Genomic DNA, 144,179 nt, shown 5'->3' on the forward strand with positions numbered 1-144,179 from the left:
GTGAGAAACTATATTCTGTGTCTGATGAAACCAAGATTGAACTTTTTGGCCTCAATTCTGAGCGTAATTTCTGGAGGAAACCAAGCACTGCTCATCCCCTGCCCAATACCATCCCTACAGTGAAGAATAGTGGTGGAAGCATCATGCTGTGGGGTGTTTTTCAGCAGCTGGGACAGGGAGACTGATCAGGGTTAAGGGAAAGATTAATGGAGCAAATGTACAGAAATATTCTTAAAGAAGCACCCCACTTCTCCCTCCATTTGTACATTGGTGTTTCAATGGGGTGCTGTGTGCAGAAATACTTACCGATCCCTGCATCATGCAGTTTTCGGGTCCGGCGCTGTCCACGTGAGCTTCACTCTGACCTGTCTGTAATCACGGTCAGGCTCAATGCACTCTTATGGGAGCCTTATTCTGGCTCACATAGGAATGCAATAAGAGCCTGAGTTTCGGTTTTCTAGCACTCCACGAATCTGAGCTTTATAGCATAGTGACCAGAAAGAAGCCTCTCCTCAGTAAGAGACACATGAAAGCCCACCTGGAAAAAAGTGGAGTGTTTCTTTAATGAAAACCTCAACATAATCTAAAAAGTGTGAAAGGGTCTGAAGACTCTCCGAATGAGATATATCTGAAACGTAAGATGATCTATAGTTTGTTGAATATTTGGACCAATATATTGCTATTGTCTCACTGTTATCAGTGATTATGTCTGCTTTGACTAGATGTCTTTTTTTCCTAGTACCTTTTTCATTTAATGCTTAGAGGCTCTGTCACCAGTTTATATGTGCCCTATCTCCTACCTCATCTGAAAGGCACTGTAATGTAGATAAGTTTTTTTTTTTACATTTATTTTTGACCGAGTTATGATGATTTTTCATTTTATGCTAATTGTTCTAAATGCCCAATTGGGCGTTTTTTTTACTTTTGACCAAGTGGGCGTTGTAAAGAGCAGTGTATGACGCTGACCAATCAGGGTCATACACTTCTCTTCATTCATGTTCAGCTGTACTCACAGCACAGCGTGATCTCGCAAGATCACGCTGTGCCGTCACTTACTCCCACAGTAACTTCACCGGAGTGTTGGGAGAATGACCAGTCTCCAGCCAGGAGACTGTCTTTTCATTGGGCATTTAGAACAAATTAGAATAAAACAAAATCATAACTTGGTCAAAAATAAACGTTTTAAAAACAAAACAAAAACTTATCTACATTACAACGCCTATCAGATTAGGTAGGAAACAGGGCACTTATAAACTGGGGACAGAGCCTCTTTAAAGTGAAAATCAGGATGTGGGTTTAAGCTCATGAGTGGAGTGTCAGTTTAAGTTTGCAGAAGTAAAGGTCCTAATACATGACCCGATATGGACCATGAAAACGAGCGCCGATCAACGAGGCAGCACGTTGAATGCCACTCGTTTGCTCCTTTGACAAGGAGCAATGCTTGGCTATATATGGGGACGAGCAATAGTTACTTCAATCATTCGTCTCCATGCATGTTGAAAACGATATTTACTGCTGCATAAATGAGCAGATCAGCCGACTAATGACCGTTTGCTCATTTATCGGCTGATCTTTGACCCATTTACACGGGACAATGATCGTGAACAAGCATTCATATGAAGGCTTGTTTGCCCGATCATTGGCCCGTGTAAAGGGGCCTTAACCCTCACGTGCTTGCTAAGGGAAAACTGTCACTATGTGTATAAATAAACTCACCCATACTGTAGCCATTTTAAATTCAGCTACAACCTGTATGGTGTGTAGATAAGATTTATTTCTTGCTGTTTTCCGGACCAGATGAAGGTCTCCTCAGGATGAGATTGGAATATCACAATCTTCGCTAAGTAAATCCTGTATGCTATGCTAAGTTTTGTTTTATCTATTGTCTATCCAGTATTGTCTATATTATGGAGTTAATATACTTATTTGTGCATCTTTTTGTTCCTTGCAACCCCAAAAGAATTTCACGGTATATAAGACAAATACAGTGTTTCTTGATGACAGAACTAGAGATGAGTCGTTGATCCAGGGATTTATTGAGTTTTTTTCAGTAAGATGAGGAAAATGGACTTCTGCCATATTTGCTTTTAATCCAGAGGAAGGCAGAAACTCCTATGAGTGAAAAGAGGATCAAATTTATAACATATCACTGAAAAAGGCAATACTTACTAATACAAGGGCAGGTTACAACACTAGTTCCCAGCAGAATGCAGACAAGCCACAATACTATATGAGGGAGGTTGCACAGGTGCAAAATGATGAACAGCCATTCGGACACCTATCATTCATAAAGGGGTGGCTTCTTAGGCTGATTTCACACTGCGTTTCTATTGCACTTTTTTGTCCCATTGAGATATATGGTAGGCTATCAGCCAAAACAAAAACTGCATGTTAAGACGCAGTGTGAACCCAGCCATAGGGTTAGTTCAGATGCGCCAGATTTGTTGCACATGCTACAGAAACTATACAATTGAGATGTATGGCTATGTCAAACTCAGAGTAGTTTGCTCAAGCGTTTAGGGAAACGCTAGGAGCGCTTAACCCCTTCCCGCAAATGGGCATTTCTGTACGTCCTTTTTAGCGGGTCGTTCCCGTAAATGGGCGTACAGTAACTCCATGAGGATGAAGTCGGCTGTAATACATAGCGGACATCCCACTGCAAGGGCAGCAATCACAGTTCTCTCCGATCGCCGCCGTTTAACCCCTCAAATGCTGCTGTCAATAGCGATAGCGGCATTTAAGTGACGGATACAGAGGGAGGGGGCTCCCTCTGTACCCCGTTGGCCACCCACGAAAAATCACAGGGTGCTGATGGTTGCAATGGCTACCAGGAAGCCTAGCAACTGCTTCCTGGTTACCAGGTACGGGAGCCTATTCGGTCCTGCCCAAGGTCCCTTAGTAAGTGTAAAAAAGTTTTCGATAAATAAATAAAAATTTTACGTAATAAAAACAATCGCCTTGTTTCCCTGATCAAGCGCTTTATAATTAGAATAAAATACAAAAACTAAACCTAATAGGTATCGCTGCGTTCGTATCGGCCTGACCTATAAAAAATATCATATTATTTATCCCGCTTGGTGAACACCGTAAAAAAAATACAATAAAAAACAATGGCAGAATTTCCTTTTTTGGTCACGTTGTTTAAAATAAAAAAAAATGGAATAAAAAGTGATCAAAAAGTCGCATGTACCCAAACATGGTACCAATAAAAACTAGTTTGTCACGCAAAAAAACAAGCCCTAACATAGCTTCGTAGACAAAAAAGTTATAGCTCTCAGGATATGGTGACACTAAGGGTATGTTCACACACACTAATTACGGACGTAATTCGGGCGTTTTTGCCCCGAATTACGTCCGAAAAATGCGCCTCAATAGCGTTGACAAACAACTGCCCATTGAAAGCAATGGGCTGACGTTTGTCTGTTCACACGAGGTGTATATTTACGCGCCGCTGTCAAATGACGGCGCGTAAATAGACGCCCGCGTCAAAGAAGTGGCCTGTCACTTCTTGGGGTGTAATTGGAGCCGTTATTCATTGACTCCAATGAAAAGCAGCGCCAATTACGTCCGTAATGGACGCGGCGTTCAAGCATATGCCGTTACGGCTGAAATTACGGGGATGTTTCCTCCTGAAAACATCCCCGTAATTTCAGCCGTTACGGACGCTGTCGTTTGAACATACCCTAAAACATTTTATTTAGAAAAAAGTGTTTTTATAGTGTAAAAGTAGTAAAATATAAAAATGATATAAATTTGGTATTGCCATAATCGTATCGGACCGCAGAATAAAGTAAACATGTTGTTTATATTGCACATAGAACGCCGTTAAAAATGTATAAAAAAAAAGCGAGAGAATTTCTTTCCTCACCTCCCAAAAAATGTAATAAAAACTGATCAAATTATCACGTACCCCAAAATGATACTAATAACTACAGATCGTCCCATGAAAATCAAGCTCTCACAGCTCATCGACGGAAAAATAAAAAGTTATGACTCTTGGAACGCAATAATGCAAAACGACGGCCCAGACTAATTCATATGTGCAGCAGTTCTTCACCTAAAACCCCACGTCATCATTTGCAGCCCCCACTGATCAGACCCTGTAAATGCAACGGAAACTATGACATTTTGGGGTCTGTGCTACATATGGGGCTAGTGAAGAAGTTAAAGATTAGAGAATGCTGTAGTGCGGATATTTTGTACAATACCACGGACACCCTTTGGAAGTGCGACTCCTGCACTCAAAAATCCGGCCTGTGCATAAAGGATTGGTTGAAAGCGTATGTCACTATCCATGGATAATAAATTTTATTATTCATTTACTCCATTATTACATCATCCTATTATGATCTGATGCACTCCGCCCAGCTTACATATACCCTGATACACTCCGCCCAGCTTACATATGCCCTGATGTACTATGCACAGCTTACATATACCTGGATGTACTCCTCACAGTTTACATATACCCTTATGTACTCTGGACAGATTACATATGCCCGCACATTATGAACTGAAACACCAGTAAAACACTAAACAAAACTACCAAGCAAAATCTGCGCTCCAAAAGCCAAATGGTGCTCCTTCTGGGCCTGGCAGTGTGCCGTAACAGCAGTTTATGACCACATATGGGGTATTACTGTACTCTGGAGAACCGCTTAACAATTTATGGGGTGTGTGTCTCCAGTGGTACAAGCTGGGCACAACATATTGGGCACTGAAATAGCATATGTGGAAAATGGCAATTTTCAATCTGCAACATCCACTATGCACTAATTTCTGCAAAACCTTTGGGGTCAAAATGCTCACTACACTTCTAGATGAATTCCTTGAGGGGTGTAATTTCCCAAATGGGGTCACTTCTCGGGGGTTTTCACTGTACTGGTACCTCAGCACAATGCAACATGGCTCCAAAAACAAATTTTATAAAAAGCTCCACTCCAAAAACGAAATTGGGCTTTTTCCCTTTAGACCCTTGCCGTGTGTCCAAATAGCAGTTTGCAACCACACATAGGGTATTTCCCTACTCAGGAGAAATTGTGTAACACATTTTGGGGTGCCTTTTCTCCTGTATTCCTTGTGGAAATGAAAAATTATGAGCTAAATCTACAGGTTATTGGGAAAAAATATTTTTTCCGTTTCACGGCCCAATTCGAATAAAATCTATAAAACACCTGAGGGATCAAAATGCTAACTACACCTCTAATTTAATTATTTGAGGGGTATAGTCTCCAAAATGGGATCACACCTGGGGAATTTCTACTGTACTGGTACTTCAGGGGCTCTGCAAATGCGACATGGCCCCCAGAAACCAATTCAGCAAAATCTGAGCTGCAAAATCCAAATGGTGCTCTGTCCCTTCAGAGACGTGCTGTGGGTCCAAACAGCAGTTTATTACCACATATGGGGTATTGCCGTAATCAGGAGAAATTGTTTTCTCTCCTTTATTCCTTGCAAAAATTCTAGATTTTGATTTTCACATACTAATTCGAATAAATTTAGCAAAAAACTGTGGGGTCAAAATGCTAACTATACCCCTAGATAAATTCCCTGAGGGGTGTAGTTTCAAAAATTGGGTCACTTTTGGGGGTTTCCACTGTCTTGGCACCACAAGACCTCTTCAAACCTGACATGGTGCCTAAAATATATTCTAAAAAAAGGAGGCCCCAAAATCCACTAGCTGCTCCTTTGTTTCTGAGGCCTGTACTTCAGTCCATTAACACACTAGGGCCACATGTGGGATATTTCTAAAAACTGCAGAATCTGGGCAATAAATATTGAGATGCATGTATTACAAATTAATGTTGTTAAAAAAATGAAATTTGAAAATTCTAATTCCTGTAAAATGCCTAAAGGGTTGAAACACTTTCTAAATGCTGTTTTGAATACTTTAAGGGGTGCAGTTTTCAAAATGGGGTGTTTTATGGGGGTTTCTAATATATAGGGCCCACAAAACCACTTCAGAACTGAACACGTCCCTGAAAAAATAGCCTTTTGAAATTCTCGAAAAAATGTGAGAAATTGCTGCTAAAGTTCTAAGCCTTGTAACGTCCTAGAAAAATAAAAGGACGTTCAAACAACGATGCAAACAAAGTAGACATATGGGAAATGTTAATTAGTAACTATTTTGTGTGGTATTACTGTTTTATAAGCGTATACATTTAAAATTAGAAAAATCATAATTTCTTCAAATATTCTCTAAATTTTGGGGGTTTTCACAAATAAGCAATGAATTTATCGACCACATTTTTTCACTACCATAAAGTACAATATATCACGAGAAAACAATCTCATAATCGATTGGATAGGTAAAAGCATTCCAAAGTTATTACCACATAAAGGGACACGTCAGATTTGAAAAAAATGGGTCTGGTCCTGAAGGCCAAAATGAGCTCGGTCCTGAAGGGCTTAAAGGAAACCTCATCATGTGAGGTAGAGGCCTCTGCATCGCTAATTTGCAGGTTATCCCTGAAGGCCAAAAGGCTATGCATCATGTCCCCCATTTTGGAGGGGTGGTCTAGGTGACTCAGAAACAGAATCTTTCAGAAATGTTTGTAAAGGCAGACTGCATGGCTAGGCGTTTGATATTTTACATCTGTGGCAATGGGACTGAATAAAATAGCGGAATTAAATTTTATTTATATAGTGTAGATACAATAAATACAAAATTACAGTAAAAAATATAAATTTATTTTACAGTTATGACATTCTACATGTTGGAAAAACTGCATATAATTTTGTATTTAGTGATGACATGATACATTACCATCTTTAGAGAATCGAACACCAAATACCATATTTATTTTTTATAAATAACAAAAAAAAGGATTGCAACACAATTCAATATTGTAGATGTCAACTGTTGCAGATTTTAAAGTTATACCCCAAACAAAAGAGGAAAATACAAAGTTGAGGTGCCCATCCCCACACATTTTTTTCTTTAGTTATTTCCTATACAGGTACCAGGGTGGATTCAGTGTGGCATACAAGACGACACCCCCTGCCCCAAGTGGGCACCTTCACTCTGGAGAAAAAGCTTAATTTTAAAGGGGTTTCCCAGTACCATAAAATTGATGGCCTATCCTGAGGACAGGCCATCAATAGCTAAATGGTCGAGGTCAGGCTGTGATTCTATGACCGCTGCTATAAGTATGTCTACGATTCATAGTACGAGCAGTGGAAATGAAGGGGGAAGCAGCACTCGTATTAGCACTGCAGCCCCTTTAAAACAGTGGGTCGATGGGGGTACTGGGAGTTGGTTGCCGACCAATCACATATTGATGGCTCATCTGGAGGATAGGCTATCAATGTTATGGGACTGGATAACCCCTTTAAGCTTTTGTCCGATGGGCCACTAAAAATTGTAGTTTATTGTTTTACCTATTCACATACAAAAATACACGACATACTGTAAAGGGAAAATATATTACAGAAAAATGTATAGAAAATAAATTATTATGGACTAATTATAGCATTTGATGGCAATTGTTTTCCATAAAGAGTTTGGCTGCAGCATTAACTTTTACAACTATTATTTTTAATGACAAACGGAAACATATGTTCTGCAACAGACAAGAGTCGTCCTCCTAGATTGTTGGTTAACATATGTAACAGCACTTGTGATATTGTTATTACAGCATCATCATGTTTTAAGCTAGAAGCACACATGGCACACTAAAGGTAGGAGCTGTCAGATTACAACAAATAATTACATGGGCTCTTATAGTGTCTGTGCATTTTTTTTTTATCAACTACATAGGATATGGATCACTAAGGGGAAGGTCAAAAGATAAAATTACTACATGCTATGCTGAAATACGAACAGCTTCACTTGCATATTGCTGCAGCACATGGCAAACTTCCCAGCAAGCATTCCAGAGCAACTACGGTTTTCTGGTTTCCAGCCCTGCTATGTGCCTGTAGGATTAAAGCTTATATAACTAAGCCGAGTTATAAAAGCAATAGGCAATGCCAAGTTTCAACACAGAAGACAGGCATGAAATATAGATTAAATAGATGTATTTTTTCGTCTTGCACACAAATGTCCAGACATTAGTAGTATGCCATGAGTGATATCTGTAGGAATTGAGCTATCCAAGCACACATAAAGTGTTAAGCCACAGTGGATCGTGGAGTCATCACTCGGTCTTGCTTCATTTTCTATGCCCATCGGCTTCTTCACTGTGAAATCTAAAGTATGACTAAGACGAAAATAAAAAAAAAGTCTTTATACTCCTGTGACACTCATGTTAATTATATCAATGATGGTATTTTCAACTTGATGACAAAGCTGGACATCTGGATCCAAACTCTCAAGGTCCTTTGTTGCAGAAACCGGAAGCGGAAAAAGGTTAAATGCACCTGAGAGTTCCTTTGGTTTCTCCTTAAGTTGCTGCAAACCTATTAAGAGAAAAGAAGACCATCCAACATGAAAACAATGGATCTATACGGTATTGCATCAAACATACGAAGAACTGAGTGGTCAATTTATGTTTACCTTTCAACACTAATATACTTTGTAAATGCATTGCTTTACCCATCTTGCATGAATACTGAGTTACAGCCTATATTATAATCAATAGCTTCGCTCATTGCTATTGTAAAAAAACAAAAACAAATTTGTATATAGACACACACCCAACAGATTAGCTGAGCTCCTATATTGCAATGGGACTGTTCATAATTCCTAAATGTAATAACTATACAGTGTTTGCTATCAATAGGACACTTCGCAGAATGCATATCACTAGAGCAAGCTCTGGACCTAAGTAAAATTCTAGGCACCAAGTACCAATACGCTTTTGAAGAATAGAATTTCAAGTGATGGTATAAGATAAGGGCACCTGTCACTTTATCTCATCAGTATGCCACTCTTTTTTTTTAGAATTCGTGCAGTTTAAAAATCATCATCATATGAATGCCAACATATTTCTTTACATGAATCAACAATTACTGTTGAACAGTGAACTTACGTGTAATAATTGGGTCAACATCTCTGGTCTGAGTGGCCACATTTGATGCACAGACCTGCCCAATTTGTATGAGTAGTGACATGATATCTTCATATAATGGAGGAAATGCTTGGCAGAATGGTACCAAACAAGGCAATGTTGGCATAAAAAACACAAAACGCTTGGCTTGAGTTAACACTGCAAGATGTTAAGGTAGAAACAAATATTACCGATTATAAATGATAGCGGAGGATATAATATTACATAAAGAAATAAATCTAAATTATGACATCCAGATATGCTTCTAAGCAAAAATCTCTAAGAGCACTACAAGCTACTGGTATATATTACATGGGATTGTGATGAAACTTTAGAAAAATTTCATTGTTAGCAAAAGAGACCTACTAGGGCCATTTACCACACCAGGACCATTAACTTTCACTCTGGTCTAAATACAAGTCACCAAAGCGCTCTGCACACAATAGGTCCATAAAGAAGTTGTCTGTCCCTTCATCATATAGGTAATACTAAAACCTCTCTGCTACATTTTAGCTGCTTCGTCCTGCATTTGGACCAGAAAGAATTACCTGAAATTGAGCACAAAGCTATCGGTATAAACAGATTTATGTCAGAAGTGAATGAATGAGGTTGGAAGAAAAGGATTACTCTTGGGTGCAGCTTCAGTCAGTATCTGCAGTGGGGGATGTGATGTCAAAGGGGCGTCATTTGGCACTCTACTGTATTTGGGGACATTTTACATTTGTTATAACATTTTTTTTAAAAATAAACAATTTTTACCTGTGAGGAGGGTTCCCATTACATTTATAGCCAGACGAGCCATACTGAGAGATTTGGGTAATGCATACTGAATACACAAGTGTGAAAGAAGTTGGATTGCAAATATCTGCAATAATAAAAGTAAATAAATGTATAATAGCCTAGATATAAATATTTCCAAATTCACTCAAGATAATATGAGTATATAGGAATCATTACCAGATGTGTCATTTTTTTAGTAAAAATTTTTCTACATATGGAATGAAGAGATACACAACAATGTAGACACTATAACCAATAGCCCATACCTTTATACAGACTTTTATATTAATAACAGATCTATGTACTTCATAATTACTAAGAGCTGTTGGTGTATACATGTATGTAATGACACAATAAGCCATAACTTTAAAACCACTGATAGGTGAAGTGAACAACATTGATTATCTCATTACAATGACAACTCAAGGGCTGGGATATATTAGGATTAAGTGAACAGGCAGTTCTTGAAGTCGATGTGTTGGAAGCAGGAAAATGGCCAAGTAAAAGCATCCGAGTGAAACGGACAAGGGCCAAATTGTGATGGCTAGACGACGGAGTCAGAGCATCTTCAAAGCTGCAGGTCTTGTAGGGGTTCCTGGTATAAAGTGGTTAAAGTAAGGTGAACCGGCGATAGGGACATGGGGGCCAAACACTCATTGCTGTGTGTCCAGAGGAAAGGCTGGACCACATGTCCGATCTCACAGAAGAGCTACTGTAGCACAAAATGTGATTTATTTTTTTTACTCACTGTAAAATCTTTTGTTTGTTGTACTTAATAGAAGATACAGCTCCATGGATATAGGCCCTTGCCACTATAAGGCTGACAATAGGTAGGAAAAAGTGTTGGCTCCGTCCAGGCAGAACATACTTATCTCACAGACACTGGTTAAATCAGTTTTGTACAGAAAGCAGTAGAAGACGACAAAACAAAAATATGTCCACGGTCCTGGGGAAAAAACCCGTCAAAATAATTGGAACATCCTAAAGCAGTGCCAGAGGGTGGGAATAAAAAATAAAAGTAATAAGTACAGCCATGCAACCTGCCTAATGGAGGAGGAGGAGGAGGAGGTGATGATGGAGGAGGAGGAGATGATGATGGAGGAGGAGGAGATGATGATGGAGGAGGAGGTGATGATGATGGAGGAGGAGGTGATGATGATGGAGGAGGAGGTGATGATGATGGAGGAGGAGGTGATGATGGAGGGGATGATGATGGAGGGGATGATGGAGTAGGAGGTGATTATGGAGGTGATGATGGAGGAGGAGGTGATTATGGAGTTGATGATGGAGGTGATTATGGAGTTGATGATGGAGGTGATTATGGAGTTGATGATGGAGGTGATGGAGGAGGACGTGATTATGGAGGTGATGGAGGAGGACGTGATGATGGAGGAGGTGATGATGGAGGTGATGGAGGAGGAGGTGATGATGGAGGAGGAGGAGGTGGAGGAGGTGATAATGGAGGAGGAGGTGATGATGGAGGAGGAGGTGATGATGGAGGAGGAGGAGGTGATGATGGAGGGGATGATGGAGGGGATGATGGAGGAGGGGATGATGGAGGGGATGATGGAGGAGGAATTGATTATGGAGGTGATGAAATGGAGCTGAAATACGCTGTGCTGCCTTAAACTCTGTGGACAGGTCAGGAACAGGATCCTGACCTGTCCACAGAGTTGAAGGCAGCACAGAGTATTTCAGGAGCCGCGTTCTGCTCCCGTAGGTAAACAGGGTAGCAGCACTGCGAAGACCGCACAGAGAATTCACCGGCGGTCAGGATAGAACGTAGCAGCTATATGAGGGGAACACACCCAGCTGCTAAGTGAGACACAGCAGGGCGCGCTTCCAACACAACCGTGCTGTTCGCTATACAGCTGACGGCTGTCAGCCGTGCAGTAGGATCTTGTGCGGGGTGGTGACTTGCCAATCATGTGAAGATGTTATTGAGGACAGGAGTGGAAGAGAGGTAACAGACTGAGAGCTACGTAATGGTAAGAGCAGAGTTCACAGCAGCACAGAATATTTCAGGAGAGGAGCGTGCAGATGTTGAGGAGTGTATGATGCTGACTGGTCACGGATTGGCCAGCGTCATACACATAAACACGCCCAGTTAAAAACACAATACAAGCCCAGTTGGACATAACGAAAAAAAAACGCCCAGTTGTCCATTTCAAAGTTCATTTGCATATATATAAAATAGCTCATAACTTGGCCAAAAATGAACGTTTTTTAAAAAAAAAACACGTTACTGTTATCTACATTGCAGCGCCGATCACATGCAATAGGAGATAGGGGTTTGAGAATCTGGTGACAGAGCCTCTTTAAGTGAAGACAATCCAAGCCCCAGATTGCAGGAATGACAGGAGTCTAGGAAAAGAAAAGACCATAGGATGGAAAATACGCTAGGACTTCCTGGTGTGGTGGGAACCCTTAGCTGACTGAGGCTTCCGGACCTTCAGGAGAGACCTCGGCCCTCAGAACCTCAGAATGCCTTTCCTCTTGAGCATTCTAGGCAGAAGCGGTGAGGGAGGGACCAGATATGAGGGAGAATTAGTTTCAAGGGGGTGACCAGGGTGTTGACTTATGTCACTGGGATCCCTTGCTCTGGCCACATAGTTTGGATCTTTGTAGTTGAGACGTGATGCAAAAGAGAACCACATCCAGTGTGACCCACTTCTCGCAAAGGTGACGCAAGATTTCTGGGTGAAGCGACCACCCTCCTGGGTCTTGACTAAGGCAATCTGCGGCCCAGTTGTCCACTCCTTGTATGTGGACCGCTGACAACACTGGAACAGGACTCTCTGCCAATGGAAGAATCCGAAAGGACTCCTGTAGACTGGTGCCACCCCGGTGCTTGAGAAAGACGACTGACATTGAGTTGTCGGTCTGGATCCTGACAAGATGGCCTTGGTGAAGGATAGGTTGATGGGCAATAGCCAGGAATATTACCCTTTTTTCCAAAAGATTGATCTGTGGGATGGACTGTGTGGAGGCCAAAGACTGCACACCAACTGGACAGACTGGCGTCCGTCGAGATGAGAAGCCACTGGAGGGGGAAGGAAGAACCGACCTACTGTGATGGCCAGTGAGGTCACCCACTGGCACAACTCCTTATAAATCCGAGGGGGCAGGATAATCAATTTATGCGACCTGGCTCACAACGACAGGATCACTCCCTGGAGGGGCCTGGAGTGGAACTGCCTTGAAAGTGGAGACCATCCTGCACAGCAGTCGCATGAAAAAGCAGATGGAAGATGTGTTCCTGCAAAGCAGTGTCAATTCTGCCCGGGAGGGTTCTGATCTTTTCCTCTGGGAGATGGACACTTGCTGATATTGTATTGAAGTGCATTCCCAGAAACTTCAAGTTCTGAGATGGGATCCGGGTGATGTGGAGAATGTAAAGATTGTTCTGTCTGGAGTGGCCTTCACCAGGAGGGTAAGGGGTGACAGCGACTCTCCTAGCCCATGCAGCCAAGGCGATGCAGAAAGGAACGGTGACAAATTAAAAAGGACAAGAACCAATCGTGAAATTAAGGAAATGCTGGTGGGACCTTGCGATGGGAATGTGGAGGTATGCATCGTGAATGTCGATGAACAAGAGGAACTCTTCTTGATCCAACAATGCTACCACCGACTCTAAGGATTCCATGCCGTCCAAAGACGGAAGAGATTTGAGTAGAACCCCAGTAAACGTTCTGCCTGAGGAACTCGGACAAGGACCTTCTGCAGGAGTAGCGAACAAACAGCCTTAAAAAACACAGAGGCGCAATATGATGCATGTGATGGAGTCAACAGAAAGAATCTTCCGGAGGTACGGGTGGAGAACTCTATATTGCAACATGACACCACTTCCCAGACCCAGGCATCCATCGTCCCCACACTTGAACATCTGTTACATCACCCCACTTGAACATCTGATGTGAAGACACCTTCATTACGAAGATGTCTTGGCAGAGGAGGACTTCTGGGGCTAAGAACTCGGTTGCCATGAAGATCTGGGCTTGAAGGGATAGCGTCTGGACTCGGTGGGGCGAGCAGTCCTCCTGTTCAGTCTCTGGGAAGAGAGCGACCTCTGGGCAGAAGAGTTAGAAAAGGACCGAGATCTTCAAGATTGGAGAGAAGGCTACGGACGGGCATGGGGCAAAAGAGAACCCATATTTCTTGTAGCCTCTACAATAACTTCATCCAGGCGCTTGCCAAAAAGTCGGTCACCAAAAATATAAGGCGGCCATTAAGGGCCTGTTTGGAAGCCTGGTCGGCTGCCTAAGATTTTAGTCAAATGAAACGCCACAGGGCAATGAGATTAGCCGATGTGCAGGCATTGAATCAAACGGACTCAAGAGAAGACTCAAAAAGAAACTTAGAAAATCGAATTATCTGAGATGTGAGGTCAGCCATGTCCCGTTGCGGAGCACCTACCAGGATAACACGATAACACGGTGCAGCTGTTTACTACAAACCAAGCAAGCCTTACTCGCCCAGGTAGGTGCAAAGGCTGGGTGCAGAGCAGAACATGTCTAAAAAAAAATTATTTGTCTGGGAATCCAGCTTCTTGTCAGGAGGCTCACTAGTGAGGTGGTGGTACTCTTAGACAGCCGTGAAATAGGAGGATCCACAGAGGGAGAAATAGACCATTTGGGGTTTAATTCTTCCTGAAAGTGAAATCGTGTTATAGCGCTTGGAAATAGACAGACACCTGTCAGGATGCTTCTACTCCTTGTTCTAAATCACTTCAAACTCGCTATGGTTTGGAAAGCATAGCCTTAGGCGTCATAAGGGTGCCTCCTCTTTTGTAATTTTTTACATGAAGTATATCGGACAGCACACATCAGCGACTGCATGGCGGCTGTTATTTGTGAGAATACATGGAACGAGGGCTCTGACAGAGGACAGATGACTGACAGTGGACCCTGAGAGTGAACCTGAAGAGGAGCGGGACCTGTCCCTGGTACTTCAGTGCCTCTTGTGAGTCAGGAATTGTCACATAAGTACTGAGCAAAGGACCTGGCCCATTCTGGGGACGCCTTATCCTGGATGACATGGTTTCAGGGCACAGTGGGCAGAATGTAGTAGACTGGCCAACTCTACATTTATTATTACTCCTGCTACTATTAAAGTAAGTAACCCAGGCCACTTTTCTCATCTTTTTGGTTTATTGAGGAAGAATTATTGGACTTCAAGAGATGTACATACCCTATCACAAATGCTTACAGTGGATGGATCTGTCCTGTCAGTGAGAGAGATTCGAGCGGCTTTTAATAGATCACTGGGGGATGAGATATACTGTTTACAGCTTCATCATGCTCTGACAGCACAATTTCCACTGGATTCCACCATTTTCTCTAGCTATGACTTGGTGGCGCGTCTGGGTACCCATTCTATGAGTGGCTTTGTATCTCCGATTTACTCCTTTTTACTGGATGCTAAATTGCGACTTGAACCCTTAGCGGTTGAGGATAAATGGCGGGAAATAATTCCACAACTCACAGATGAGGACTGGAGGGAGGCTCAGATGTGCCACTTGCTGGTTTCACCGGCTGCTAATAATAAACTGGTAAAACGGTTTATCATACACCAATGTTATTTAACGCCTATAAGATTACACCGTATGGGACGAATGGCATCCTCACAATGTCATAGGTGTGGGGAGGATAGGGCTGATTTTATACATTTGATGTGGGGATGTCGGTGGATTCTTAGCTTTTGGGAGGAGGTAGCCGTATTATTAACGGCAGTGATGGGGAGGATAGTACGATGTGTGATTGCTGGGACTGATACCCGAGGAGCAGTGGTCGGTACATGAGAGGAGCTTTCTTAGGGAGTCGCTCTTTATGGCAAGGAAGGCAGTGGCTATACGATGGATGGCGGATAGAGCACCGACTGTGGCCCAGTGGCGTAAATTGACTAATGACATTCTTCCTTTTGAAAAAGTGGTATATAAACACCGGGGAAGGCCGGCTAAATTTGACCTGATCTGGGGGGTTGGTGCTCATCGAATCTCACTCACTGTACGGTCCAAGGGTTGAATGCTGCTTTGACACAGGCCGGGGGTGGAAATGGGTGAGGGAAATGGGTGGAAAGCGCACATTCATGTGTTCTGTATATGAGATGTTTGGTTCTTATCTGAATGCTCTTGGATTGCAGGCATCTATTTCTTGTATTCAACTGTACATTTAATAAGATTGTTTTGATTTATTTGTATTGCAATTACGTGGTCTGCGTACCACTGACAGGCCAAGTGTGTTCCTGTTTGATCACTTGTTATCTCTTCTTATTGTATTTGGATTGATGACTGTATACTGGTATCCTGATGTATATGAAAGTTTGACTCTGCCAGTTTATTTTCAATAAAACGAGTCTAAAAAAAGTAACCCAGGCCACCTGTGCCGGCTGCCTGGCAGACTCCTCCCGAACTGAGGACATATCACAATGGAGGAGAAATAGAGAAAAAAGTTGAAACCAATAAACAATTTAACAGTGTCTGAGGGGAACGAACCCCTGAGTAAACTGCACCTATTGCTATTAAAACCACCTGGGTCAAAAAATTGAAGAGACCCCATGGATGCACACCAAATACTTGTGAGCCCCTGCAACAGGGAAAAAATTGGCTCACATGGCTTATCTACTGACCCCCAAGGTGCTGTGTACCGCCACTCAAGCTGCAGAGGTTCCTTGTAGAGTGTGGGGGAGCTGTAATGGTGCAGGAGAAGCAAGAGGAATCTGGAGGTGAAGCATGTACACCAGAGGAAAGAGAGGCTGTCCCTGTGGGAGAGGAATTGGCTGCCTGGTGGTAAAACAATGTGGCCAACAATTTTTCCTATCTAGTGTCAGCCTCCTAGTCGCAAGGGCCTATACCCATGGTGCTGTATCCCCCAATGATATAAATGAGAAATTGCTGAAAAAGTTAATGCTGGCTATGATAAGAAGGTTTCATAACACACCGTGCACTGCAGCTTGCTGCATTTGGGGCTGCGTAGACGCAGACCGATCAGAGTGCCCGTGGTGACCCCTGTACACCATCTAAAGTGCCTATAACGGTCATGTGAGCATCAGAACTGGATCATGGAGCAATGGGAGAAGGTGGGTTAGTCTGATGAATCCCGTTTTCTTTTACATCATGGGGACAGCCGGGTGCATGTGCATCGCTTACCTGCGGAAAAAAGGCAAGCCGACGGAGGCAATGCGATGCTATGGGCAATTTTCTGCTGGGAAAACTTCCTGACATTCATGTGGATGTTACTTTGACACGTAACATCTGTCTAAACATTGCTGATGACCAAGCACTCCCCATTATGAAAATAGTATTCCCTAATGGCAGTGGCCTCTTTCAGCAGGATAATGCACCCTGCCACACTGCAAAAATTGTTCAGGAATAGTTCGAGATACATGACCAAGAGTTCAAGGTGTTGACTTGGCCTCCAAATTCATCAAATCTCAATTCGATCGAGCATCTGTGGGATGTGCTGGAAAAATCAAGTCTCATCCACGGCTCCTCCACGCAACTTACAGAACTTAAAAGATCTGCTGCGAACGCCTTGTTGTAAGATACCACAGGACGCCTTAAGAGGTCTTGTAGGCCATGCCTCGACGTGTCAAAGTTGTTTCGGAAGCACACCTACAGAATATTAGTTGGGTGGTTTTAAAGTTTTGGCTGATCGGTGAATAGGTGTCAGTGTATGAATTTGTCTGCAAAATGTATTGAAATTGTTACAACGATTTTTTGTAATGCAATAGGATAATGGTTTTTTTGGGGGGGGGGGGGGGGGTGTCTATTATACATTAGATAACGAATGCCATTGAAAGACTGAAATAACTTATGTTACCTGCTTCTCCGGTTCTGGCTGAGCAATAAGTTCAGGGATAAAATCAAGACAGATGTGCATTGATGGGATTCCTGCAACCGCCAGAGGCAGAAGTTGGCATGGGTAACCCTGGTTGAGAGGGTGGAAAAAGGAAATAGTCTTTAAATGGGTGTTCCATCTTATAAAGTGATGGCATATCACTAAGGTATGATTGGGGCATTCCAGCCTCTAAAACCACCACCAATTTAAAGATTGAATGGGTTGTAGTGCCGACTTAGCGCTACATACCATTGCTGTACGGTGGTGCTCCCGGCCACCCAGCTGTGCAGGGAACTACAAACAGCTTCATTCACTTAAATGGGGCCATGCTGTATTTCCCTGAGCAGAAGGTGACCAGGGCACCGATGTGCAAGGAAGAACAGTAATGGGGACCCAGTGCTAAATTAGCACTGCAGCCCCTCCATTTTTAGATCCATGGTTGTCCAAGATGTTAGATCTCCACAGATAATAAAGTGATGGCATATCATAGCAGTATGCCGTCACTTTATAAAATGGGAATATCACTTTAATTTAAATTTTCCTTTGCAATTTACAATGATATGTTCAGGGACAATTAGCTTTCTATGAAACTTGACCAGAGAGAGAATGACCCACATTTATTAATAATAATTTTGCGCTAGTGTATTTAGAGAGGGAAAATGGCGAGAATTCATCTTATTTAAAAAAATATGTCTCTTAATAAATGTGGCGCATTTGAAAATGTCTGCTTATTTGAAAGTCTGTCTACCCCTGCTATAAGCAACTGTACAAAAAGCGTCGGAAAACGTCTCCCGTTGATTTCAATGGGAGGCAGAGGGGTTTTTCCCGCAAGCGGAAAAGACCGCTTGTGGGGAAAAAGAAGCGTTATGCTCTTTCTTCAGGCGCTTCCGTCTCTGACCTCCCATTGACATCAATGGGAGGCAGAGAAAGCGGTTTTCGCGACGTGTTATGGCCGCTGCCGAAAAACCCTGCGAAAAAAACGGCAAAAAACGCGGCAGAGAGTGAAGGCAGGTCAAAATTGCGGAAGGAATTTTGTGGCTGAATTTTCTGCCTGCAAAAAAAACTGCGTGAACATACCCTATATTTGCATCTAAAACAGTCCTTTTTTTTTTTTTTTTTTTAAAAAAGTAAATTTTTCTCTGAAAGTTGTTGGAGGGAATAAAAAAGGTTGAAAAACATTGCACATGTTTAATGAACTGGAATAAACTGAAGAATAAATGTGGGCCAATTGTACGAGACTGGAAAATTAAATTCTATATGAAAAGGACTGAAGACAGCACATTTGCTCTGCTTTGTAAAGAATCAGATTCCCTGGAAATATACAAATTTGTAATTTCATATATACACATTGTTAAAACCCTGCATAACTAGGACAGGGATAATATTCTTATGAAACATGACACATACCTGAAAATGAACAAGTTTTGCAATGTTTGGATCTGCTATGAACATTTGATGCAGGAGACAGCAAATGAGACACTGTACTTCACGTAGATTGCTCAACAGACTATCTTCTTCTTCCAGCTGCTCCTTATTCTTATCCTCTGATGGAAGGCAGACCTCCAGCAGGATCTGCACTGCAGCACTATCCTAATACAATTTATTTTTGCATGTTTATTAAAGTGATAGTACCACAGTATGTTAAACAGTAAAAACACTTATAGGTGTTTATGACGATACCTGCGCTGAAAGCAGAGCGTTTTTTAGTTCTTCTCTAGTAACCTCCATAGTTTCTGTCTGACCTGCTAGAGCGGCCATTGCATTACTGGGAGAAGGTTTAATATCTTGGTCTGCAGTTTCCTTAAGATACGAGTTCAGATAAGCTTTGGATGCTAAGAGGTAGCCATTCAGCATGTGTAATGTGATGTCCATCAGTGGTGGGCATCTGGCAACACAGAAAAAGCATTAGTGTCTGAATCCACAAAGGCAAAACAATTCAAGCCTCTAAAAAAAAAAAAACAAGTAGAAGCTAACCTCAGGACTCTGGCATCACAACGCAGGACAATTAAAGGGTCAATCATAAGATCGTTTTGAGTATACTTATGACTCCGAGCCAATTTTAGTGAAGGCTGCAATGCATTCACAGTCATCACCCACAGCCTGAAAATTAAAAGGATGGCAAAGTAGGTCATATTGTTTACTGCAACAGATACATGAAGACACATAAATCACATTTACGAAGCTGAATTCTGAAGTGGCATTCCTATTGTACAATCAAATCTGGTAATATAAACAAGGCATAATGTACCTAAAATACAGAAAGCATAGCCATTACCAGGAACGTTTATCCCCTTAATGACCACCCATACGCGTTTTCACGGAGGCCACTAAGGGTACTTATGACAAAGCACCTTTTCACGGCGGCGCTTTAGCATATGATAGCGCCCCCGGAATACACAACTCTCCGTGTACTCAGCTACCAGAAGCAATCAGGGACTAATCTCATTGGTCCCTGATAACATGATCACTGTGATAAACCTATCACAGTGATTTATGTCACAATATTTACAAAACCCAACACAGGACACGGATTGTGTCTCTCTTCCTTCACAGTAGTTGTATTGTGAGAGGAGATCGGTCCAAATCCTGTGCTATTAAAAGTAAAAAAAAAAAAATACCACAATCTTTTGTCTGTGCCCCCTGATCTCCCCATCACTCCTAGTGTTGAAAGTGATCTGTTTTTTTTTTTTATCGCTACTGTTGCCTAGAAGCATCCGGTTATTTTCTGGAGTTAGCCAGTTTTATGTACAATTTTTTTGTTCGTTTCATAAATAAAATAAAAAAAGAAATGTAGCATATTTTACGGTAACTGACTTTCATAAGGCGTCAGTTTATTACTTCATGTTAGGCAGGTTATCTTTTTTCCTTGTTTTAAAAAACAAAACAAAAACCCTGCCCAAAAAAACAAGTTTACAGTCTTACGGCCATTGATTATAGGGCATCACATTATTATCTACGTTTTTCTAATAAAATGGCCCAGAGAATGTTTACTGCGGAGCAAGCATACACCTTTCTATGCTCCGGCAGTTCAGGTAGTGAAATTACCCTTAACCCCTTCCCCCCGCAGCCAATTATCATTTTTTCCATTTACATTTGTTCCTCACTGCCTTCCAAAAGCCACAACTTTTTTTATTTTTTTCGTCGACATAGCAGTACGAGGACTTGTTTTTTGCGGGACAGTTGTTTTACACGGCACCATTTGAAATGCGGTTCTTTGTAGGGTGGAATGGGCAAAAAAAAAAAAAAGAGAGATTCTGCCATTGTTTTTTGGGCTAGTTTTTACGGCGTTCATTGTGTGTGTAAAAACTAAATGTTAACTTTATTTTACAGGTTGATACAATTACAGCAATATCAAATTTATATAGCTGTTTTATGTTCTACTGCTTTTAACAAAGAAAAAACTATTTGATAAAAATAAAAAATTTGTGTTTTGTCGCCACATTCTGAGAGCCATACCTTTTTTATTTTTCTGTTGGTGGAGCCGTGTGAGAGCCTATTTTTTGAAGGGGCGAGCTGTATTTTTTATTGGTATCATTTTGTAATACATGCGACTTTTTGATTTCTTTTCATCCAATTTTTTTGGGGAGATAAGGTGACCAGAAAATAGCAACTTTGGCGGTTTTCACATGTGTTGTTTTTTTTTTTTTTTAACAACGTTCACCGTGCGGTTTTTATTAATGTTACATTGTAATATTTCTGACTTTAACGGATACCGCAATACCAGTTATGTTAATTTTTTTTTTTTTTAAACCATACTTAGGGAAAAAATGGTAAAAGGTTTTTTTTTTTATATGAATGTAGTATTGCACTATATCGTGATTTTGACAGAATCCTATTAAGCCCCGACTCTGGCAGGGCTTAAAAGGAGTACAAAGATGGCAGATCTGGGGGCCTTAATTAGGCCTCTAGGCTGCCATGCCAACCATCGGCACCCCACAACAGTGTCGCAGAGGGGCCCATGGGCTGTTGGAGGGGGCTGCCCCCTCTTTCTAACCGCTTAGATGCCGCAGTCGCTATTGAGCCGCTTAGCTGACGAATTGAGCCAGGCAGCCAGCCCCTCCATCAACACACACACAGAGAGGAGGGGGAAGCTGCTTCACCCTCAGCCTGTGTTGGCGCATCATAGCAAAAACTTCCGAACTTCCGGATCCCCGCCATGAAGACTGAAAACCTGCAATCTGTGCAGGTTTGAAAAATAAAGTAAATTAGAAAGTTTATTTTACAAAAGAAAAAATACGTTGTTTTTTTGTCGGACAACCCCTTTAATGCCCAACAGGCTTGGTCATTAAAGTGTTAATGCAAAATTAGCCCCATTATAGCATCTGCTCAAGACAAATATTTCAGGAAAAAAAAGTATTCACACACAATCAAACCTATTTTTTTCATTCACATAGCCGTATGCGGGCTTGCATTTTGTGGGACGAGTTGTAGGTTTTAATAGCACCATTTAATGGACTGAAAACATTTTTACAAATTGTTACATTTTTACAATTTGTTAAATTGTGGGTTGGAACAGAAACAAAAAAACACAGCAATTTCACTAGTAACATTTTGGGGTGCATACAAATTTTTGATCACTTAATTATTATTATTATTTATTTATTTTTTGGGGGGAGGCAAGGTAACCAAAGCACAGCAATTCTGGCAGTTATTATTTTTCACCTTGAACGATAAATAAATTCATATCTTTTAGCTGACAAGACAATTAGCAAATCACAAATAATTTTAATGTAGAACTTCACAACCAGAAATACCTAATTGAATGATATAAACATTACCTTCTTGGCATTACAGTGTTCAAGTTCATCCAAAGCTTGTTGACTGTCTGTAGTATCCTGCGTGGAATGCCAACATTCAAGAGCTGGCACATATTGGCAGTGAGAACTTCTGCATATGGGATAAGGTCACTGGCACTAAGCAGAGTTAAGTGCTCCAGAATTTGCACCACCTGCATATGGTTGCTCTGAAGCTGTAAAAAGCCTAAAATAAAAACACAAACCTCAAATTGAAACATACCCATAAACATCACAAAACAAAAAACAATCATTATATGCATTAACCCCTTGGCGATATCTCAGGTGGAGTTATGTCGCTGCCACCAAGAAGTTAAACAAGAAAAACATATACAACAATTTGATGGTAAAATATAGAACTGGAAACTTTATGTATAATGATTTTCACAACGCACTACTTAAAATGTAACACTTTATAATTGGGAGTAAGAAGCATTGGCATTATAGAATATTAGATGGAAAAGACCCTCCTTGGCCTTAGAGGTTTATGATGAGAAAACCACACTAGGTGTAAACCACCAAATATAATTCAATATAATTTAATGCCATTAAAAACTAATTTTGGGGAAAGGGGAGAGGAGGGGACAAGATGTGTGGCTGTGAATTTGTAATGTAAATATGTGATTAAATACAAAATACCTTACTTTTTAACGTTAAAATACGTATATATGGCGATTTAAAAATCTCCTGTTGACATAGGTCATAGAAGGATAGTGTGAGTAACCCCCAACGTCACACTTCCTGGCTACTAATAAATATGACAAATAGCGATAACTATAGCGTGATAATAGATATGGATGGAATTTATATTTTCATACAGTCCATATATGGCTGGATACGACAAAAACTTTTTTAGATCCAGCGCTTTTGTTTAAAAGGAAAGAATCTTCCACTTTTATTGTAAATTTGCTTTTAAAATTGCAACGAGCACAGAGGGATGGATGCAATGAGCCTACGTGTTTCAAACAAATCACTAGTTCTTATTCATGGCATGTCATTTGATGGTCGTTGAAATTTTTAAAGAAAATTTACAATAAAAGTGGAAGATTCTTTCCTTTTAAACAAAAGCGCTGAATCGAAAGAAGTTTGTCTTATCCTGTGATTTACTCAGGGGCCGCAACGAGGATCCGTGCGCATCTTTGGATCCAACGCCAAGACCGTTGGGCTGGAGTATTTAATTGTTTTCTTCGTTCCATTCTCTGTAGACATAGCATATGTTTGTTCTTTTCCACACCTTTAATGGTATAGGAATGACAATCCTACTATAATATTCGTATAGGTATTGTCTCAGTTAAACTATTAACCCCTTCCCGACATTTGCCGTAAATGTACGTCATGGAAAGCATTGACTTCCCGCAAAATGCCGTACATTTACGGCAAATGTTTGGCACCGGCTCAGAAGCTGAGTCGGTGCCATCATCGTCGGATCTCAGCTGTATCTTACAGCTGACATCCGACTGTAACGGCGGGGACCGAAATTAGCTTCGATCCCCGCCATTAACCCCTTAAGTGCAGCGCTCAAACGCGATCGCTGCACTTAAGGTGTTTGCAGCTCATCGGAGCCCCAGCAATGAAATTGCCGGGGTTCCGGTGGCTGCAATGGCAACCGGAGGCCTAATAATGGCCTCCCGGTCTGCCTAGCACCGAAGCCGTTCAAGATCCGCCCGGCGGTGGAGCCTGATCGGCTTCCGTAGCTGCCGGCAAGATGGCGCCGGGTCAGGAGCTGATCCGGCGTCATCAGCGGTGGAAGTCAGCTGTACTGTACAGCTGACATCCACCTGTAACAGCAGGAACCGGAGCTAGCTCCGATCCCTGCCATTAACCCCTTCGATGAAGCAATCGAAAGCGATTGCTGCATCGTAGCGGTTACTAGCAGATCGCCAGCCCCGACAGGCATTCGGGACTGGCGACTGCTGTTATAGCAACAGGAGACACAATGGTCTCCTGCTCTGCCATTACGGAAGCCGATTAGGCCCCGCCGGGAGGCGAAGCCTAATCGGCTTGCTGTCAGTGAATGACTGACAGATCTAATACATTGCACTACATAGGTAGTGCAATGTATTACAAAAAAAAAAATATCTGACCGTTGGACCTTCAAGTCCCCTAGTGGGACTTGAAGAAAAGTGTAAAAAAAAGTATAAAAAAAAGTGTAAAAAAAGTGCAAAAAATCAAAGTTTGAAAACAATAAAAGTTTCAAGTAATCAAATAAAACACAATCCCCCTTTTACTCTTATCAAGTCCTTTATTATTGAAAAATAATAATAAACCATATGTATTTGGTATCGCCACGACCGTAACGACCTGAGGTATCAAAATATTATATTATTTATTGCACGCGGTGAACAGCGTAAAAAAAAACCGTAAAAAAACTTTACCAGAGTTTCTGTTTTTTGGTCACTTTGCACTACAAATATTAGAATAAAAAGTGATCAAAAAGTCGCACGTATCCAAAAATGGTACCTATAAAAACTATAGCTCGTCCCGCAAAAAACAAGCCCTCATACAACTCCGTCGACAAAAAAATTAAAAAGTTATGGTTCTCACAACTTCGCGACAGAAAAAATACATTCTTTTTACAAAAGTAATTTTATTGTGCAAAAAGTTGTAAAACATAAAAAAGTGCTATCAATTAGGTATCGCCGGAATCGTACTGACCCGCAGAATAAAGTTAAACATGTAGTTTATAACGCATGGTGAACGCTGTATAAAGAAAAATGAAAAAAGCTGTGCCAGAATTGCGTTTTTTTGTTTACCTGGCATCCCAAAAAATAGGGTAAAAGGTGATCAAAAAGTCACATGTACCCCAAAATGGTACCAATAATAACTACAGCTCGTCCCGCAACAAACCAGCCCTCATACCACTATGTCTATGAAAAATAAAATTAGTTATGGCTCCAATAAGTCAGAAAAAAAAAATATGCAGTTGTGCCCGAGGACCTAAAATTAGGAAACCAGGAAGGGGAGGGCCCAAACATATCCGCTGGAAGCGACGGTGCCCGTATTATACCAGGACAACACTTTCCCAGTAAAATTCCCCAAACTACAAAAGGTGCGGAGTGTGGACCAAAAGGGGGATAAGAAATGACACCATTTATCAGTGCGACACCGGCCTGTGCAGAAAGGATTGCTTCACAGCGTAACACACATCTATGGATTATTTTTTTTTTATATACCACCTGACTATGCCCCTTATATACTCCGCCCCGCAAAATGCTCACTACACCCCTAGATCATTTCCTTGAGGTGTCTAGTTTCCCAGATGGGGTCACTTTTGGGGGATTTTTACTGTTTTGTCACTGCAAGAGCCCTTCAAACCTGACATGGTGCCTAAAATATATTCTAACAAAAATAAGGCCCCAAAATCCACTAGGTGCTACTTTGCTTCTGAGGCCGGTGCTTCATTCCAGTAGCACGCTACGGTCACATGTGGGATATTTCCTAAAACTGCAGAAACTGGGCAACAAATATTGAGTTGCATTTCTCTGGTAAAACCTTCTGTGTTATAAAAAAAATTGTATTAAAAATTTATTTCTGCAGAAAAATATGAAATTTGTAAATTTCACCTCTACTTTGCTTTAATTCCTGTGAAATGTGTAAAGGGTTAAGACATTTTCTAAATGCTGTTTTGAATACTTTGAGGGGTGAAGTTTTTAAAATGGGGTGACTTTTTGGGGGTTTCTAATATATAAGGCCCTCAAAACCACTTCACAACTGAACTGGCCCCTGTAAAAATAGCCTTTTGAAATTTTCTTGAAAATGTGAGAAATTGCTGCTAAAGTTCTAAGCCTTGTGAGGTCATAGAAAAATAAAAGGATGTTCAAAAAACGATGCCAATCTAAAGTAGACATATGGGTGATGTTAATTAGCAACAATTTTGTGTGGTATAACTGCCTGTCTTACAAGTAGATACATTTAAATTGAGAAAAATGCAAATTTTTGCAATTTTTCGCTAATTTTTGGTGTTTTTCACAATTAAATACTGAACATATCGAGCAAATTTTGCCAGTAACATAAAGTCCAATGTGTCACGAGAAAACAATCTCAGAATCGCTTGGATAGGTGAAAGCATTCCGGAGTTATTACCAGATAAAGTGACACGTCAGATTTGAAAAATGAGGCTCTGTCAGGAAGGTCAAAAGTGGCTAAAGAGGGAAGGGGTTAAGCACTTCTAACCTGATCAGTATTTACTGGTCATATAAAAGTCAATCACTTAAACAGAAGTGCTGTTTACTATATACAGCAGAAAGTCTTATTCTCATGCAATAGGATATATAATGAGAAGGATTTATTTGTTTAGATGCTAAATTAGATACTTGGACCCTTCCACTAACTCCCAGATGATATATGCTATTTTACTAAGAAGATCATTGTGCCGGGTGATTCATTTTATAGCGTGGAATTCAGACAGCACGCTTAGTATATTTCACAGTACATTCAACCTCAGCCAGCCAGCCAAAATTATTGCAGTGCTGCTCCTAGCATCCATGTAGTGATGTCAGAAAGTGTGTCGGCTTTTACTCAGTACAGCTGGTAGCTGCACCTGACAACTATGATCGCTGTCTCACTCAGGCTTCGTTCACATCTGCGTCAGGGTTCCGTTCTGTCGTAGCTTCTTGTCAGAACGGAACCCGGACTGAAACAAACAGAAACCATAGGTTTCCGTTTGTATCACCATTGATTTCCACGGTGACTGATCCGGTGCAAATGGTTTCCATTTGTCTCAGTTGTGCAAGGGTTCCGTCTTTTTGATGGAATGACCAGCGCCAGGCGACTACGGTATTTGTAGTGTAATATACAGTATAGTAGAGAGAAGAGGTGCGACAGCCGGTGGGCGAAGACTGCTATCATGTCTTCTATATGCAGAACTCATAGAGAAGAATCCTGCTCTCCTATCTCTATCTACTACAGATACACTATATGGACAAAAGTATTGGGAAATGCCTTAAAGGAACAGTGTCACCCCAAAAAAAAAATTATATCAGTTTGATGTTAGTGTTTTATTAAAAACTTTTGTATTTATTTGTGTGTTTGTGTGTTACTTTTTTTATTTTTTAACTTTTTCTTCCCTATGGGGGCTGCCATTTTTTTTTCCATTTCTGTATGTGTCGATTAACGACACATACAGACATGGAATACGGCAGCTACAGTCCCATAGTGAATGCGAAAGGGGCCCGTTCCATCCACTATGGTGTACGCCGTCTGTGTGGGAACGGCGCATGCGCCGCTCCCACATAGTCCAAGCTGAACTGAGCGCCGTCCGGCGCCATTTTCCTGTAGACCGGAAGTCGCGGCCGGACAGTAAGGTTACTACTTCCGGTCGCAGCTTCCGGACTTGTGCACTTGGAGCAGCGGCAGCAGACGGAGCGGAAGGAGCGGCGGCGGCAGGAGCATGTAAGTGATTTCTATGTATGTTCATGTTTCAGTGTGTGTTTACTACTGTATGTAAACCTTCTACACTGTGTGTTAGCTCAAAAAATGGCGACACACAGTGTAGGAGGTTTGACCGTTCAATCCCCTCGTTTCTCCCGGCACTAGCCAGGATAAAGGAGGGGGGGATTCTAAGAGCTCACTAGAGCGAGGGATTTTTTCCAATTTTGCAGCATAAAGCAATGTGGTTGCTTTACCACATGCAATGCTGCAATTTTGAGAATTGCTCCATCTAGTGACCAGTGCTGGGAAATATTATAAATTAGAATCTAATTTATAATATTTCCTGACTCGTGAAAAAAATAAAAAAAATTAGAACAATGTTTAATCACCTACACACTAATTGTTTAGCTAAAAAAAAAAATACATTTTTTGCTAGCAACACATTCCCTTTAAATAATGAATTCATGTATTTCATTCAGTCAAAGGTTGCCAAAGGTGTATAAAATCCAGTACCTAGCCATGCAGTCTACCTTTACATACATATGTGAAAGAATGGGTCATTCTAAAGAGCTCACTGAATTTCAGCGTGGAAAAAGAAAGATTCAACCCTCAGAGGCGACAAGCCTTCTTTACTGTGAGAACAGTGAATCTATGGAATAGTCACCGCAGGAGCTGGTCACAGCAGGGACAGTAGATGGCTTCAAAAAAGGCTTACCGTATATGTCGGCGTACAAGACGACTGGGCGTATAAGACGACCCCCAACTTTTACCCTTAAAATATAGAATTTAAGATATACTCGCCATTTCGTGCAGGAGCGCTTCACTATGGACATCGGCGGCAGTACCCAGGACTCTCTGTCTCTTTGAACTCGCGCATGCGCAGATAGGCTGCTTCATCGCGCGAGATCTGAGAGGCAGGGAATGAGAGGAAAGGGAGATCTACGGAGGCTTACAGGATCTTACAGAGATGTTCCCTGGCGGCTAATACCGGCTTCCCTCAGATCCGTGGCGGATTCCGTGCATCCCGGGAGCCTGTGTACCGGACTGCAGGCTCACAAGGTAACACACAACCTGTGTACAAGACAATATCCGGCATATAAGACGACCCCACACTTTTGACATTTTTTTTAAGGGTGTAAAAATTCGTCTTGTACGCCGATATATACGGTAGATAATTTCCTAGAACAAAAAAATATTAGCTCCTATGTGTAGAAACTTTTTACTTCCCCTTTCCTATCCCTTGGTTGAACTTAATGGACATGTGTCTTTTTTTCAACCGTACAAACTATGTAACTATGTATGTAACTATGTAACTGTAACAGAATGCCATTGTTGTAACAAGTCCGTTTGTGAAATTTCTTCCCTAGATATTCCACAGGTCAACTGTGAGTGGTATTATTGCAAAGTGGAAGCGTTTAGGAACCATGGAAACTCAGCCACAAAGTAGCAGACCACATAAAGCTACAGCGCGGGGGTCGCCAAATGCTGAGGCGCATAGTGCATAAAAGTCGCTAATGCTCTGCTGACTCAATAACTGCAGCATTCCAAACCTCCTCTGTAATTAACATCAGCACAAAAACTGTGCCCTGGGAGCGTCATGGCATGGGTTTCCATGGCCAAGCAGCTACGTAACCAAGCATCGGATGGAGCGGTATAAAGCACACTGACATCGGAGCAGTGGAGACATGATGTTCTGTGAAGTGACGAATCACACTTTTCTATCTGGTAGACTGATGGACAAATCTGGATTTGGTGAATGCCAGGAGAACGTTACCTGCCTGACTGCATTGTTCCAACTGTAAAGATTGGTGGAGATGGGCTAATGCTATCGGGGTGTTTTTTTAGGGGTTGGCCTAGGCCTCTTAATTCCAGTGAAAGGAAATCTTAACGTTTCAGCATACCAAGACATTTTGAACAATTGTATGCTTCCGACTTTGAAGGAACAGTTTAGGGAAGGCCCTTTTCTGTTCCAGCATGACTGTACCCCAGTGCACACACAAAGCAAGGTCCATAAAGGCATGGTTAGGCAAGTTTGGTGTGGAAGAACTTGACTGGCATGCACAGAGCCCTGACCCCATCGAACATGTTTGGGATGAGCTAGAACGGAGATTGCTAGATTGTGACCTCAAATTGGTCTTCTAGATAAGTGGGCAAAAATTCCCACAGACACACTCCAAAATCATGTAGAAAGCCTTCACTGAAGAGTGGATGCTGTTTTAGTTGCAAGGGGGAGGAATGACTATCTCCATATTAATGCCTATGGATTTAAAATGGTATGTCATAAAAGCTCCTGTATTTGTAATGTGTAAATGTCCCAATACTTTTGGCAAAACAGTGTATATAGAAGCTGCAGCAGCATGCGTGGAGAACATTATACATCAGCAATGAGCAGTGTAGCTGTGAAACCAGCACTGGGGTGAGCTATAACTCTTACCAGCAGCTGCTGCACATCTGTGCTGGTCTTTCTCACTCTGCTCCTGCTCCCCCCTCCTCTCAGACTTGTATGGACAGAGTGTCTGCGTCTCTTTCTCTTCTTCAGCCTTTTGCATAGACTTCTTTTTGGCAGCGTGTGTCTTTCTCTCCGTGTTCCCCTCTCTAAAAACTAGTATGAGCAGCGCGTTAGTCTCTCTTTTCCTGCTCCCTCCTCCTGCTACCGCCTCCCCTCTCCATAGATTTCTATAGACAGCGTCTGTGTCTCCCCCTCTATGAACTTCTATGTGCAGCGTGTCTGTGTGTCTCTCTGCTCCTGTTCCCCCCTCCCCTCTCCATAGACTTCTATTGGTAGGCAGTGAAAAGACACACCCACTTTCTACAGTCCATTAACCCCTTGGCGACATACGACGTACTATTACTGAAGTGTCGCCAAGGGGAAGTATGGAGCGCGCTCCACACTCGGCGGGTGACGGCTGTGTTACACAGCAGACACCTCACTCCAGCGGGCATAATCAAAGTTCGCTTTGAATCCACCCATTTAATACCTGAAATGCTGCGGTCAATTGTGCACGTGGTATTTAAATTGTTAGACTAACAATTAGTCACGATCGGCCGCTTACAATGGTTGTTATGGCAGCCTGGGGGTCTATTGAAGGCCCTCAGGTCTGCCATCTTTGAACTCTGCCTCTGGCAGGGCTTCAAAGGAGACTGTCCGTATCACGATATACTGCAATACATTAGTATTGCAGTATATCATGCTAGCGATCCAACGATCGCTGGTTCAAGTGTCCTAGGTTGACTAATAAAAAATAGTAAAAAACTGTTAAAATAAGGGTTTTTTTTGTTAAAAAAAAAAAAAGTATTCAAAGTTCAAAAAATCCCCCTTTTCCCCTAAAGTAATGTTAAAAAATAAAGTTAACATAACGGGTATCGCCACGTCCGTAAAAGTCAACTATCACAATATAGCGTTGTTTAACTCGCTTGGTGAACGCCGTAAAAAATAATAATATAAAAACACGCAATTTGCTGTTTTTTGCCCACCTTAGCTCTCCAAAAAACATTAAATAAAAAAAGTGATCAAAAAGTCACATATACCCCAAAATGGTATCGGTGAAAACTACAGCTCGCCTCGCAAAAATTAAGACAGCACATCACTAAATTGACAGAAAAATAAAAAAGTTATGGCTCCGAGAATTTTTTTTTTAGCAAATACTTTGTTTTTTTAAAAGTAATTTTACGCCGTAATCGTATCAACCTGTAGAATAAGGTGCACATGTAGTTTTTACCGCCTGATGGATGCCGCAAAAACAAAACCCCGCAAAAAATGGCGTACTTGCTGTTTTTCTTCCTATTTCACCCTCCAGATAATTTTTTTCAGCTTCCCAGTACATCATGCGGTACAATAAATGGAGCCATGAAAAAATACAACTTGTCCTGCAAAAAACAAGCCCTGATACGGCTATGTCGACGAAGAAATAAAAAAAGTTATGGCTTTTGGAAGGCGGAGCGGAAAAAACGAAAATGAAAAAAATGAAATTGGTCGTGCCTCCAAGGGGTTAATTCTGCCCTGTACTTAGGAACAGCTTTTGCTTGACAACAAGGGGTGTTGATTACAGGAAGAGAGGCACCTAGTTGCAGTTACTTACCAAAGAATTGCATAAATGGTATTGTCTTTAGCTGGTCATGTGATGCTGTGCTGAAGCATCATGGCATTGATGGCAAAGCAGAGAGGAAGAGAAAGCTGGGGAAATCTAAGATTCAAAATGGAGGCTTTTTCTAAGCCAAGACAAGGCAGCAGTTCATAAAGTAAGTCCAGAATACATAAAAGAAGTGTAGAGTGTGGTATACAGTAAGATGGGGAATGCAGACATGGAAAGTTGTGTTACCACTGGAGGTCTTCTTTAATCATGTTTTACCGATCTGTAGTAGCAAGTGCACTTTTTTTTCTGTAATATGTAAGGAGTGCGGATGTCAGTTGGACAGTTTTGAGAAGATACGGGATAAAAGAGTTCTTGAAAAGCGTACGTTGCATTTTAGCAAATCCATCGCACCCACTGAACAAACTGTTTGTCAAACAGCAGAGTACCTTTAGTAATCGCTTCCTTAAAGTGAGGTGCAATAAAGATAGATTTATGAAGTGGTTTGTGCAGACAGCAATAGTAGCCTGTAATAGGTCAGTAAAGTTGTTGAATTACTAGGGTGTGTTACTTTTTATAAGAAGTTAATAAACCAATTTAGAACTGAAGTATTATTGATCTTAGTAGATAAGCTATAGCTAATATGTATGGAGTATGTGTGAATGTTATGGTCGTCTGTCAATAACCGTCGTTATATTTATTTATGTTTGTGTGTATCGATATGTTATTGATGATGTTTTGGTTTATTTTTCTTTGTGTATATAATCTATGAGCTGTTGTAATATATGAATTTTTTTCTCAGAGATTGTGCTTTTTTCTAAGTCATTCATTTGTAAACTGCCTGAAGAAGGAGCCTCTGCGCTCTGAAAGCTTGCATATAGAACTTTTATGGTTAGCCAATAAAGGTATCATACCTATTATACTTTTGTCTTTTTTGACACAAAAGTATTTAACATTTCATATTTTCTCAGAGATTAATACAATTATCTTATTAATTTAGCATAGGTTGTTTGGAAAGTTAGGGTCCTCTTAGGCCCTGTTCACACAGAGTTTTTTGACGCGGAAACCGCGCCGCAAAACTCCTCAAAAACCGCCCGAAAATGCGAGTTTTTTTACCGTCATGACCCATCTTGAGGCGGTTTCCGCCTCCAAAACCCCATTTCAATCAGTCAGAAGGAGGAAAAAAAACGCCTCGACGAGTGTTTTGACGAGTTTTTGTCAAACCACTGTGCAAAAACCGTCTGGAGCAGTTTTTGCAGGAGGAATTTTCCTCCTGCAAAAAACTCTGTTTGAACACAGCCTTACACGACCCGAAGTAAGCCTGAGACAGAACGTTGATCAGCGCTCGTTTGCTCCTTTAACAAGGAGCTATGTGTGGGGACAATTGTTCGTTGCTATGATCGCACGCCCCCATTAATTTCTATCATGTCGGCAGGACTTCTCCCTGTTTACACAGGGAGATGTGCTGCCGACAACGATAATATTTTGTGCTGCATAAACGATACAATTAGCCGATGAAAGAGAGTTTGCTCATTCATCGGCTGATCGTTGCCCTATTTACACAGAGGGCCTTTAGTGTCCATTCAAACTCACCCTCTTGTAGCTGTTTTGGGGAATGATTTTTGGTAGAATTTGTCATCAACATCCTCCTTAAGAGAGCATCTGTACCAGTAATTTCCTCCTCACATATCCAGTCATCCACAATGCACAGATGAGGATAGTTAGTGGCAAGCAAGCGCAGCAAGGCAGAGTGTAAACCTGGAAAATAGAAAGCAGTAATAATAGTTAAGCATTCCACTCTACCTGGTGGACATCCTTTACCCTTCTATTAGCCCTGAGCTTTCACAATAGTTGCCAAATAAAATTGCACACAGGAAAAAATAAAATTATAAAAATCGGAAACAAAAGGCGCCATTTTGATTCTTGCCACATTTATAGATGGATTAGCACGTTGCAAAATGAAGTTTTAGCAACAAACATGTCCACTTAGATAATTGTCAATATCATTCACATATATGTAAGTCAATGTTTCTGGAGCATCTCATACGAAATGCAAGACAAAGTAGTGATCGTGGGGGTGGGTATAGGTCAGACATTTTCCTGGGCTTTTGGTCAGTAATACCATTGAAGAACACTAGCCAGCCTCTCCCCAGCATGAAAGAGCTGTTCAGACCGGACATTAACGGCCTTTAATGGATACATATAACTGCATCACAAATGGAGATATTCTAGAGTTTAGACAGTCTCTCTAAAGGACATAAAAAAAAAATATCAGCATACCAAAAAACAAATAGTCACTTACCTCCAAGTTCTTGTTGTAGTCCTTGTGCCTGTCTAATCAGGTATTTTATTGGAATCTGATCCATTAATAATGAAGAGTAAGACTTTGGTTTCTTCTGCATGGCCGCTGTAATTACAGCAGAAATTAGCTATTTTAATCGGTTTCTTCCACATTATTGCTTAGTATTTCTCTTTTTAATGTTATTTTAACATTTGAAAACTGAAGTTTTAGCTTTTCATGTAAATTAGATATTAAGGTTAACAGAGCAAGCAATCCTAGAAAGTAAGATCAGTCTACTGACCAAGGTGATGGATTCAAGTCTCAATGTATACAAAATTATTTGAGTATTAACCGTTCCCCTGACAAGGACATATCTCATACATCCTGGCAGGGAGACACTTCAGTAGTCAATGACATATCCTATTAGGGTTGCACGATGCATCGAAACTTCGATAGTGTTTCGATGCTGTGCATCCACAACTGTTCGATACCGTAATTTCATGTATTTCGATACTAAGCTGTGCAGCTGCACAGCTAAGTATAGTAACACATGAAAGTTGTTAGAGCGGGGCTGCGGCTGTGTAATACAGCCATTGCCCCGCTCCTGAATCCTGACAAGTGTGTGCGCGGTCAGCATGATGTGATGCAGCCAGCGCTGCACTAATGACCGGCGGCACTGAAGACAGAACATGGCGGGCGCACCGCAAAGTGCCTGCACCGCCAATCGTTAGTGCGGCGCCGGCCGCATCACCTCATGCTGACCGCGCGCGCACTTGTCAGGAGCTCGAATGGCGGAAATCAGAGGAACCTCACCTCTGCCGCGATTCCTTTGAATGCTGCGATCAAATCTGACCGCAGCATTCAAGGGGTAAATGAGAAGGGGGGATGCCCTTTGGATTGCGTCACATGGAATCCCTGTGACGCGATTGAGGGACATACCATATAAGGGCAGACAGCCCAGGTCCATTGAAGGACCCCAGGGCTGTCTGACCATATTTCCTGTTATGGCATACTTAGGTATGTACTAACAACTGCCTGTGTACTATCAGTACACAGGTTAATGTACTGGTGCATAGATATATGCCAGTACATTAAAGTTTAAAAAATAAAGGAATGTTAAATTTAAAAAAAAAAACACACACATTTTTTACAATAAACATTAAAATAAGTCTCAATACATAAACTATACACATTCGGTTTTGTCGCGACCATAATAACTAAAATAAATAGCGTCATTTATGATGTTTACGCTGTTATAAAAAAAAACACTGCTTTCTTTCACTTATTAATGTGAGGCACGAGGTATTATGAATTATGAGCCTCCACGTGCCTCACATTAATAGTAATTAACCCAATCATGTACCTCACACATTAACCCAATGTTGTCCATTGGGGTAAAATTCTATTAACGTGAGGCACATGGTGGTTCAAAATGAATCACACTACACGTCCCACATCAGAAAATGTAGGATTTATTTTTAATTTTTATTATTGTTGGCAAAGTATCGTTTTGGTATCGAGTATCAAAATACTACACGAAGTATCAGTATCAAAGTCCAAATTCTGGTATCGTGACAACCCTATATCCAATACTTCCTTGCTACTAAAGGCTCAGAGAACTGCATATATTTTCCGCTCTCACTACAGCCATGTGGAGGATGCGGCCATCGGGGGACCTGTAGGCAGTGTGTAGGGAGAGGAGGATAATATGTGATCCTCCTCCTATCACTGTATGGCTGTAGAAGACACCAGGGGGAGTAGGAAGATGAATTGCGGTTCATGTTATTACCCCCTCCCCCCTTATCAATCAGAGAGAATACTTGTCAAACGAGGGTCTTTTATTTTTATTTTTTTGGAAAAGGAGTGAGCAGATGTGCAATACTTCATCTAATCTCCACTCTGCGCCTAATTAGGCCATTTACTGATGTTTACCAGCGTCTGGATCGTAGCGTCAAACAATTCGCCCCAAACACAATCAATAAAGTTTATACATTTTGCACTGTCCCTATCCTGTCCGTACCCAATCTTTAGTGTACAGTCTGCTATCCGCTTCTCTAGCAATATCAGTTACACTCTACAGTCACAGCGATAATGAATATCATGAAAACATTTCTGATGGGTGGAAAAGATTTCCGTCAGTCAGAAAATACATTTTCACCTACTGACGGTCGCCACAAAATGTCAAAATAGTTTCCAACTAGTTCCACTCAAAAAAAATCAGTATTCGTTCAAATCGACCCTCCGGTCGCAGGACAAAACTATAAATGTGATGGGGTATATGGAGTAATATTACCTTGTTCCCTCCACTTGCACCCCTATGCTGTGAATCTGCTGTTTCAGGGACCCTCTGTGTAGTCTCAAAATGACACTCCCTCTGTTCAGGGATTGGACAGAACTGCTCGCGTGAGCATCTCTGGCTAATCTGATAAAAGTGGCAATGTCTCAGACACGTAGTCTAAGAATCGCTGCATTCATTTTGGAACAGCACAGAGGGGACTCAAAAACAGCAGATCCACGGAAGAGGGGCACAATTGGAGGGCACCAGGTAATATTACTCCATATACACCATCATATTTAAAATGTTGTCCTGGGACAGGAGGGTCGCTTTAACGCATTGGATAAGGTTTAGTTATAGGAGATTATCAATTAGGTTGGTCAATTTGTGTTTTATCGCTACGATTTTTGCAGAATCCTGGCAAAACGGAGCAGTAAAGCATGTTTTTTTCTTTAAAAAAAACACGGTAAAAAACACGCTTTGACCGCGCCGTGTGAACACATCCTTTCAGTTTGAATAGGGGGATGAAACATAATATACCTAAATAACCTCCAATTAAATTGTCATGCAAAGATTGGTTGACTCACTTTTGAAGTATTATTGTTTTATTTAACACACGCACATGTAAATGTAGACGTGTGATATGTATGAACGCCTCATATCTTGCAGTTTTTTGCAAAGCACATTTCGTTTGCGTAAGGGGTCTGCTTGAGTATGCATTTTAGTTGCCAAGTTGAATTTTCATGTATTATTGCTTATAATCACTGTTTGATGTGAAGTTGCATGAGGGTGGTGGTGTAAAAATAATGAAGTTGGATTTTTATACACGGTATGCTGTGCGCTCAGAAAATGTAGTTTGGTAGCATAGTAGTGGTTTATGGTGTGCACAAGCTCTTCTTGGTATAGATCAGGGGTCTCAAGCATGCGGCCCACGGGCCGCATGCGGCCCCTAGGGATGTCATCTGCGGCCCGCGGGACACAGAGCCGCTAGTATCGGCTCTGCTCCGAGACTCTGGAATTCCCTGACATCGCTGTTTACATATGAACAGCGATGTCTGGGGCTTCCCCAGAGCCGGAGTCCCGAGCAGAGCGCTGGTGTCGGCTCTGCTCCGGGACTCTGGGTAAGCCTCTGACATCGCTCTCCATACATCGACAATGATGTCAGGGGCTTCCCCAGAGCAGGAGTCCCAGTGATGTCAGGAGCACAGCTGGAGTCCCAGGAAGAGCCTACTAGCGCTCTGCCTGGGACTCCATCACTGGGGCAGCCTCTACAGAGGGCACTGGGGCAGCCTCTACAGAGGGCTCTGTGGCAGCCTCTACAGAGGGCACTGGGGCAGCCTCTACAGAGGGCACTGGGGCAGCCTCTACAGAGGGCACTGGGGCAGCCTCTACAGAGGGCACTGGGGCAGCCTCTACAGAGGGCTCTGTGGCAGCCTCTACAGAGGGCACTGGGGCAGCCTCTACAGAGGGCACTGTGGCAGCCTCTACAGAGGGCACTGGGGCAGCCTCTACAGAGGGCACTGGGGCAGCCTCTACAGAGGGCACTGTGGCAGCCTCTACAGAGGGCACTGTGGCAGCCTCTACAGAGGGCACTGTGGCAGCCTCTACAGAGGGCACTGTGGCGTTATCTACAAGTGGGTGTGTGACAGTATCTGAAGAGGACACTGGTATTATCTAGGGGTGTGTTGCATTATCTACAGAGGGCACTGTGGCCTTATCTACAGAGGGCACTGTGGCCTTATCTACAGAGGGCACTGTGGCCTTATCTACAGAGGGCACTGTGGCCTTATCTACAGAGGGCACTGTGGCCTTATCTACAGAGGGCACTGTGGCCTTATCTACAGAGGGCACTGTGGCCTTATCTACAGAGGGCACTGTGGCCTTATCTACAGAGGGCACTGTGGCCTTATCTACAGAGGGCACTGTGGCCTTATCTACAGAGGGCACTGTGGCCTTATCTACAGAGGGCACTGTGGCCTTATCTACAGAGGGCACTGTGGCCTTATCTACAGAGGGCACTGTGGCCTTATCTACAGAGGGCACTGTGGCCTTATCTACAGAGGGCACTGTGGCCTTATCTACAGAGGGCACTGTGGCCTTATCTAGGGGTGTGTTGCATTATCCACAGAGGGTACTGCGGCAGCATCCACAGAGGGCACTGCGGCAGCATCTACAGAGGGCACTGCGGCAGCATCCACAGAGGGCACTGCGGCACTATCTAAAAAAGGGCTGCCCAATCTTGACATGTGTGCTAACTGAGCCACCGGACTGCATTTAGCGACACTTAAACTGGAAAGCTGGATTGTTGAAATAAGCACGTGGAGAAATATCTCAAATTTTAAACCTAGCGCTATTATTATAGTAATGTAGTATTATAGTAATATAGTGTTATAGTAGTTCAAATAACAAATTGATTAACAATAATTTAGTATTGTATCAAATTTGAAAGTAATGCGACCCGTCAACTTCCCATTTTTTCTATATGCGGCCCACTTACCCTGCCGAGTTTGAGACCCCTGGTATAGATGCTTGTGGTGTATATGAACTTCATCTATTATTTTTACATTGTTTTTGTGTAAACCTCTGCGTGTATGTGAGTTTTAGGCACAAATGTATGTTTTAATGAATATTTTTTTGTAATTTTTTTTCTATCTTTCCGTTTGCCACAAAGTTATGTGAAGGTGGACATGGCTGCCAACAGCACGGCAAGACAATTGCAATTCTCAGGTTGTCAACTTTCAGGAAATATATAGGGTTTGGGAGCACACTCACTTTTTAAGGTGTATAATCCCTGTATTTTATAGGTTGTTCCTTATTTTTTTTTTTACATTTCCAGTTTAAAACCAGATTTTTGGTCTTCTCAATTCTGGTGATTTTATGAAGACATGTGCATGTAGAGATAGGCAGTCTTTATGAGCTCTGCACATATTGAACTTTTACTTTTAGGATGTGTAATGCATCTCATTTTCTGCTTGGATCACACTTTTAGCCACAAATATACTTAATATATAATATAATTTTCTTTATGAAATATTGCAGTTTGGCACACAGTTGCATGACTGTGCCTTTGCGTATAAAATGCGGAGTAGCATTTTAACCCCTTGAAGTCCAAGCCAATTTTCACTCCCTGCCTTCCAAGAGCCATAATTTTTTTATTTTTCTGCCACTGGAGTGGTGCGAAGGCTTATTTTTTTGCAAGACGAGTTGAAGTTTCTATTGGCACTATTTAAAAGTACTATATAAAGTACTGGGAAAAAAATAAATCATGGTGGGGTGGAATTGGGAAAAAATTATTCCACGATTGTTTTTCGGGTTTTGTTTTTACGGCTTTCAACATGCAGTAAAAACGACAACTTAACTTTATTATGCTGGTCAATACGATTGTGGCAATACCAAACTTATATTGTTTCGGTTTTTTTATGTTTTACTACTATTACAAAGAAAAAAAAAATTGTTAAAAAATAAAACTTGTTTTGTGTCACCATATTCTAGCTTTTTCTTTTTTTCCGTCATTTGAGCAGTGTGAGGGTTTATTAATTGTGAGACGAGCTGTCGTTTTTATTGTTACCATTTTTTGGTACATACAACTTTTTGATCACTTATTCTAAAAAAATTAAGTAATTTGACCAAAAAAAAACAAAAAAAAACAGTGATTTGGGCGTGATTTTATTTTTGTCTTTCACCATGCGGGTTAAATAATGTTATATTCTAATAGTTTGAACTTTTACACACTCGGTGATAGCAATTTTATATATTTTTTTGTTACATTACTTTAGAGGAAAAATTAGAAATGTTTTGAAAATTTTCATGGACACGTGTTGGGGTGGGGGTGGAGATAGATGGAGTACGAGAGAAGTGATTAAATGGTGCACTCGGCAAACCCCTAAAGTACGGACCTGGGAACATAGACTGGTTTGAGCCATTATTACCTGTAAAAATGATGGTGCTGTATAAGCAGCCGTAAATAAATATGTTAAAGGTTAATATAGCAAACAGGGTCTAAGAAAAAAAAAGAAAAAAAAGGAGTTTAAAATATTCTAAAAATAAAAATGCAGACTAGGCAAAACAGTTGTCTGGTACAAGACATATTGGTGACACTAGAGCCACTAGATAAAAATGTTGGAATAATGCAAAATATTTTATAATAGGTACACCCCACAAATTACTTGTTTTTCTATTTACTACCAGTTGGGCAGAATTTGTGATAAGTACAGAACCCCTTCAAGCAATAGAAAAAAACAAAAAGGAGTTACATACAAACAACTACGAATTAATAGTTCATCAACAAATATAATAAAACTAAGTTACCAACCTAATGTTTTTGAATTAGCCAGTAGAGCTTCTTCATAAGAGAGAAGGTAATAGAGTAGAAGCAACTGAGTAGTAATTTTGTTACGTTGGTTTTGACGTAAAGTCTCTCCTGTGTGACCCTGGAAAACCTTCAATATTTCTTGCTCTGTGATTGGTTTGTTGGTGGCTTCTGGGCTGGACTTTGATGCAGGAGTGATTATGGAGTTAATGTAAACATCAACCAGTGGAATCAGCTGTTGATGCAGAGGAGAAGTTGTCTCACAAATCTGAGTGTAGATCCAGTCCTGAAACAAACAACGGTTTATAGTAAGGAACAAATCTTGGAAAGTTGCATGCACAAAACTATTTTTTATTTTAAACAGTAAAGGGCTTTTACCAATCTTACAAAGAAAAATAAAAATTTGTTCAAAATAAATTCGCTTTTTTGCTACATTCTAGGAGCCAAAACTTTTTTTTTTGTTTTTCCTTCGATTGAGCGGTATGAGTGCTTATTTTTGCGGGGCGAGCTGTAGATTTTATTGGTGCCATTTTGAGGTACATGTTTATTTTTTATCACTTTTTAGTCCCTTTTTTTGGGGGAGGTAAGGTGGCCAAAACATTTATTTAGTTCTTAGCGGTAATTCGGTTTCTAGGTATCCTTTATGACAGCACCACAGGAAGATGACTCTACACCCTAATAGCGACAGGAAACACAGAGAGGTTAAAAGCCCCTCCCCATCCTAACTCCATCAGTGTTTTACAAATGACTATAAGCATCGAATGACACCTAAGCAGGGAAATAAGGGTACTGTCATGGAGGATTCTTAGAAACCGAAATAAAGGTAAGAACTCATTCTATTTTCTTCAGTCATGCTCCATGACAGCACCACAGGAGAATACCAAATGATCACCTTTAGGGAGGGACCAACTGCTTGAAGTACTTTTCTCCTAAATGAGAGATCTTTAGTTGAAAAATGTCCAAACAGTAGTGTTTGGAGTAAGTGGTCACTTGCCTGGAGGAGAGAAGCCTGGAATGGTGTATGATTGACATATTGCCTTTTATATCCAATTAGAAAGAGTACTCTGATATTTTCTTTTCCTTATTTGGACCTTGAAATTGAATAAGTAAGTTCTGATCTAATCGCCATTCACTAGATACATCAAGGTATCTTAAACCACACTCTGTACATTCAGGCATTGAAACTCTGCCTCTCGTTGGTTAGAGGATTTTGACAGAAGGAAAGCAACACAATCTTGAGACATGAAATTCTGAGACTAGTTTAGCAAAGAAATTTGGGTCTGATTTGATCATCCAGGATTCTTAAATAAAGGTTGTCTTATTGAGAGAGCTTGAATTTCGCTAACTCTTCTGGCTCATGTAATCGCCATAACAAAAGAGGTTTTCTGTGATAGGTCTCGGATATTTGAATATATTAATGGTTCAAAAGGCGACATAGTCAGGCCCCATGCACACGACAGTGTTTGGTCCGCGATATACGGTCCACATGTCCCGGACCGTACACAGTGCAGGGAGCCGGGCTCCTAGCATCATACTTCTCGATGACCCTAGGTGTCACTGCCGCACTGCGGGACAACTGTCTCGTACTGTAATCATGTTTTCAGTACGGGACAGTAGTTCCGTGGACGGGCAGTGACACCTAGCGTCAGAGAAGTATGATGCTAGGAGCCCGGCTCCCTGCACTGTGTTCGGTCCGGGAAATGCGACCGACATGCGGACCGTATATCACGGACCGAACATGGTCGTGTGCATGGGGCCTTAGTCATTTAAGGATTAAATTTAGATCCCATGCAGGAAGCAAATTTGAGACAGTCTCCTAAAGTCTGACTGCAGCTTTCATAAATCGTTTAATTCACCTAGGATTTGCTAAATCTTAATAAAAAAATAAAAAAAAAAACTGCTCAAAGATGAGACCTGTACATGTAATTTGCTAGGTCTTAGTTCTTTATCGAGGCCTAGCTGTAAAAAAAATCCCAAATTTGAGATATATTAGGATGGAACAGGTCAGGTAGACTTTTGTAAATATACACACACGGTTTGTTTGTTTTTTCCTACTAGACTAGAGTGTCTGAATAACGGAGTCAGGCAGGCCTCTAGATTTTAGGATGGACTTCTCAGAAGCCATGCAAAAAGGCCAAAACTTTTGAGGGTCCGGATGAAAAAACAGGCCCTTGATGTAGAAGGTCCATCGAATGGAGTAAAATGATGGGGTCTTCCAGGTTTTAGATGGTTTAGGAGAGAAAACCAACTTCTTTTGGGCCAAAATGGAGCCAACAAAATGAAATAATTTTTTCTTTCCACATCTTTTGTAGGACCCTGGGTAACAGGGAAATGGGAGGAAAGGCATAGGCCAGATGGTATTCCTATATTGGAGGTAATGGGTCCACACCTACTGAGGCATCTTTTGGGTTAAGAAAAGGGGGACTATGTGATTTCTTTCTGATCTATCTCAGGAAGTCCCCATTTCTGGGTGATTAACTGGAAGACTTGATAGTTTAAGCTCCATTCGGTTGGATCCATATTGTTTCTGCTTAGAAAAATCAGCCTTTATATTGCATGAGCCCTTGAGATAAATGGCTGTCAGGGATAATAGGCGCGATTCTGCCAACAAAAACAAATATATATATTTTTTGCTGATAAAGCTTAACCCCTTGCGTACCTTCGCCGTAATAGTACGTCGCTGGCCGCTTATTGCAGCGTACCTTCGCCGTACTATTGCGGAGAAGGAATAAACTGTCACTATGTGAAATCACATAGTGACATAACAGCGGCGGCAGCTGTCATTGACAGCTAACCGTCTCTGCTACCGGCCTGGAGACCAATTAGCAGTCCCCAATGCCGGCGATTGCTGTGATTGGTCAGTCTCTGAAGACTGACCAATCTCAGCCGTCTGTGACGTCGTCTGCAGGAGACAGCTCCTGTCACTTTCTCTGAACTCCTCATTTCTGTGAGATCCGTGAGGAGATCAGAGAAAGCGGTGTAAAAAAACAAAAACACTATTTTTATTAACCCCTTCCCGAAAATAGGCGTATAGTAACGCCCTGAGGATGAAGCGGGCACAGGAGCTGTGCTCGCTCCATCTTCATCGGATGTAATATACAGCCGACATCTCACTGCAACTACAGCGATCACTGTCCTCTCCGATCGCTGTAGTTAACCCCTTAAATGCCGCTGTCAATAGCGACAGCGGCATTTAAGTGATTGATACAGAGGGAGGGGGCTCCCTCTGCACCCCATTGCCCCCCCCTGCGAAAAATCGCGAGGTTCTGATGGTTGCAATGGCAACCAGGAAGCCTAGCAACGGCTTCCTGGTTGCCAGGTACGGAAGCCTATTAGGTCCTGCCCAAGGCAGGACGTAATAGGCTCAACTGTCAGTTGTAAAGTGACAGTTACAATACACTGCACTACACAAGTACATACAGAAGTAGTGCAGTGCATTGTACAGGGGATCAGAAGATCAGATCTTCCAGTCCCCTAGTATGTGTAAAATATAAAGTGAAAAAAAGTAAAAAAAAAGTTTTAGATAAACAAATAAAAGTTTTACGTAATAAAAACAATAATCGCCTTGTTTCCCTGATCAAGCCCTTTATAATTAGAAAAAAAATGAAAAAAAAAGACAAAAACTAGACATAATAAGTATCGCCGCGTTCGTATTGGCCTGGCCTAAAAAAATATCATATTATTTATCCCGCACGGTGAACACCGTAAAAAAAATACCATAAAAAACAATGGCAGAATTTCCTTTTTTGGTCACGTTGTTTCCAAAAAAATTGAATAAAAAGTGATCAAAAAGTCGCGCGTAGCCAAACATGGTACCAATAAAAACTACAGTGTGTCACGCAAAAAACAAGCCCTCATAAAGCTCCGTCGACAAAAAATAAAAAAGTTATGGCTCTCAGGAGATGGTGACACTAAAACATTTTATTTAGAAAAAAGTGTTTTTATTTTGTAAAAGTATTAAAACATATAAAAACTATATAAATTGGTATTGCCATAATCGTATCGAACCGCAGAATAAAGTAAACATGTTGTTTATACTGCACAGTGAACGCGGGTAAAAAATTATAAAATAGTGAAAGAATTTCTGTTTTTTGGTCTCCTCCTTTTTGGAATAAAATCAAATTATCGCATGTACCCCAAAATCATACTAATAAAAACGACAGCTCGTCCAATGAAAACCAAGCACTCACATAGCTAGTCAACGGAAAAATAAAAAGTTATGACTCTTGGAACGTAATAATGCAAAACGACGGCCCTTGACTAATTTATATGTGCAGTTCACCTAAAACCTCACGTCATCATTTGCAGCCCCCATTGGTAGACCCTGTAAATGCAGCGGAAACTATGACATTTTGGGGTCTGTGCTACATATGGGGCTAGTGAAGAAGTCAAAGATTAGACAATGCTGGAGTGCGGATGTTTTGTACAATCCCACGGACACCCTTTAGGAGTGCGACTCCTACACCCAATAATCCGGCCGGTGCATAAAGGATTGGTTCAAAGCGTACATCACTATCCATGGATCATTTTATTATTCATTTACCCCATTATTACATCATCCTATTATGACCTGTTGCACTCCGCCCAGCTTACATATACCCTGATGTACTCCGCAGTTTACATATACCCTGATACACTCCGCCCAGCTAACATATACCCTGATGTACTCCCCCCAGCTTACATATACCCTGATGTACTCCTCACAGCTTACATATACCCTGATGTACTCCGCCCAGCTTACATATACCCTGATGTACTCCGCCCAGCTTACATATACCATGATTTACTCCGCACAGATTACATATACCCTGATGTACTCCGCACAGATTACATATACCCTGATGTACTCCGCACAGCTTACATATACCCTGATGTTCTCCGCACAGCTTACATATACCCTGATGTACTCCGCACAGCTTACATATACCCTGATGTACTCCACCCAGCTTACATATGCCCCCACATTATAAACTGAAACACCAGTAAAACACTAAACAAAACTACTACCAAGCAAAATCTGCGCTCCAAAAGCCAAATGGCGCTCCTTCTGGGCCTGGCAGTGTGCCGTAACAGCAGTTTATGACCACATATGGGGTATTACCGTACTCTGGAGAACCGCTTAACAATTTATGGGGCGTATGTCTCCAGTGGTACAAGCTGGGCCCAACACATTGGGCACTGAAATAGCATATCTGTGGAAAATGTCAATTTTCAATCTGCAACATCCACTGTGCACTAATTTCTGCAAAACCTTTGGGGGTCAAAATGCTCACTACACTTCTAGATGAATTCCTTGAGGGGTGTAGTTTCCTAAATGGGGTCACTTCTCGGGAGTTTCACTGTACTGGTACCTCAGCGCAATGCAACATGGCGTCAAAAACAAATTTTGTAAAATCTCCACTCCAAAAATGAAATTGCACTTTTTCCGTTTAGACCCTTGCCGTATGTCCAAATAGCCGTTTACAACCACATATGGGGTATTTCCGTACTCAGGAGAAATTGTGTTACACATTTTGGGGTGCCTTTTCTCCTGTATTCCTTGTGGAAATCAAAAGTTCTGTGCTAAATCTACAGGTTATTGGAAAAAAAAATATTTTGCATTTTCACGGACCAATTCTAATAAAATCTATAAAACACCTGAGGGCTCAAAATGCTCACTACACCTCTCATTTAATTCTTTCAGGGGTATAGTCTCCAAATTGGGATCACATCTGGGGAATTTCTACTGTACTGGTACTTCAGGGACTCTGCAAATGCGACATGGCCCCCAGAAACCAATTCAGCAAAATCTGAGCTGCAAAATCTAAATGGTGCTCCGTCCCTTCTGAGCCCTGCCGTGGGTCCAAACAGCAGTTTATTATCACATATGGGGTATTACCGTAATCAGGAGAAATTGCTTTACAAATGTTGAGGTGCTTTTTCTCCTTTATTCCTTATAAAAATTAGAAAATTCTGGGTTTTTTTCAAAAAAAAAAGTCTCTTTTCATCTTCACAGACTAATTCCAATAAATTCAGCAAAAAACCTGTGGGGTCAAAATGCTAACTATACCACTAGAAAAATTCCTTGAGGGGTATAGTTTCCAAAATGGGGTCACTTTTGGGGGGGATTCCACTGTTTAGGTCCCTCCAGGGCGTTGCAAACGTGACACGGCACCGAAAACCATTCCGGTAAAATCAGAGCTCCAAAATCCAAATGGGGGTCCTTCCCTTCTGAGCCCTGCTGTGGGTCCAAACAGCAGTTTATTACCACATATGGGGTATTTCCGTAATCGGGAGAAATTGCTTTACAAATGTTGGGGTGCTTTCTCTCCTTTATTTCTTGCAAAAATTAGAAATTTTTAAGTTTTTCCAGAAAAAAAAGTAGATTTTCATTTTCAGACTAACTCCAGAAAATATAGCAAAATACCTGTGGGGTCAAAAATTCTAACTATACCCCTAGATAAATTCCCTGAGGGGTGTCGTTGAAAAAATGAAATTTGAAAATTTCAGCTCTACTTTCCTTCAATTCCTGTAAAACGCCAAAAGGGTTGAAACACTTTCTGAAGGCTGTTTTGGATACTTTGAGGGGTGCAGTTTTCAAAATGGGGTGTTTTATGGGGGTTTCTAATATATAGGGCACTTAAAACCGCTTCAGAACTGAACTCGTCCCTGAAAAAATAGCTTTTTGAAATTTTCTTAAAAATATGAGAAATTGCTGCTAAAGTTCTAAGCCTTGTAACGTCCTAGAAAAATAAAAGGATGTTCAAAAAACAATGCAAACAAAGTAGACATGTGGGAAATGTTAATTAGTAACTATTTTGTGTGGTATTACTTTTACAAGCAGATACATTTAAAATTGGAAAAATCATAATTTCTTCATATTTTCTCTAAATTTTGGTGTTTTTCACAAATAAGCAATGAATTTATCGACCAAATTTTTGCACTAACCTAAAGTACAATATGTCACGAGAAAATCTCAGAATCGCTTGGATAGGTAAAAGCATTTCAGAGTTATTACCGCATAAAGTGACACATGTCGGATTTGAAAAAATGGGTCTGGTCCTCAAGGCCAAAATGATCTGGGTACTCAAGGGGTTAAAGACTTTGATGTCTTGTGCTCACTTGGTAATGTAAATGGGCTATTGTTGTCATGTCTGAATAGACTCGAATAGGAGACCCCACAGTCAGATGACTATATGCTTTCAGTGTTTTCCAAACCGCATTTAACTCCCGGAAGTTTGAGGAACGGTGAGAGACTGTCAGATCCAAAATACCTTGAAACGTTTGACGTAGTACCAGAGCTCCCCAGCCCCATTTTCTGGCATCGGTGGTCACGGATATTACTGGAAAAGCCACAAAAACCCTTTTTTCAGATTTTTGGGAAATATCCACCAGAGGAGAAAAGACTTCATATAACTGAAAAAAGGAATCTTATTTTCCAGAGATAGAGGACTCTTGTCCCAGCTGGACAGTATCAGGCTTTGAAGAGGTCTGGTATGGGCGGGACACCAAGCCACTGTGGTACAAAAAAAAAAAAAAAAAAAAGAGGTTTGCTTTTGGGAGTTTAGTAGAACTCTTTTGTAATTTTTTTTGGGGGGGGGGGGGGGGGGGGATTTATGATCCAGCGTAAATTTTGAAAAACCTGGCAGGTCATTTTTAGGTGAATTTGCAAGAGGGGTGATGGATGAGCCACAATAAGAAAATCGTGTAAATAAGGAAGAATATTTATTTCTTGTTTCCTTAAATAAGCCACTATCTCAACCATTAACTTTGTGAAGAACCTTGGGGTGGAAGAAATCATAAACGGAAGGGAGGAAAACTGGAAGTGGTGTATCTTTCGATTCTGAATGATGTCAAATCATAGATATTTTTGATACTGAGGATGAACAGGTATGTGGTAATACGCATCCTAAAGGCCGATCGTGGCCATCATGTGATTTTTCCCAATCAGTGAGATTGTTGATTTTATGGACTCCATCTTGAAACGATGGTAGGATACAAATTTTTTTTAACAGTTTTAGAGATTTATTGTTCTCCTGAAAGAGCCGTCTGTTTTTATTTTTTTTTACAAAAATAGGCGAGAATAATGGCCTAATCCTTCCCCTTCCTGAGGAATTGGTAAAATTACTTGCATCTGAAGGATTCTGTGAAACATAAAATCGGGCTACACAGGTAGAAGCTACATTTGTTTTTTAAAGGGCTGAAGAGGTTTCTCAGGTCTTTTTTTAATAGACTTTCTGCTTTCCGATGCATAGGATCTTTGACCTGAGGGGAGTTTTCAAACGGAAAGGTCGTCCTAGACACTCTGGCTACCTGTATATACATTTTTAGAATTTCTTCCCAGATTTTTTTTTAAATTAGTTTTATTTAAAGTGTTGCAAACAGGATAAATATACATATCGACATAGGTGCAATAGCAACATTTCCAAAGATGTGTACAGTTATAAACCAGTATTAACAAAGAACAAAACATGTTGTACGTGCCACCCTGTAGTACATGCCCAAACATATATCAGTACATATCCATCAGAACAGATAGGAAAACAACATTATAAGACATATCAAGCACCTCATCAAGAATCTCCCGATTCATTAGAATCAGTGGTGTCCAACCAGAAGCCCCAAATTTTCCGGAACTTATAAGGACAGCCCCTATGTTGATACACTAGCTTTTCATAGGGTATGATGGTATTCACTAACGTCTTCCATTGTGAAAGCGATGGCGGCCTGTCCGCCATCCAATGTATAGCTATAATTTTCCTAGCTAGAAATAAAGATTCTCTCAAAAACATGTGTATATAATGTGGCCATTGATCATCTAAAATACCCAGCAATGCGATTTTGGGAAAAGGAGGCAAAGGGATTGGTAAAAGGGATGTGAGAAAGTTAAAGACATGTGACCAAAAGGTAGAAATGTCCCGGCCCCCTGCACATGCCATTTCCACACTCTATAAATTAATGCTTGCCCAGCAATCCCCTCACCTCCCATCCTTCTGCAACGCTTGGGAGACTGAATTGAACATGACATTTGCGGACGCACAATGGAGGCAAACTTTCTACCTGTCCCAGAAGACCTCGATAGCAATACGAGTCCAGGAAACTAGCTACAAAATAATTTCTAGGTGGTATCGGGTACCTTCTGCTCTACATAAGTGGTACCCGTCTGTACCGGACACGTGTTGGCGATGTGGGGCGTCGGGGGGGGATCTAGGTCTCATATTTGGTGGAGTTGCCCCTCCTTGCAGAGTTTTTGGGAGGTGGTACGTAAAACAATACTGGAAGTCTCTGGGGTCTCGGTCTCCAGTGGCGGCCCTTTTGTTTGTTTCCTATGCCACTACTTAGTTATAAATTCTCCCTGGTTAGGCACCTCCTTCAGGCTGCCAAATCGATTATCCCCCGCAAATGGAAAACGGCAGTTCTCCCACTGTTAGATGAATGGTTTCAGGAGGTAGCCCTGATACAGCGTATGGAACTCCTCCTGGCTCAATCCCCGGAGGCCTCTGCACGATAGAGAGATACTTGGTCTCTATGGCTTCTGTTTGTCTCTTCTCCCACATACCATACTGTAGTGGCCTGAGGCCGAATGCCTATCCACCCTCTTGGGACTTCATGTGGGGGAGAACTGTGGACAGGTACAGGGGATTTTGCTTGCTCCACCCAGGTATTTATCAGGTACATGGCTGCTTTTTCTTATTCTTATTTACCCATGCTTTTCTGGAATTTGAGTCCAGGTTCACCATGAACTCACTCTGTCTTTCCCTTGCCTTTGTGTGTCTCCTATTCTTGTCACCCTTTTCTTTCTTTCTTGGGTCTACTTTGGGGGTCATTGCTTCTGGTGTTTGTGCTCACATGTTGTGGCCAGTGCATTTTAGGATGTGTAGGAAGTCGATTAATTATTGTATGATTATTTTTCCTTACTTTTAAGCAATGTTCCTTCCAGTTAGGACTACTCAGAAGGCTGGCGTACTGTGTGCTCTTCATAGGATGTGATGTCTATCCTCTGTTTGGGCTGTGTAATGTTCTTTCATTATGAGGACACATTTTCTCTGAATGTTTTGATAAATGTTTGTATTAAAACCAATACAAAATTTTGAATTGGGAAAAAAAAAAAAAGGTAGAAATGTAAGGGCAATCTCACATAGGGTGCCAAAAATCCACCACTAAACTATAACATCTGTGACATGCCGAGGTGGGTATTCTGTCCATTCTTTGTAGATTGACAGGTGTTAAATATGCCTGCTGGATAATATATAATTGAATCAGTTTATTCTTACTCGCCGGAGAGACTGTTAAATGAGAGTTTAAGACATCAGTTTTATCGTCAGGAGTAAGATCAGGGATTTGTAGTAACCACCTATCAAACACCAGTAAAAGCGTTGAGGTCACTTTCGCGGATAATAAATGAGTGTACAATGCAGATATGAGTCCCCTCGGACCCTGTGATTTTAATATGCCTATCAGGGGGTATATAGATATAGCTATAGTATTAGGTGGGAATTGAGATTGGAAAGCGTGGCAGAGCTAAAAGAAGCGGTACCATTGCAAATGAGGGAGACCGTGTAGTTCCTGCAACTGAAGTAAAGTGAGAAATGACCCCTCCCTAAACACATCTCCCACCGTCGACACTCCCCGCCTCTGCCAAAACTGAGGATCAGGCATGGTTAATAAGGATGGTAAAGTGGGGTTATGCCACAAAGGTAAATCTGTAAGAGTATCTCGAAAATGCAACATGGTCTTAGAAGCTTGCCATACCATCAACGCTACGCTATGCAGAGGAAGAAAGTCAGTTGATCGAGTAAAGTGAGGGTATTCTAGGTAACTAATTAGACTATTACCAGTCACCAGGGAAGCCATCATGTGAGTCGAGTCCAAGGAAGGCACATCTAGAAGCCAGTCCCGCAATCCCTGCAGCTGGCCCGCTAGGTAATACAGGTAGAGATCTGGCAAAGCCATTCCACCATCTACTTTGGGACGCTGTAGGGTAGCCAATTTAAATTTAGATCTGGAAGAGCCCCATATAAACGTAATAATTAAGGGATTCAGGGAGCAAAAACAAGACTGGGGAATCGAAACCGGCATATGCTGTAAGAGGTACAAACATTTAGGCTGAATGACCATCTTAATAATGTTAATGCGTCCTGCCACCGACAGGACCATCAGAACCATCAGAGTTTTGAATTTTCAAAACCGAATTGGAGGTGTTATTGTGTCTAATTAAGTGGGCAAATAAGTGACTGGATTGATTACCCATCTCAAAATAATATTGACGTGTAAAAAATAATTTACGTTTAGACTTGAGGTGAAGCACATATAATCGAGTGAAATGTAACCAACTAGCCTTGTGTGCGCCCGTGGGATCAGAAATATACAGCAACTCTGCGGATGTCTCAGAGTGAGCCGTAGATTTTTTAATATAAGAAATTGTAGAACGCAAACAACCATGCAAGTAAGCCTTAAAAAGGTATCACACTTCAAGGTATGAGAAATAGGTGCATCATGTACGTGCAAAAATTGTATAATTTGGTCTGGGATGCGATCAGAGGGTCCAATAAGTGTCAACCAGAAAGGATGCATCTTCCAAGCAGGTAACAATCGCTGTCCAGGAAATTCCAACCTAACCAGTATCGCACTGTGGTCCGAGATGCCCCTGGGAGTGTGTGATATGGAGGACACAAAAGAGATAAGGTAGGAGAGCCAAAAACATAAATCAATCCTGAAGAGAGCCTGCCTCCCAGAAGAATGACAAGTGTATTCCAAAACCTGTGGGTGAAAATGTCTCCATAGATCAATCCAGCCCACACCTTCTATCAGCTAATACAGAGGAGTAGTGGGTATTAAATTATTGGCGGAATCTTGTGAGAAACGGTCCAGAGACGGGGACATTACCTGATTACAATCACCCATGCACAAAATATAAGAGGTAGGAAATTGATGTGCAAAAGCAATAGCTGTTTGAAGGACGGAGGTGTTAGCCTGCGGTGGATTATATAAACATAGAATAACATATGGTTTAGTGTCTATTTCATCATAAACAAACGAAACGTCCGGCTGGGTCTCTGCATGTCTGTATAGGATTCCATCGTACAGTGCGATGTATCAGCAGGGAAAGCCCTCTAGAATAAGAAGTATGAAAGGAGTGGCACGCCCATTGTATCCAAGGTTTCTTAAGATAACTAGATCTTTCACTAGTGAGGTGAGTCTCCTGTAAACAGATTAGGTGGGGGCTGGATCGCCTAATATGAGCAAACACCGAGGCCCGCTTAGACACAGTCCCCAAACCATGCACATTCCATGAGATACAGTTTAAAGACATTGCCATACTAACAGTAAGAAAAATACATTAGAGAGAGGAGCAATTGCCAGTACTGGACAGTACAGCAGCAGACAATGGATGAGCAGAAAAAGGCATGGACAGAGTAATCAGAGTCAGTGGCATAGACAGACATATGAACAATTATCATAAACAATCAAACAAAGTAACTAAGGAAAATAACCCAGGAATGTCCCCACCATGAACCATAGGTAGGGAAGACACTTAGGGTAGAAAAATTAGAATGGGGAATACCCGACTATATCTTGGTCAGGTATATATCCTGGCAACAGTAAGCATATAAGAAAAATGTTGTGGGACCTTTTGTTGTTTTTTTACCAGTAAATCAGATGAGAACAATACCTAGAAAGGAGAGTGACCCCCCCCCCCCCTAGACCAACTGACCTGAATAAGAAATGGCAACATAGCGACATAAGGCACAGTATAACAGCATAAAATATATAGCACATCACCCATTAACATTCAGAATTTGAAGAAAGTCAGGCTGACCAACGGAGCAGTCACGAAGTGCCCACAGGCAAAGGCCGAAGAGTCACTCAAGCCACCGGAGGATGCATCTGGAGCCACTCTCGCGCCTCAGCCGGGCTATGCAAGAAGACCACCTGGTCATCATAGGCAATTCGAAGGCAGGCAGGGTATGCCATGGAGTATGGAATGTTACGCTCCTTAAAACTTTCTTTTGACCTCTGTAAAGGTGGCACGCTGCTTCTGGGGGTCTGTAGAGAAGTCCGGTAATATAGAAATAGTGGAATTGTTGAATTTCAATGGAGCTTTCAACCTGGCCATGTTACGATCTCTGTAATTCAGCAGCCGAACCAGGAACGGCTGAGGGGCAGAACCCGGAGGCGGCGGCTTAGCCGGAACACGATGTGCCCTCTCAACCACAAAGCAAGTGGAAAAGGTTGACGCCTCCAAGTTAGTCTTGAGCCATTATTCAATCAACGGTTCAGGAGTTTTACCCTCAGATTTTTCAGGTAAGCCAAAAATACGTAAATTATTACGTCGCAGTCTATTTTCAAGGTCATCAGTTTTGGATTGACAAGCAGTCAAATTCCGTGTAGTAGCAGCCAGGCTAGCAGCAAGAGGACCAATCCTGTCCTCCACCTGAGAAAGCCGCCCCTCCATCTCTCCCATACGGCCTCTCAGGTTCTGCATGTCATGACGGAGCAAAGGGCTATCAGGTTTTATCTCATCAATCTTGCATGTTAAGGAAGTTTTGCAAGAATCAATGGCCGACAGAAGTTGCAACGAAACCTCACGAAACGTAGGCTCAGGCTCAGTGTCGGAATCCATGCCGCCACTCGTTCGGGTGTCCTCCTATTTTTGAGGTGAGTAGATCTAGTTTTACGTGGAGAGGAAGTATCGTCGTCCTGATGAGTACGAGCAAAATCCTTTAGCTTATCCACTGCAGACTAAGGTTTATATTTATGCATGGCGTACAGTATAACTGAAATAGGCAGGTCTCATCCCACCTGTGTAGCAAGAAAAATAAGGCAGCAGATACAGTCTCCTTTTAACAAAGTATGGCACTTTGGTAGGAAGTTATAAATGGTAAGTGAGCTCTATAGACATAAAACCGGGTAGGCAGGCAGTCCCAGAAAATATATAGTGAGCAGATGAGCCAAATCAATGACAGATGTATAGCAGGTATATATGCAAAATGGCTCCGTTAGGCCGCAACTCACCACTCTGATACTGGTGGAATCAGTGGAATCTCACGGTCCCACCTGAGAGAAATCAAAACTGTCGACCCCAACTGAGCCTTAGGTCTGAACTTTCGCCGGTTAACAGGGGAGACAGAGCAAGAGGGTTTGAATCATGCGTGACGTGCAGACACAGACAGGCCGCCATTAACCACCAGCCGCCAAGAGGAACAGAAGCCCATGCGACCAGGACCTTGGAGGCTCACAAAAAGGACCTAAAGACACCGGGGAGAAGCAAGAGATGTCAGGGATGAACAGTGTACCTCCGATGTAACTGGATGCAAGTCCCTCATGGTCTCCGAGGCTGTGTAAGCATCGAGTGGAAGTACGAGTGCAGGCTGTAGCATAACACCAGTCAGCCGTGTACTATCTTCGTCCGCAGGGCCAACGAAGTCAACCAAGAATGCCCCCTGGGCAGCCTGCGAGGGGGAGAGGTATGCCAAGAGGTTGTCCGGTCCCAGTAAATAGAGTTACCAGCCAGGATGACAGGATAATCAGCAGGATAAGTTACTGGCCCCGGGAGCTCAGCTCAGATGCGACCGTCCATGCTGCTTGCTGGCCACGCCCCTCATCTTCCCAGATTTTTATTGGTTTCTCAGCAAAGGGAAAGTGATGTCTAAGCTCCCAGGAATACCTAGTCTTTTCTCTTGATTTTCCCACTTATGTTTAATTTTTAAATATTTTCATGAATAGGAAAAACACGTTCCTTGCTAATCCTGCGAACATTGGGACTTAACCACAGCACAGCGTGATCTCGCGAGATCACGCTGTGAATGACAGCACAGCATGATCTCGCAAGAGCACGCTGTGCGAGTAAGTCCCTCAAACACCTTACCGAAGTGTCGGGAGTGTGAATAGACATCGCGTCCCGGCTGGAGGTGAGGTCTATTCACTCTCAACAGAAAAAGAAATGGCGACAGCACACTGCGAACACTAATGCCACCTAAGCCACTAAATATAAATAAATATGCATTACTGCTAAATCTACTTACAAATAGGGAGGTTCTTAGTGCACATTTTGATCAAAAAGTGTTTGCCCACCTGCCACGACAAGGCGACCTCTGTAAGGTGGGGAACTACTCTGCACATACATCCAGAACTGGGACTAAGCCTACATATATATATATCTGGGGATGGTAGAAACCAGCACTAAACTAATTATAATCAGCCAGGGCAGAATGGGAGGAGTGCAAGAACAAAAATGGAGGCAGGCACCTGCATACACGTTTTGTATCATTTTGTTGGAATGTGCTGTTCAAATTTTTGTTGTGTTTATGTGATTCATATATGTGGGGTTAGTGACTGCCTCCATTTTTGTTCTTGCACTCCTCCCATTCTGCCCTGGCTGATTTTAATTAGTTTAGTGCTCGTTTCTACCATCCCCAGATATATATATATATATATATATCTGTAAGGTGGGGAACTACTCTGCACATACACCCAGAACTGGGACTAAGTATATATATATATATATATATATATATATATATATATATATATATATATAGGCTTAGTCCCAGTTCTGGGTGTATGTGCAGAGTAGTTCCCCGCCTTACAGAGGTCGCCTTGTCGTGGCAGGTGGGCAAACACTTTTTGATCAAAATGTGCACTAAGAACCTCCCTATTTGTAAGTAGATTTAGCAGTAATGCATATTTATTTATATTTAGTGGCTTATGTGGCATTAGTGTTCGCAGTGTGCCGTCGCCATTTATTTTTCTGTTGTATATTTGCAGTCACAGGTGTTCTTGCACCTGCATACACGTTTTGTATCATTTTGTTGGAATGTGCTGTTCAAATTTTTTTTGTGTTTATGTTATTCACTCTCAAGACACTTCAGTAAAGTTAATGTGTCAGTAAGTGACAGCACAGCATGATCTCGCGAGATCACGCTGTGCAGAGTACAAATGGACACGAATGGAGAGAAGTGTATGACGCTAATTGGTCAGCGTCATATACTCATCTTTACAACGCCCACTTGGTCAAAAGTCAAAAAATGCCCAGTTGGGCATTAAGAAACTAATTAGCATAAATCTAAAATTGCTCATAACTTGCTCAAAAATGATCGTTTTTCAAAATAAAAAACCACTGTTATCTACATTACAGCGCCGATCAGATTACGTAGGAGATAGGGCATTTATAATGTGGTGACAGAGCCTCTTTAACCCCTTCCCGCTCCTGGACGTACTATTACGTCATGGCAGCTGTATCGTTCGCGCTCCATGACGGAATAGTACGTCTCGGGAGTAACGGCCGTTTCGGCCGTCCTCCCGACACATACAGGAGCTGTGACAGCTGCTGTCTCGTACAGCAGTTGTCACAGCTCCTACAGCGGGGACCGATCGCTGTGTCCCCGCTGATTAACCCCTTAAAAGCCGCGTTCTACAGAGATCGCGGCTTTTTAGGGGTTAAGCTGCCATCGCCGGCCTGCTACACGATAGCGGCCGGCGATGGTGACTATGGCAACCGGACACCAAACAATGGCGTCCGGTTATGCCATAGACGGAAGCCTAGTGGGTCCTGACAACGTCAGGACCCACTATGCTTGCTGTCAGTGACTAGCTGACAGTTCTAATACACTGCACTACGCATGTAGAGCAGTGTATTAGAATAGCGATCAGGGCCTCCTGCCCTCAAGTCCCCTAGTGGGACAAAGTAATACAGTAAAAAAAAAGTTAAAAAAAGATGTGTAAAAATAAGAAAATAAAAGTTTAAAAAGTATTAAAAGTAAAAATCCCCCTTTTTACCTTATAAGTCATTTATTATTAATAAAAATATATAAAACAAACAAATAAACTATACATAATTGGTATCGCCGCGTCCGTAACGACCTGAACTACAAAACTATTTGGTTATTTATCCCGCACGGTGAACACCGTAAAAGAAAATAATAATAAACCGTACCACAATCACAATTGTTTGGTCACTTCACCTCCCAAAAAATGGAATAAAAAGAGATCAAAAAGTCGCATGTACCGAAAAATGGTCCTGATCGAAACTGCAGTTCGTTACGCAAAAAATAAGTCCTCGCACGCCTTTATTGATTAAAAAATAAAAAAGTTCTGGCTCTTAGAATAAGGTAACACAAAAAGTGAATGATTTTTACAAAACGTCTTTTATTGTGCAAACGCCATAAGACATTAAAAAAAACTATAAACATCTGGTATCGCCGTAATCGTATCGCCCCGCAGAATAAAGTGAATATGTCATTTATAGCGCACGGTGAACGCTGTAAAAAAAATAGAATTAAAAAAAAAAATAGTAGAATTGCAGTTTTTTAGTCACCACGCCACCTAAAAATAGAATAAAAACGGATCAAAAAGCCGCATGCACCCCAAGAAAACTACAATGGATTCCTCAAGGGGTCTAGTTTCCAAATTGGGGTCACTTTTGGGGGGTTTCCAATGTTTTGGCACCACCTCTTCAAACCGGACATGGTGCCTAATAAAAAAGAGGCCTCAAAATCCACTAGGTGCTCCTTTGCTTCGGATGCCGGTGCTTCAGTCCATTACCGTACTAGGGCCACATGTGGGATATTTCTCAAAACTGCAGAATCTGGGCAATACGTATTAAGTTGCGTTTCTCTGATAAATCCAATTGTGTTGTAAAAAAAATGGAATAAAGAGGATTTTCTGACAAAAAAAAAATGTAAACTTCACCTCTACTTTGCTCTAAATTTCTGTGAAACACCTAAAGGGTTCATAAACTTTCTACATGCTGTTGTGAATACTTTGAGGGGTCTAGTTTCTAAAATGGGGTGTTTGATAGGGGTTTCTAATATATGGGCCCCTCAAAGCAACTTCAGAACTGAACTGGAACCTAAAAAAATAAATAAATGAGGCAATACTTTGCTTCTTACATTATACTTATAATGAGCCGTGCCCACCCCGAGATGACCCCAGTTTTGACCGTTTGTATAAACGGAGACCCCTATTAGACCGTTTCAGAGCCCGGTTTTCCCAAGCATACACCCCCGAGAAGTGTATTTCTATTGATGAGTCCCTGGTACATTTTAAAGGGAGGGTTCAATTCCGCGAGTAAGAGGGCAAGGTATGGCGTGAAGATGTCTAAGCTGTGCGAGAGTGCATCAGGGTATACCTACAGATTTAGGATATATGAAGGAAACGCCACCCCCAAACCAGACTGCATCCTGGACTACAATAGGTACATGGGAGGGATGGACTTGTCAGATCAAATCCTGAAGCCCTACAGCGCCATGCGGTGTGGTATAAGAAGCTGGCCGGGCACATCATACAGATGGCATTGTACAATGTGTACGTGCTACATCGATGTGCAGGCCAGACGGGAACTTTCCTGGAATTTCAAGAGGTGATTATCAAGAACCTAATCATTAGGGACCAAGAAGGGGGGCACCCAGTACTTCTGGAAGCGAGGCCACACGCATCGTACCAGGGCGGCAACACTTTCCAGGAGAAGTTCCCCAAACTGGCAAGAAGGGAAAAAGTCAAAAGAGGTGCAAAGTCTGTTATAAGAGGGCGATAAGGGATGACACAATATATCAATGTGACTCGTGTCCCGAATAACCAGAGCTCTGTATGAAAGAGTGTTTTAAAATTTATCATACATCCGTTGGTTTATAATTTACCCCAATTTTACTTACCCTGATGCCCTCCGCACAGCTTATCCCCCTCATCTTTCCCTTCCGAGCCCTGCCATGTGCCCAGGCAGCCACATGTAGGGTATTGCCATACCCGGGAGAACCCACATTACAGTTTATGGGGTGTAGGTCTCCGGTCAAAATGCTCACTACGCCTCTAGATGAATGCCTTAAGGGTGTAGTTTTTAAAACGGGGTCACTTCTTGCGGGTTTCAACTGTACTGGTACCTCAGGTGCTTCTGCATACATGACTTCGCACTAGAAAATCCCCAGTAGGCCAAATGGTGGTCCTTTCCTTCTGAGCCCTCCCATGGGCCCAAACAGCAGTTTATCACCACAAATGGGGTATTGCCGCACTCAGGACAAATTGGGCAACAAAATGGAGTATTTTATTTCTTGTGAAAATAAGAATTTTTGAGCTAAAATGACATATTATTGGAAAAATATATTTTTTTTTAATTCCCAGCCCAATTCAAATAAGTTCTGTGAAGAAACTATGGGGTCTAAATGGTCACATTACCCATAAATGAATTCCTTGAGGGGTGTAGTTTCCAAAATGGGGTCACTTCTGGTGGGTTTCCATTGTTTTGATACCTCTGGGGCTCTGCAAATGCGACATGGCCCCCCGAAAACCAAACCAGCAAAATCTGCACTCCAAAGAACACACAGCGCTCCTTCCCTTCTGAGGCCTCCCATGGGCCCAAACGGCAGTTTATTGCCACAAATGGGGTATTGCTGCACTCAGGAGAAATTGGGCAACAAAATTGAGTATTTTGTTCCCTGTGAAAATAAGAAATTTTGATAAAAATTTTTTCTTATTGGAAAAAATGAAATGTTTTTCATTTCACAGCCCTATTCAAATATGTGCTGTGAAAAAACTGTGCAGTTAAAATCGTAACAACAACCATAAATGAATTCCTTGAGGGGTGTAGTTTCCAAAATGGGGTCACTATTGGGGGATTCCTACTGTTTTGGCACCTCAACACCTCTTCAAACCTGGCATGCTGCCTAAAATATATTCTAAGAAAAAAGAGGCCTCAAAATGCACTAGGTGCTTCTTTGCTTCTAGGGCTTGTGTTTTAGTCCACGAGCGCACTAGAGCCACATGTGGGTCATTTCTAAAAACTGCAGAATCTGGATAATACATATTTAGTAGTGTTTCTCTGGTAAAACCTTCTGTGTTACAGAAAAAAAAATTAATAAAATTGAAATTCAGCAAGAAAAATGAAATTTGCAAATTTCACATCCACTTTGCTTTAATTCCTGTGAAATGCCTGAAGGGTTAAAAAAAACTTTCTAAATGCTGTTTTGAATACTTTGAGGGGTCTAGTTTTTAAAATGGGGTGTTTTATCAGGGTTTATAATACATAGGCCCCACAAAGCCACTTCAGAACTCAAGAGGTACCTTAAAAAAAAGGCATTTGAAATTTTCTTAAAAATATGAGAAATTGCTGTTTATGTTCTAAGCCTTGTAACGTCCAAGAAAAATAAAAGAATGTTCAAAAAACGATGCCAATCTAAAGTAGATATATGGGAAATGTGAACTAGTAAATATTTTGGGTGGTATAACCGTCTGTTTTTCAAGCAGATGCATTTAAATTCTGAAAAATGCTATTTTTTCTAAATTTTCTCTAAATTTTGCAATTTTTCACAAATAAAGACTGAATATATCGACCAAATTTTACCACGAACATGAAGCCCAAAGTGTCACGAGAAAACAATCTCAGAATCGCTTGGATAGGTTTAAGCATTCCGACGTTATTACCACATAAAGTGAAATATGTCAGATTTCAAAAATGGGCTCTGAGCCTTAAGGCCAAAACTAGGCTGCGTCCTTAAGGGGTTAAAGAGGGTTGTTCTACACGTATAATGTTCTCTGTGCAGGCTTAAGAGAGGGGTTTCTTATGGGCAACTGGTAGAATTTTAGAACAAATGCCCCATTTACAGGTTATATGGGTCTTTTCTTTAGATTTTTGGGGGGCTTCTTTGTCACCCCAACAAAAAAACAAAAAGGGAAACATAAGTAATTGCCCCCTTCTAAAGAATCCTAGATCTCCTAAAAGTAATTCTTACAGGGCCGAGGTTTGCGCTGCGCTCCACAGAATCAGAGCGGGAGGAGGAACCTTCTATCTCCTGCATTAGACACATGTATTATTAGTCCTACCTTAGTAGAATGAACCTCTTTATCAGGGCGTTTTTAAATCTTGCCGCCGGGATCAGCACCTTCCTCGTCCAATATATATTTCTCCAGGGCTTCAAAATACATTTACATTTTCATAATTCCCACGTTTGCCGCTACCGGAAGTAGACAGCAACTTAATTTAGCTTTGGATCGCATCTGACATGCCCTCTTTCTAACACCTTAGATCCCGCAGTCATTTTTGACTGCTGCATCTAAGGGGGTTAAACGGGCGGAATCAAAGTAATCTTTGATTCCACCTGTTGCAACGAGGTGCCGGCTGTAATAAACAGCCGAAACCCGGTCAGTATGAAGCGCGCTTCATACTTTTCCTTAAAGAGGCTCTGTCACCAGATTCTCAAATCCCTATCTCCTATTGCATGTGATCGGCGCTGCAATGTAGATAACAGTAATGTTTTGTTGTTTTTTTTTTAAAACGTTCATGTTTGGCCAAGTTATGAGCTATTTTATATATATGCAAATGAGGTTTGAAATGGACAACTGGGCGTTTTTTTTTCGTTATGTCCAACTGGGCGTGTATTGTGTTTTTAACTGGGCGTGTTTACGTGTATGACACTGACCAATCAGTGACCAGTCAGCATCATACACTCATCTCCATTGATTTACACAGCAGCGATGTGCAGCAACATACAGAGATTAACGTTAATCAAGTGTCCTGATAATGAATACACATGATCATCCAGCCTGGACGTCATGTGTATTCAGAATCCTGACACGTCTGAATCTTTTCTGTGAGATTTCCAGCAAGTGAAACGAAATCTCGTTTACCTCCGTAATCTTGCGAGATTTCGTTTCCCTTGCTAGAAATCTCAAAGAAAAGAGTCAGAAGTGTCAGGATTCTGAATACACATGACGTCCAGGCTGGATTTCATGTGTATTCATTATTAGGACACTTGATTAACGTTAATCTCTGTTTATGTGGCTGCACATCGCTGCTGTGTAAATAAATGTAGAGGAGTGTATGACGCCGATTGGTCAGTGTCATACACGTAAACACGCCCAGTTAAAAACACAATACACGCCCAGTTGGACATAACGAAAAAAAAACGCCCAGTTGTCCATTTCAAACCTCATTTGCATATATATATATATAAAATAGCTCATAACTTGGCCAAAAATGAACGTTTTTAAAAAAAACAAAAAAAAAACGTTACTGTTATCTACATTGCAGCGCCGATCACATGCAATAGGAGATAGGGATTTGAGAATCTGGTGACAGAGCCTCTTTAATCATTGTCACGTAGATGTACGTGACAATGTGTTAGGTGGTTAAACAATCTCCATAAACGTTCAAGCATGAGGTTGAGAAAGTACGCAAGGGATTCTGCTTCTTACAATGCAGACAGTCCTAATGAAACAACCCTTTTCCAAAAACACTGTTAGGGAATATGGACATCATTGGAACATAGGGCATATGATGCCCCCGCCCTGACATTCAGGACCCTAACTCACTAAGGAAGATAATACAACCAGCCACAAAGAGTAGATAAGGCTCTGTTGGACCCGGCCAATGCATATATTAGATGGTCGGCCAGACATAGTGGGTTTCTGAAGCCAGACCCACAGCGTTCAGTTCTATTTAAAACGTTAGTTTTTTTTCCATGGGACAACCCCTTTAACCCCTTCGCGCTCAGGTCAGTACTATTACGTCCTGCTGAGCGCATCGTTCGTGCTCAGCTCAGTAATAGTTCTGACCTGAGTTAACACGGCGCCATCTTTTCCCGGCGCGTGTTTGAGCTGTGATACCTGCTGTTTCCGACAGCAGGCTATCACAGCTTAGTGTGCAGGGACCGATCGCGGTGGTCCCCGCCAATTAACCCCTTAGAAGCCGCGTTCAATAGCTACTATGGCAACCAGAATCCTAACAATGGACTCTGGCTACGCCATCGACGGAAGCCTAGTGGGTCCTGACAAAGTCAGGACCCACTATGCTTGCTGTCAGCGAACAGCTGACAGCTCTAATACACTGCACTACGTATGTAGTGCAGTGTATTAGAATAGCGATCAGAGCCTCCTGCCCTCATGTCCCCTAGTGGGACAAAGTAAAAAAAGTGTAAAAAAGTAAAAACAAAGTTGTGTAAAAATAAGAAAATAAAAGTTTTAAAAGTGCTAAAAGTAAAAATCCCCCTTTTTCCCTGATCAGTCCTTTATTATTAATAAAAATATATAAACAAATAAACTATACATAATTGGTATCGCCGCGTCCGTAACGGCCTGAACTAAAAAACGATGTCGTTATTTATCCCGCGCGGTGAACGCCGTAAGAGAAAATAATAATAAACCGTACCACAATCACAATTGTTTGGTCACTTCACCTCCCAAAAAATGGAATAAAAAGAGATCAAAAAGTCGCATGTACCTAAAAATGGTACTGATCGAAACTACAGTTCGTTACGCAAAAAATAAGTCCTCGCACGGCTTTCCTGATGGAAAAATAAAACAGTTATGGCTCTTAGAATAAGGTAACACAAAAAATAAATTATATTTTACAAAATGTATTTTATTGTGCAAACGCCATAAGAGATAAAATAAAACTATAAACATCTGGTATCGCCGTAATCGTATCGCCCTGCAGAATAACGTGAATATGTCATTTATAGCGCACTGTAGAAGCTGTAAAAAAATGTTTAATAAAAAACAATAGTAAAATTGCTGTTTTTTAGTCACCACGCCTCTTAAAAATAGAATAAAAACTGATCAAAAAGTCGTATGCACCCCAAGAAAACTACAATGAATACCTCAAGGTCTCTAGTTTCCAAAAAGGGGTCACTTTTGGGGGGTTACCACTGTTTTAGCACCACAAGACCTCTTCAAACTGGACATGGTGCCTAATAAATTAAATTAATTAAATGTCACCTCTACTTTGCTCTAAATTCCTGTGAAACACCTAAAGGGTTAATAAACTTTCTAAATGCTGTTGTGAATACTTTGAGGGGTTTAGTTTCTAAAATGGGGTGTTTGATAAGGGTGTCTAATATATGGGCCCCTCAAAGCAACTTCAGAACTGAGCTGGAACCTAAAAAATAAAATAAAAATGTGGCAATACTTTGCTTCTTACATTATACTGATAATGAGCCGTGCCCACCCCGAGATGACCCCAGTTTTGACCGTTTGTATAAACGAAGACCCCTATTAGACCATTTCAGTGCCCGGTTTTCCCAGCATTCACCCCCGAGAAGTGTATTTCTATGGAGGAGTCCTTGGTACATTTTAAAGGGACGGTTCAATTCCACGAGTACCTGCCGAGTAAGAGGGCAAGGTATGGCGTAAAGATGTATAAGCTGTGCGAGAGTGCATCAGGGTATACCTACAAATTTAGGATATATGAAGGGAAGGACAGCAGTATTCAGCCCCCAGAATGCCCCCCCTTACTGGGAGTGAATACAAAAATTGTGTGGGATTTGGTGCACCCACTGCTGGACCAGGGTTACCACCTCTACCTGGATTATTTTATTAAACATATTTTTATTACATTTTTTAAAAAAAAACAAAAACACACATCATACAGTAATGCATTGCCATAATAATAAACATTACAAAAAATGTATAAATGAACATGAGATAGTAAATACTTCCTAGCAACATAGTTTAATCTTGGATGGTATTCCCCAGAGGCTATCAACCCTTCTTCATCTCCTCTGTCTTTCCCATCCTTTAACCCCACATGTCGGGTAGTCCTGTACCCATAGTTACATAAACTCGCGTAACTGTCTAACTAACACATCAAAACAGTACATAAGACAAATAAGAAATGAGAGCATACATAACATTTGGAGCTTCGTGAAGCAGTTCACCCACTCAGGCAGCTAGTCCGCAAGAAGAAAGAAATCCAAGAGGAGACATACGCTTTACTCCCTTGATATTTTCAATGCCCCTAAAGTGCCTTTGAGATCCTCAATCAAGTACCATGGCGTTCCCGTGAATGGGCCTATAATGTCCCTCCGTTCTGCACTGGTGAAATATTTTGTGAGGAAAAGCTTCCATTTCTCAAAGAATTTTTTACTCTGCGTGTCTTTATTCTGTAATATACCAATGCGGTCTATATAAAACAGTTTCCTCAACCCCTGGATCACCATATTCTGAGTCGGTACTTCAGCTACCAGCCAATTTTGGAGTATGCACCTCTTTGCCACTATCAGTGTGGCATGGGCCATGGGGGATAAATGTGTCGTTTCTGTCTCTTCTAATTCTCCATCATGTTGTATATGGAATAAGACCTCCATTGGCCCTACATTCCCGTGGAACCTTCCCACCTGCTGCAGTAAGGATGATATCTCCCCCCAGAATGGCTGAATATGTGCACACGCCCAAAGGCCATGATACATGTCCGTCTTTGAGATATTACATCTAGGGCATGACGTTTTCCTATCTGGTTGCGAGGCGGAGGGGGCCAGGTTAAATGCATATATTGCTTGGTGTATAATCTTCAATTGAGTTTCCCTCCAGTTTTCGTTGTGTACGTGCGCCCTGAAATCCACCAACCCTTTTTCAATATGCTTTTCAATACCTTGTAAATCAAACCATTTTTCCCATCTCCCAAAGGCCTGCCCCGGGGACATCTTCAGTAGTAATGGTCTGAGTGTACTATATAATTGGGAGATGGAGTGTCTGTGATTGTCCGTGAACCATGAGTCAAACAGGTTGGGGGGGACCTCATCCGCCACATCCGCAAGTTTAGTTTTACAGTGATTAACTATTTGCATGTACTGTAAGTGCTGATGCCGTGCAAAAACGTATTTATTCTGGAGCTCTTGCAAAGTTAACCATCTCTTATCCTGTGCGTGAAACATATCCCCCAGTGTCGCTACCCCTTTCTCCCTCCATTCTGACATTAGTTTGTTAGATCTTCCTGCTGCAAACTCTGGGTGCTGCCATAAGGGCATATGTTTTGAAATGCGATAAGAGAGGTTATAATGTTTGCGTAGTACCTTCCAGGCAATGATGGTATCTCGTAACAGAGATGATTTCTTGACGTTCTTTGGGAGACAAGTGAACGTTGTGTGTACCAGAGCCATGAGATCCCAAGGTTTTGCTAGCTGTCTCTCCAATCTAGTGTTGGAGTGGAACTCTGTGTTGTGTTTCCAGTCTAGCAGATGTCTACTCAGATAGGCCAGGTTATAACCCCGTATGTTAGGGAAATTGACCCCTCCTTCCGCCTTCCGCATCCTGAGTTTCGTGAGCGCTATTCTCGGTTTCTTTCCCCCCCATATGAATTTGGTAAATGATGAGTTGAGTATATTGATATCGGAGTGCTTGACCAGAAGTGGAATAGTCTGGAGCGGGTAGAGTAATTTTGCAAATCCTGACATTTTGACCAAACAGCTCCTTCCCATAAATGATAGAGGTAGACTGTGCCATCTCAGAAGATCTGCTTGGATATCCTGTATAAGGGGAGGATAATTTAGATCATATAGGGAGTTGGGTGCTCGACCCACCTTAATACCCAGATAAGTAATGTTTGGCTTTGCCATCTCAACATCCAGGGTGGCTAGGGACCGCCTATATGCTGAGTCCTGTGTTCCCAAATCTAATAACTGGCATTTTAACGTGTTAACTTTGTACCCTGAATAGCTCCCAAAGTCGTTCAATGCCTGGAAGATACGCGGAACATCTTTAAGGGGGTTTGCGAGAAATAACAAGATGTCATCTGCAAACAACGTTTCCTTGACCTCCATTTCCCCCACCCTTATGCCCGTATATAGATTGGATGACGCCAGATAACGTGCCAGTGGCTCCAAAGCCAGATTGAACAATAGTGGCGATAGCGGACACCCCTGTCTTGTACCTTTGCACAGACGGAATGGTTTAGATAGAAAGCCCGGTGTGGAGATTCTAGCCTTAGGGTCTTTGTAAATGTGGTGTAATAAAATCCTGAATGCCCCCGTTATTTCCATCCTATCCAGGACTGCATCCAACCATTTCCATCGGACATTGTCAAAAGCTTTCTCCGCGTCTAGTAAAAGTAAAGCCGAATGTTCCTCCGGAAATGGGTTATGCTGTACTCTATCTAGCACTGCCAGAACCGTCCTAATGTTAGTGACCGCCGACCTACCTTTTATAAAACCTACTTGTTCTGGGGCTATGAGGAAAGGCATTATATTCGCTAACCTATCAGCTATGATCTTGGAAAGGAGTTTAGCGTCCACGTTTATGAGCGATATGGGCCTGTATGACCCTGGTAGTAGGGGATCCTTTCCAGGTTTTAGCAATAATTTCACATAAGATGTGTCTGCAGGTGGTGGTAGTCCCTCCTCTCCCAGAGCATTGTTAAACAAGGAGACCAGAGTCTTCGTAATCTGTTCCCGCATTACTTTAAAAAATTCGCCGGTCAGCCCATCTGGGCCAGGTGCCTTACTATTTTTAAGGTTTCTTATTGCCTCATCTACCTCCTCCCTTGTGACCCTGGCATTTAAAAGTTGCAGCTGTTCCGCTGAAATGACCGGTAAAGTGACCTTGTCTAACAGTGTGTCAGTCAGCGGAAGGGAAGATGTATCAGAATACAGCTCCTCATAAAATTTGGCCAGGATGGTGTTAATACTAGTTGGATCGCATGTTTCTCGCCCATTATGATCCCTCAGTCTCGCTATGTGTTGCACTGAACGTTTCCCTCGAGCCATATTGGCCAAAAGTTTACCCGCCTTATTTCCAAACTTATGTAAAGTAGCTTCAAAGTCTCGAGTATGCATTGTTTCTTTCTGAGCTGCCCACTCGTCAAAAGAGTGTTTTGCCTGAATCCAGGCCTGTCTAGCATCCAATGTAGGGTGTGCCAAATATGCTGTATAGGTTGCCCTCAGTGTAGCACTAGAGGCATTAAATTTTTGCGTTATTTCCCGTTTTTTGCTGACAGTATATGCCATTATCCTCCCCCTCAGCACTGCCTTGGCCGTATCCCAGAACAGTGAGGGATCATCTCCGTGTCCTGAATTCGTCGACGTGTATTCTAACCACCACCCTCTTAGCTGTCTCACAAAGGTGTCATCAGTTGCTAAATGAGCCGGGAATCTCCATATGAAGTCTGATCCTCTGGGATATATTTCCTGGAAATCTATCCGTACCGGGGCATGATCTGAGATCACTAAGTCCCCTATCTCGGCAACCCCCAGCCTCGGTTGTAATGTTGGGGATATTAAAAGGTAGTCTATCCTGGACCAGGACTGTTGAGCGTGGGAGTAATGCGTATATTCCCGGGCATCCGGGTTACCCCTTCTCCAGGGATCTATTAAGTGTGTTCTTTCCATCAGGGGTCCTAACACTCGGTCCTGTTTTCTGGGGGCCCTTGTAGGAATGGATTCCGTGCTTTGTGAATTATGTGTGCGTCTATCCTCCTTGTGATCAGATACTGAATTAAAATCACCTCCCACTATTTTGTGCTGGACATTATCTGACAGAAGGGCCCTCTCCAAACCACTGAAAAACTGAATATTATCACTGTTAGGTCCATACACGTTATAAATGCTTAATACCCCGCATGGTGTGCTTAGAGTAATATGGAGCAGTCGCCCTTCCTTATCCGCATCAGTGTGAATTACCTCATGTACCAGGTTTCTATTTATTAAAATAAGTACCCCCGCTTTACGGCCACAAGCTGAAGAGCCGTATACTTGGCCCACCCACAATTTTTTCATGCGGTGGAAGTCGCTCTCCTCCAAATGTGTCTCCTGAAGAAGAGCGATGTCTGTATGGAGTTTTTTTAAGTGACGGAGTACCATCATTCTCTTGTTAGGGGACCTGAGCCCCTTTACATTCCACGAGGTCAGCTGCATAAATTGGGCGTTCCGAAAAGGTTCACTATTGACTGGTCATATATATCTATTTCTAGGCAAAAGTGCTTTGTTGCCTTGGTAGCCGCTCGGCGGCGTCTGCTCCATATTGCTCCCAACATTGCTCCCAACATTACAATAACAACATTTACATTTGGTGCCAGAGAATTGGCACAACCTTTAACAACAAAATGCCCATCCAGGAATGTCACCAGCATTTCCTGTGAGACAAACTTTAAATTGGCATACATAACTTCACTTTTTTCTGGTCTGTGACCCCTCCCCCCCTCCCCTTCCCGCCATCTTTTCGTGACATACTGGATCTTCATATTTTAAATTTGAAAATATTAAAATAAGTTGGACTTCCTATACATCACTGGTACAAGTGCTTATGCCTATTATAGCAGGAATTTTGTCGGAATAACATCCCACCAGAACCAATTGCCACATGAATATATAAGGCACAATCAAATGCGCTCATGGAGCCCCTATGAGATACTTATCAGTCCGGGATGGTTGCCGGCCGGTTATCTGAGCGTTGTCGGTGTGGCGTCTTCGATGATTCTGCCCGTTGTTGCTTGGGTGAGGAAGTGGAATTGCGGGCGATATCTGACCATGTACAGTCCCTCGGTGGAGAAACTGGTGCACGGGGTCCTTCCCCTCCTGTACCTTGACTCGCCGTCTCCTCTCCCGATTTCCTAGGGCCCCGAAGTCCAGGGATCTTGTCTACATATAATGCCGCCTCCTCAGGATTGTGGAATACCTTGGTGGCGCCATCCGTCTGCATGATCCTCAAGGTGGCCGGATACTGTAGCTGGAATTTGATCTTGCGTTTGTAAAGGGAGGTGCAGACCCCTCCAAATGCTCTCCGACGCCTTGTGACTTCTGCCGAATAATCTGCAAATAGGATGATTTTTGCACCCCTTATATGCAAGGGGGTATTACGGTTCCGGAAAGTGCGCAGAATTTCCTCTTTATCATTGTAATCCAAGTAACGCATGATCACCTGGCGCGGTCTGCTTTGCGGCTCTCCTTTGGCGTTGGCGCTCGGACCAGGGGGGCCCACCCGGTGCGCCCTTTCCACTCTACAAGATCTGGTCAGGCCTAGCGCTTCTGGTAGCTCCGTCTCGCAAATGCCCTGGAGAAGCTGCGGTCTAATATGTTCAGGCAGTCCCACTATCCTTAGATTATTCCTTCTGGAACGATTCTCAAGATCTTCTAAGCGGTCCCTGAGTTTTGAGTTATCTCGCATTAGGTCTCTAATGCAGGTATGTGCCCCTGCGGATTCATCTTCCATGAGGCCAACCCGCTGTTCCAATTCATCTAGTCGATTGCCATGAGATGTCACCTCATTTTGGAGTTTTTGGAGCGTTGTTGTAACTGTGGCTATTAGGGAGTCTCTGATGTCGGGGGCCAGTTGGGTAGCCACCTCAATTGCCAGCTTCCGATAATCAATCTGCGAGTCAGTCATTACCAACGGCGATAACATTTCCCTCTGTATTTCTGGGCTCTGAGACCGGCTCTGTGAAAGTGATGGCTGCAGCGGCGCCGCCATCTTGGAAGGCGCCTCACCTCGTGTGCTGTATTCGGCCGGGCAGGAGATCTCTCTGCTGCCGCTCCGGAAGAGATATCTCTCCATAAACCGCCCGGTTCTTGTCACCCAACTCTCCTCCAAATGCTGGGGTGGTTATATCCTGCGGGTTTGTGGCGTCGATGGGTTAGGGGATCAGGGCTTCAGGAGCTCATGCATCTCCGTCCTCACATCCCAGCGCCGGAACCGGAAGTTACCTGGATAATTTTTATACCAGCTTCCCACTCTTCAACTGCCTTGCTTCCAGAAGTACTGCGACATGCGGCACTGCTAGAAGAAATCTGAGAGGCCTCCCTAAGACTCTGCTTGCGCAAACAAGAAGGGGTGAGAGCAGGGCACAATCTAGCAGCAACATATTGTTTGTCAAGTACAAGACAAGGGAGATGCCACACCAGTACCCATGTACCTGTACGAGGTACCAGTACAGGGATCCCCAAACTAGACTGCATCCTGGACTACAATAGGTACATGGGAGGGGTGGACTTGTCAGATCAAGTCATGAAGCCCTACAGTACTTCTGGAAGCGAGGCCACACGCATCGTACCAGGGCAACACTTTTTAGGAGAAGTTCCCCAAACTGGCAAGAAGGGAAAAAGTCAAAAGAGGTGCAAAGTCTGCTATAAGAGGGGGATAAGGAAGGACACAATATATCAATGTGACACGTGTCCCGAAAAACCAGAGGTCTGTATGAAAGAGTGTTTTAAAATTTATCATCCATCCCTTTATTTTTAATTTACCCCAGTTTTACTCGCTCTGATCAACTTTGCACAGCTTACCCCTCCTCATCTTTCCCCTCTGAGCCCTGCTGCGTGCCCAGGCAGCTGATAACAGCCACATGTAGGGTATTGCCGTACCCGGGAGAACCAACATTACAGTTTATGAGGTGTATATCTCCGGTGGCGCATGCTGGGCACAATATATCGGACACTGAAATGGCATAGATGTATAGAAAATTGCAAATTTCACTCTGCACCAACTGCTGCACATTATCTTTTACACAATACCTGTGGGGTCAAAATGCTCACTACACCTCTAGATGAATTCCTTAAGGGGTGTCGTTTTTAAAACGGGGTCACTTCTCAGGGGTTTCAACTGTACCGGTACCTCAGGGGCTTCTGCATACAAGACTTAGCACCAGAAAAGCTCCAGTAGGCCAAATGGTGGTCCTTTCCTTCTGAGCCCTGCCGTGTGCCCAGGCAGCTAATAACAGCCACATGTAGGGTATTGCCATACCCGGGAGAACCCACATTACAGTTTATGGGGTGTATGTCTCCGGTGGCACATGCTGGGCACAATATATCGGACACTGACATGGCATATATATAGAAAATTGCAAATCTCACTCTGCACCATCTGTTGCGCATTATCTTTTACACAATACCTGTGGGGTCAAAATGCTCACTACACCTATAGATGAATTCCTTAAGGGGTGTCGTTTTTAAAACGGGGTCACTTCTCGGGGGTTTCAACTGTACTGATACCTCAGGGGCTTCTGCACACGACTTAGCACCAGAAAATTCCCAGTAGGCCACATGGTGGTCCTTTCCTTCTGAGCCCTCCCATGGACCCAAACGGCAGTATATCACCACAAATAGGGTATTGCCGTACTCAGGACAAATTGGGCAACAAAATGGGGTATTTTATTCGTTGTGAAAATAAGAAATTTTGAGCCAAAACTACATCTTATTGGAAAAAAATTGTTTTTTTTAAATTCACAGCTCAATTCAAATAAGTTCTGTGAAAAAACTGTGGGGTCTAAATGGTCACAACACCCATAAATAAATTCCTTGAGGGGTTTTGTTTCCAAAATGGGGTCACTTTTGGTGGGTTTCCATTGCTTTGATACCTTTGGGGCTCTGCAAATGCGACATGGCACCCGAAAACCAATCCAGCAAAATCTGGGCTCCAAAGAACACATAGCGCTCCTTTCCTTCTGAGTCCTCCCATGGGCCCAAACGGCAGTTTATCACCACAAATGGGGTATTGCCGCACTCAGGACAAATTGGGCAACAAAATGGGGCATTTTGTTCCCTGTGAAAATAAGAAATTCTGATCAAAAATGACATCTTATTGGAAAAATTGTCATTCTTTTAATTTCACAGCCCAATTCAAATACGCGCTGTGAAAAAACTACGGGGTCAAAATGGTAACAATAACCATAAATGAATTCCTTGAGGGGTGCAGTTTCCAAAATGGGGTCAGTTTTGGGGGATTCCTACTGTTTTGGCACCTCAACACCTCTCCAAACCTGGCATGCTGCCTAAAATATATTCTAATAAAAAAGAAGCACCAAAATGCACTAGGTGCTTCTTTGATTCTGGGGCTTTTGTTTTAGTCCACGAGCGCACTAGAGCCACATGTGTGACATTTCTAAAAACTGCAGAATCTGCACAATACATATTTAGTAGTGTTTCTCTGGTAAAACCTTCTTTGTTACAGAAAAAAATAGAATAAAATTGAAATTCAGCAAGAAAAATGAAATTTTCAAATTTCACCTCCACTTTGCTTTAATTCCTGTGAAATGCCTGAAGGGTTAAAAAACTTTCTAAATCCTATTTTGAATACTTTGAGGGGTCTAGTTTTTAAAATGGGGTGTTTTATGGGGGTTTCTAATACATAGGCCCCCTCAAAGCCCCTTCAGAACTGAACAGGTACCTTAAAAAAAAGGCTTTTGACATTTTCTTAAAAATATGAGAAATTGCAGTTTATGTTCTAAGTCTTGTAACGTCAAAGAAAAATAAAATAATGCTCTAAAAACTATGCAGATCTAAAGTAGACTTATGGGAAATGTGAACTAGTAACTATTTTGGCTGGTATAACCATCTGTTTTACAAGCACATGCATTTAAATTCGGAAAAATTCTATTTTTTCAAATTTTTCTCTAAATTTTGCAATTTTTCACAAATAAACACTGAATATATCGACCAAATTTTACCACTAACATAAAGCCCAATGTCTCACGAGAAAACAATCTCAGAATCGCTTGGATAAGTTTAAGCATTCCGACGTTATTACCACATAAAGTGAAATATGTCAGATTTAAAAAAATGGGCTCTGAGCCTTAAGGCCCAAACTAGGCTGCGTCCTTAAGGGGTTAAATAAAAACTCCTTCTGAAAAACACCAATTCCACTGCCTTCTCCAATACCACACCACTAAAAAGAATAAATACACACTGGATCCCAGCAGCCACCTTATTCTCCTATGCAGCTGGGAAAGGACGTGTGTTGGTGGCACATATGAATATACATTAAATAGATAAAAGTATTGGGACGCCTACACATTACACCCACAGGAGCTTTTATGACATCCCATTCTATATCCAAAAGGTATTAGTATGGAATTGGTCCCACCCTTTGTGGCTAAAACAGCTTCCACTCTTCTGGGAAGTATTTCTACAAGATTTTGCAGTGTCTCTATGGGAATCTTTGCCCATTTATCCAGAAGAGCATTTCTGAATTCAGACACGGATGTTGGATGAGCGCCTGGCTCTCAATCTCCGTTCTAGTTCATCCCAAAGCTGTTCGATGGCGTTGAGGTCAGGGCTCTGTGCGGGCCAGTCAAGTTTTTCCACACTAAACATATCCAACCATGCCTTTATGAACCTTGCTTTGTGAACTGGGGCACATTCATGCTGGAACAGAAACCGGCCTTTCACAAACTGTTCCCTCAAAGTTGGATGCATACAATTGTCCAAAATATCTTGGTATGCGGAAGCATTAAGATTTCCCTTCACTGGAACAAAGGGGCCTAGGCCATTCCCTGAAAAACAACCCCATATCATTATCCCTCCTCCACCAAACTTTACAGTTGGCACAATGCAGTCAGGCTGTTAACGTTCTCCTGGCACTCGCCAAACCCAGACTTATCGATCAGACTGTCAGATAGAGAAGCGTGATTCATCACTCCACAGAAAATATTTCCACTGCTCCAGAGACGAGTAGTGGCAACGTACTTTACACCCCTAGATACGATGCTTGGCATTGTCCTTGGGGATGTAAGGCTTGCATGCAGCTGATCGGCAATGGAAACCCATGTCATGAAGCTCCCGTGGAACAGCTTTTGTGAGGATGTTAATCTCATAGGACGTTTGGAACTCTGCAGTTAAGTCAGCGGGTTGTTGGTGACTTTTATTCATTATGCTCCTCAGCACTTGGCAACCCCGCTCTAAGGCGGGATTCACACGACCGGGTCGTTCCCGAGCCCAAGTGTCGGCCGGTAAAATCGGCCATTTTGCCCGGCCGGTTTGCATAAAGTTATGCATCCGTGCCGGGCCGGGCAGATCCGGACAGTGACATCAGCGGCAGCTCCTGAAGGGGAATCCCCATGTGTTCGGGGATTCCGCTTCAGGAGTTTCCCCTGATGTCACTGCCCAGATATGGACAGAGACATCAAGCGCTCTGTCCAGGAGCGGAATCCCCGAAAGCACGGGGATTCCGCTCCTTCTAGGAGCTAAAGTGCGGCTAGCACATAGCAGAGCGGGGAGATACCTCCCTGCTCTGCTATAGTGGCGTCGCTACAGTAGCAGCAGCCGCAGCAGCAGCAGCTGCTACTACTACTAGCGGCGCCATCGAAGGTGTCGCCGAGCCAGGGTGCTTTTAACAAGCAGGGGAAGGGAGCCAGCGCAGCGCTCCCTTCCACCTGCTGTACACCCCGGCCCTGCAGCACAGTGTACAGCGATGCCATTCGTCAGAATGGCATCAACTCCTCCTCCTCACATGCACTCTGCGCTGTGAGGAGGAGGAGATAGAGCGCAAGCGCCGGGAAACCCGGCCATCACTCGGAACACATTCCGGTGATGGCCGTGTAATACCAGGCCCCATAGACTTGTATGGGAGCCGGGCGGCCGGGCAAAGATAGAGCATGTCCTATTTTTTGACGGCCGGATTTTCCGGCCGTCAAAAAATCGGTCGTGTGAATAGCCCCATTAGGGGTCTATCATTCCTAATGCAGCCGGGTGCCGGCCGATTTATGAACGGCCGGCACCCGGCCGGGAAACCCTGCCCTGTGAATGAGGCCTAACTTTACGTGGTCTGCCACTTCGTGGCTGAGTTGTAGTGGTTCTTAAATGCTTCCACTTTGCAATAATACCGCTCACAGTTGTTTGTGGAATATCTAGGAGGGAAGAAATTACACGAACTGACTTGTAACAACAGTGACATCGGATTATAGTACCGCGCTCTAATTAAGTGAGTTCTTTAGAACGACCCATTCTTTCACACATTTGTAAAGGCAGACTGCATGGCTAAGTGCTTGATTTTATACACCTGTAGCAATGGGACTGAATAAAACACCTGAATTCAATGATTAATACTTTTGTCCATATATCTGTATGTAACAATGCTGAAACTCCACAAGAACATGAAAATCTCTCGTGGACACCAATTGGCTGTATCATGTTGTTACTAACCAACAGCCTAAACTGATTCAAGCTACTGCTTAGTAAGAAGTGTGGCAAAAAAAATTAATAATAACGTTCATTAATGAAATGGAAACTTACTTGTTTCCCTTTAACAGCTATTGTAATGAGATTCCAATGCATGCTGAATCTGTGAAACACAGTCACTAAGGTTTTATAATGTATAGATCGCACATGGTGTAGTTTATACCTACATAACTTTGAGCAGAAGATATGTAAATGATAGAGGACAATCAAATTAGACTCATTTTATATAATTCACTGGAAAAGAATGCATGTGCACTGAATGGCCACTTCATTAGAGACACCATCCAGTAGTGTGTTGGATCTCCTTTGGCCTTCAGAACTGCAGTAATTAGTCATGGCATAAATTCCACTAGGTGCTGAACTTGTTCTGTAGGAATATTGGCACATTTGTACACCATAGCTTCTCGCAGTTGCCACTAAAGTGTCTTTCCAGCTGCCAAGAAGAGATCAACTTGGTCGGCCTAAATGCTTAGGTAAGCCCTACTGCTCAAATGTCCATCCACAGGTATCAGAGAACCCAGGGTGTGCCAGGAAACCATTTCCTACATCACTCCCCCTCCACCAGCCTGAACTGTTGACAACTGACAGGAAGGGTTCATCGATTCATGCTGCTTGCACCAAATTCTAAACCTCCCATCAGCATGGTGCAACAGAAATCTGGATTCATCTGACCAGGCAATCCGATTCTTGCACTCTTTAGCCCACTGGAGACTTGCCTTTTTGTTTCATTTAACCCCTTAAGGACCCAGCCTGTTTTGGCCTTCAGGACACAGCCGATTTTTTCAAATCTGACATGTGTTACTTTATGTGGTGATAACTCTGGAATGCTTTCACCTATCCAAACGATTCTGAGATTGTTTTCTCGTGACATATTGCACTTGATGTTACTGACAAAATTTGGTCGATAAATTCAGTATTTATTTGTGAAAAACACCAAAGTTTAGAGAAAATTTGTGATAATTAGCATTTTTCTTAAATTTAAATGTATAGGCTTGTAAGGGTATGTTCACACGGCAGCGTCCATTACGGCTGAAATCACGGAGCGGTTTTCAGGAGAAAACAGCTCCTGAATTTCAGACGTAATAGCATGTTGCCGGCGTTTTTCGCAGCGTCCATTACGGACGTAATTGGAGCGGTTTTTCTATGGTGCAAATGGAAAACGGCTCCAATTACGTCCCAAGAAGTGACAGGTACTTCTTTGACGCGGGCGTCTGCTTAACGCGCCGTCTTTTGACAGCGGAGCGTAAAAAAATGACCGTTGGTACAGAACATCGTAAAGCCCATTCAAATGAATGAGCAGATGTTTGCCGGCGCATTGGAGCCGTATTTTCGGACGTAATTCTAGGTTAAAACGCCCGAATTACGTCCGTAAATAGGGTGTGTGAACCCAGCCTAAGACAGATAGTAATACCACACAAAATAGTTACTAGTTAACATCCCCTATATGCCTACTTTATGTTTGCTTCGTTTTTTGAACGTCCTTTTATTTTTATAGGACATTACAAGACTTAGAACTTTAGCAGCAATTTCTCAAATTTTCTAAAAAAAATTCAAAAGGCTGTTTTTACAGGGACCAGTTCAGTTCCGAAGTGGCTTTGAAGGCCTTATATATTAGAAACCTCCATAAATCACCCAATTTTAAAAACTTCACCCCTCAAAGTATTCAAAAAGTTTCTTAACCCTTTAGGCGTTTCACAGGAATTAAAGCAAAACAGACAGGAAATGTACTAATTTAATTATTTTTTTTGCCAAAATTAATTTGTGATAAAAAAAATTTGTACAACAGAAGGTTTTAGCCAAGAATTGCAACTCAACAACATTTATTACCCTGATTCTACAGTTTTTAGAAATATCCCACATGTGGCCCTAGTGTCCTCTTGGACTGAAACACGGACCTCAGAAGCAAAGGGGCACATAGAGGATTTTGGGGCCTCCTTTTTTAGATTATATTTTAGACACCATGTCAGATTTGAAGGGGTCTTGTGGTGCCAAAACAGTGGAGAGCCCCCAAAAGTGACCCCATTTTGGAAACTACACCCCTCAGGGAGTTTATCGAAGAGTATAGTTAGGATTTTAACCCCACAGGTTTTTTGCTAAAATTATTGGAAATAGTCTGTATTGAAAATCCACCTTTTTTCTCAAAAAACGTAGACATTTTTAATTTTTACTAGTAATAAAGGAGAAAAATAACCCCAAAATTTGTAAAGCAACATCTCCCGATTACAGGAATACTGCATATGTGGTAATAAACTTCTGTTTAGACCCACGGCAGGGCTCAGAAGGGAAACAGTGCAATTTGGATTTTGGAGCACAGATTTTGCTGGAATGATTTTCGGTGCCATGTCGCGTTTGCAACGTCCTGGAGGTATCAAAACAGGAGAAACCCCCCAAAAGCGACCCCATTTTGGAAACTACACCCCTTGTTCCTAGGGGTATAGTGAGCATTTTGACTCCACAGGTTTTTTGCAGAATTTAGTGGAATTCGGTTTTTTTTCCTGAAAAAACGTAGACATTTAAAATTTTTACTAGGAATAAAGGAGAAATAGAAACCACAAAATTTGTAAAGCAACTTCTCCTGATTACGAGAATAGCTCATATGTGGGAATAAACTGCTGTTTGGACCCACGGCAGGGCTCAGAAGGGAAGTAGTGCCATTTGGCTTTTTGAGAACAGATTTTGCTGGAATGGTTTTCGGCGTCATGTCACGTTTACAGAGCCACTGAGGTGCCAGTACAGTGGAAACTTCAAAAAAGTTACACCATTTTGAAAACTATACCCTGAAAGTATTCATTTAGGGGTATAGTGATTGTGTTGACCATGTCGGTTTTTTTTAGCTAGAATTACGGGAGAGCATAAAACTGAAGGAGCGCCTTGTGGCTTTTTGGGCCTAGTTAGATGAATTCCAGGCACAATTTATTTGCAGACTTTCTGAAGTGACTGAGCAGAAAACACTGTCCTTCAGTATTCATCTAGGGGTATAATGAAGTGTTTTGTGTTTTTTTTAGGTTTAATTCTAATTCATAAATGGGCAATAATGTACCGGAAATAGGGGTGAAAGGCCAAAAATAGGTAAAAAAAAAAAAAAGGAGAGAGTAAGTAATAAAATTTAGAAATTTAGGGAGGAATGGTAGGCGCGAAAACAGTCCTTGATACACAATCCTGGCTTATCAGGACAAGTGTCGCACTGATAGCCCGCGTCTTTTCGCATTCCGTTTTTATAACAGACGCAACATTTTTTTGTACGGTCTTTTTCTCAGCGGGGGGCACTTCACTTGGGAAGTGCCGCCCTAATACAATTCTGCTGGCCTCACTGCTATAGGATGTACTTGCAGCCTCTTCTGCTCATTCTTTGAAAAGTAGTTTTATTACTTTCTCCTGGTATTCAAGATGCCGTGCTTGATTCCCCGACTTCCGATAAATAATAAAGGAATTGTACAGTGCTGTTTGTATGAGGTGCACTGCAGTCTTCTTGTACCATATGCGGGACTTCCTCATTGCACTGTATGTCTGTAGCATTTGATCTGCCAGGTCTACGCCACCCATGTGTTGGTTATACTCCTGTATATACACAGGCTTGAGGGCTGTGGCATTACGCCCTCTTACTGGAACAGGGGTGCTGCTGTCCCCATGAATGGACGTGATGATAAAAACATTTTTTATCCCTAAATGTGGTCACCATCACAGTCCCATTACACAATGACCTGCTATCACCAAGTCTCAGTTTTTGGTCGACCAAATTTTTTGGGAGGCCTTTTTGATTCCTCCGTATTGTGCCACAGGCGACTGTATTTTTCTCAAATAGGCAGTGGAACAGTGGGATGCTAGTATAGAAATTGTCTATATAAAAGGTTATAACCTCTATCTAGCAGGGGGTACAAAAGGTCCCGCACAATTTTGCCGCTTGTATTGAGGACAGGGGGACACTGTTGGGCAGATTTGGGAGTCTATTCCCTCATAAATTCTAAATCTGTGAGTGTACCCACTTTCACTCTCACAGAGCTTATACATTTTTATCCCGTATTTTTCCCTTTTACTCGGCAAGTATTGCCTAAATCGTAGCCTTCCTTTGAAGAGAACGAGTGACTCATCTATGGCAATATTTTTATTAGGGGTGTATGCCTCTGAAAATGTTTCACTCAGAAGTGAATTTTAATTTTAAATAATCTGTCCTGGTTGAGGTCACCAGGCGGAGGGCACTGGCTGTTGTCAATGTAATGGAGGAATCTTAATATTGCCTCAAACTGAGTTCTCACCATTACAGCCCTGTACATTGGGTTAGCATACAAAACGTCGGTCGACCAGTAGGACTGTATGCTGGGTTTCTTAATGAGCCCCATATTAAGAAGGAGCCCCCAGAACTTTTTAATTTCTGCAGCACATGTTGGATGCCACATCTGGCCTCTAGCGTAATAGGATGCGGGGTGACTGTCCAGATGCTGTTCGGCATAAATATTTGTTTGGGTGACCATTAGGTTCACCAATTCCTCCGTGAAGAAAATTTGAAAAAAAATTAATTCCGTGTACCCAGTGGTATCAATTTTTATTCCTGGCGCAGAAGTGAATTCAGGAATTTGGGGTGAAAAAATATTTGGGGGCACCCAATTGGAGTCACTCGAGTGACTGTCACTCTGCCTACTCCGCCTTTTTGGAGGGGGGATCCTCACTATCGCTAGAGGATGACAAAATAAGGAAGTGTTCCTCATCCTAACTGGCGGTTTCTGTGTCTGTGTCTGAACACAGCATGGCGAAGGCCTCCTCCACAGTGTAATTCTGTTTAGCCATAATTTTATACTTTTTAACAATTTTTTTAAACTTTTTTAAAATTTTATGACAAATAAAAAAAAACACGTCTGAAATGTCGTCAGAAACCTGGTGTAATAATTTTTAGATTATTTAAATTTGAACTTTTTATTTTATGTTATAACAAAAAACCGCGCCTGAAACGTCAGCGCAGGAAGGGTTAACACTCCTTTTCGGCCGGCTGCGTGCGATATATATAGCGCATATTTATAACACACACATATATATATATATATATATATACACACACACACACACACACACACACACATATAATAATCACCTGTATATATCCTACACTACCACCTATAATTTTTGTACTTTTGACAGGTCCCCAAAAGGAGAGGGGAGGTGGATCGGGGAAATTTATGGGGTTAGAAAACGGGTTTGTGTAATGTATTTAACTTGTGAGGGGACGCACTAAATTCTCTCTGGTCCGATCTCCTCAGAACGGTCATGACTGACAGAAATGAGGAGATCCGTCACAGAGGAAGGGTGGCAATTTACTTTTCTGATGTGATTGGTCAGTCTGGCAATTGGTCCCGCCGCCGATTGAAACATTGAAACTAATTCATGGCAAACTTGTTCACTTCAATTTTATGCTGCACTTCGAAGTCACGGGTCTTTTTTCCATACATGGAAGCTCTAGTCGTGAAAGGGCAAGGTGTCTCTAATAAAGTGTCTATTCAGTGTATGCACTTGGCAAGACCAAGCTGATCTCTCAGCTGAAGTCACCATCAGGTCATGCATTCCTGTATGGAGAGTTATCTGAACAAGCATCTTAATGTCATTAGCAGACTGTAATGGGGGTTTTAACACTCGACTATTATCGGGCAGACGAGCGTTCATATAACGCTCGTTGCCGATAATTGCCCTGTGTAAATAGGGCAGCGACCAGACGATGAACAAGCAAACGCTCGATCATCTGCTGGTCGTATAGTTTAAAAAAAGTAAAAGATTATCGTTGTCGGCAGCACCTGTCCCTGTGTAAATAACGAGACCCGCTGCCGACATGATAATAATGTATGGGGATGAGCTATTGTAGTAACGACCACTCATCTCCATCCTTAGCTCCGTGTGACAGGAGCAAGCAGGCGCCGATCAACGATGAATATATGTGTCGGTGTGCATTGCGTTATTGCATCAGTTGTCCTTGCGAGTGGCATGTGTTTATCACGCACTCGCAAAGTTTTTTTTTTTTCCTTTCAATGGAATTGATGCGCAAATCACGCACAGCAGACGGATGTGAATCCGTGTGCTGTGCGTGGTTTTCATGCACCCAGTGACTTCAATGGGCAGGTAGGTGTATGAAAACGCACCAATATGGGACATGCATGGAGTTTCACACAACGGACACTCGCTGCGTGAAAACTCACGCATGTGTGAACAACCCCATTGAAAATCAATGGGTCCGTGTGCTGTGAGTGATTTCCACGCACATCACACGGACGTCATTTTTTAAATTGAAGCAGTAATTAACGTTTAGGATTATACTTTAGACATAAAGAACATCCTACCTTAATTGACACTTTGTGCTTGGTGAAAGCTCGACTTCTCAGTAGCTGATGTATACAGTGAATAGGTAGAAAACCAGTAATGTTAGCACTCAGATTGCTTGTGACGGGGACCCGAACTGCATGGGCGGTGACAACCTGAAAACAAGACAAAAATCAACATGATACTCTTCAAATTAACCAATTATCGTTAGAAACATTTGTGTTGCTCTTTTCCATTTTCATTTGCCAATTGAAAAAAAAATATAGAGCAGGTAACACAGGAAACGACAGGGGGCAAATAAGGGGAAGAAACAGGGGCAAGAGCCTGGTAATTTTATTGGGGAGATGGAAAACAATTTAATTCACAGCCACAGTTCATCTACACATGTGCATCCAAAACAGTTCACCTATAGGTAGTCGAACAAAAAATATACATCCCCTGGTATAGGTCATAAGAAATATATGGTTTTACCTGCTCTGTAAAGATCTCCTGAGTGAAAATGGTCTTCATTCTACTAAGAGAACTTGGTTTTATGACAATCTAGAAATGAACAAATCAACCAGTTAAAGTTTCCACACTCCTGTTTGAATGACAACAACTAAATTATGTAATTTGTAGAGAAATACAAATGAATACTTTGAATTCCTAATGGTGTAATAGGTTTTATGTACAGTCTGTCTCCAATCAGTCTCCCAATAAGACTCCATTCTCTAATACTACTATGGGCTTCTCTGAGGTATGAGGCTATTATGAACATAAAGCAGTCAAAGATCAAAAACGCTTATTAATGCCATACTTTTTCTATTACAAAATTCAAAGTGGTTGTCAACCAGTTTTCCCCAGACTCCTGAAAGGCAAATCAGAAAAGATATGCAGCGAGACATTCCCTGCTCCCATAGAACTGCATAAATAAACCAATTCAGGAATTTGATAGTCAGTGGGGGCTATAATGACAGTAATTAACAGGTTCCCGACCGCTGGCCGTAAATATACGGCCAGCGGTCAGGGTCTCTAAAGTCCGGCGTATAGTATATATACGGCCGCACTTCAGAGACTGTGCACGCGCGATCGCGTGCACACAGCTCTATGCCCTGGCTGTTGCTAACAGCCATGGGCACTGGGCAGAATGTCAGGGGTCAATCTTTTGGCCCCTGAACATGTGATCGCTGTGACAACCAATCACAGCGATCACATGCATTTCTGCATAGAAAACAGTGTGCACGCGATCGCGTGCACACAGCCCTGTGCCCTCGCTGTTACCAACAGCTCTGGGCACTGGGCAGAGTATCAGGGACCAATCTGATGGTCCCTGATCATGTGGTCACTGTGAAAACCTATCACAGCGACCACATTTGTTTTATTTTGACTTTTCTGGCAGTAAATCTCCTGCCTCTTTTCTTCTCCTCAAACATTGTTTCAGTTTGAGGAGAAGAAGAGACTCGGGAGAATTGCTGCCAGAAGAATACAGTGAAAAAAAATACAGTTACACTAAAACATTCTCTGTATAGATAGATTTCTATCTATCTATACAATCTATCTATCCATCTATCTTTTTTTCTATCTATCTACCTTTCTTTCTTTTATTCTATTAGAATAGGCAGGTAGGGAGTATATAATTATATATATATCCACATATATATAATATATATAGCAATAGCGGTTTATTTTTTTGTTAGCGGTAGTGTAGATATATATAGCAGTTAGTTTGTGTGTTTTATAAAAAAAAAAAAAAAAAAAATTTGTTTAGTTAGTGTTAGTGACGTTATGGCGAGGAAGTTGTTTAGCGCCGAGGAGGCATACGCCATGCTGTGGTCTGAGTTGGAGACCGCATCAGAGATGGCGTCCGAGATGGAACCTGTTTTAGGTAGTGACGATGACAGCGTCACTTCAGGTTCATCTTCAGGGGACGTTGTCCCTGATGCAGTCGAAACTGCAGAACATGAAAGCGCAGGGCCAAGTAGCGCTGTAGCATGGGACAGCCTGGTCCCTCCAGTCCAGGCTCTTGTATGGGCACCTGTCCCATCTTTTGGGCCTAGAATCCACGGATTTACGGCCACTCCTGGCATAACCGTGGACAATACAAATTTTGTCCAAATGGATTACTTCCATTTATTTATAACGGACGACATCCTAAATCAGATTGTCCACGAAACAAATTTATATGCCACGCAATATATAAGGCAGAAACCTTCATCCACCCATGCCAGAGATTGGACGCCCACCAATTTGCAGGAATGAAAAATTTTTTTGGGGCTCACCCTAAATATGGGTATTGTCAAAAAGCCCTCCATTAGGTCTTACTGGTCAACAAGACCCGCCCAAGCCACCCCAGTATATTCTGCAGTAATGCCCAGGTCTCGTTATGAGACAATAATGAGGTTCCTCCACTTCAATGACAACGCACAGGCCCCCCCAAGTACCGATGCAAACCGGGATCGGTTGTTCAAAATAAGACCGCTAATAAATTCCCTGAATAATTTATTTCTGCAACTCTACACCCCTGAGCAGAATGTAAGTGTGGACGAATCCCTCCTCAACTTTCATGGCAGACTTAGCTTTCGCCAATATCTACCTTCCAAAAGGGCAAGATATGGCGTTAAGCTCTACAAATTGTGTGAAAGCGGGTCAGGATATACCACCGCCTTCAGGATTTATGAAGGGCGGGACCGCACAATAAATGTTCCTGGATGCCCCCCTGATCTTTCCACCAGCAGTAAGATTGTGTGGGAGATAATGCAGCCTCTGCTTCACAAGGGGTACCACCTGTACTGTGATAATTGTTATTCGAGTGTGCCCCTGTTTAGGCATTTGCATGCTGCAAGGACTGGGGTATGTGGTACCATGCGCAAAAACCGAATTGGTTTTCCACAGCAATTAGTGGGGAAGCGCATGGTAAAGGCGGACTCCTGTGCTTATGCATCTGAAGAATTGCTGGCGGTCAAGTTCAGGGATCGCAAAGATGTGTATGTGCTAAGCACGATTCATACCGCAGGAACAGTGGCAGTGAGGGAAAGAGGGGCAACATCGGACAAGCACAAACCAGTGAGCGTGTCCGAATATAACAAGTACATGGGGGGGGTGGATTTAAGCGACCAGGTTTTACAGCCCTATTTAGTAAAACGCAAAACTAAAACCTGGTACAAAAAAGTGCCCATTTATTTGTTACACGTGGCCATCCACAACTCATTTGTGCTCTACAAAAAAAACAGAGGCAGAGACACATACCTGGATTTCCAGGAGAAAATTATTGAAGGCCTCATTTTTGATGTTCAGGACACCCGAGAATGCCCCCAGTCTGAGGATGTCACGCGACTGACTGAAAGACACTTCATCAGTCGGATTCCCCCAACACCAACCAGAAGCAACCCCCAGAAAAAGTGCCGCGTCTGCAGAAAAGACGGGCACCGCAAAGATTCCCGATATTTCTGTCCCTCATGTCCCTCGCAACCAGGCCTGTGCATTGAGCCATGTTTTAAAAAATACCTCACTGTTCTGAATTATTAGATTTTAGTTAATTTGTTGAAAATATATTTGCCCTACATTACGTTTTTATTTTTCCCCTGATTTTACTCCAAGGGTGAGGGAGGGAATGGGTGGGGGGTGGATGTCATGTTTGATGTTTTCTAAAGTTCATCTGCTGGAGAGATCCATTTGCATTAACCTGAAATTTCTTATTTTAGAAAACCCCAAAAAATAAATTCCCATTATACCCCTAGATGAATATTTTGGGATTTCTGCTTCAAGAGCAGATATTTTGGAAGTGTTATAGAAACTCTGTTGAGTTTTGTAAAACCAGCTTTGAAAAAAAGCGATTTGTGAAATAATCTTCTTCTATCCTCCGCCCTCCTACATCTCTATGTGATAAATAAGGCCACATATTTGGTATCCCCGTGCACGGGAGAAGTGGCAGAATGTGAACGGAGATTAATTTTGACCGTGGTCTAAGCCGTGTGTGAAAAATGCTGGTATAAACTGACGCATTTGCTAAAAAATTGCTAATTTTATTTTGATCCATCTTATTCAAGAAACTTTCAGAAGAAAACTGGACTGTCTAAAAATATGATAAACCCCTTGAAGGAAACCTTGTGGGGTCTACTTGTGTGAATGAAGTCGTTTATGGGGTGTTTCTAATGTTTCAGCAGCATTAGGCCCCCCAGAAAACAGTATGCGGCTATAAAATCAAATGCAGAATTCCTGGACCGAAAAGGCCAAAAAGCCTCCTTTTATGCCAAGCCCTGGCACATGCCCGCACAGCGAATAAGGCACACATATTTGGTATCCCCGTGCACGGGAGAAGTGGCAGAATGTGAACGGAGATTAATTTTGACCGTGGTCTAAGCCGTGTGTGAAAAATGCTGGTATAAACTGACGCATTTGCTAAAAAATTGCTAATTTTATTTTGATCCATCTTATTCAAGAAACTTTCAGAAGAAAACTGGACTGTCTAAAAATATGATAAACCCCTTGAAGGAAACCTTGTGGGGTCTACTTGTGTGAATGAAGTCGTTTATGGGGTGTTTCTAATGTTTCAGCAGCATTACGCCCCCCAGAAAACAGTATGCGGTTATAAAATCAAGTGCAGAATTCCTGGACCGAAAAGCCTCCTTTTATGCCAAGCCCTGGCACATGCCCGTGAATAAAGCACACATATTTGGTATCCCCATGCACGGGAGAAGTGGAAGAATGTGAAATGCGATGAATTTTGTCCGTGGTCCATTTTGTGTGTGAAAAAGCTAGCATAAACTGACGCATTTGTTAAAAAAAAAAGCTAATTTTATTTTGTTCCATCTTATTCAAGAAACTTTCAGAAGAAAACTGGACTGTCTAAAAATATGATAAACCCCTTGAAGGAAACCTTGTGGGGTCTACTTGTGTGAATGAAGTCATTTATGGGGTGTTTCTAATGTTTCAGCAGCATTACGCCCCCCAGAAAACAGTATACGGCTCTAAAATCAAATGCAAAATTCCTGGACCGAAAAGGCCAAAAAGCCTTTTATGCCAAGCCCTGGCACATGCCCGCACAGTGAATAAGGCTCACATATTTGGTATCCCCATGCACGGGAGAAGTGGAAGAATGTGAAAGGAGATTAATTTTGGCCGTGGTTCATACCGTGTGTGAAAAATGCTAGCATAAACCGACGCAATTGTTAAATTCTTGCATTTTTTTCCAATTTTGCCCACTTTAGAGAAAAAAAAAAAAATGATATATACTGACAAATGCCACTAAAACAAAGCCCTATCTGTCTTTAAAAAGAGTGTAAAATTCAAAGATGAACTTTATTCACCTGCAGCGTTATAGTCATCTAAAGAAGCGCATAGCAAAATTGTGAAATTTGCTCTGGTCATTTAGCTGTAAAACAGCCTAGTCCTTAACCGGTTAAATGTTGTCGCCAAGCTTTCACAGAAACTGATAACAATGCTCTTTAGCCGTTTAGTTAGTTACAACAGAACATAATAGACTTCATTTATAACAGTGCGTTTTGAGGTCCGCAGACACTTCACCTGCACCTGAATCGGTCATGGTGGGACACTTGAGTGAATGTAAAGGCTTGGATCCTGAGATTCAGACCTTTTCCATCATAGCTTGCAAATGATATCTTGTAAGATGCTAGTCATTTGCTTCATTGCACTTGCACACAGTTGCAGTAAAGCAAATGCTGATACCTTAGAAGACAGACATTTAATATTACACATCACAGGAGGAGGTCTAGAGCAGAGCCTCTGGACATGATACCTTACAGAAATGTGTCCTGATTTATCCTAGAGGGAGGTTATGCCAATATGTTACATTTGAAAATAGAAGCATAATAGTAAACTCATATGTGCCGATAATGGTGTGACAATAATGTTGTGGTGCTACATATAAAAACTGTGAACCCGGTTTGTCATGAGGTTTCAAATGAAGCAGGTTTACACGAACACAACAAAACCACAACTAATGAAACATGCAGAGCGCTATAAAAAAATGCAGCATGCCATAATAACTTTTCATATGATAAGTGGTTTAGCGTATAACAAAAACTAACAACGTATATATGCTGATATATGCACCAATTTGAATTAAGAATGCGACGATACTTACATATGTGCTATAGTGATCAAGACTAGAATATCATAGTGACTTGTAGCATGGGGGAAGTCTAGTATATTCACTAGATACAGAGTAGGATAAAGTAATCTCTGTGCATCTACCCCACACCGCAAGAGTAGGAAAATAGCAAAGGAAGCAGTCCACTTACATTCTGTAGAAAGAATGCTATTTTATTTACCTTCATTCCCAGTGTGGAGCAGACCAAGTCAATGATGGCACTCAACTGGTTGCTATGGAAATACATAGCCACTAATAGCAGCATTTCTCCGAACGAAGCAGACACGCCAGCTGTACTGTAAGGAACAAGTAAATAATAATGTAAGATCACATATCACACATTACAATTCCACCAATATTACATTTGCATCCAATTTTTTTCACACAGGCTCACCTTTCAAAATAAGCTTCTTCTTTTATCATCCAGCTGAGCCACATTAGCATCAATTGCTCCTGTTCTGGCGTACTGAAACAGATATGCAAAAAAATAAAGTAAAAGAAAACTCCACCATAATCATTCAGAACTGGAAAGCACCCTGCAGCTATTAAAAAGAGCACAAGGGAAGAGGCTGGTCCTTGGGTTTCCTTGCCTGTAAGAGGTACACATTAGTAGGTTTCTTTCTCCTGGTGAGATGGCCACCGCCACCAGACAGAGAATAGGTGCAGAGGTGGTCACTCAGCTACGCTGTCTCCGTAACTCTCATAGTAGTTACAGAAACAGCGTAACACAGCGAGCCATCTCCCCAGACGGGGTGAGGGAACCACAGATCGAGATAAGTGCAGGTCCCACAGCGGAAACCCGCATCTATCAGATATTTATGGCATATCCTATGGATGGGACAAATGTCTGAGATGGGAAACCCCTTTTTTTTTGTAAATTCTTTATTTACTATTTTCAAATAAGGAGCATATCAAGCAGGGATACAAAAGTAAAACGGGGGGGGGGGGGACGACGGACGACAAAAATAATAACACATGCCAAATACAGGACATGCAGGTCCACGACATTGCATCAAACAACTAACAGAATTTGGCAATCAGTATCAAAGAAAAAGAAAGAAGGGAAAAGAGAAGAGGAGGAAGAAAGAAAGAAAGAAAGAAAGAAAGAAAGAAAGAAAGAAAGAAAGAAAGAAAGAAAGAAAGAAAGAAAGAAAGAAAGAAAGAAAGAAAGAAAGAAAGAAAGAAAGAAAGAAAGAAAGAAAAAAATAAATATAATTATTAGAGGGGGGGGGGGAATGAAAGGCACATGGTCCACAGAAGAACAAAGAACGACTGAAATCTCTGTTCAGATGGACATAATGGTCCTATATTCTGGGGAGTCCCGATAGACAATCCGGTGGTACCACGTTTTGGAGAAAATATCAGTTCTATTAGTCAACTGAGAAGTGAGGTCTTCCATGCATTTAATTTCCTCCATCTTAAGAAACCAGAGTCAGAGAGAGGGGTGTTCCGTGCTCTTCCATAAAACAGGTTTACAAGCTCGAGCACTCTTAACTAGGTGTTGAAGAATAGATCTTTTGTACGATGGTACAGGAATGTCGCTGAGATGAAGCAGGCCGGGATGGCCCAATATCGGATGTAACGGGGAAGGACGTGGCAGATGTTGGTTCCCAATAGACTTTCTGACTATTGTCAAGGTAGGGGAAATGGTGGGGTGAGGTGGGGAGGGTAAGAACAAGTTGGGTAGCCAGGGTAAAATATGAAGAGGCGAGGAGCAGAAATGCGATTCCAAAGGGACCCAAAGTTTGGCATCAGCATTACGATGCCAGTCCACTAGCCTAGTGAGATGAGTAGCTCTGTAGTATGTATAAATATCAGGTAATCCAACTCCCCCCTGTCTTTTAGGTCTATACAGTAACAACTTTGATATTCTGGCTGGCTTATTGTTCCACACAAATTTGGAGAGGAGGGAGGCAAGTGCATTGAAGAAAGACTGAGCAATATGAATGGGCAGAGCCTGGAGCAAATAAAGTATTCTAGGGATAACATTCATCTTAAGTATTGAGCAGCGACCAAACCATGTAAAGGTGCCAAGGGTCCATCTATCAAGATCTTTTTTAACGGAGGACAATAAGCGAGGAAAGTTGGCCTGATAAAGTCCAGATGTACGCGGGGTAAGGTGAACCCCCAGATATGGCAGGGTAGATGGGGACCACTTGAACGGGAAGGAGGATGATAAGGAAGCAAGGGCTGGTTGCGGTAAAGAAATATTGAGTGCTTCTGATTTCTGCAGATTCATTTTGTAATTAGATAGGGTCGCATATTGAGAGAGTTCAGCCAAAAGATTTGGAAGAGAGATTAACGGTTGGGATAGGAAAAATAAAAGGTTATCAGCATAAGCGGCAATTTTATGTGTGGTGTCCCCAACTCGAACTCCCGTTACATCATCATTCTGACGAACACATCTGAGGAGAGGTTCTAACGTGAGAATGAAATAAGAGGGGACAGCCCTGGCGGGTACCATTCAGAACAGGAAAATATTCAGAGAGGACACCATTAATATTAACGGCCGCAGAGGGGCGCGAGTGCAAACTACCAATCCACCAGAGCATGTTGGATCCAAGTCCTATGTGCTTCAAGGTCTGGGTAAGAAATCCCCAATCCACACGGTCAAAAGCCTTCTCGGCATCAGTGGATAGAAAGACAGCCAGGATAGAGGAGGAGGAGAGGTAATGTAGGATATTAATAGTCCTAGTGGTATGATCTCTAGCTTCTCTGGTGGGCATGAATCCAACCTGGTCACGATGGATGATATGTTGTAACAAGGGGGTAAGGCGGGTCGAGAGGATTTTAGCAAATAGTTTAAGGTCTACGTTCAAAAGGGAGATAGGTCTATAGTTCGAGCACTGGGAGAGATCTTTACCCTCTTTGGGGATAACCAAAATGTGGGCAGGGAAAACCCCTTTAATCTGTGTCCAATCAGACATAAATCCAGTTATTACCATGTTGTTGGCCTGCATATACAAGCAGATGTTTTGCTACAATAGGAACTGGAAAACATGTTCTCATCATAGAAAAATAAATCCTTGATATCCCCCGCATTGCCCAGTTGAGTAATACATCTGTACTCTGTCAGACTCCATAATTAATCATTTCATCACCATTTACTACGCAGGCAATGTTGTGCCCAAATAAGTAGGGTTGGCTGCTTAGCTACAAGTAGTCCTGGTAGTAGGAGACAGTACTCGATTTCTGTGAATCTAGCAGTTGTTGCTCAATTTAAGAAGCATTACTTCAAGTTCCTTTGCCTACAACGCTCAGGCCCCATGCACACGACAGCAAAAAACCACCGTTTTTGCGGACCGCAATTGCGGTCCGCAAAAACGGAGACATTCACTTTGATTGAACACTGACACCTTTCCGTAGCACTACGGAAGGGTGTCAGTGCCGTGGAAATGTTCCGGGAATTATGGAACATGTCCGTTCTTTCGCATTTTGCAGGCCGTGCTCCCATACTTTGTATGGGAGCACGGCCCGAAAATGCGGCTGTCAGTCAGCGGCCAGCCGTGCCCGCAATCGCGGGCCGTGATTGCGGGCACGGTCGTGTGCATGGGGCCTTAGTCTGTAACTGGGGCAGGGATAATAAAACATAGTTATGTGATAATACAGGGATTATGACTACTGGTATCTCTGCAAAGACTGTGATAATAAAGACTGTCACAGAATGTGATATCACAGCAAAGGAATAATAGTAACAGTGATGTCACAGTGCAGTAATTATGGTCACAGTATCACAATATAGAGAGATGGCCTCCTCCAAATCACGTTATTGCCCTAGTGTGTCCTTTTGGCCTTGGTCATTCTGGTATACACCAGCATACCTTTTTCTTTTTTTTTTAAGGATTGAATAGCGTAGTAGACTCTGCTATTCCATGCAGCGTTATCCCACAAAAAACCTGTATAATGCGTGTTTTAACATGGCAGCCTATGCGTGACGGATGCCACTGCATGGCATCCGACACTGTTCTCCGTTTAACGGATACGTCGGGAAGCTCCAGTGACATCACAGTCCATATATGGACAGGTATTTCACTGGAGCTTCCTGCTCAGGGCCCCAGGCAGTGGGAGAAACACAAAGGGGAAGTGGTCAGCGAGTGTATTCATCTCCTCTGCCATCCTCGTCCATGCCGCCGGCACTTCAGCCTCTCTGCACCAAAGGGAGTCACACCTCACCACAGACACCCGCACGGCAGCCCGAGTATCCCCCTGCAGTCCCCAGCTGCTTTTTACCTCTATCAGGGAAACTACATCACTGGAGCACCATGGATGAGGACACCAGGGGAGGTGAGTGCGCTCCTAGTGGAGGAGTGTGCCTGAGGACACCAGCCCTGGGGAAGCTCCGGATGTAACCATCTATATGGACAGTTACATCAGGAGGTTCTCAAGGGCCAGGGATTCCTGATGCTCTGCCCAGGACCAGCTCCTGTTGTAACGGATACGAATATGCTGCATGAAAAAAAACGCACGTGTGAACAGCCCCATTGATTTGCATAGGTCCGTGTGATGTCAGATATTTCTACGAAACAGCACACAGACGTAAAAAACATTAGTCTGAATAAGGTCTTAATACATGAAAAAACACCAAAGCCAACTTGCTGTGCTTTAGAAAATATGCCAACGAGCCAAAGAATGCAAGACCAAATAAAAAAAGAGCCGCAAAAGAACGAAAACCTGCAGTTTGAATTTAAGCTAACATCTAGCTGCAGCGTTTTTGCTACAAAAAACACCCGAAAAAAACGCCACAATACAAAAAAAGGTGGCATTTTCCTAAAAACACTTAAAAAGGTATCTAACATTGATGGCATGTACATATTAATATGCCAAAAATATTTTGATCGTGGTGGGTCAAACCGCTAGGGGCCACAGCATACCCAAGGAACATGTCCCTGTGAAATCTCGGATTATAAAAAAAAAAAACGGTTAAACTGTCGGATTAAAAAAAAAAATTTCGACGAATATACATGGCAGCGCACATCTTACCTTACTAGTGTGGAAAAAGCCAGCAGCATACAGAAAGAAAGGGAGACGAACCGCACCCCAGCGGGAGTTGCGGGTGGACGGCTGGTCATGAGCTGAAGAACTTGCTCAGCTTCTTCATCTGTTGGCCTTAAATGGAACACAAAACACCATAAGAAAGATAAAAAAGTCAGTGAGAAGCAAACTTTATTCTTCCTAGCTTTGTTTTGTTCTCTCCTGTTTTCCCTCTGTTTTTTATACAGTATAACATTTTATAAACATTAAACAGCTTAACAAAAAAAGGTAATGAGGAGCAACATGCTACTAAAAAACAGGATATTACTTATAAAAAACATAAACAGTAATTTCAAAACTTTATTTTCACCTTGCCTGTTGCATTACCATTGGTATTGTGTGAAATATAGTTTTTACATATATGCTTCTCAATTAAAAGGCGTTTTCCCAATATCAATATATATCCCCAGGATAGCTGATTAATATCTGATCGGTGGGGGTCCGACAGTTGGGACCCCAAACAATCACGAGAACGGGCTTACCTTGCTGTTCTTGAGAGTCCCATATGAATGGAACCGTACTGCACATGCTTGGCCACCGCTCCATCAATTTCTATGAGGCTGGCGAGTGCTATCTTTAAGCAGCCCCATAGAAATGAATGGAGCAGTAGATGAGCATGCGCAGCACCGCTCCATTCATATGAGGCTTCCTGGAGCGTCAAGGTAAGCTCGTTCTCGTGATCGGTGGTAGGCACAGCGGATGGACCCCACACCGATCAGTTATTTATCATCTATCCTGTGCATAGGTGATAAATATGGATTATGGGAAAGACCCTTTAATGCCCTGTTCACACTGAGTTTTTTTGCAGGCAGAAAAACGTGCTTCAGAATTTTAAAGCAGACTTTGCCCTGCCTGCAATTTCTTGCCGCGTTTTTCGCCCGCAGCCAAAAACAAAGCAAATGGGAGGTCAGATGCGTAGCCGCTAAAAGCTGTCGCGGGAAAAAAATGCCTCCGCCTCCAATTGAAATCAATGGGCGGCGATTTCCGAGGTTTCCTGGTACCGATTACGACGTGGCGTCCGCGTAAAAATCAGCGTCAATAGAACTCTGGGTGAGCTTGGCCTAACCACAGGTTTCACTCTATACAATGCAAAGGGCGATATCCGTTTTGAAAATCTGCAACAAATCGGGATTTCTAAAACTCCATCCACATGTACGGTACTGTAAATTGAAGAATCTGCAATGAATATCTGCAGCAATTCTGCTGCATGTGAATTCACCCATAGATATTCTGAACATTTCTGACCATACTGTATTTATTATACAATAGATAAATACAATAATGATGTTTACAAAAAGGGGAATAGATTACGCTTACACCTAATGGGGGAGATTTATTAGGACTAGTCTTTCAAACGACAGTCCTAATAAACAATTTGTTGGAGTAAGATGTGACATTTATTAAAAGGCGAACGTCTCTCAGTAAATGTGTTGCATCTTTCAGCTGGCCATGCATCGATTGTGGGGTAACGACCGCAGCTGTGCACCATCCCCCCCCCCTTCCCCGCCATCGCTGCCGTTTCAGTTTCTCGCATGAGCCGAAACATGCTGAAGATCGCCTGAGGGAACCCAGAGGAGAGAAGTGGAGCGGTGAGGTGACTAATGGATGCGTATATATTTTTTTCTTTATTGTACGATGGGGATGGGAAAGGGGCAGTTTGTCTAATCGGGAAGTAGGGAGTGGGAAAGGGTATGGGGCCTGGCACGGGCCCCTACCTTGCTACGCCACACAGAGTAAATTCTACGACAGCTAGGAGCTTACTGGTGTAATTTTAATAAATTTTTCCAGCTCTGGTGACCCCACTCCTTTTGTTAAGCCACACCCACTTTTCCCAAAAGTAATGAGGACGGCAAAAGAATTTAACGCAAATTGAGACTTTTGGTCAACCGCGACTTTTCTACACACTGGCATAGGAATGATAATTTCCCCCCAATGTGCCTGCAAGCCAAGTCAAATTGACCTTAGATGCACAAACTGCAGCCCCTAAAATGAGATAATTATTATCCAGCAGAACATGCAAAAACGAAGCTACCACAAGAGTAAAAAATAAATGTAAAAAAAACAGAAACGCTAACAACAATGCAGGATAATAAGAAAAGGGTGTTGTTTACTTAAGACCAGCAATTCCCATCAGGGCACAATATAGACGAAGCAGGGCGCTGGCTTTGACTACATGCTCCTCTTTGAGTCCACAATATACAGGTCCTCCGTGCTCAATATCTCCTCCCTTTGTTAGCCGTGGTTTTTTCTCAGTTGGAAGAATGCTCATTAACTCTGAGAGGAGCTGCTTCCTCATTTGCCACAGAACGGAGCTGCTGTTTTCTCGTCTTCTCTAAAGTGAAAATCAGAGTTCTTATTGTACATATTGTAAGAGAGATAGGTATAAATTGTGAAAAAAAACATAATTACTGTATGTAATAAAGAACTGGAAGTCCTATTTTATTTCCAGGTATAAATCCAGCTACAGTAGATTATAACTACAACAGATTGTTATTGTCAAGAAAATAAACAATAGATAAAAGCTAAATCTTACCAGTTGGCCATTGCGAATAAATGTGCCAAACCAGGTCCTAACTTTTGCATTGGTCCCGAGGAGTAACCCGCTCACAAAGCACACCATGTTGCTCACACCATCATCACCAGTCTCATTTTTGGTATGGTCCAATGTCAATGCTACACCAAGCCCAGGAAGGTGACATTCCTCTACCTGTCACAAGTAGAGCACACACCTAAAATGTACCTGATTTTCTAACAAGCATGATAACTGCTAGTGTAAAGGAATAGTGAAAAAACAAACTACTTACCACCATGCCTCGAACTTTAAGGGCCTGAGATGGATTCATCTTGCACAGTTGACGTAGAGCTTCAGTTCTGCGCCTCCCTCCAGCACTTTCTTCATCTTGGCGTTCTCCATTTTTTATTAAGCTTCTACAAACTATACAAAAAACATAAATCATATAGATGACATAAATGAGTATTTCATGGTGTTTAAAGGGGTTTTCCCATCAGAGACATTTATGACAAATCCACAGAATATGTCATAAATGTCAGATAGATGCGGCTCCCACCTCTGGGATCCATAAATATCTCTAGAACGTGGTCCCCTAAACCCCGTTCTAGCTTTTTGTGCTCACGATGCCTCCCGGCCACTGCCTGAGGACGTGGTCGGGAGTTACGAAAACAGCGTAACTGGCTGAGCTACGCTGTTTCTGTAACTCCCACAGTAGTGAGTGGCAGTCACAGTAGCATGCGAGATACACGGTTTCCGTAACTACTATTCAGTACATGCAATTTTTCATTTGCACTAGAAAACATTGCGTATTTAGAGGTGTTTCAACATTAGGCTGGGTTCACGCGTTGCGATCAAAATGAGTTTATCCGCAGTTTGCAGCAGAACCGCACCATTATGCCGCAATTTTTGCGGTGGGTGGCTACCAAAAAAAACAAAAAACATTACGACTGAGACGTGTGAACCCAGCCTTAACCACCTCATCTGTATACAACATTGGAAACTATATGCACAGCATGGCAAAACAGCTGCAACGTGTGAACACAGCCGAATGTTAAAACACCTCTAAAAAAAATAAAATGCAATGTTTACTTAAACTATAAAATAATGTGCGGCTTTTAAGAACTGCACGCGTGCTTTGCGATGCATTTTTTCCCTGGATTTCAGTCATGGTGTTTTGTTTTGCTGTACAAAATAGTGCTGCATGCTGCACTATTTTGTAGAGGTTTTTTGACAGAATCTGTGACAGAGGCTTCTCACCTCACAGGTTCCCCTGCGTTCCAGCGCTGCCAGTGATGACGTGCCCTTATACCCACATGATCGCTGCGGCCAATACTAGAAATACAAGCGCAGATGTGAAAAGAGCCTAAACTTGCATCTTAGTCTCTAATGGTTTTCGTACAGATCACATTATTAGTGATTATTAAAGTGTACCTCCAATTATAAAACAACTTTCCAAAACATAAGTAGTCCAAGCGAAGATCAGAAACTTTGGAATATATTTTATGATAGAAAAAAATACTTTTTCTTCAGTTATCATACTCCTATCCTCCTCCCCCCAACTTCCTTAAATGTAGGCTCAGAATTCAGCCATAGAATCCGTAGAGCAGGGCACGATGGCTATGAGATTGTCGACTGGGCCTGACGTATCAGCGGGCTCGGACGACTTTTCTGTTATTTGTATGGCCAGATTAAAAAACTAAATTTTGAAACACTGCAGTTTTCCTAGTGGCCACAAGATGGCAGTAATTACACACGATTAGACGATTGATAATGGTTCCAGGGCAATTACACATACAGTGGCTCAACTAAAAATTGTTCCTAGTAATGACAAGGGGAACTACACGGTCAGTATGACAGCATCATCCAAAGAACAACAGTGCGTTTTAAAACGCAATCTGCCATTAAAGCCTGACATGTATAACTACAGCACAGCGCATGTGCAGCAGGGACATAGATAAACCCTAGGACAATCAAAGAGCCTACATGCTGGGCCTCCGAGCACTTAAACTTAAAAAAAAACATTCCAGGAAATGCCAGCAACATTCAACAATGTTTCTAAGTCAAGAAAATGACTACCCCCATGACTGTGATTAAATACAGATTTCTAAACCTATTAAAAGGAGAGAATTAGGACAATGTAAGTGCCTCTTAGAGACCTGATGAGCACCCCCTAGGATTCATGTAGACTCTATAACATAAATGACACACCATTTTCGTGTGTGAAAACATTATAATAAATTACACATTGAATGGAACAATGGTGCAATACTTCGCACAGCCGCTTCAAATGTAACAGCGCAAGCAAGTACGAACGAGAAGACAAACCATGTAAACAATAAAGAGGCTGTGACGCTCGTACGATTGCTGCAGCCTCCTCAAAGAGCTGACTTGCGGGGGTGCTGACAGTCACATCCCCACCATCAAATATTGATAGCCCATAAGGATAGGCCATCAATATTAAAAACCCTGATAACCCCTTTATGCGATTTAGTGATTATTGTAGTTTAGGGGGTTTTCAGAGTCCCTTTAAACGTTCCTCAGCCCCTGAACATTTGGAGTACGTTACAGCAAACTACAGGAAGGTAAAGCCAGATAGGAGTGATCAAACATAATTAAATCAAAGCTGCAGTAAGAAATAGTTCACCTTCATTAAAGCTGTCTGGAACATTTGCAACCAGCAAACAAAGGAACCAGGCTCCATTGCGAACATGGAGAAGAGCTTCAGCCATGTCCGTGATAGGCAGTAGGGTGTGCAATTCTATGAAAGGACACAACATAATAGTAAATGTACTTTTATGGCTAATAGAAATAATATGGATAACAGTTACTTTTTATATGACTAATGAAAGACATAACAAGTCATAACATTGAGAATTGATAATGACTAACAATCCAGGGTACTGGTAATGAATACCATTGAATGTAGAGACACAAAAACTTAACCCGTTTGCAAGAAAACAATAGGGTAAAGCACAATACAAATTGTCTCTTGAATAATACTAGTCCTTCTCAATGAATTAGAATATCATCAAAAAGTTGATTTATATCAGTAATTCAATTCAAAAAGTGAAACTCATATATTCTATAGATTCATTACACACTGAGTGATCTATTTCCAGCATTATTTTCTTTTAATGTTGACGAGTATAGCGAACAGTTAATGAAAACCCAAAATGTAGTCCTCAGAAAATTAGAATATTGGGTAAAAGTTGAAGATTGTAGACTCATGGCGTCACACTTTAATCAGCACAAAACACCTGCAAAGGTTTCCTAAGCCTTTAAATGGTCCAACAATCTGGTTCAGTAGCTACACAATCATGGGGAAGACTGCGGACTTGACAGTTGTCCAGAAGATAGTCATTGAAACCCTCCACAAGGAGGGTAAGCCACAAAAGGACATTGCTAAAAAAGCTGGCTATTCACAGTGCGCTGTATCCAACTATATAAATGGAAAGTTGAGAGGAAGGAAAAAGTGTGGTAGAAAAAGGTGCACAAACAACAGGGATAACCACAGCCTTGAAATGATTTTCAAGAAAAGGCCATTCAAGAATCTGGGAGAAATTCACAAGGAGTGGACTGAGGATGGATTCATTGCATCAAGAGCCGCTACACACAGACGTATCCAGGACAGGCTACAACTGCCGCATTCCTTGAGACAACTTCAGAAGCGTCTTACCTGGGTTAAAGGAACAGTGTCATCACAAATTATTTTTTTATATGTTAAAGATGTTAGTGCTTTATTAAAAACGTTTATATTCATTTGTGTGTGTGTTTTACTTTTTCTTATTTTTACACTTTTTCTTCCCTATGGGGGCTGCCATTTTTTGTTCCATTTCTGTCTGTGTCGATTAACGACACATACAGACATGGAATACGGCAGCCACAGTCCCATAGGGACTGCGAACGGCTCCCGTCCCATTGACTGCAGTGTACGGCGTCTGTGTGGGAACTGCGCATGCGCCGCTACCACACAGTCCAATTCTAAATTGGCGCCGTCCGGCGCCATTTTCCCGTGGACCGGAAGTCGCGGCCGGACAGTAATATTACTACTTCCGGTCGCGGCTTCCGGATTTGTGCACTTGGACCAGCGGCAGCAAACGGAGCGGACGGGCCGGAGGGAGCCGCAGGAGCAGGTAAGAGATTTCAATGTATGTTCGTGTTTGTGTGTGTTTACTACTGTATGTAAACCTACTACACTGTGTGTTAGCTCAAAAAATGGCGACACACAGTGTAGGAGGTTACACCGTTCAAACCCCTCGTTTATCCCGGCACTAGCCAGGATAAAGGAGGGGGGGATGCTGAGAGCTCACTAGAGCGAGGGCTTTTAACCCATTGTTGCAATGCTGCAATTTTGGGAATAGCTCCATCTAGTGACCAAAAATGGGTAGTATTATAAATTAGAATTAATTTATAATATTTCCTGACTATTTCCTGACTCGTGAAAAAAAAAAAAAAAATTTGAACAATGTTTAATCACCCACACACTAAATGTTTAATTTTTTAAAAAAAAACATGTTTTTCTGGCAACACATTCCCTTTAAGGAGCGAAAGGACTGGTCTGTTGCTCAGTGGACCAAAGTCCTGTTTTCAGATGAAAGCAAATTTTGCATTTCACTTACGAAATCAAGGTCCCAGAGTCTGGAGGAAGAGTGGAGAGGCAGCAATCCAAGTTGCTTGCGGTCCAGTGTGAAGTTTCCAGTCAGTGATGGTTTGGGGGACCATGTCATCTGCTGGTGTTGGTCCACCGTGTTATATCAAATCCAGAGTCAGAGCAGCGTCTACCAGGAAACTTTATAGAGCACTTCATGCTTCCCTCTGCTGGCAAGCTTTATGGAGACGTGGATTTCATTTTTCAGCAGGACTTGGCAACTGCCCACACTGCCAAAAGTACCAATACCTGGTGCAGTAACCACAGTATCACTGTGCTTGATTGGCCAGCAAACTCACCTGACCTAAACCCCATAGAGAAGCTATAGAGTATTGTCAAGAAGAAGATAAGAGACCCCAGACCCAACAATGCAGATGAGCTGAAGGCCGCTATCAAAGCAACCTGGGCTTCCATAACACCTCAGCAGTGCCACAGGCTGATCGCCTCCATGCCACGCCGCATTGATGCAGTAATTCATGCAAAAGTAGCCCGACAAAGTATTGAGGGCATATACTGTACATGCATTTCAGTAGGCCAACATTTCTGTATTAAAAATAATCTTTGAAATTGGGCTTATAATATTGTTCTAGTTTTCTGAGACACTACATTTTGGGTTTTCATTAACTGTTACCATAATCATCAACATTAAAAGAAAAAAATGTTGGAAATAGATCACTCTGTGTGTAATGAATCTATGTAATATAGGAGTTTCACTTTTTGAATTTAATTACTGAAATAAATTAACTTTTTGATGATATTCTAATTCATTGAGAAGGACTAGTACATTTAATAGATTCTTAAAAAGATCACAGCATTTTCATGTGCAGTAGAGAATAAATATGCAGCAAGCTAAATCTATACCAGCTTGTAAAATACAGAGAACATCTGCAGCTTCCTCCAAGTGCACGGGACTTTCAAAGAGCTCTGATGACTTCAGGAAATATTCACCATTAGAATCTGCAACCTACAAAAAAAAATAATAATAATTAAATATACAAAAACTATACTGTAGCTCAGGAAAAATACAAATTAATGCTCATTGTCTCCAAAACTAAAGAAATGTAGAGGGAGAAATGGAGCTGCTTAAATCCAGGACAGAAAAGCTGTAAAAATGTTTCATCTTAATGTTTCTAGTGACTTCTATATATCTAGACATATTAGAAAACCATACCTTATTGATTATTGCCAATAGCTCACTGAGTACTAGTCGTAATCGACGGGGAGAATCACTGTGCTCAAACTCCAATGTCAGGCCATGCTGAAGCTGCGACACCAAGATACTTTCTCCAGTACCTCCCCCGAGCTTGTGTCTATAGAAAAGAATATGCCAATCAGATGTGCCATGTACAAAAATGGAATGCAGATGATAGAATATAGTAGTATTGCATATACGGTAACTAGACACATGACATTATATGTGCAAGCTTTATTTATATTAACTCCTTGGCGATACAGACAATTTTCGATTTTTAATTTTCGTATTCCATCATTGCATTCCAAGAGCCATAACTTTTTACGTTTTCCATCGACACAGCCATGTGAGGGCTTGTTTTTTGTGGGACAAGTTTTAGTTTCTAATGCCACCACCTATTAACAACAAAAAAGGTCTCACAGGTATGGTAATTGGCTAGGTATCACCCACAAGGCGAAATGTACTACCTCCAAAAATATCACTATAAGCTAGCGAAAACTCCACATTAATATTAGAAACCAAGAGAAAAAAGGAGTCATAGACTATAAGTACACAAGAATATATAATTTTATTGTAACACTCAAAAAGTAAAAAATATAAAAACACAAGTACACAACGAGGTGTATAAAATTGAAAGTCGATAGGTGGATCAGATGTCAAAAAAACCCTCAACACGGGCATGCCATAAGTATAATAGTATAAACAGTTCCGTTAGTAAATAAGTATATGGGGGAGAGAAAGCACCTCACCTTCACATACAGGCATTGCTGGTTCACTGCAACGGGAACAGTGCAATCTCACCACCAGATAGTGCATACAAGACAGCAGCAGATGAAAGTAACAACTACCGACTATTACCACAAGAGTTACGTCTAACTCTTCAATTACATGGTCCCAGAAATAGGTCAAGGGAAAAGGAGCCGGCCTGCTAGAGCCTGATGAACCAAACGTCCGTTTAACAGAACCACTGATGTGGCAAAACTAAAAATGACGGCTTACCCATGGAGGTGTTTTTAGAAGTGAAGTGACCCACCGAGTGTTGAGGCACCCCGACGCGCGTTTCGCGAGTATCGCTTCCTCAGGGGGTGTGGATTGCTGTGTGTCCTGTCCGTATATATCACCCCTACATCTGTCTGTGAATGTAATCAGCTGTGTCCCTTTCCTAGGTCCACGGCGCATGTGCGAAAGTGCTCGGGGTCACGTAGACTCCATCCCCCGTCGTCATACAAACACCGCGCCTGCGCGTCTCAAAAGACGCGTCTCCAAGGAGACAGCGCAGGCGCAGAGCCAGCCACCTATTGTACTAAGAACAAAAAAAATTTGTGTGGTAAAATGGGAGAGAACCTCTCTCTAGAACGGGGCCCCCTAAACCCCATTCTACCACTGTGTAGTTTGCATGCTACGCTGCTTCCCTAACTGCCATTCACTACTATAAGAGTTACGGAAACCGCGTAGCTTGGCGAGCTACGCTGTTTCCACAATTCATGGTCGGAATTCACCTGCTTCAGCCGCAACATATAGCAGTAAAACAGGGTTTAGGGGGCCCCACTCTAGAGATAGGTGTGGGTCCCAGAGGTGGGACCCGCATCTATCTGACATTTATCTGATATTTGTGACATATCCCGTGGATATGTCATAAATGTCCCTGGTGGGAAAACCCTTTTAATAGACCTGACCTTTTTTGGACGCAGCGATACCAATTATGTTTACTTTTCTTATTGCTTACATAATATTTTTTTTTAAATAGGAAAAGGATTTTTTTTTTACTTTTAGTTATTATATAGATTTCTAAAATTGTAATTGAACATTTTATAACTTCTTTTTTTTCTACCATGGGTTCTTAGATCACTCATGCAATACTTACGTATTGCAGTGTATTGCTTTTATCTGTGCTCTACTTGTAAGCCCTTGCCTCAACAGGCCTCCAGCTAACATGGCAACCAATCTGTAGCCCGAGATTCCAGGGGAGGGGTGATGGGAGTTGGGACGACGATTGATTGACAGAAGGACAGCCACCTCCCTCTATCTGACCGTCGCTATTAACCACGGCACCTAAGGAAGTAGAACGACCAGGTTCAGAGTTATCTCTGAATCCAGATTCTGGCTATTGCAGGCAGGGGTCAGCTGTTTGAAACAGCTGGCACCGGCCACATATGGTGCAAGTTCAGCCCCTGAACCTATGCAATATTGTGATGGTGTACATCCGTCGTAACAGAACACCGGATGTCGCCAAGAGGTTAATAAGGGTAATTAGTGACATTTTTTTCTAGTAAAGTATAATAGCAGCTATACTTTAAAATCTGTAGTTATAGCTTTGAGAAACATGGTTGCTGTGGGTACCTCCTCCACTTTTCCTTTAGGGTAGGAACACACACAGCGGAAACAGGACAATATGCTGCGTAAAACTACACAGCGTAACCGCCTGGGTAGCAGCAGGGAATTACGTCTAAAAAAAACTAACCAAATTGTGGTGCGGTTTTTCGGGTGGCATGTTCGCTGTGGAAACCCTTGCAGAAATAAAAAAAGGATTTAAACGTACCCTCTCCCTATTCTGAGCGTAGCCCAGCCTCCTGTGACGATGCTGTAGTTCATGTGACCGCTGCAGCAGTCACATGGATAAAGCATCATCCCAAAAGGCTGTGCTGCACTTAGAAGAGAGGATCGCATCGCTAGGACTACTGCAGGGGGTAAGTATGAGCTTTATTTTTTTTTCAAATTCAAATTTTTTTTTTTCATTCGCGTTTTTTGGCGGAAGGCAGCGTTTCCACCTCAGAAGTCGCAACACATAGCACTTAGTTGCAGGTTTTACCCCCCCATTGAATTCAATGGGGAAAACCGGCAACAGAAGAGCAGTGATTCCGCAGCATGAATAGAAATGCTGCAGCATCAAAAACCGCACAGCAGATCAATTTATGAACTTTTCAGCAGGTTTTTTCCAGTGTGTGTGGATGAGATTTGTTCAAATCTCACCCAAACTGCTGCTACTTTATTACTCTGCAGATTTTTCGCAATTAAATCTGTCGCGGAAAACCCGAAGGGTTGTCCCAAGGATCATGGAAGGGGACACAAACACCAAGCCCTTCTGGCTTGGGTGGCAAAACCTTGCAGAATAAGGAGGGGTAAATTTTGATCTTTGCTATGAGGCCAATCTCTCTTATATGTATGCCGCTGGGTAACTTTGTAGACACATTAGCTACCTGGCTCCTAGGAGATGATCAGCAATAATGATACAAAAATACATTCACAAATAAATACATATAACATACCTGAGTTGCTGTTCTTTGTTGGCATCCTGCTCTAATGCGTGAAAATCTACCGAGAGCAAGGCCACAATGGAATTAACAGCCTCTACCCCTGATAGAAGCCGGAGAAGTAACTTTTTGTCCTGAGCCCAACTTTGGCTCTGGTCTGCTGGAGCACACAAGGCCATGCGGACCAGACATGGTAGCAGAAGTCTCAGCTCGGGATCGCTCAGAGCAGCCAGCCGTACTACATCCACTTTCTGCATTGCTTCAAAGGCATATGGGCTGACAAACTGCAAGCATGAACTCTCACCCATAGTATTGGCTCTTGACGGGGGAAAAAAATAAATAATAATAATTTTTAACTACAAAATTGGTTATGCTTTTTACTACAGTTAGTCTGGAAATACACATTAAATGGGTATTCCCATCACATACATTTATGGCTATAAATATCTCAAACACCTGTACCTACAGTGAAGGAAATAAGTATTTGGTCCCTTGCTGATTTTGTAAGTTTGCCCACTGCCAAAGACATGAACAGTCTAGAATTTTTAGGCTAGGTTAATTTTACCAGTGAGAGATAGATTATATTTAAAAAAAAAAAAACAGAAAATCACATTGTCAAAATTATATATATTTATTTGAATTGTGCACAGAGAAATAAGTATTTGATCCCTTTGGCAAACAAGACTTAATACTTGGTGGCAAAACTCTTGTTGGCAAGCACAGCAGTCAGACATTTTTTGTAGTTGATGATGAGGTTTGCACACGTTAGATGGAATTTTGGCCCACTCCTCTTTGCAGATCTGTAAATCATTACGATTTCGAGGCTGTCGCTTGGCAACTCGGATCTTCAGCTCCCTCCATAAGTTTTCGATGGGATTAAGGTCTGGAGACTGGCTAGGCCACTCCATGACCTTAATGTGCTTCTTTTTGAGCCACTTGAGCAGGGGGACCTTGCGGGCACTGCAGGATTTTAATCCATTACGGCATAATGTGTTACCAATGGTTTTCTTGGTGACTGTGGTCCCAGCTGCCTTGAGATCATTAACAAGTTTCCCCCGTGTAGTTTTCGGCTGAGCTCTCACCTTCTTCAGGATCAAGGATACCCCACGAGGTGAGATTTTGCATGGAGCCCCAGATCGATGTCGATTGACAGTCATTTTGTATGTCTTCCATTTTCTTACTATTGCACCAACAGTTGTCTCCTTCTCACCCAGCGTCTTACTTATGGTTTTGTAGCCCATTCCAGCCTTGTGCAGGTCTATGATCTTGTCCCTGACATCCTTAGAAAGCTCTTTGGTCTTGCCCATGTTGTAGAGGTTAGAGTCAGACTGATTAATTGAGTCTGTGGACAGGAGTCTTTTATACAGGTGACCATGTAAGAGCTGTCTTTAATGCAGGCACCAAGTTGATTTGGAGCGTGTAACTGGTCTGGAGGAGGCTGAACTCTTAATGGTTGGTAGGGGATCAAATACTTATTTCTCTGTGCACAATGCAAATAAATATATATAATTTTGACTATGTGATTTGCTTTTTTTTTTTTTTATATAATCTATCTCTCACTGGTAAAATTAACCTAGCCTAAAAATTCTAGACTGTTCATGTCTTTGACAGTGGGCAAACTTACAAAATCAGCAAGGGATCAAATACTTATTTCCTTCCCTGTATGTCTAGAGCCCCGTAACTGCGTTGAGACCCTAGTCCTGCCTGTGATGCAGCCGCCACATTCAGACTGAAAGTGAATAAGGGGTGGCCGAACAGCTCTCTCTAATCTGTTCTATGGGAGTTACGGGAATAGCCAAGCATGCATGCTTAGCGATTTCCATAACTCCTATTGAAGTGTGCGCGGCCACCGCCCATTCATTTTCAGTCTGGATTCCAGAGCTATGTGATATTGTGTGTCCATAGGATGATTTCTACAAACATGCACACAAGCTGCAATAGTCTTTGCCAGCAGATCCCACTCCTGCTGCCATTCTATTGACTATTGATGTTGAGAGACGCTGAGGTTGCCCATTATTGGTATAACACAGGATCAGTGAATTATTCTTTTTTCAGATGACGATCTCCAATTATTTTTAGATGAGAGGAGCCCAAGCATGCTACTTAATCTTCCATAGAAATATGATGCAATCTAATGAGGCGATTGGGCTAGCTGAAATAACAAGGCTCGGGCTACACACAGATTTGTAGTAGTGTTGCAGTCAATCTAATATATATTTTGGAAAGTTTGTTTGAAGCCCGATTTTTCATTGGTTTAAAAGCAGTCCATGTGACCACTGTACTCGGTACTCCCTGTCCAGGGTGCTGAAAGAGTTACTGCCGATCAGTGCAGCCCCTTAACTCTTTCAGCACCCTGGACAGAGACTACCGCTGGACAGGGAATACCATGTGCGGCGCTCACAATATAGATTAATAGTTCATTGTCTTCCGTGTGCCTTCAGTTTTTTTACGGCCCCATTGACTTGCATGGGCCTCACGGTCACGGAATCTCGGACCGAAGTAGGACATGCTCTACTTTTGTCGGAACGGAGCAACGGGACCGTCAAAAAACTGAAGTGTGCATGGCCCCATTGAAATGAATGGGCCAGTGTGCTAGCCATCTGAAAAACGGCTAGCACCCTGAAGAAAAAGACTGAAGTGGGCATTAAGCCTTATATGGGCCTGCCCGTGCCGTAATTACGGCCTGAAATAGGACATGTTCTACATTTTTCAATGGCCCGGGCACATCCCTGTAAGCAAACAGGAAGGTACCCGTGGCCCATAGTTACGGGCCATAATTACAGCCCGTGATTACGGGTGTTTTTACATTTGTGTGCATGAGGCCTAAATCTGTAATGAATATATTGCTTCATTTCATTTCTTTTATGCTTCCAATAACATTATTTACACTCTCTAGCAATTTAATTCATATCTAGAGGTAGCAATTAAATTCATACTGAGAGGTATTTAAATAGTGAGCTTTTACTCTATCCATACCGTAAGTCAACCTCCTGAGCAACGCCGGGTATAAAAGCTAGTAGTACATGTTTCAAGCAATTTTCATGGGACAGATTTTGTGGCAAATACACAAATAAGACTTGACTTAAAAAAAAAAAAAAAAAAAAATGCATGCAAAAGTCACATGACAGTTACTACTGAACTTGCCGCATTTAAAGGGGTTGTCCCAGCAGGAAAAACCCTCTCCATACGTCCTATTGAACGCCCACAGATACTGCTTCATTCTGGCTAATAGAGAACTGCTATCAAAGAGCAGCACTTGCCCCATTGGGACAGTGCAACCATTACATGGTCACCCATTTATCAGAAATGTGTGTCTGAATACGGCTTCCCCCTGCGGTATCAGTTCAGAGGGTCTCCGCAACATTGACCTTTGGTAATCAGTTTTTATTTAGAAAAGGCGTTGTGATGGGACAACCATGCAACAGTTGAATGAATTACACAGGTCTGTGTGTATCCCTAGTCTAATAATGTAATATAACAGGTATATACAATATATATTTAATGGCTTGGATACATCATATGTGTAAAAACAGCAGCACGTCCGCAGTATTTGTTACAAAGTATAAGCGGGTCCACGTGGACCTGCGCAATATTCTATACAACAGGTATGTTGTGGGTATTAGTGTGGTTACAAAGCTGGTTGTTACTCCTCTCAAACATGTATTTGTGCACATAATAATAAGTCAGTATCGTCCCTGCGGCAGACATATATAGTGAATTTCCGCTATAGCGCAACACAAGTGTGGAATTGTAAAGCTAAACCGTTAGGCTGAATTCACACGAGCATGTTATGTCCGTAAAGGACGGAACGTATTTCGGCCGCAAGTACCGGACCGAACACAGTGCAGGGAGCCGGGCTCCTAGCATCATAGTTATGTACGACGCTAGGAGTCCCTGCCTCGCTGCCGGACAACTGTCCCGTACTGAAAACATGATTACAGTACGGGACAGTTGTCCTGCAGAGAGGCAGGGACTCCTAGCATCGTATATAACTATGATGCTAGGAGTCCGGCTCCCTGCACGGTGTTCAGTCCGGGACTTGCGGCCGAAATACGTCCGTCCATTACGGACATAACATGCTCGTGTGAACCCAGCCTTATTGTAGAGCTCTATTGCAGTCAGGTTCACACACCTGTCATATCCATAATGATTTGATTATTCATTTTTATACTGTGATGCATGATAAATATTGTGGTACATATTTGATACAATATACTTTGTTTGCTTTTATCTAGATTATTTTTATATAAATACAATTTCAAATACTCTTCTTAGGCGACGCTTGAAGAGGGACTACATTTACCGTACAGCCTTAGGGAATATGTCAGTGCTGTACAAATTCTAATTTAAAATAGATTTCTGACTAGGGTAATGTAAATGTTTGACTAAAAAAAATACAATACAGACATTGCCAACCATTCCACTCATCCATGTCATTTAGAAATGTCTATATAGCACACAGGTACCTGATACGTCCCCACAGGGAAGCCGGTATGTTTATAACGTGAGGTCTGCTCGGTCCGGCGTTACTCCGCGAGACCCCGGTGATGTTTAGTGACAATTAATTCTCGTACTCCACAGTACACGTCTTATGTCTGGGATTGTAAATACTACTGCCGGCACACATCATGAAGGCGCAGTGTTACATTAATATTAGAACATATGGCGCTATGGTCAGTATTATATTATTGCGGTAAGATAAAGCCCGGAACCTGTGACTACGGGATGAATGTGCGCCAAGGGACCGGAAGAAGGTAGCGGTCGCGGCAGTGCACTTCCCCAAAGCACTAAACCACGCCTATCTTTCCTTACAACCAACAAGACACCAGAACGACACTCACCAGTAGCAGGCGGTTTCTCAAAGTCTTTAGTAGCATACTATGTGAGCCTGCGATTGGCTAGCTTTGCTGGTTCACTTCCAGACGTATAAAGTAGTCTATGTTCTTTGTTTACGGATGCACCGGGGACAACCTCGTGTCGTTAGCTAACACTGATAGATGCTAGTGCTGTATATAATTGGGGATACGAATGTAAAATTTCTTGTATATTAGGGGATAGGGCTGAGTTGTGAGGCCACGGTGTCAGCATAAAAGCCTTGGCATTGGTGGGGGTCCCACTGTAATTAATATGCCACCAATAATAGTGGGACAATTCTTAAAATAGTGAAATTTGCAACAATGCATCATCTCTGAAGGTTCTGGTACAGGTATGGTTGATTCAGACAAGGGCATTGCAGCTTGTCACTAGCACTATCCGCTAGGATAAATCTGGGTCTGGTGGATACCAGGAAAGTCAGCTGGAAGTGAGAACCACTATTCTGAGGGTATGTTCACACGGCTTATTTTCAGCCTTTTTTCGGGCCGAAAACTGCTAAAGATACGGAGGCTGAACGCCTCCAAATATCTGCCCATTGATTTTGATGGGAAAAACGGCAAGTGCATGTCGCTTCTTGAGCCGTTTTTGCAGCCGTTTTTCATTGTGTCAATAGAAAAACGGCTGTAAAAAAAAGCATCAAATACTTGATGCATAAAAAACGGCTGAAAATCAGAGGCTATTTTCCCTTGAAACAGCTTCGTATTTATACAGCCGTTTTTTATTAAGCGTGTGAACATACCCTGAGGGTATGTTCACACGGCTTATTTTCAACCAATTTTTGAGCCGTAAACGCCCCGAATAATGGCTAAAAATACAGAAGCTGAACGCCTCCAAGCATCTGGCCATTGATTTCAATGGGAAAAAACGGCGTTTCGTTACGACGGGGCGTTTTTTACGCGTTCATTTGAAAAACGGCGTGTAGAAAACGCCCCGTAAAAAGAATTGCATGTCACTTCTTGAGCCGTTTTTGGAGCAATTTTTCATTGTGTCAATAGAAAAACGGCTCCAAAAACGCCTCAAAAAATGTTTGTTTTCAAAAACAGCTGAAAATCAGAGGCTGTTTTCCCTTGAGAACATCTCCGTATTTTACAGCCGTTTTGCGTGTGAACATACCCTCTGCGTTCTCGACTAGATCGCCGTTTTGGCAACAAGACCTTCCACTGTACAGACTGCTCTGCCGTGTGCTGAGGGAGTGGACATACTAACTCCCCAGAGACTCATCTGCCCAATAATTAATCACGACACAAAATCTGTCGTGCCACCTTTTATTTGACATCATAACATGAAATACTGCGTCGGATGAGCGTGACTCCAATCACGACATGGCACTCCTTGAATTGGGGCCTACTTCTAAATCTTGAACCAGACCAGCCAAGCCCACCTGCCACAGCTCTCTCCCCCCCCCCCCCCCCAGGCTGCCAGGGACTCCATCCGGCCTTCATGACTACCCAAACCCCACACATCCAGGAAACCTGCTGCACAGCTAGTATCACCCCACTAACACCTTTCCACCAGGCCTCAAGCCTCTCCTGCAGATGTCCAAACCTGCTTCAGATAAATAGATCCTGTCCTGCCTGTACAATATTTAACAGCCAAACTCAATGTCCTTGTGGGATAAAAGCTCATCATCCACCTCACCTATAAGGTCTCTCCTGGGTCTCTTTCTCGCTCTCCTGGTTTCTCAGAACATGTAGGAGTGCCCCACCACCCAGACATTCTTGGCTGCTCCCCCTGTTACCCAGAAGTTTCCACAAGCACTGAACCATACTCTCAAACTCCTGCCATCTCTGGAAGTCCCTCCACTTCTTCCATTCGTACTTGTAGTTCCTCCATGTGCTCGGTGCTATCGACTTCTTCACCAGATTCTCTAAAGACCGGTTCAACAACTGCCTAACATTCTTAGGGCATACATCTCCTATTCTCTCACCGTTTGTTACCAACTGAAAATAGGTCTCCCATCTCCCCCTGGACAATGCATCAGCAATTGAATTGTTCAAGCGTGGCACATTCTCTTCCCTAAAGATAATGTCCCACTCATGCACTCCCCACCAAGTGCCTTACACTCACTATACTCATAGACAGATGTTAAAATGTCTGCTGAAACACTTTGGGTCCTAGACCTCCCCTATAACTTAAAAAACAAACTTAAAACCATTCTGCAAATACTTTGCCTATTCCCTATCTGGCTAATCATCCATCCACTAACTTAGCCTATTTAGCATCACCAGAGAGTCCGCTTCTGCAATGTCACGAAAGGAAATAGTTTTGGACTTATCTTAAATTTTTTTCTCCAGGGTATCGCACTTGCAGTTGTCCCGACCCACACTGAGAACATACATGTCTAAATTTACATGCTAACCTCTTGTTGCACTTCCTTTCTTTATATGCTCAACAAACCATCATACTATAAAGAAATTATACATTGCTCAGTTTTTGTCACTAACCAAGCAAAGGAGCACATAGTGGATTTTGGGCCTCCTTTTTATTAGAAAATATTTTAGGCACCATGTTAGGTTTCAAGGGCTCTTTCGGTGCCAAAACAGTGGAAATCCACCAAAAGTGACCCCATATGGGAAACTACACCCCTTGAGGAAATTATCTAGGGGTATAGTGAGCATTTTGACACCGCAGGTTTTTTGCAGAAATTATTGGAAGTAGGCCGTGAAAATGAAAATCGGCATTCTTTCAAAGATAATGTAGGTTTAGCTAATTTTTTCTAATTTCCACGAGGACTAAAGGAGAAAAAGCACCACAACATTTGTAAAGCAATTTCTCCCGAGTAAAACAATACCTCACATGTGGTAATAAACGGTTGTTTGGAGACACGGCGTGGCTGAGAAGGGAGAGAGCGCTATTTGGCTTTTGGAGTTCACATTTAGCAGGAATGGTTTGCGAAGGCCATGTCACATTTACAAAGCCCCTGAGGTGACAAAACAGTGGAAACCCCCAACAAGTGACCCCATTTTGGAGACTACACCCATTGAGGAAATTATCTAGGAGTATAGTGAGCGATTTGACCCCACAGTTTTTTTGCAGAAATTATTGGAAGTAGGCTGTGAAAATGAAAATCTACATTTTTTCAAAAAAAATCTAGGTTTAGCTAATTTTTTCTCATTTCCAGAAGGACTGAAGGAGAAAAAGCACCACAAAATTTGTAAAGCAATTTCTCCCGAGTAAAACAATACCCCACATGTGGTAATAAACGGCTGTTTGGAGACACGGCAGGGCTTAGAAGGGAAATAGCACTATTTGGCTTTTTGAGATCACATTTAGCAGGAATGATTTGCGGAGGCCAGGTCACATTTGCAAAGCCCCTGAGGGGACAAAACAATGAAAACGCCCAAAAAGGGACTCCATTTAGGAAACTACACCTCTTGAGGAATTCATCTAGGGGTGTAGTGAGCGTTTTGACCCCACAGATGTTTCATAGAATTTATTAGAATTAGGCAGTGAAAATAAAAACAGTCCTTTTTCTTCAATAAGACGTAGCTTTAGCGCAAATTTTTTCATTTTCTCAACAAATAAAGGAAAAAAAGAACCCACCATTTGTAAAGCTATTTCTCCCGAGTACGGCAATACCCCATATGTGGTCAGAAAACTGCTGTTTGGGCAAACGGCAGGGCTCAGAAGGGAAGGACCGCCATTTGGAGTGCAGATGTTGCTGGATTGGTTTCTGGGCACCTGTGGGCCCAAAACAGTGGAAACCCCCCAGAAGTGACCCCATTTTGGAAACTACACCCCTCAATGCATTTACCAAGAGGTGTAGTAAGCATTTTAACCCTGCAGGTGTTTTGTAGAAATTAGTGTGTACTCAATGTTGCAGAGTGAAAATGGGATTTTTTTCCATAGATATGCCAATATGTGGTGCCCGGCTTGTGCCACCATAACAAGACAGCTCTCTAATTATTATGCGGTGTTTCCCGGTTTTAGAAACACCCTACATGTGACCCTAATCTTTTGCCTGGACATATGACAGGGCTCAGGAGTGAAGAGTACCATGCGGAGTGGAGGCCTAATTTGGCGATTTACAAAGTATTGGTTCACAACTGCAGAGGCTCAGATGTGAAATAATAAAAAGAAACCCCTGAGAAGTGACCCTATTATGGAAACTGCACCCCTCAAGGCATTTATTAAGGGGTGTAGTGAGCATTTTCAACCCACAGGTCTTTTCCATAAATGAATGCGCTGTGGATGGTGCAAATTAAAAATGTATATTTTTCCCTAGATATGCCATTCAGTGGCAAATATGTCATGCCAAGCTTATGACACTGGAGACACACACCCCAAAAATTGTTAAAAGGGTTCTCCCGGGTATGACGATGCCATATATGTTGAAGGAAACTGCTGTTTGGGCACGCTGTAGGGTTCAGAGCCGAGGGAGCACCATTTGGCTTTTGGAGAGCGGATTTTGCTTGGTACTATATTTGTTTGAGTATTGCTGGTGTTTTATAATGTGGGGGTACATGTAAGCGGGGCGGAGTATATAAGGGGCATAGTCAGGTGGTATAAAAAAATAAAAATAATCCATAGATGTGTGTTACGCTGTGAAGCAATCCTTTCTGCACAGGCCGGTGTCGCACTGATAAATGGTGTCATTTCTTATCCCCCTTTTGGTCCACACTCCGCACCTTTTGTAGTTTGGGGAATTTTGCTGGGAAAGTGTTGTCCTGGTATAATACGGGCACCGTCGCTTCCAGCGGATATGTTTGGGCCCTCCTCTTCCTGGTTCCCTAATTTTAGGTCCTTGATAAATCGCCTCTTGAAACAGAAGAAATGTTCCCCTCGGGCACAACTGCATATTTTTTTATTTCCTGACTTATTGGAGCCATAACTAATTTTATTTTTCATAGACGTAGCGGTATGAGGGCTGGTTTGTTGCGGGACGAGCTGTAGTTATTATTGGTACCATGTTGGGGTACATGCAACTTTTTGATCACCTTTTATCCTATTTTTTGGGATGCCAGGTAAACAAAAAAACGCAATTCTGGCACAGCTTTTTTCGTTTTTTTTATACAGCGTTCACCATGCGTTATAAATTACATGTTAACTTTATTCTGCGGGTCAGTACGATTCTGGCGATACCTATTTTATAGGACTTTTTTATGTTTTACAACTTTTTGCACAATAAAATTACTTTTGTAAAAAGAATGTATTTTTTCTGTCGCCAAGTTGTGAGAACCATAACTTTTTAATTTTTTTGTCGACGGAGTTGTATGAGGGCTTGTTTTTTGAGGGACGAGCTATAGTTTTTATAGGTACAATTTTTGGATACGTGCGACTTTTTGATCACTTTTTATTGTAATATTTGTAGGGCAAAGTGACCAAAAGACAGAAACTCTGGTAAAGTTTTTTACGTTTTTTTTTACGCTGTTCACCGCGTGCAATAAATAATATAATATTTTGATACCTCAGGTCGTTACGGTCGTGGCGATACCAAATACATATGGTTTATTATTATTTTTCAATAATAAAGGACTTGATAAGAGTAAAAGGGGGATTGTGTTTTATTTGATTACTTGAAACTTTTATTGTTTTCAAACTTTTATTTTTTGCACTTTTTTTTACACTTTTTTATACTTTTTTTACACTTTTTCTCAAGTCCCACTAGGGGACTTGAAGGTCCAACGGTCAGATTTTTTTTTTTCTAATACATTGCACTACCTATGTAGTGCAATGTATTAGATCTGTCAGTCATTCACCGACAGCAAGCCGATTAGGCTTCGCCTCCCGGCGGGGCCTAAATCGGCTTCCGTAATGGCAGAGCAGGAGACCATTGTGTCTCCTGTTGCCATAACAGCAGTCGCCAGTCCTGATTGCCTGTCAGGGCTGGCGATCTGCTAGTAACCGCTACGATGCAGCAATCGCTTTCGATTGTTGCATCGAAGGGGTTAATGGCAGGGATCGGAGCTAGCTCCGGTTCCTGCCATTACAGGTGGATGTCAGCTGTACAGTACAGCTGACTTCCACCGCTGATGACGCCGGATCAGCTCCTGACCCGGCGCCATCTTGCCGGCAGCTACGGAAGCCGATCAGGCTCCGCCGCCGGGCGGATCTTGACCGGCTTCGGTGCTAGGCAGACCGGGAGGCCAGTATTAGGCCTCCGGTTGCCATTGCAGCCACCGGAACCCCGGCAATTTCATTGCTGGGGCTCCGATGAGCTGCAAACACCTTAAGTGCAGCGATCGCGTTTGAGCACTGCACTTAAGGGGTTAATGGCGGGGATCGAAGCTAATTTCGGTCCCCGCCGTTACAGTCGGATGTCAGCTGTAAGATACAGCCGAGATCCGACGATGATGGCACCGACTCAGCTTCTGAGCCGGTGCCAAACATTTGACGTACCTGTACGGCATTTTGCGGGAAGTCAATGCTTTCCATGACGTACATGTACGTCAAATGTCGGGAAGGGGTTAAAACTTTATGCTGTTTTCGCACCTTTTAAAATAGTAAGTCGGACCCAGCGGTAGAGGGGATCTCCTGCATGACAGATTTAAAATAATTTACGCCAGCGTGAATTATAGCGAAAATCTATGCTAGCTCGTAGATTTCAGTCTGTGGAGCTCTGAAAGCCCAAGTTGCACCAAATTTATTCAGAGCCGTGAGCTTCTTGTGATCTGCTCATATCACGTGTTTTTCTTTTCCTCTGAGATATACATCGTGAGGAGTCCTGACATATACCTTTAACATATGGCACTGACGTACCCTACTGTATAGGCATATATGGACAGTGACGTTAGGGGCTTGGCAAAGCCCTTGATGTCACTGTAAATATATGAACTGGGATGTTAGGAGTTTAAAAACCCAGAAACCTACGCCAGAGTGTCGGCAATGCTGTGGCCGGGGATTCAAATTCTAGAGGGACTCACTGTCCATATATGGAGAGTGATATCAAAGGCTTTAAACTTTTGAGTCCCTGGCCAGAGCATCGCAAGCGCTCTGGCCGGGAACTTCTGTCTTTGGAAAGCTCTCAACGTCACTGTCCATATCTGGACAGTGATGTTAGGAGCTTAACAGGTTCCCGACCGCTGGCCGTAAATATACGGCCAGCGGCCAGGGTCTCTAAAGTCCGGCGTATAGTATATATACGGCCGCACTTCAGAGACTGTGCACGCGCGATCGCGTGCACACAGCTCTATGCCCTGGCTGTTGCTAACAGCCATGGGCACTGGGCAGAATGTCAGGGGTCAATCTTTTGGCCCCTGAACATGTGATCGCTGTGACAACCAATCACAGCGATCACATGCATTTCTGCATAGAAAACAGTGTGCACGCGATCGCGTGCACACAGCCCTGTGCCCTCGCTGTTACCAACAGCTCTGGGCACTGGGCAGAGTATCAGGGACCAATCTGATGGTCCCTGATCATGTGGTCGCTGTGAAAACCTATCACAGCGACCACATTTGTTTTATTTTGACTTTTCTGGCAGTAAATCTCCTGCCTCTTTTCTTCTCCTCAAACATTGTTTCAGTTTGAGGAGAAGAAGAGACTCGGGAGAATTGCTGCCAGAAGAATACAGTGAAAAAAAATACAGTTACACTAAAACATTCTCTGTATAGATAGATTTCTATCTATCTATACAATCTATCTATCCATCTATCTTTTTTTCTATCTATCTATCTACCTTTCTTTCTTTTATTCTATTAGAATAGGCAGGTAGGGAGTATATAATTATATATATATCCACATATATATAATATATATAGCAATAGCGGTTTATTTTTTTGTTAGCGGTAGTGTAGATATATATAGCAGTTAGTTTGTGTGTTTTATAAAAAAAAAAAAAAAAAATTTGTTTAGTTAGTGTTAGTGTTAGTTACGTTATGGCGAGGAAGTTGTTTAGCGCCGAGGAGGCATACGCCATGCTGTGGTCTGAGTTGGAGACCGCATCAGAGATGGCGTCCGAGATGGAACCTGTTTTAGGTAGTGACGATGATAGCGTCACTTCAGGTTCATCTTCAGGGGACGTTGTCCCTGATGCAGTCGAAACTGCAGAACATGAAAGTGCAGGGCCAAGTAGCGCTGTAGCACGGGACAGCCTGGTCCCTCCAGTCCAGGCTCTTGTATGGGCACCTGCCCCATCTTTTGGGCCTAGAATCCACGGATTTACGGCCACTCCTGGCATAACCGTGGACAATACAAATTTTGTCCAAATGGATTACTTCCATTTATTTATAACGGACGACATCCTAAATCAGATTGTCCACGAAACAAATTTATATGCCACGCAATATATAAGGCAGAAACCTTCATCCACCCATGCCAGAGATTGGACGCCCACCAATTTGCAGGAATTAAAAAATTTTTTGGGGCTCACCCTAAATATGGGTATTGTCAAAAAGCCCTCCATTAGGTCTTACTGGTCAACAAGACCCGCCCAAGCCACCCCAGTATATTCTGCAGTAATGCCCAGGTCTCGTTATGAGACAATAATGAGGTTCCTCCACTTCAATGACAACGCACAGGCCCCCCCAAGTACCGATGCAAACCGGGATCGGTTGTTCAAAATAAGACCGCTAATAAATTCCCTGAATAATTTATTTCTGCAACTCTACACCCCTGAGCAGAATGTAAGTGTGGACGAATCCCTCCTCAACTTCCATGGCAGACTTAGCTTTCGCCAATATCTACCTTCAAAAAGGGCAAGATATGGCGTTAAGCTCTACAAATTGTGTGAAAGCGGGTCAGGATATACCACCGCCTTCAGGATTTATGAAGGGCGGGACCGCACAATAAATGTTCCTGGATGCCCCCCTGATCTTTCCACCAGCAGTAAGATCGTGTGGGAGATAATGCAGCCTCTGCTTCACAAGGGGTACCACCTGTACTGTGATAATTTTTATTCCAGTGTGCCCCTGTTTAGGCATTTGCATGCTGCAAGGACTGGGGCATGTGGTACCATGCGCAAAAACAGAATTGGTTTTCCACAGCAATTAGTGGGGAAGCGCATGGTAAAGGGGGACTCCTGTGCTTATGCATCTGAGGAATTGCTGGCGGTCAAGTTCAGGGATCGCAAAGATGTGTATGTGCTAAGCACGATTCATACCGCAGGAACAGTGGCAGTGAGGGAAAGAGGGGCAACATCGGACAAGCACAAACCAGTGAGCGTGTCCGAATATAACAAGTACATGGGGGGGGTGGATTTAAGCGACCAGGTTTTACAGCCCTATTTAGTAAAACGCAAAACTAAAACCTGGTACAAAAAGGTGGCCATTTATTTGTTACAGGTGGCCATCCACAACTCATTTGTGCTCTATAAAAAAAACAGAGGCAGAGACACATACCTGGATTTCCAGGAGAAAATTATTGAAGGCCTCATTTTTGATGTTCAGGACACCCGAGAATGCCCCCAGTCTGAGGATGTCACGCGACTGACTGAAAGACACTTCGTCAGTCGGATTCCCCCAACAGCAACCAGAAGCAACCCCCAGAAAAAGTGCCGCGTCTGCAGAAAAGACGGGCACCGCAAAGATTCCCGATATTTCTGTCCCTCATGTCCCTCGCAACCAGGCCTGTGCATTGAGCCATGTTTTAAAAAATACCACACTGTTCTGAATTATTAGATTTTAGTTAATTTGTTGAAAATATATTTGCCCTACATTACGTTTTTATTTTTCCCCTGATTTTACTCCAAGGGTGAGGGAGGGAATGGGTGGGGGGTGGATGTCATGTTTGATGTTTTCTAAAGTTCATCTGCTGGAGAGCTCCATTTGCATTAACCTGAAATTTCTTATTTTAGAAAACCCCAAAAAATAAATTCCCATTATACCCCTAGATGAATATTTTGGGATCTCTGCTTCGAGAGCAGATATTTTGGAAGTGTTATAGAAACTCTGTTGAGTTTTGTAAAACCAGCTTTGAAAAAAAGCGATTTGTGAAATAATCTTCTTCTATCGTCCGCCCTCCTACATCTCTATGTGATAAATAAGGCCCACATATTTGGTATCCCCATGCACGGGAGAAGTGGCAGAATGTGAACGGAGATTAATTTTGACCGTGGTCTATACCGTGTGTGAAAAATGCTGGTATAAACTGACGCATTTGCTAAAAAATTGCTAATTTTATTTTGATCCATCTTATTCAAGAAACTTTCAGAAGAAAACGGGACTGTCTAAAAATATGATAAACCCCTTGAAGGAAACCTTGTGGGGTCTACTTGTGTGAATGAAGTCATTTATGGGGTGTTTCTAATGTTTCAGCAGCATTAGGCCCCCCAGAAAACAGTATGCTGCTATAAAATCAAGTGCAGAATTCCTGGACCGAAAAGGCCAAAAAGCCTCCTTTTATGCCAAGCCCTGGCACATGCCCGTGAATAAAGCACACATATTTGGTATCCCCATGCACGGGAGAAGTGGAAGAATGTGAAATGCGATGAATTTTGTCCGTGGTCCATTTTGTGTGTGAAAAAGCTAGCATAAACTGGCGCAATTGTTAAAAAAAAAAGGTAATTTTATTTTGTTCCATCTTATTCAAGAAACTTTCAGAAGAAAACTGGACTGTCTAAAAATATGATAAACCCCTTGAAGGAAACCTTGTGGGGTCTACTTGTGTGAATTAAGTCATTTATGGGGTGATTCTAATGTTTCAGCAGCATTACACCCCCCAGAAAACAGTATGCTGCTATAAAATCAAATGCAAAATTCCTGGACCAAAAAGCCTCCTTTTATGCCAAGCCCTGGCACATGCCCGCACAGCGAATAAGGCACACATATTTGGTATCCCCATGCACGGGAGAAGTGGAAGAACGTGAAAGGAGATGAATTTTGGCCGTGGTCTATACCGTGTGTGAAAAATACTAGCCTAAACTGACGCATTTGCTAAAAAAGTGCTGATTTTATTTTGTTCCATCTTATTCAAGAAACTTTCAGAAGAAAACTGGACTTGCTAAAAATATGATAAACCCCTTGAAGGAAACCTTGTGGGGTCTACTTGTGTGAATGAAGTCATTTATGGGGTGATTCTAATGTTTCAGCAGCATTAGGCCCCCCAGAAAACAGTATGCGGCTCTAAAATCAAATGCAAAATTCCTGGACCGAAAAGGCCAAAAAGCCTCCTTTTATGCCAAGCCCTGGCACATGCCCGCACAGTGAATAAGGCACACATATTTGGTATCCCCATGCACGGGAGAAGTGGAAGAACGTGAAAGGAGATGAATTTTGTCCGTGGTCTATACCGTGTGTGAAAAATACTAGCCTAAACTGACGCATTTGCTAAAAAAGTGCTGATTTTATTTTGTTCCATCTTATTCAAGAAACTTTCAGAAGATAACTGGACTTGCTAAAAATATGATAAACCCCTTGAAGGAAACCTTGTGGGGTCTACTTGTGTGAATGAAGTCATTTATGGGGTGTTTCTAATGTTTCAGCAGCATTAGGCCCCCCAGAAAACAGTATGCGGCTCTAAAATCAAATGCAAAATTCCTGGACCGAAAATGCCAAAAAGCCTCCTTTTATGCCAAGCCCTGGCACATGCCCGCACAGCGAATAAGGCACACATATTTGGTATCCCCATGCACGGGAGAAGTGGAAGAACGTGAAAGGAGATGAATTTTGGCCGTGGTCTATACCGTGTGTGAAAAATACTAGCCTAAACTGACGCATTTGCTAAAAAAGTGCTGATTTTATTTTGTTCCATCTTATTCAAGAAACTTTCAGAAGAAAACTGGACTTGCTAAAAATATGATAAACCCCTTGAAGGAAACCTTGTGGGGTCTACTTGTGCGAATGAAGTCATTTATGGGGTGATTCTAATGTTTCAGCAGCATTACACCCCCCAGAAAACAGTATGCGGCTATAAAATCAAATGCAAAATTCCTGGACCGAAAAGGCCAAAAAGCCTCCTTTTATGCCAAGCCCTGGCACATGCCCGCACAGTGAATAAGGCTCACATATTTGGTATCCCCATGCACGGGAGAAGTGGAAGAATGTGAAAGGAGATGAATTTTGTCCGTGGTCTATACCGTGTGTGAAAAATACTAGCCTAAACTGACGCATTTGCTAAAAAAGTGCTGATTTTATTTTGTTCCATCTTATTCAAGAAACTTTCAGAAGATAACTGGACTTGCTAAAAATATGATAAACCCCTTGAAGGAAACCTTGTGGGGTCTACTTGTGTGAATGAAGTCATTTATGGGGTGTTTCTAATGTTTCAGCAGCATTAGGCCCCCCAGAAAACAGTATGCGGCTCTAAAATCAAATGCAAAATTCCTGGACCGAAAATGCCAAAAAGCCTCCTTTTATGCCAAGCCCTGGCACATGCCCGCACAGCGAATAAGGCACACATATTTGGTATCCCCATGCACGGGAGAAGTGGAAGAACGTGAAAGGAGATGAATTTTGGCCGTGGTCTATACCGTGTGTGAAAAATACTAGCCTAAACTGACGCATTTGCTAAAAAAGTGCTGATTTTATTTTGTTCCATCTTATTCAAGAAACTTTCAGAAGAAAACTGGACTTGCTAAAAATATGATAAACCCCTTGAAGGAAACCTTGTGGGGTCTACTTGTGCGAATGAAGTCATTTATGGGGTGATTCTAATGTTTCAGCAGCATTACACCCCCCAGAAAACAGTATGCGGCTATAAAATCAAATGCAAAATTCCTGGACCGAAAAGGCCAAAAAGCTTCCTTTTATGCCAAGCCCTGGCACATGCCCGCACAGTGAATAAGGCTCACATATTTGGTATCCCCATGCACGGGAGAAGTGGAAGAATGTGAAAGGAGATTAATTTTGGCCGTGGTTCATACCGTGTGTGAAAAATGCTAGCATAAACCGACGCAATTGTTAAATTCTTGCATTTTTTTCCAATTTTGCCCACTTTAGTGAAAAAAAAAAAAATGATATATACTGACAAATGCCACTAAAACAAAGCCCTATCTGTCCTTTAAAAAGAGTGTAAAATTCAAAGATGAACTTTATTCACCTGCTGAGTTATAGTCATGTAAAGAAGCGCATAGCAAAATTGTGAAATTTGCTCTGGTCATTTAGCTGTAAAACAGCCTAGTCCTTAACCGGTTAAAAGCCCATGAGTCCACGGCCAGAGTGTCGGCAGTGCTCTGGCTAGTGATTGCTCTCCTGGAAAGAGCCCCTGACGTCACTGTCCATATCTGAACAGTGATGTAAGGAGCTGAAAAACTCAGGAATCCACGGCCAGAATGTAGGCAACGCTCTGGCCAGTGATTGCTCTCCTGGAAGGAGCCATTAACGTCACTGTCCATATAGGGACAGTGACGTTAGGGGATTTGAGATGCTGGAATACCCGGCTAAAGGGTCTGGAACGCCCTAGCCGGGAATTCTGCTTCTAAAGGAACCCCTGACATTACTATCCATGTATCGACAGTGGTGCTAGGGGTTTGTCATGCGAGTGTCGCAGACCAGAGCGTTGGTAAAACTGTGGCCGGGATCCTGCTTCTAGAAGGAGCCTCTAGTGTCACTCTCCATATAAGGACGGTAACGGCAGGGGCCCCTCTAGTACTGGAATCCCAGGCCAGAGTGCTACCGATGCTCTAGGCTTGGGATCTAAATGTCTGAATGCCCTTGACATCAATCTATTTCAGCGGGCTACTGATTAATATTAGCGTATAAAAAAGCTAGTCTTACTAAATTCCACCTATTGGTTTCATGTAACAGCGGGAGGTAGGGTTCTGCTGCTCGACAGATTTACTGTAAATTACGCCAAGAATTGGAGTAAATTATACCGGAAATTTATGCCAGATTGTATCTGGCATAGCTTTCAGTTTGTGGAGCCTTGATATCCCAAGTTGTGTCAAATTTATTTAGAGCCGTGCACTTCTTTTTAAACTTATCACAACTTACTACTGCAGGCTTCTGTTTAACACTTGCATATGAAATGTCTGGTTTAATAAATTCCCCTATTTGTTTTAATGTAACATTCTTTAGGACATAAAAGTGAGATATCACAACAACTGACTTTGTCAATTGTTATGGTAGTAGTCGGATATGATCTTTAATAAATTGAAACAATTTTTTAAAGATTTAAAAACAAGGTTTGACAACGATAAGTTCTTCCCATGTGTATCTAATGCTGATATGTAACCATGCTCCTTACTTATGTTTTAATATTGTGTGATTGAATTGGATATGCTTGACTGATGGTACTTGTATGATCAGAAGTAGTAGCTAGATGTTTAAGTATCAGATTTAGATTAGTTTTATTAATGATACCTAGTTCAACAGATAGAGAGGTCCTATAGGGGAGTACCAAGTCAATGTGAGCTTGAAACTCTGAACAAAAAAATACCAGGTCATGCAGATAAAAAGTAAATTTAGATAAAATGTTACTATTAAAATACAAACCACACAGCTCCCCCAGGTAGAATTTGAGAAACGGCATACTATACCCTTCTGCTACTTTGCTTAAATGGTAAGCAAATTGTTTATTTTTTGTTTTTTTCTACCTAAAATGGCAGAAAACACACCTATTTTGGAGATGGAAAGGACGGCTAGAGGGGAAATGGAGGAGGCCGGTGTTTTTTAATTACATTTTTTCTAGGTGTCTTTTATTCCATTTGCTAACAATTTAGGCAAAGTAGCCCCAAAAGTAAATGTTTTTATAATACATGATTTTTTAAGCATTGTAATAGGACATTTTGGCACACGTCTGTTTTGAGTAAAAAATTTTGCTTTTTAAAACTTTATGCTGTTTTCGCACATTTTAAAATAGTAAGTCGGACCGAGCGGTAGAGGGGATCTCCTGCATGACAGATTTAAAATAATTTACGCCAGCGTGAATTATAGCGAAAATCTATGCTAGCTCGTAGATTTCAGTCTGTGGAGCTCTGAAAGCCCAAGTTGCACCAAATTTATTCAGAGCCGTGAGCTTCTTGGGATCTGCTCATATCACGTGTTTTTCTTTTCGTCTGAGATATACATCGTGAGGAGTCCTGACATATACCTCTAACATATGGCACTGACGTACCCTACTGTATAGGCATATATGGACAGTGACGTTAGGGGCTTGGCAAAGCCCTTGATGTCACTGTAAATATATGAACTGGGATGTTAGGAGTTTAAAAACCCAGAAACCTACGCCAGAGTGTCGGCAACGCTGTGGCCGGGGATTCAAATTCTAGAGGGACTCACTGTCCATATATGGACAGTGATATCAAAGGCTTTAAACTTCTGAGTCCCTGGCCAGAGCATCGCAAGCGCTCTGGCCGGAAACTTCTGTCTTTGGAAAGCTCTCAACGTCACTGTCCATATCTGGACAGTGATGTTAGGAGCTTAAAAGCCCATGAGTCCACGGCCAGAGTGTCGGCAGTGCTCTGGCTAGTGATTGCTCTCCTGGAAAGAGCCCCTGACGTCACTGTCCATATCTGGACAGTGATGTAAGGAGCTGAAAAACTCAGGAATCCACGGCCAGAATGTAGGCAACTCTCTGGCCAGTGATTGCTCTCCTGGAAGGAGCCACTGACGTCACTGTCCATATAGGGACAGTGACGTTAGGGGATTTGAGATGCTGGAATACCCGGCTAAAGTGTCGGGAACTCCCTAGCCTGGAATTCTGCTGCTAAAGGAACCCCTGACATTACTGTCCATGTATCGACAGTGGCGCTAGGGGTTTGTCATGCGAGTGTCGCAGACCAGAGCTTTGGTAAAACTGTGGCCGGGATCCCGCTTCTAGAAGGAGCCTCTAGTGTCACTCTCCATATAAGGACGGTAACGGCAGGGGCCCCTCTAGTACTGGAATCCCAGGCCAGAGTGCTACCGATGCTCTAGGCTTGGGATCTAAATGTCTGAATGCCCTTGACATCAACCTATTTCAGCGGGCTACTGTTTAATATTAGCGTATAAAAAAGCTAGTCTTACTAAATTCCACCTATTGGTTTCATGTAACAGCGGGAGGTAGGGTTCTGCTGCTCGACAGATTTACAATAAATTACGCCAAGAATTGGAGTAAATTATACCGGAAATCTATGCCAGATTGTATCTGGCATAGCTTTCAGTTTGTGGAGCCTTGATATCCCAAGTTGTGTCAAATTTATTTAGAGCCGTGCACTTCTTTTTAAACTTATCACAACTTACTACTGCAGGCTTCTGTTTAACACTTGCATATGAAATGTCTGGTTTAATAAATTCCCCTATTTGTTTTAATGTAACATTCTTTAGGACATAAAAGTGAGATATCACAACAACTGACTTTGTCAATTGTTATGGTAGTAGTCGGATATGATCTTTAATAAATTGAAACAATTTTTTAAAGATTTAAAAACAAGGTTTGACAACGATAAGTTCTTCCCATGTGTATCTAATGCTGATATGTAACCATGCTCCTTACTTATGTTTTAATATTGTGTGATTGAATTTGATATGCTTGACTGATGGTACTTGTATGATCAGAAGTAGTAGCTAGATGTTTAAGTATCAGATTTAGATTAGTTTTGTTAATGATACCTAGTTCAACAGATAGAGAGGTCCTATAGGGGAGTACCAAGTCAATGTGAGCTTGAAACTCTGAACAAAAAAATACCAGGTCATGCAGATAAAAAGTAAATTTAGAGAAAATGTTACTATTAAAATACAAACCACACAGCTCCCCAAGGTAGAATTTGAGAAACGGCATACTATACCCTTCTGCTACTTTGCTTAAATGGTAAGCAAATTGTTTATTTTTTGTTTTTTTCTACCTAAAATGGCAGAAAACACACCTATTTTGGAGATGGAAAGGACGGCTAGAGGGGAAATGGAGGAGGCCGGTGTTTTTTAATTAAATTTTTTCTAGGTGTCTTTTATTCCATTTGCTAACAATTTAGGCAAAGTAGCCCCAAAAGTAAATGTTTTTATAATACATGATTTTTTAAGCATTGTAATAGGACATTTTGGCACACGTCTGTTTTGAGTAAAAAATTTTGCTTTTTAAAACTTTATGCTGTTTTCGCACCTTTTAAAATAGTAAGTTGGACCCAGCGGTAGAGGGGATCTCCTGCATGACAGATTTAATATAATTTACGCCAGCGTGAATTATAGCGAAAATCTATGCTAGCTCGTAGATTTCAGTCTGTGGAGCTCTGAAAGCCCAAGTTGCACCAAATTTATTCAGAGCCGTGAGCTTCTTGGGATCTGCTCATATCACGTGTTTTTCTTTTCGTCTGAGATATACATCGTGAGGAGTCCTGACATATACCTCCAACATATGGCACTGACGTACCCTACTGTATAGGCATATATGGACAGTGACGTTAGGGGCTTGGCAAAGCCCTTGATGTCACTGTAAATATATGAACTGGGATGTTAGGAGTTTAAAAACCCAGAAACCTACGCCAGAGTGTCGGCAACGCTGTGGCCGGGGATTCAAATTCTAGAGGGACTCACTGTCCATATATGGACAGTGATATCAAAGGCTTTAAACTTCTGAGTCCCTGGCCAGAGCATCGCAAGCGCTCTGGCCGGAAACTTCTGTCTTTGGAAAGCTCTCAACGTCACTGTCCATATCTGGACAGTGATGTTAGGAGCTTAAAAGCCCATGAGTCCACGGCCAGAGTGTCGGCAGTGCTCTGGCTAGTGATTGCTCTCCTGGAAAGAGCCCCTGACGTCACTGTCCATATCTGGACAGTGATGTAAGGAGCTGAAAAACTCAGGAATCCACGGCCAGAATGTAGGCAACTCTCTGGCCAGTGATTGCTCTCCTGGAAGGAGCCACTGACGTCACTGTCCATATAGGGACAGTGACGTTAGGGGATTTGAGATGCTGGAATACCCGGCTAAAGTGTCGGGAACGCCCTAGCCTGGAATTCTGCTGCTAAAGGAACCCCTGACATTACTGTCCATGTATCGACAGTGGCGCTAGGGGTTTGTCATGCGAGTGTCGCAGACCAGAGCTTTGGTAAAACTGTGGCCGGGATCCCGCTTCTAGAAGGAGCCTCTAGTGTCACTCTCCATATAAGGACGGTAACGGCAGGGGCCCCTCTAGTACTGGAATCCCAGGCCAGAGTGCTACCGATGCTCTAGGCTTGGGATCTAAATGTCTGAATGCCCTTGACATCAACCTATTTCAGCGGGCTACTGTTTAATATTAGCGTATAAAAAAGCTAGTCTTACTAAATTCCACCTATTGGTTTCATGTAACAGCGGGAGGTAGGGTTCTGCTGCTCGACAGATTTACTATAAATTACGCCAAGAATTGGAGTAAATTATACCGGAAATCTATGACAGATTGTATCTGGCATAGCTTTCAGTTTGTGTAGCCTTGATATTACAAGTTGTGTCAAATTTATTTAGAGCCGTGCACTTCTTTTTAAACTTATCACAACTTACTACTGCAGGCTTCTGTTTAACACTTGCATATGAAATGTCTGGTTTAATAAATTCCCCTATTTGTTTTAATGTAACGTTCTTTAGGACATAAAAGTGAGATATCACAACAACTGACTTTGTCAATTGTTATGGTAATAGTCGGATATGATCTTTAATAAATTGAAACAATTTTTTAAAGATTTAAAAACAAGGTTTGACAACGATAAGTTCTTCCCATGTGTATCTAATGCTGATATGTAACCATTCTCCTTACTTATGTTTTAATATTGTGTGATTGAATTTGATATGCTTGACTGATGGTACTTGTATGATCAGAAGTAGTAGCTAGATGTTTAAGTATCAGATTTAGATTAGTTTTATTAATGATACCTAGTTCAACAGATAGAGAGGTCCTATAGGGGAGTACCAAGTCAATGTGAGCTTGAAACTCTGAACAAAAAAATACCAGGTCATGCAGATAAAAAGTGAATTTAGATAAAATGTTACTATTAAAATACAAACCACACAGCTCCCCAAGGTAGAATTTGAGAAACGGCATACTATACCCTTCTGCTACTTTGCTTAAATGGTAAGCAAATTGTTTATTTTTTGTTTTTTTCTACCTAAAATGGCAGAAAACACACCTATTTTGGAGATTGAAAGGACGGCTAGAGGGGAAATGGAGGAGGCCGGTGTTTTTTAATTACATTTTTTCTAGGTGTCTTTTATTCCATTTGCTAACAATTTAGGCAAAGTAGCCCCAAAAGTAAATGTTTTTATAATACATGATTTTTTAAGCATTGTAATAGGACATTTTGGCACACGTCTGTTTTGAGTAAAAAATTTTGCTTTTTAAAACTTTATGCTGTTTTCGCACCTTTTAAAATAGTAAGTTGGACCCAGCGGTAGAGGGGATCTCCTGCATGACAGATTTAATATAATTTACGCCAGCGTGAATTATAGGGAAAATCTATGCTAGCTCGTAGATTTCAGTCTGTGGAGCTCTGAAAGCCCAAGTTGCACCAAATTTATTCAGAGCCGTGAGCTTCTTGGGATCTGCTCATATCACGTGTTTTTCTTTTCGTCTGAGATATACATCGTGAGGAGTCCTGACATATACCTCCAACATATGGCACTGACGTACCCTACTGTATAGGCATATATGGACAGTGACGTTAGGGGCTTGGCAAAGCCCTTGATGTCACTGTAAATATATGAACTGGGATGTTAGGAGTTTAAAAACCCAGAAACCTACGCCAGAGTGTCGGCAACGCTGTGGCCGGGGATTCAAATTCTAGAGGGACTCACTGTCCATATATGGACAGTGATATCAAAGGCTTTAAACTTTTGAGTCCCTGGCCAGAGCATCGCAAGCGCTCTGGCCGGGAACTTCTGTCTTTGGAAAGCTCTCAACGTCACTGTCCATATCTGGACAGTGATGTTAGGAGCTTAAAAGCCCATGAGTCCACGGCCAGAGTGTCGGCAGTGCTCAGGCTAGTGATTGCTCTCCTGGAAAGAGCCCCTGACGTCACTGTCCATATCTGGACAGTGATGTAAGGAGCTGAAAAACTCAGGAATCCACGGCCAGAATGTAGGCAACGCTCTGGCCAGTGATTGCTCTCCTGGAAGGAGCCACTGACGTCACTGTCCATATAGGGACAGTGACGTTAGGGGATTTGAGATGCTGGAATACCCGGCTAAAGTGTCGGGAACTCCCTAGCCGGGAATTCTGCTTCTAAAGGAACCCCTGACTTTACTGTCCATGTATCGACTGTGGCGTTAGGGGTTTGTCATGCGAGTGTCGCAGACCAGAGCGTTGGTAAAACTGTGGCCGGGATACCGCTTCTAGAAGGAGCCTCTAGTGTCACTCTCCATATAAGGACGGTAACGGCAGGGGCCCCTCTAGTACTGGAATCCCAGGCCAGAGTGCTACCGATGCTCTAGGCTTGGGATCTAAATGTCTGAATGCCCTTGACATCAACCTATTTCAGCGGGCTACTGTTTAATATTAGCGTATAAAAAAGCTAGTCTTACTAAATTCCACCTATTGGTTTCATGTAACAGCGGGAGGTAGGGTTCTGCTGCTCGACAGATTTACAATAAATTACGCCAAGAATTGGAGTAAATTATACCGGAAATCTATGCCAGATTGTATCTGGCATAGCTTTCAGTTTGTGGAGCCTTGATATCCCAAGTTGTGTCAAATTTATTTAGAGCCGTGCACTTCTTTTTAAACTTATCACAACTTACTACTGCAGGCTTCTGTTTAACACTTGCATATGAAATGTCTGGTTTAATAAATTCCCCTATTTGTTTTAATGTAACATTCTTTAGGACATAAAAGTGAGATATCACAACAACTGACTTTGTCAATTGTTATGGTAGTAGTCGGATATGATCTTTAATAAATTGAAACAATTTTTTAAAGATTTAAAAACAAGGTTTGACAACGATAAGTTCTTCCCATGTGTATCTAATGCTGATATGTAACCATGCTCCTTACTTATGTTTTAATATTGTGTGATTGAATTTGATATGCTTGACTGATGGTACTTGTATGATCAGAAGTAGTAGCTAGATGTTTAAGTATCAGATTTAGATTAGTTTTGTTAATGATACCTAGTTCAACAGATAGAGAGGTGCTATAGGGGAGTACCAAGTCAATGTGAGCTTGAAACTCTGAACAAAAAAATACCAGGTCATGCAGATAAAAAGTTAATTTAGAGAAAATGTTACTATTAAAATACAAACCACACAGCTCCCCAAGGTAGAATTTGAGAAACGGCATACTATACCCTTCTGCTACTTTGCTTAAATGGTAAGCAAATTGTTTATTTTTTGTTTTTTTCTACCTAAAATGGCAGAAAACACACCTATTTTGGAGATAGAAAGGACGGCTAGAGGGGAAATGGAGGAGGCCGGTGTTTTTTAATTACATTTTTTCTAGGTGTCTTTTATTCCATTTGCTAACAATTTAGGCAAAGTAGCCCCAAAAGTAAATGTTTTTATAATACATGATTTTTTAAGCATTGTAATAGGACATTTTGGCACACGTCTGTTTTGAGTAAAAAATTTTGCTTTTTAAAACTTTATGCTGTTTTCGCACCTTTTAAAATAGTAAGTTGGACCCAGCGGTAGAGGGGATCTCCTGCATGACAGATTTAATATAATTTACGCCAGCGTGAATTATAGGGAAAATCTATGCTAGCTCGTAGATTTCAGTCTGTGGAGCTCTGAAAGCCCAAGTTGCACCAAATTTATTCAGAGCCGTGAGCTTCTTGGGATCTGCTCATATCACGTGTTTTTCTTTTCGTCTGAGATATACATCGTGAGGAGTCCTGACATATACCTCCAACATATGGCACTGACGTACCCTACTGTATAGGCATATATGGACAGTGACGTTAGGGGCTTGGCAAAGCCCTTGATGTCACTGTAAATATATGAACTGGGATGTTAGGAGTTTAAAAACCCAGAAACCTACGCCAGAGTGTCGGCAACGCTGTGGCCGGGGATTCAAATTCTAGAGGGACTCACTGTCCATATATGGACAGTGATATCAAAGGCTTTAAACTTTTGAGTCCCTGGCCAGAGCATCGCAAGCGCTCTGGCCGGGAACTTCTGTCTTTGGAAAGCTCTCAACGTCACTGTCCATATCTGGACAGTGATGTTAGGAGCTTAAAAGCCCATGAGTCCACGGCCAGAGTGTCGGCAGTGCTCAGGCTAGTGATTGCTCTCCTGGAAAGAGCCCCTGACGTCACTGTCCATATCTGGACAGTGATGTAAGGAGCTGAAAAACTCAGGAATCCACGGCCAGAATGTAGGCAACGCTCTGGCCAGTGATTGCTCTCCTGGAAGGAGCCACTGACGTCACTGTCCATATAGGGACAGTGACGTTAGGGGATTTGAGATGCTGGAATACCCGGCTAAAGTGTCGGGAACTCCCTAGCCGGGAATTCTGCTTCTAAAGGAACCCCTGACTTTACTGTCCATGTATCGACTGTGGCGTTAGGGGTTTGTCATGCGAGTGTCGCAGACCAGAGCGTTGGTAAAACTGTGGCCGGGATACCGCTTCTAGAAGGAGCCTCTAGTGTCACTCTCCATATAAGGACGGTAACGGCAGGGGCCCCTCTAGTACTGGAATCCCAGGCCAGAGTGCTACCGATGCTCTAGGCTTGGGATCTAAATGTCTGAATGCCCTTGACATCAACCTATTTCAGCGGGCTACTGTTTAATATTAGCGTATAAAAAAGCTAGTCTTACTAAATTCCACCTATTGGTTTCATGTAACAGCGGGAGGTAGGGTTCTGCTGCTCGACAGATTTACAATAAATTACGCCAAGAATTGGAGTAAATTATACCGGAAATCTATGCCAGATTGTATCTGGCATAGCTTTCAGTTTGTGGAGCCTTGATATCCCAAGTTGTGTCAAATTTATTTAGAGCCGTGCACTTCTTTTTAAACTTATCACAACTTACTACTGCAGGCTTCTGTTTAACACTTGCATATGAAATGTCTGGTTTAATAAATTCCCCTATTTGTTTTAATGTAACATTCTTTAGGACATAAAAGTGAGATATCACAACAACTGACTTTGTCAATTGTTATGGTAGTAGTCGGATATGATCTTTAATAAATTGAAACAATTTTTTAAAGATTTAAAAACAAGGTTTGACAACGATAAGTTCTTCCCATGTGTATCTAATGCTGATATGTAACCATGCTCCTTACTTATGTTTTAATATTGTGTGATTGAATTTGATATGCTTGACTGATGGTACTTGTATGATCAGAAGTAGTAGCTAGATGTTTAAGTATCAGATTTAGATTAGTTTTGTTAATGATACCTAGTTCAACAGATAGAGAGGTCCTATAGGGGAGTACCAAGTCAATGTGAGCTTGAAACTCTGAACAAAAAAATACCAGGTCATGCAGATAAAAAGTAAATTTAGAGAAAATGTTACTATTAAAATACAAACCACACAGCTCCCCAAGGTAGAATTTGAGAAACGGCATACTATACCCTTCTGCTACTTTGCTTAAATGGTAAGCAAATTGTTTATTTTTTGTTTTTTTCTACCTAAAATGGCAGAAAACACACCTATTTTGGAGATGGAAAGGACGGCTAGAGGGGAAATGGAGGAGGCCGGTGTTTTTTAATTACATTTTTTCTAGGTGTCTTTTATTCCATTTGCTAACAATTTAGGCAAAGTAGCCCCAAAAGTAAATGTTTTTATAATACATGATTTTTTAAGCATTGTAATAGGACATTTTGGCACACGTCTGTTTTGAGTAAAAAAATTTGCTTTTTAAAACTTTATGCTGTTTTCGCACCTTTTAAAATAGTAAGTTGGACCCAGCGGTAGAGGGGATCTCCTGCATGACAGATTTAATATAATTTACGCCAGCGTGAATTATAGCGAAAATCTATGCTAGCTCGTAGATTTCAGTCTGTGGAGCTCTGAAAGCCCAAGTTGCACCAAATTTATTCAGAGCCGTGAGCTTCTTGGGATCTGCTCATATCACGTGTTTTTCTTTTCGTCTGAGATATACATCGTGAGGAGTCCTGACATATACCTCCAACATATGGCACTGACGTACCCTACTGTATAGGCATATATGGACAGTGACGTTAGGGGCTTGGCAAAGCCCTTGATGTCACTGTAAATATATGAACTGGGATGTTAGGAGTTTAAAAACCCAGAAACCTACGCCAGAGTGTCGGCAACGCTGTGGCCGGGGATTCAAATTCTAGAGGGACTCACTGTCCATATATGGACAGTGATATCAAAGGCTTTAAACTTTTGAGTCCCTGGCCAGAGCATCGCAAGCGCTCTGGCCGGGAACTTCTGTCTTTGGAAAGCTCTCAACGTCACTGTCCATATCTGGACAGTGACGTTAGGAGCTTAAAAGCCCATGAGTCCACGGCCAGAGTGTCGGCAGTGCTCAGGCTAGTGATTGCTCTCCTGGAAAGAGCCCCTGACGTCACTGTCCATATCTGGACAGTGATGTAAGGAGCTGAAAAACTCAGGAATCTAAGGCCAGAATGTAGGCAACGCTCTGGCCAGTGATTGCTCTCCTGGAAGGAGCCACTGACGTCACTGTCCATATAGGGACAGTGACGTTAGGGGATTTGAGATGCTGGAATACCCGGCTAAAGTGTCGGGAACGCCCTAGCCGGGAATTCTGCTTCTAAAGGAACCCCTGACATTACTGTCCATGTATCGACTGTGGCGTTAGGGGTTTGTCATGCGAGTGTCGCAGACCAGAGCATTGGTAAAACTGTGGCCGGGATACCGCTTCTAGAAGGAGCCTCTAGTGTCACTCTCCATATAAGGACGGTAACGGCAGGGGCCCCTCTAGTACTGGAATCCCAGGCCAGAGTGCTACCGATGCTCTAGGCTTGGGATCTAAATGTCTGAATGCCCTTGACATCAACCTATTTCAGCGGGCTACTGTTTAATATTAGCGTATAAAAAAGCTAGTCTTACTAAATTCCACCTATTGGTTTCATGTAACAGCGGGAGGTAGGGTTCTGCTGTTCGACAGATTTACTATAAATTACGCCAAGAATTGGAGTAAATTATACCAGAAATCTATGCCAGATTGTATCTGACATAGCTTTCAGTTTGTGGAGCCTTGATATCCCAAGTTGTGTCAAATTTATTTAGAGCCGTGCACTTCTTTTTAAACTTATCACAACTTACTACTGCAGGCTTCTGTTTAACACTTGCATATGAAATGTCTGGTTTAATAAATTCCCCTATTTGTTTTAATGTAACATTCTTTAGGACATAAAAGTGAGATATCACAACAACTGACTTTGTCAATTGTTATGGTAGTAGTCGGATATGATCTTTAATAAATTGAAACAATTTTTTAAAGATTTAAAAACAAGGTTTGACAACGATAAGTTCTTCCCATGTGTATCTAATGCTGATATGTAACCATGCTCCTTACTTATGTTTTAATATTGTGTGATTGAAATTGATATGCTTGACTGATGGTACTTGTATGATCAGAAGTAGTAGCTAGATGTTTAAGTATCAGATTTAGATTAGTTTTGTTAATGATACCTAGTTCAACAGATAGAGAGGTCCTATAGGGGAGTACCAAGTCAATGTGAGCTTGAAACTCTGAACAAAAAAATACCAGGTCATGCAGATAAAAAGTAAATTTAGAGAAAATGTTACTATTAAAATACAAACCACACAGCTCCACAAGGTAGAATTTGAGAAACGGCATACTATACCCTTCTGCTACTTTGCTTAAATGGTAAGCAAATTGTTTATTTTTTGTTTTTTTCTACCTAAAATGGCAGAAAACACACCTATTTTGGAGATGGAAAGGACGGCTAGAGGGGAAATGGAGGAGGCCGGTGTTTTTTAATTACATTTTTTCTAGGTGTCTTTTATTCCATTTGCTAACAATTTAGGCAAAGTAGCCCCAAAAGTAAATGTTTTTATAATACATGATTTTTTAAGCATTGTAATAGGACATTTTGGCACACGTCTGTTTTGAGTAAAAAATTTTGCTTTTTAAAACTTTATGCTGTTTTCGCACCTTTTAAAATAGTAAGTCGGACCCAGCGGTAGAGGGGATCTCCTGCATGACAGATTTAATATAATTTACGCCAGCGTGAATTATAGCGAAAATCTATGCCAGCTCGTAGATTTCAGTCTGTGGAGCTCTGAAAGCCCAAGTTGCACCAAATTTATTCAGAGCCGTAAGCTTCTTGGGATCTGCTCATATCAAGTGTTTTTCTTTTCGTCTGAGATATACATCGTGAGGAGTCCTGACATATACCTCCAACATATGGCACTGACGTACCCTACTGTATAGGCATATATGGACAGTGAAGTTAGGGGCTTGGCAAAGCCCTTGATGTCACTGTAAATATATGAACTGGGATGTTAGGAGTTTAAAAACCCAGAAACCTACGCCAGTGTGTCGGCAACGCTGTGACCGGGGATTCAAATTCTAGAGGGACTCACTGTCCATATATGGACAGTGATATCAAAGGCTTTAAACTTTTGAGTCTCTGGCCAGAGCATCGCAAGTGCTCTGGCCGGGAACTTCTGTCTTTGGAAAGCTCTCAACGTCACTGTCCATATCTGGACAGTGATGTTAGGAGCTTAAAACCCCATGAGTCCACTTCCAGAGTGTCGGCAGTGCTCTGGCTAGTGATTGCTCTCCTGGAAAGAGCCCCTGACGTCACTGTTCATATCTGGACAGTGATGTAAGGAGCTGAAAAACTCAGGAATCCACGGACAGAATGTAGGCAACGCTCTGGCCAGTGATTGCTCTCCTGGAAGGAGCCACTGACGTCACTGTCCATATAGGGACAGTGACGTTAGGGGATTTGAGATGCTGGAATACTCGGCTAAAGTATCGGGAACGCCCTAGCCGGGAATTCTGCTTCTAAAGGAACCCCTGACATTACTGTCCATGTATCGACAGTGGCGCTAGGGGTTTGTCATGCGAGTGTCGCAGACCAGAGCGTTGGTAAAACTGTGGCCGGGATCCCGCTTCTAGAAGGAGCCTCTAGTGTCACTCTCCATATAAGGACGGTAACGGCAGGGGCCCCTCTAGTACTGGAATCCCAGGCCATAGTGCTACCGATGCTTTAGGCTTGGGATCTAAATGTCTGAATGCCCTTGACATCAACCTATTTCAGCGGGCTACTGTTTAATATTAACGTATAAAAAAGCTAGTCTTACTAAATTCTACCTATTGGTTTCATGTAACAGCGGGAGGTAGGGTTCTGCTGCTCGACAGATTTACTATAAATTACGCCAAGAATTGGAGTAAATTATACCGGAAATCTATGCCAGATTGTATCTGGCATAGCTTTCAGTTTGTGGAGCCTTGATATCCCAAGTTGTGTCAAATTTATTTAGAGCCGTGCACTTCTTTTTAAACTTATCACAACTTACTACTGCAGGCTTCTGTTTAAGGGTATGTGCACACACACTAATTACGTCCGTAATTGACGGACGTATTTCGGCCGCAAGTACCGGACCGAACACAGTGCAGGGAGCTGGGCTCCTAGCATCATACTTATGTACGATGCTAGGAGTCCCTGCTTCGCTGCAGGACAACTCTCTCGTACTGTAATCATGTTTTCAGTACGGGAGAGTTGTCCTGCAGCGAGGCAGGGACTCCTAGCATCGTACATAAGTATGATGCTAGGAGCCCGGCTCCCTGCACTGTGTTCGGTCCAGTACTTGCGGCAGAAATACGTCCGTCAATTACGGACGTAATTAGTGTGTGTGCACATACCCTAACACTTGCATATGAAATGTCTGGTTTAATAAATTCCCCTATTTGTTTTAATGTAACGTTCTTTAGGACATAAAAGTGAGATATCACAACAACTGACTTTGTCAATTGTTATGGTAGTAGTCGGATATGATCTTTAATAAATTGAAACAATTTTTTAAAGATTTAAAAACAAGGTTTGACAACGATAAGTTCTTCCCATGTGTATCTAATGCTGATATGTAACCATTCTCCTTACTTATGTTTTAATATTGTGTGATTGAATTTGATATGCTTGACTGATGGTACTTGTATGATCAGAAGTAGTAGCTAGATGTTTAAGTATCAGATTTAGATTAGTTTTATTAATGATACCTAGTTCAACAGATAGAGAGGTCCTATAGGGGAGTACCAAGTCAATGTGAGCTTGAAACTCTGAACAAAAAAATACCAGGTCATGCAGATAAAAAGTGAATTTAGATAAAATGTTACTATTAAAATACAAACCACACAGCTCCCCAAGGTAGAATTTGAGAAACGGCATACTATACCCTTCTGCTACTTTGCTTAAATGGTAAGCAAATTTTTTATTTTTTGTTTTTTTCTACCTAAAATGGCAGAAAACACACCTATTTTGGAGATTGAAAGGACGGCTAGAGGGGAAATGGAGGAGGCCGGTGTTTTTTAATTACATTTTTTCTAGGTGTCTTTTATTCCATTTGCTAACAATTTAGGCAAAGTAGCCCCAAAAGTAAATGTTTTTATAATACATGATTTTTTAAGCATTGTAATAGGACATTTTGGCACACGTCTGTTTTGAGTAAAAAATTTTGCTTTTTAAAACTTTATGCTGTTTTCGCACCTTTTAAAATAGTAAGTTGGACCCAGCGGTAGAGGGGATCTCCTGCATGACAGATTTAATATAATTTACGCCAGCGTGAATTATAGCGAAAATCTATGCTAGCTCGTAGATTTCAGTCTGTGGAGCTCTGAAAGCCCAAGTTGCACCAAATTTATTCAGAGCCGTGAGCTTCTTGGGATCTGCTCATATCACGTGTTTTTCTTTTCGTCTGAGATATACATCGTGAGGAGTCCTGACATATACCTCCAACATATGGCACTGACGTACCCTACTGTATAGGCATATATGGACAGTGACGTTAGGGGCTTGGCAAAGCCCTTGATGTCACTGTAAATATATGAACTGGGATGTTAGGAGTTTAAAAACCCAGAAACCTACGCCAGAGTGTCGGCAACGCTGTGGCCGGGGATTCAAATTCTAGAGGGACTCACTGTCCATATATGGACAGTGATATCAAAGGCTTTAAACTTTTGAGTCCCTGGCCAGAGCATCGCAAGCGCTCTGGCCGGGAACTTCTGTCTTTGGAAAGCTCTCAACGTCACTGTCCATATCTGGACAGTGATGTTAGGAGCTTAAAAGCCCATGAGTCCACGGCCAGAGTGTCGGCAGTGCTCAGGCTAGTGATTGCTCTCCTGGAAAGAGCCCCTGACGTCACTGTCCATATCTGGACAGTGATGTAAGGAGCTGAAAAACTCAGGAATCCACGGCCAGAATGTAGGCAACGCTCTGGCCAGTGATTGCTCTCCTGGAAGGAGCCACTGACGTCACTGTCCATATAGGGACAGTGACGTTAGGGGATTTGAGATGCTGGAATACCCGGCTAAAGTGTCGGGAACTCCCTAGCCGGGAATTCTGCTTCTAAAGGAACCCCTGACTTTACTGTCCATGTATCGACTGTGGCGTTAGGGGTTTGTCATGCGAGTGTCGCAGACCAGAGCGTTGGTAAAACTGTGGCCGGGATACCGCTTCTAGAAGGAGCCTCTAGTGTCACTCTCCATATAAGGACGGTAACGGCAGGGGCCCCTCTAGTACTGGAATCCCAGGCCAGAGTGCTACCGATGCTCTAGGCTTGGGATCTAAATGTCTGAATGCCCTTGACATCAACCTATTTCAGCGGGCTACTGTTTAATATTAGCGTATAAAAAAGCTAGTCTTACTAAATTCCACCTATTGGTTTCATGTAACAGTGGGAGGTAGGGTTCTGCTGCTCGACAGATTTACAATAAATTACGCCAAGAATTGGAGTAAATTATACCGGAAATCTATGCCAGATTGTATCTGGCATAGCTTTCAGTTTGTGGAGCCTTGATATCCCAAGTTGTGTCAAATTTATTTTGAGCCGTGCACTTCTTTTTAAACTTATCACAACTTACTACTGCAGGCTTCTGTTTAACACTTGCATATGAAATGTCTGGTTTAATAAATTCCCCTATTTGTTTTAATGTAACATTCTTTAGGACATAAAAGTGAGATATCACAACAACTGACTTTGTCAATTGTTATGGTAGTAGTCGGATATGATCTTTAATAAATTGAAACAATTTTTTAAAGATTTAAAAACAAGGTTTGACAACGATAAGTTCTTCCCATGTGTATCTAATGCTGATATGTAACCATGCTCCTTACTTATGTTTTAATATTGTGTGATTGAATTTGATATGCTTGACTGATGGTACTTGTATGATCAGAAGTAGTAGCTAGATGTTTAAGTATCAGATTTAGATTAGTTTTGTTAATGATACCTAGTTCAACAGATAGAGAGGTCCTATAGGGGAGTACCAAGTCAATGTGAGCTTGAAACTCTGAACAAAAAAATACCAGGTCATGCAGATAAAAAGTAAATTTAGAGAAAATGTTACTATTAAAATACAAACCACACAGCTCCCCAAGGTAGAATTTGAGAAACGGCATACTATACCCTTCTGCTACTTTGCTTAAATGGTAAGCAAATTGTTTATTTTTTGTTTTTTTCTACCTAAAATGGCAGAAAACACACCTATTTTGGAGATGGAAAGGACGGCTAGAGGGGAAATGGAGGAGGCCGGTGTTTTTTAATTACATTTTTTCTAGGTGTCTTTTATTCCATTTGCTAACAATTTAGGCAAAGTAGCCCCAAAAGTAAATGTTTTTATAATACATGATTTTTTAAGCATTGTAATAGGACATTTTGGCACACGTCTGTTTTGAGTAAAAAATTTTGCTTTTTAAAACTTTATGCTGTTTTCGCACCTTTTAAAATAGTAAGTTGGACCCAGCGGTAGAGGGGATCTCCTGCATGACAGATTTAATATAATTTACGCCAGCGTGAATTATAGCGAAAATCTATGCTAGCTTGTAGATTTCAGTCTGTGGAGCTCTGAAAGCCCAAGTTGCACCAAATTTATTCAGAGCCGTGAGCTTCTTGGGATCTGCTCATATCACGTGTTTTTCTTTTCGTCTGAGATATACATCGTGAGGAGTCCTGACATATACCTCCAACATATGGCACTGACGTACCCTACTGTATAGGCATATATGGACAGTGACGTTAGGGGCTTGGCAAAGCCCTTGATGTCACTGTAAATATATGAACTGGGATGTTAGGAGTTTAAAAACCCAGAAACCTACGCCAGAGTGTCGGCAACGCTGTGGCCGGGGATTCAAATTCTAGGGGGACTCACTGTCCATATATGGACAGTGATATCAAAGGCTTTAAACTTTTGAGTCCCTGGCCAGAGCATCGCAAGCGCTCTGGCCGGGAACTTCTGTCTTTGGAAAGCTCTCAACGTCACTGTCCATATCTGGACAGTGATGTTAGGAGCTTAAAAGCCCATGAGTCCACGGCCAGAGTGTCGGCAGTGCTCAGGCTAGTGATTGCTCTCCTGGAAAGAGCCCCTGACGTCACTGTCCATATCTGGACAGTGATGTAAGGAGCTGAAAAACTCAGGAATCCACGGCCAGAATGTAGGCAACGCTCTGGCCAGTGATTGCTCTCCTGGAAGGAGCCACTGACGTCACTGTCCATATAGGGACAGTGACGTTAGGGGATTTGAGATGCTGGAATACCCGGCTAAAGTGTCGGGAACGCCCTAGCCTGGAATTCTGCTGCTAAAGGAACCCCTGACATTACTGTCCATGTATCGACAGTGGCGCTAGGGGTTTGTCATGCGAGTGTCGCAGACCAGAGCTTTGGTAAAACTGTGGCCGGGATCCCGCTTCTAGAAGGAGCCTCTAGTGTCACTCTCCATATAAGGACGGTAACGGCAGGGGCCCCTCTAGTACTGGAATCCCAGGCCAGAGTGCTACCGATGCTCTAGGCTTGGGATCTAAATGTCTGAATGCCCTTGACATCAACCTATTTCAGCGGGCTACTGTTTAATATTAGCGTATAAAAAAGCTAGTCTTACTAAATTCCACCTATTGGTTTCATATAACAGCGGGAGGTAGGGTTCTGCTGCTCGACAGATTTACTATAAATTACGCCAAGAATTGGAGTAAATTATACCGGAAATCTATGCCAGATTGTATCTGGCATAGCTTTCAGTTTGTGGAGCCTTGATATCACAAGTTGTGTCAAATTTATTTAGAGCCGTGCACTTCTTTTAAACTTATCACAACTTGCGACTGCAGGCTTCTGTTTAACACTTGCATATGAAATGTCTGGTTTAATAAATTCCCCTATTTGTTTTAATGTAACATTCTTTAGGACATAAAAGTGAGATATCACAACAACTGACTTTGTCAATTGTTATGGTAGTAGTCGGATATGATCTTTAATAAATTGAAACAATTTTTTAAAGATTTAAAAACAAGGTTTGACAACGATAAGTTCTTCCCATGTGTATCTAATGCTGATATGTAACCATGCTCCTTACTTATGTTTTAATATTGTGTGATTGAATTTGATATGCTTGACTGATGGTACTTGTATGATCAGAAGTAGTAGCTAGATGTTTAAGTATCAGATTTAGATTAGTTTTGTTAATGATACCTAGTTCAACAGATAGAGAGGTCCTATAGGGGAGTACCAAGTCAATGTGAGCTTGAAACTCTGAACAAAAAAATACCAGGTCATGCAGATAAAAAGTAAATTTAGAGAAAATGTTACTATTAAAATACAAACCACACAGCTCCCCAAGGTAGAATTTGAGAAACGGCATACTATACCCTTCTGCTACTTTGCTTAAATGGTAAGCAAATTGTTTATTTTTTGTTTTTTTCTACCTAAAATGGCAGAAAACACACCTATTTTGGAGATGGAAAGGACGGCTAGAGGGGAAATGGAGGAGGCCGGTGTTTTTTAATTACATTTTTTCTAGGTGTCTTTTATTCCATTTGCTAACAATTTAGGCAAAGTAGCCCCAAAAGTAAATGTTTTTATAATACATGATTTTTTAAGCATTGTAATAGGACATTTTGGCACACGTCTGTTTTGAGTAAAAAATTTTGCTTTTTAAAACTTTATGCTGTTTTCGCACCTTTTAAAATAGTAAGTTGGACCCAGCGGTAGAGGGGATCTCCTGCATGACAGATTTAATATAATTTACGCCAGCGTGAATTATAGCGAAAATCTATGCTAGCTCGTAGATTTCAGTCTGTGGAGCTCTGAAAGCCCAAGTTGCACCAAATTTATTCAGAGCCGTGAGCTTCTTGGGATCTGCTCATATCACGTGTTTTTCTTTTCGTCTGAGATATACATCGTGAGGAGTCCTGACATATACCTCCAACATATGGCACTGACGTACCCTACTGTATAGGCATATATGGACAGTGACGTTAGGGGCTTGGCAAAGCCCTTGATGTCACTGTAAATATATGAACTGGGATGTTAGGAGTTTAAAAACCCAGAAACCTACGCCAGAGTGTCGGCAACGCTGTGGCCGGGGATTCAAATTCTAGGGGGACTCACTGTCCATATATGGACAGTGATATCAAAGGCTTTAAACTTTTGAGTCCCTGGCCAGAGCATCGCAAGCGCTCTGGCCGGGAACTTCTGTCTTTGGAAAGCTCTCAACGTCACTGTCCATATCTGGACAGTGATGTTAGGAGCTTAAAAGCCCATGAGTCCACGGCCAGAGTGTCGGCAGTGCTCAGGCTAGTGATTGCTCTCCTGGAAAGAGCCCCTGACGTCACTGTCCATATCTGGACAGTGATGTAAGGAGCTGAAAAACTCAGGAATCCACGGCCAGAATGTAGGCAACGCTCTGGCCAGTGATTGCTCTCCTGGAAGGAGCCACTGACGTCACTGTCCATATAGGGACAGTGACGTTAGGGGATTTGAGATGCTGGAATACCCGGCTAAAGTGTCGGGAACGCCCTAGCCTGGAATTCTGCTGCTAAAGGAACCCCTGACATTACTGTCCATGTATCGACAGTGGCGCTAGGGGTTTGTCATGCGAGTGTCGCAGACCAGAGCTTTGGTAAAACTGTGGCCGGGATCCCGCTTCTAGAAGGAGCCTCTAGTGTCACTCTCCATATAAGGACGGTAACGGCAGGGGCCCCTCTAGTACTGGAATCCCAGGCCAGAGTGCTATCGATGCTCTAGGCTTGGGATCTAAATGTCTGAATGCCCTTGACATCAACCTATTTCAGCGGGCTACTGTTTAA

The 144,179-nt window shown here is 42.1% G+C and overlaps 1 protein-coding gene across 1 annotated transcript; it reads right to left on the minus strand.

Moving 5' to 3' along the window:
- Positions 1 to 6,710: 6,710 nt before the first annotated feature.
- INTS2 (integrator complex subunit 2) lies at positions 6,711 to 110,119 on the minus strand. The gene is made up of 24 exons (XM_075853023.1): positions 109,816 to 110,119; positions 105,365 to 105,667; positions 102,078 to 102,216; positions 101,768 to 101,870; positions 98,903 to 99,016; positions 96,551 to 96,681; positions 96,280 to 96,453; positions 95,858 to 96,078; positions 93,696 to 93,821; positions 89,110 to 89,181; positions 88,897 to 89,011; positions 83,099 to 83,167; positions 82,648 to 82,782; positions 40,710 to 40,992; positions 34,144 to 34,248; positions 33,435 to 33,599; positions 22,387 to 22,588; positions 19,583 to 19,708; positions 19,289 to 19,493; positions 19,016 to 19,198; positions 17,591 to 17,698; positions 9,750 to 9,855; positions 8,973 to 9,149; positions 6,711 to 8,400 (listed from the first exon to the last, which is right to left on the minus strand). Exons 2-24 carry the CDS (start codon positions 105,655 to 105,657, stop codon positions 8,228 to 8,230), a joined length of 3,525 nt encoding a protein of 1,174 aa, XP_075709138.1. The 5' UTR covers positions 105,658 to 105,667; positions 109,816 to 110,119; the 3' UTR covers positions 6,711 to 8,227.
- Between the last annotated feature and the right edge of the window lie 34,060 nt (positions 110,120 to 144,179).

This window comes from Rhinoderma darwinii, chromosome 2, assembly GCF_050947455.1.
Source record: "Rhinoderma darwinii isolate aRhiDar2 chromosome 2, aRhiDar2.hap1, whole genome shotgun sequence".
Lineage (NCBI taxonomy): Eukaryota > Metazoa > Chordata > Amphibia > Anura > Rhinodermatidae > Rhinoderma > Rhinoderma darwinii.

What these genes read in the sequence shown, in the direction of transcription:
- INTS2 (XM_075853023.1), bottom strand. Translation starts at nt 105,657, where the DNA reads ATGGGTGAGAGTTCATGCTTGCAGTTTGTCAGCCCATATGCCTTTGAA. An exon ending in TATTGGCAATAATCAATAAG is followed by an intron (nt 101,871 to 102,077) that starts GTATGGTTTTCT and finishes TTTTTTTTGTAG; the next exon opens with GTTGCAGATTCTAATGGTGA. An exon ending in TGTTGACCCAATTATTACAC is followed by an intron (nt 8,401 to 8,972) that starts GTAAGTTCACTG and finishes TTCTCTTAATAG; the next exon opens with GTTTGCAGCAACTTAAGGAG.